Below are 141996 nucleotides of genomic sequence, written 5' to 3'. Positions count from 1 at the left end.
GGACGCACGACACTATGCTCCAAAGACCACATGATCGAGATCATTGACATCTTCGGATGAATTCACAAGAAGATATTATTCTCATTAATGTCCAGCTCGACCTCAGAAGCAAATAGCGGCATATTTTTGGATATTCAAAAGCCCCATGAAGTTTCGGTTCCAACGGAATAAGAATGAAGTCGATCGAAGTTTCCTACAATAAGTTATGGCCAAAACATCGAAGGTCGTGCACTCTGAAATTTTCTGGACAGCACGCAGCGCTAAAGTAAAACGGGCATAACTCTCTTGTTTGGACTCGGTTTAAGATGAATGACCACTCGTTGGAAAGGTAATTTCATAAAAATTGCAATAGATCTATATTTTGGTATATGTTCTGTTGAGTATACAGGAGAGATTCCATGAAGAAGAGGCAGGAGCAACGCGATGAGAACAAGATAGAGAAAATGATGATGACAACAATGAAGGGGAGCTTGGGAGATGCTTTCATCAAGCGTACATGATAAAATTCAGAGGCTTGGAGCAGAGGAAGAACCCCAATGACATTGGCAAATAAAGGCACAAGCGGTCGACTTTCGACAAATGAAGATGTTGCCAGCAAACCACGATGGATTACAAGAGGCAACATCAAGGTACATGGACACTTCGGTTTCTCGCATGAAGGACCATGCCTTCGCATCAATTAGAAGGTATGTGAGAAAGTCGAGCTCTATGACTTTAAATGAAGCGCTTTGCGGGAGGTAACCCGACCTTTTATTATATATATATATATATATTATATATATGTGATACCTCTGGTGTCAGAACATTTAAATACAATCAATGTACCTTAATTAAACTAAAAAGAAAAATTTGGGAAATTAATTCAAAGAGAAAGGGTCAAATAAAAGACAAATCATATAAAAGAAATTAAAGGAAAAAGAAAAAGGAGTGAAAAGCTACTCAAAAATTTAATTCAAAAATGTGCACAAAATTTTAGTTGGCTCATGAAAGGTGTTTCAATTGACATGTGCTCAATTGAACTTCAGCCAAAATCAAGTCAAAAACTGAATAAAACTAAAGTCCTTTTGTGCAAATTTGCAAATGTACCAATAGTTCAAAATGTGAGTTTCAAATGAAAATTTCATAACACGAAAGTTGTAGATCTTGAAAAGTTATGCAAAAGTGGTATTCAACACTTTTTCATTTGAGCCCTCTAAATAAAAGATATTTTTAGATTACCGAGAGGTCCCTGGAATTTTCAGAAATCGCAAAAGAGCCCCTATCTCCATCTCTCTCCCGGCTGGCTCTGTTTCGCCCGCCGCCCGCCGTACGCCGCCGGTGGACTTCGTCCACCGCGCGCCCGCGGCCAAATGGACCCGGGAAGTCCCCCCAGCGCCACCTGGCCCGCCCCTTGGCGCCCTCCCACGCTCACACGCGTCCCAGGCCGCTCCCCGAGCCGCCACGACACCCCCCGCCATGCGCCGCGTCGCTGCCGCTCCGCCCGCTCGCCGTCGACTCACCCAGGGCCAAATCGACCGCCCCCAGTCGCTACTCCCCTCGCCCAGGAGCTTCTTGGCCTATAAGAACCCCCAGAGCCCCGCCGTTGCGCGCCTTCTCCTCCTTCTTCCTCCTCCCGCCGCTCCGCCATGGCCGCCGAGATCCAGCTCGCGCGGACCGGCTAACCCAGCCCTACATTGCCCCCTCCGACCACCGCAGCAGCTTCGCCACCTCCTAGTTAAGCTCCACGCATGCGGAATCGAACCCAAACCTCCTCCCGACGCCGTTCCCCTTTTGCGCCGCTGCCGGCGAGCTCGGGCTCACCGCGGACCGGCCAGCTCCGAAGGAGACCGAGCCCGACAGCTACCCCAGGAACATCCACAAGCTCCCGCCATGCTCGTGCGCACCCTGTTCCCCTACCCCGAGCCCTCCTTCACCTCCAGCGCCAGCGAACCGAACAACCGCCCCGCCATTGACGCCGACGAGCTCGAAACCGTGCACCAAACCTTCGAACGTTGACCAGGGTAGGTGTTCCTCGATCCCTTCTCTCCCACGCGCCTCCCCGTGGCAGCAATGGTAAGCCCTGCATCGCAGAACACCACCGGCAAGATGCCACGGCGGAGAAGGCCGGCGAAGGACCCGGTTGTAAATTCTTTTTTTCGTTCAAGGGTGATTCTGCAAGTATTCCAGTATATATCAGTGAACTTCTAAAATACGAAAAAAATTACAGAAAAATCAGAAAAATGTAAACTCAACTGATCTGGAATCCTTGTGACAAAATCTACAAATTTTGTAACAGTCACATCTGCAGAAACCCAACCAATTTTAATTGGGGAAAAAGAATAAGAAAACCACCTTATGCATGTTCATGAATTTATGCTCATCAAATAACCTTGATTTTTTGATATATTATCACTAATGGAATTTTAAGATCACAGTAAAAAGATGGCACCCAACCAAAACAGTTATCATATTGGAACAATCAAGATTCTCTAATCTGTTGTTAGCTTTCTCGATTTAATTCTAGAAAATATGCACATGAACTTGCTCTGAAATTTTTTTTGCATACATGTACCACTTAATCCCTGATAATAACTAAATTTCAGATTTATTAGAGTTCATTTGCTATATACCATGATTTATGATTGTTTAATCAACTTAATTCTTCATATATATATGTTATACTCAGAAAAATCTATATTTATTTCTGAAGTCTCATTTTAGCTCTGTGTTCTTGTATAAAAATTTTGAGCTTTAGTTACTGAGTTTTGATTTGATGAATAATCATGCTTAGCATCTTAGGGCTAGTTTTACTATTTTTGTTCTGAGTAATCTACAATGTTTCTGATCATGATTTTTGGGCATGATCTTGTTTAGAGTATGTTCTATCTGTAATAAAAATTTCATAGGCAGTACTAGTTAAATGCACTTTGAGAGATTTATGCTAATTCATGCTAAGTTAACTGAATAACTAATTTATCATAGTGAGATAAATCTTGGAAAATTTTCTGGAGTATTTTTAGCTCATGAGTAGTCTCTGGTAAAAATTTGAGAGCCATATCTCTAGTAAAACTCTCTGTAGAATTAATCTTAGTTAAAAACTTGATGTTTTTGTTCTTTTTGTCACCTCAGCTGTATAAGTGAATAAAATCTAGAAAAATTTCAATGCTGAGTATATGCTATGAAGTTGCTCTCGTAAAATTTGTAGCACCAGAACCCATATTAAAAGTTCTGTAAAAAAAGATGAAGCAACTAGAGTAATCCACTTGCATGAATAGTTATAGTTTTTGCTTTATGGTTAGATGCTGAAATTTATACCATGAATGCTTAAGTTTGGATCTGTGTTACTTGAGTTTTTCACCACTAGCTCGTTAGTAGTTTTTTTGTTATGAAATAATGAAAGCATGCTATGTGTTGAAATTAAAAATGAAAACCAAAACCCCCACTCATTCATGAAGAAACGTAGTTATGTTTACTACTCTATAAACGACTGCCCATGAAATGAAAAGTGAAATCATCACTAAATTTAATTTTGTTGAACTACAACTTTATCGTGAAGGAAAGAAATCGTTATCCATGAGTAACTCATAATCTTGCATTGCATATAGAAACGGTTAATCTCGCGGACGGTGACTACGAATTGGTGCCCGCGGACTCTCGTGTGGATCAGGAGGTCATTTTGAACTGTGCTAACTTGTCTCAAGACCTGGGCCAAGCCCCAGAGGCTTTTCTGCCTGACAGTGCCCAAGAAGGCAAGCCCCGGAGCATAATCCCACTATTTTCCGAATTATCTTTCAGCTATCTTTCTATTAATGTTTTGTAATATTTTGTTTTCTGCATTTAAGTTTTCTAGGAGTTGATCGAAAACCTTAGATGCATGATCCCTAGGAACCTATGTATGCTACCGGATCTTTTTATCGACTAGTTGCCATGCTAAATAGGTACGGTAGAAGTCGAGTGGTTTTCTGCCTCTCGCGAGCAAATAGGAATTGTACTGCCTTTAATTCCTGCTGAAATATAAGGACAACGGGCGGGGTTGTGTAGTCGTGATACCCCGCTGGTGTAGTCAAAAAATGGCTAAGGTCGCGGTGTGTGGCTCATTTCGTTAAGCGTTTGAAAGTACTAGCCACATACCGAGAAATATGGTAATCGGTAAGCTTAAGTACCTGATTGGACCGGCGAGTGGAACGATCTCGCACCCTCCTGGTAGAAGTAGGATTTATATTTTTGTCGCGACGTACGGGTGCAGAGTGGTCGGACTCTGTAGTCGGGGAGGGTGTGCCGGATCCACGGACTGGAAAGAAAGGGGAACTGTAGCGTGGGCGGGAGCGAAGTCAATCCCCATGCGTGTGGTCTAGGTTCCCCTGGCCAGGTTGAAATTTGATTCGGAATCGTCCGCCTCTCACGGCATGAGATTGCTTAATGATTTCGGTCACATAGAGTAACAAGTGGAACCTGATGATGATAATACTGCTGGTTGATTAAATGGTTGCTCTACCATGTTTGTGTAGAGTTAGTTACAAATTTAGAATGGTTAAATCCAACTAGAATCTGGCTAGGTAAAACCTGAAAGTAAGGATCAACTCTTAGCGGCTTTTTGGGCAAACAAACCCCGCAAACCAAAAAGCCTTGCATGTCTAGTTATCGGACTATGATATATCCGGAGACGGGTTAGTCTTGCTGAGTATTAGTATACTCAGCCTTTGCTTGTGGCACTGTTTTCAGGTACTAACTTTGAAGATCTGTTTGCAAGTCTTACTTGGCCGTGTACCTTGCCTCCGGGTTGGTCTGTTGAGTGGGATGGCCCTTCAGCTGGTGCTAATCACCCTCCCGCTGAGTGACGCATTCGTACGGGCTTTATCGATGCGTCACGTTATCTCGCTAGTTATCTTTTAATGCTTCCGCTGAACAAAGAGACTTGAATAATTGAGTAGATGGAACTCTGTAGAACTTTACTACTCTGAACATGGTTTGTAATAAATTTCTTTTCCGCTGCAATCACTCTGAGATGTATGAAATGTTCTGTGTTGTAATCTCTGGGCTCACCTTCGTGTGAGTGTTGTCTGCTGATCCTGGAATAGCGTGGCTGTTATCGAGGCTTCACTCGAGGAACAACCGGTGAGTGCCAATTTGGGTCAGAGTTGCTTAGCAACAAAGATCAGTGCACCCGGGCCCAGTAGTTTTGGGTGGTTCCGCCACTATATATATATATATATATATATATATATATATATATATATATATATATATATATATATATATATATATATATATATATTAATATGACCGTCTACATTGCACTCTTTAATCGGAATATCAAGTAATATTGTACCATTGCTCTAACAAAAAACCACAACTTCATGTTGTTCATTCTAAATGTTATTGAGGGAGCACTTTGTTATTTGATCTTGGGAAACTTGTAGACCTTTTTGTGTGCCTATTAGTGTTTTGAGTCTTTTTCTTTGTGTCTTTTTAGAGAGATTTATGAAGCATTGCACCACCCTTTGATTCTAAACTTGTGGCTAGTTAACTTAGGCTAACTTTTTGTTTTATTTTAGACCACCTCATCATGCCATATCATTTTGTTCACCCACCCCGTGTTGAATTGCATAACATGTTGTTCGTCTGACCCTTGCATTGCATTGCATGTTGCATATAAAAAAAAACTTTTTTCTAAAAAAACATTGACTAGCCTCGCTTTTGAGATCCTAAAACCCTTAGGAAACCACTCATAGAGCACTCCCAAAACCATAGGGTATGTTTTTCATTAAAAAAAAATCTAACTTTTGTTTATCTCTAGTTTTTTTTGAAACCACCTTAGATAGAATTTCTATACCCAACACTCTCTCTTCAAAATTTTTGTTTTAAGACAAAAATATAGGAAACCCATAAACCTACTTCTAAAACCATGTTAGCTCGGTTGCTTGATCCTTTTTCGATAAATAACCTTTTCATTAACAAAAGCCTCACTTCTTATGAAGTGTCGCGAAGGCTTTTTGTCACTCTTAGCAATTGTTTTTGAATAAGCTAGTTGCGGAACAACATCGAAAGGTCCTTTCAACCTTGCTAACACCTGTTTTTTCTAACTTTGCATTTGCACTTTGCATCCATTCCATTGTTCATGCAGTCATTTTGCTAGCTTGGTCTCAATCTTATTGATGTATGCTTTCCTATCTATGTAGTGCTAATCATGATAGCATTTACCTTTTGCAATCTTGTGTAAACATGGTGTTTAGACATGATTGAAGACCATCATCATTTAGTTACCAAGCTATAAGGTTGCATTTGGTTGGTTTATAAGCTTTGCAATGCGCTTTATTTTTTCTTGTGCTGTGAAGGCCTATTGATCTTGGGATAGACATGGTGTTTTGACCTTGGTTAAATAAGTCTTTTTGGCTATGGAGAAGTTCGGCAACCTAGTTGTAAACTTGGTGTTTAGAACTAGGTGTAAACATTGTCTTTGTTTATATACCTTCCTCTCATTTGCATTTACACTAGCACACACGTACACTCACTAGTTTCGCTAAGCTAGCTATGCCACAAATTGAGATCTTAGGAATGATGGGTTTGTTGGCATTTTTTTCTACTCCCGACCGTCACCTTGGGGGTAGACTGTGCACTTGAATTGTTTTGCAGGCATGACAAAACGTTCCCATGAATTCGTGATCAAAGAATAAATCAAATTCGTCAACATTTCCAAAGTTCGAGAGCAAGACCCGCTGTTTTCATCAAATTTTGCGCATGGAAAGAGACATACAAGGAATAAAAAGTTGATATTCAGAAGCTTCAAGAAATTACCATTCCAACGCATCCAAGATCAATGAATTTGAAGACCCGTACAAGGAGATATGGCAAAAACTTTGGACGCTGCGCGTTCTGAAATTCGGAACAGATTGCAGCGCTGGGATAAAATGGACATAACTCTCCTGTTCGGAATCAATTTTGGGCGAATGAATACTCGTTGGAAAGAAAAATTCGTGCACTTCGCAATGGAGCAATGTTTCAGTATATGTTCTGTTCTGGAAATTGAAAGAAAAATTCATGAAGATGAGGCAGCAATGGGACAACGAGGAATTGAAGGAGGCGACGACGATGAGAAGCAAGGGTTGGGACCATGACTTAGTACAAGAAGAAGTTGAAGGAAATTAAGGCAACAAAGGTGAAGACACATTGAAGATGATATTCATACACATGAGGGAAGAACTTCAAGAATTACAAGATGGTCCATCTTCTCCATCCACGCCTAGCATCATGCTAAGCATGGGGGAGGATTTTGTGGACAAGGAAGAAAGATCTTATGGAGTAATATAATCACGGTTGCCACAAGATGCTCATGATTCTTCTTCCATGCTTAGCACAATGCTTAAGTATGGAGGAGGCCGCGCTACACTTCATTACGAGCATCGAGAAGGACGGTAATTCTTCCTCAACTCTCTCTTTTTCTAAATGCTTGTACATATATGCCTTCAACCAAAGATGCAACCATTGTATATCTCTCCGTATAATAACATGGCTACTAGGAGTACAACCTAGATTTGTTTTTGTTTCAATGAATGATAACCACCATCACCTTGAGCTCACCACGATGATATTCTTATATGCTCTTGCTTATGGAAAAGTGATGAAAGTTGCTGCTTTGTTTTACCTACGCTATGTTGTATATGACTTGACCATTTGCTATCAATTAAATGGAATTAAAATGATTAAATACCGGCTTTTTTATTTGTTGAGGTTAAATGACTAAATTCTAAACCCACATATTCTATGTTGCTCTTTGATTTAAGTCTACCGATGACCTTACACCTTGTGTTGTTTAATTTGAAAACTTAATTCCTATGCTATCTACATTTGTGAATCTCTTGCAAAGTTCTACCTACCAAAGCCTATACATACATATTCTTTCATGATGAAACATTTAGATTGCAAACTTATATTTTGATGAGTTGGATTAAGATTGATTTCTTTGGTACGAGACTAAGAAGCTGGTCATTCCGTTTTTTTTAACCTTCTTTTTGCTAGCCTATTTATCCATGCATTATGAGTTTCTACTTCGGAAATTTTGCAAACCTCGTTGGATATCCACCCTAAATCAAAAATATCTTTTTGTGATTACCTCCTTGACCACAACCCAATTTGAGTATGGATTATCATTTCGACGGAATCAAAAGAATCAAGGGCACCATATAAAGAAAAGTTTTGGGAGACAAGGCTCCCCGGAGATTCAAGAGGTTCTACGAAGAAGAAGATGAATTTGAGATACTTACCCTAGCTAGTTGGTTCTCTCACTATTCATACTCGAGGACGAGCATTCATTCAAGCATGGGGGATGACTGGGTAAGTATTCTATGTTATCAAAATTTCTAAGGAGTAAAAAGAAAGAAAAAAAAGAGAAAGAAAGAGAAAAATGAAAAAAAAGGAGAAAAAAAAGAAAAAAAAGAAAAAAAAGAGAAGAATAAAATGCTCCTTAGTTCTTTTTGGCTTTATTAATTTTCCAAGTTACTTTGAAGAACTATTCCATACTCAAATCTTCCAACCATGTGCAATCCGATAACGAGAACTTCATTTGTATCTCGGGATCATCCATTTGCCACTTGCACATGTCCACCTATCTAAATGTGTGTGTTTCATCTTTCTCCCTCTGCAACATTATTTTCCAATGGCCTTTTTGACTAGTCTCGGTAATTTCATTAGATCTCTCTCTTAGTTTGACAATATTTCAGATATAATGTTTTGCTAGGATTGTTTTTACCTACCAAGCTCCACATAAGTCTTCCACTTTTATATATTAGTAGAATAGGTTGAAGACAATCTAATGTAGGCTTGAGAGACTTGATGAGATGAGTATTTCCATGATTTTTTGCAAGAGAACCTCACTTATGTTTGATATGCATTCTTTTGAAAACTCTTCACGATGAAACAAGGTAAAGGTTTGAAGTTCGCTTAAGTTTGAGAGCATTGCATTTATCTATTATTGTGGCTTGTTCTTTAATTGCTAGTCTGTCTTCCATAATGAAAAAGTAGATGGTCACAACATGAACTTAAATGCTAAATACTTGAGAGAGCAATATGTCTTGTTATGTATGACTAAGTGCAGAGAGGACATTGAGGGGCAACGCTGATTGCTTTATAAGCAAAGCTCCTGGACTTACTCGAGGACGAGCAAGGTTTAAGCACGGGGGAATGTTGGCGCTCCTTAAGTACCCGTTTTATCCCTTTTTTATCCTTAATAATAGCATGAATTTAATATCAAAATCACTAACCGTCCTAACCCCGGCCTAATTATTGGTCATTTTCACATTTGCACATATATTTTGGAGGAACTTCGTTTTTGCAGGTTTTTGGCCTATTTTGGAGAATGAAATGATGAGGCCCGTGATCGAGCGCTAACACGGAGAAAGACTAAGGCCAAAGCCCAAAGGAAGGACCCAAGCCCATGCTGATTCGAAGCCCATTCATGCAAATCCACCTTCCAAGAGAGCCCAAGAACCAAAGCACAAAGCCGTAAAACTCTGGGGACTTAAACAGAAGATGCTGGAGCTTGGATGACAAGCACCCCTATCTAAATCGCGGAGATAATGACGTATAAAGCCCACATGTAAAGGTGAAGAAAGTCAAAATGTCGAGAAAAGCCACATGGAGGAAGATGGGCTTGAGATTTGGAGGTTTACCCATGAGATCAACTCAGCCCGAGAGATATTCGCGCAAACAGCATGATCTTTCGGTGATGATTCAGAGACTTAAACGGCCTCTAATGAAAAAAGGTTGATTACCAAAGTTGTGGGCCTCGATGAGAGCTTCGATTTGGACATATGGAAGGCCCTATTCGGGTCAAGGAGCTAGGAGATATGGCCCCCGAAATACCTGCTGCGCAGACAAGTCCGAAATCAGACAGATTTTCTTCCGAGGCTCTTTTGGGGATCTTATCTTCGTCTCTAAGGAAAGCAATGAATACCAAAGTTGGAGATAATTTCATGACACACAATCTGGATACCGAATTTGCATTATTTAGAGTCCGGACATAGGAGATATGGCGTCGGCAAGGAAGGGATACGAAACAGGAAAATCTGGACGAGGCTGATTTTATGGAAACCAAGTTTTCTTCTCTCCCAAGGAAGATCTCGTGCAAGGCAAGGTGGAACACGCCCCAAGGCTCCCCAAGGGCATAAATACAACCCCCTAGGCGCCCAACGGAGGGGATCCAATCCACCCAGAACTCGACGAAAACCTAGGGCTAAGACCGGAGGGAGACGACGGCCGCTGCAAGTCTTCAAGGGTACCTAGGAGATGGCTTAGGCCACCCCTAGCCGCCATGGCCTCCCTGCGAGGTTGTGCCATGGTGGGGTTCGAGAGTCATCCACAACATTCGTCGGGGTATGTACACACACGATGGTGATATCAATCTACTCTTTATTCTAGTTGTCTCGACTTTGGTCTACTTCAATGCATGCTTTCTTTCTCATATGTAATGCATCCATATGTTCATAGTAAGATTAGATTTATTCATGGTAATTAGTCTACATCTTGCGGATACGTTGAGGTAGCATGTTTTAGCTAGTGGTTGATTACCCTGGTGTGGTGACAGCATGGCGGAGGGAAAAGTTTTAGCGACGACATGATGTGGAATGAGATCGATGGCGAGTACCATGGGAGTCTGGGGTAAAGCTTTGGGAAACCTTAGGCGTCGACACGCACCTCGCACCGGCGACCTTGGGAAAGTAGGCCGCTTGCGAGCTGCCTTTTCTGAGAGATGATTTCGTGTACCTTTAGTTGAGATGCAATCTATGCTTTGATCACCTTTTTCACTAGAACCGTACCTAGAGATGATAGGCCCTAGCTCCTTGGTTGTGTTATCTCATCTACGGTTGTGGGTGTGATGAACACTTATGCTTAATTCGTATCTATCAAGTGTTCAATTTATATGCAATCTTCGCTTCATGTTTAGCATAGGTTTGATAGATTAGATGGTAAACCCTAGTCGGTTCGCTTCCGATCCACGGATGATAAACCTTGGGGGAGTACTCTAAGGGAAAAGCTACTACGATCCGTGCGCTTGCGGTACGTAAATTGGCGCTTTAAGAAGCGTCAACAGAGCTACATGAACGCCACACGGGAGCCCGACATGTGGTTCGTAGCCCCCGTGTCAAGGACCCATGAATCCGCCTCGTGCTCCCTCTCCTCGGCGTCGAGGTGCGCCAGGACCTTGTTCTCCAGGAGGTGAACGGCTGCCCGCACTCCAACTCCGGCTCCTCCAGATTCGGATCCCCCATCAGCAGGGACTGGGGTCCTCCGCGCCAGGAGTGTGCTCTGCCTCTCTCCCAGAGCTGCCACAGCCGGTAGCCTGGCGGCCCCTTCCTCCGGTAGCGCCTGCTCAGTTGGACAGGGGAGGAGCGTTGACCTTACCATAAGCAGAGAGGGTTCCCCTTCTTCCTGCGCAATGTGGGCCTACTCCTTTATGGGCTGAGATGGGCATTCTCGGGCCCAACGGCCAATCTTCCCACACCGCCGTCACTAGTCCTTGCTGATCTTGCCGGTGGAATTGGCCGGCCCAGTTAATGGAGACGATCTGGAATCGCCGCCATGACCTCTTCCGTGTCTACGCCTGCCTCCCCAGCGCGCAGAGCTCCCGCTCGCGCCGCCACTCCCTTGATTCTCGGCTTCATGCTGCCTATGACGCGTGTTCCACTCCTCCTCCGTGAGGTATAGCTTGCTGTCGTGTTGCAGTGTCGCCGGTGGCCCCTCGAACGACTCCTCCGCCGCCTTGAGTCTCCCGGTTAGTTCCGCCACCGTGAGTGTGGAGGTGTGAAGGAGCGTGCGGATCGCAACCAAGATCTACTTGAACCGTGATGGCACACTCCACCACATCTTCTCCACGATCTTGCCTTGGTCTACCACCTTGCCGAGGGTCGCGAGGGTCGCGACCATGCCGGTCAGGCGCGGTGCATAGTCCTCCACTGTCTTGCCGTCCTTGAACGTGGCGAGCTCGAACTCACGCAGCGGCTGCTGCGCGGTGTTCTTCCTGACTCGGTCATTGCCGACGTGCATCGTCTTGATGGCGTCCCATGCCTCCTTCATCGTGTTCATGTTGGAGATTGCCGTTGCTAGCTCCGGCGGCACGGCGGTGCAGAGTGCGCCGTGCACCATCATGTCGTCGTCTAGGTCGACGTCGCCGACTTCGATCGCCCGCCAGAGGTGCCGGGCCTTGAGCTTCACCTTCATGAGCTGAGCCCAGTCGGAGTAGTTCGTCTTGGTGAGGACGGGGTAGCTAGTCCCGCCGCCCACCTCACGAACGATCCGCTGGATCACGACCTCACCGTTCTTGGCTCCGCTCGTGCCCGCGCTGTCGTCCTTGCCGCCCTTCTTGCCGCCTCCCTTCAGCGATGTCGGCGTAGTGCTCGACATTGCCCACTCGATCGCGTGGTGACGATTCCAATGACGAAACCTCGCCGCGATCAATCCCCGGCCTGCAACCGGCTCTGATGCCACTTGTCAGAGAACGCCGGAGAGACGACATTGCACACGTCGCCGGCGAACTCAGGAACACGCACACACAAACTCACGCGAACTGGAACTAGATGAACACAAGCACACGGTCTTGTTTGTGCTGCAATGCGACAGCATTTTTCAGACTGTATTCATGCATTTAAAGGAAACCGATTACAGGAATGTCGAGGCCGTGGACTCCGACATGCGCGGCACGTCCATCATGGAGCGAATGCCATCCCAGATGTCCTAGTACGTGCCACTTGACGCGCTCCCTCGCGAACATAGCACGAGTCAGAGCTGAAAACGCGCACAGCCCAACAACCGGCCATGCGCATGCTAACCAACCGAGAGGAAGCTAACTAACAGAATCAAAATAACAGCTAGGCACAAGAATTATTCTACACAGCCGAAGATATGAAAAAAAAACAATCCACGGTAATGCCGAGAATTCCCTGCTGCAAACAGGAAATATATGTCCATTCATATCGGTGAACCAAACGGAGGCCAACGAGAGCCTCAGCTATTTTTCCTGTGCCATCGCGCCGCGTGTCCACTGGGCACGACCGCCTTTGTCATGCGGCAGATGCGTACGCACGCGTGGCTTTTTTACTCGGCTCGCTCACTTGATGATATTCGTGGGCCCAACCTGACCTGTATATGCGCATCACACGTGGAGGCTTCATGGCGCGTCCTCGCCTCGCTAAAATTTCCGTCTTCATCGCTCAACATCGCCCTTGCCGTCCCCTGCTCTTTGCAGACCTGCAGTGAACGGGTGCTGTGCTCTAGCCCTACCACGTTCGTCATGCCGTGCAGAACAGATACAAGACCAATGTGGAGGTTATACGGACGCTCAGAGCATACATCTGCCTCCTCCAGTGTATTCAACCTCTTACCGCGTACAAGAGAGGCTGCTATTGTTTGTTTCAATTTCTGAAATACATTTTTTTCTATGCATGTGCTTCGCAAATACTATAATTCCCAAGTACCAACTTAGATTTTATTTGGATCCAAATGCTAATAGGTGAAAATGCCAAACTTTAGCAGTAGCTTCTCCAAACGGTGGTGGACGAGCTAAACTTTAGCCAACACTCAACTTTATTATGTGCATGAGTGCTAATATGTGCTAAAGTTTAGCACTCAATTTTAGCTCCTCCAAATAGACCCTTAGTCCACATATTTTTCTTTATTCAGACCTACATCCTATTTATAAGAGGTTGTTTGTATCCAGGTTAATATCTAAAAATGCTAAACTTTAGCACTAGCTTCTATTAACAAGAATCCCAATGGGATGAGCTAACCTGACCATGTTTAGATTCAAAAATTTTACAAAAAAAAACATCACATCTAATATTTGGACATATGTATGGAGTACTAAATGAAGTCTATTTACAAAACTTTTTGCATGGATGAGTTGTAAATCGCGAGACGAATCTAATAAGCCTACTTCATGATTTGCAATAGTGGTGCTACAGTACCACCCGCTAATTATCAATTGATCATGGATTAAGTAGGCTCATTAGATTCGTCTCGTGATTTACAACTCATCCGTGCAAAAAGTTTTATAAATAGACTTCATTTAGTACTCTAAAATAGTAAGATTCCATTTCAAAATATTTGCTCAAAGAAACAGCAGGCAGCTACGCTCTACTAATGCCAGAAGCTTGATCTAAGAACTATGCTGCAAAAATTAGGCGAGTAGGTGTTAAAATCTTGTCTCAGGACATGATGATCTTCACCACCTACGAATAGCCGAACCATTCACTATTGAGTGTGTACACAAAAGAGATTCGAAAGAGCTGCAATTTCCGTCAGGGAATGCACTGCGGGTGCAGTTGAATAATAACTAAATAAACCTTGTATATGTTCCATACGAAATGATTTCGTAGTGTGCGCAGGCGCAGAGAGCAACAATTAACTAGTGGGAAGTAAAGAAAGCAAACAAATAGATTAACTGAAAACAGTCTTGTTTTTTTACAAGCACTTGCATTGGCAGATGGTGCAAGTCTGGACTCCTCGCATCCAATGACTACTGGATCTGTCATTACAATCTTGATGTTTCATTTTGTTGCTGGTGCCTGGTATATCTGCCTCCTAAGAGTTTTGTACACGCTCGATACACTGCTGGTTCGGTCCATTCATCCGAACTGGAGGCGATGTGGGCAGCTTCCCTGCAGTGCAGGCACGCTCGACGCAACCAGGAAATCAAATGGCGATAAGCAATGCACCTACACGGATCCCCCATATATGTTAATCAAATGTCAAGGATGGGGCACGCTGAACATTTGATCAACGTGATGAAACAAATTCTCTTTTGAAACTGCACATGCACTCAACTAAAATATTCTCAAAATGGAGGAAAGCAATTGTTATGTAAGCAAATTAACCTGAATCGGAGGCAGAGGGGCTGACGTTTGTCAGCGGATGCATTTCGTCCTACCATGCACTCATCTTCAATGGTACTTGTTTTGTCGCAAGCATAAAACTTCTGGTCGATGCGTGCCGCTGATGCTGCAGATGGAACATTGCATAGCCAAGGTAAGAAAACAGACCAAGCGAAACAGAATATCTGCAATTAAAATATACTAGACGAAGCAGTTGCGGTGTTAATTTACCTTTGGCAATAGCAGAGCGGCTGATATTTGTCTCCAAGTGGAAAGGATGCCTCGTGTAGAGCACGTACCATTTCCTCGGAACACCTTCATCATTTGCATATGCCTTAACTTGCTGGATGTGTCTGAACTTGTCCCACTCAGGACCAGTTTGCCCTGCTGCTATGGAAGTGAGCAGCGATAAGCTGCAGTACAGTAGCAAGTGCGTTGGACTTACATCCTGCAGGTATCTGGGGACTGTTTCCATGGCATGATCCTCCAGGTTGAGTGCCCGTAGTGCAGGCATGCCCTCCAATACCTTCATCTTAGGGCACTTGACGATGACGAGCTTCTGTAGTTTTGGTAGATTACTGATCCTCTCCAAGTCAGGGTTCCTAAACACATCGAGGCGAACAACAGAAGTAAAGTTCTCCAAGCAGCTTAGCTGCTTGACACCATATATGGCTAATATCTTCAAAGCCCTTGTGTGGAAGGCAAGGCCAGCAGGCATGCGCCTCAACTTGCAGTTCTGGATTTTAAGCGTCTCCAACATGGGCATGGCTTTCACTTGCAGCTCCCACTCCCATTCCACCCACTCGACCAGTCCAACAAAAATCAGCTTACTCAATCTGGGAAATGAGACCCCTACCTGGGAATGGTTGTGGCAGTGATGGTTCGGTTGTAGGAATTCAGGCCCAACACGCTTGATCGCTGGGGCACGAACAATCTGTAGGAGTTCCAAGCAGGGGAGCTGACACAAGCCATTAGGAAGCTCCGTGCAGCTGGCCAGGTCATTGATCGTTAGATTCCTCAAGCTCCCAAGGGGCACAACTGCTGTCGACATCATCCACATTGGGAGCCGCTGACCAAAGTACCCTCTGATTTTGAGGTTTTCTAAGCCAGACGGAGGTTGGAGCTCATTAAATACCTCTTCAATTTGTTGCTGCTGCTCCTCAGGAATGCCTTCTTCATCTTTTACCAGCTGGCCATCATGTTCAATTCTACTTGTGCATTCTAAGAACAGACGGCTCAACCGCACCTTGTCACCAATCCTTGCCTTTTTTGCAAATGAGGATGATGACACATTCTCTAGGCCACTTATATCAAGGTCAGCTAGTTGGCAGAGGGGTCCCAATTCTTCAATACTGCACCAATCACCATCCATGTGCGCTGGAAACCCATATAATTTCCTTAGATTTGTTAGACCATGAAAATCCTTAGGTATCCGTCTTATTTCTGTGTCACGAAGGTTAAGAAACCTCAAGTGTTGCAGTGTTACAATGGAATTTGGAAGATTTACCAAACTCTTACAACCAAAAAGGCTAATATACTGCAGGAATTTCATCTCACCAATGCTTCCTGGTAGCCTAGATGTATTGGTTCCTTCTATGGATAAATACCTCAAGTGTTTGAGTTGATTCAAATATTCAACTAGTGCATCAAAATTTGCTTCTTGTACATGTAGTGTCCGTAAATTTGAAAAAACAAGGAATGAATCACCAGGCTTGATTTTTATAGGCCCCACTGATAATAGTGTTCTTAGTGATGTCTGTCCTTGTAATGAATACCACTCTAACTCATCTGATTCTGATCCTCTTGTTTCCAGCGATAAGCGAAAATACTTTTGTGAATTGATTTTGTCAGCAATATTAGTTTCCCTGTTCTGTGCTACTAGTGCTTCATTTCTAGCCAAGTACTGAGCAAATGAGCGGACAACATCATGCATATTGCAAACTGTTTTATCAACATAGCGTATGTCAGGCTCAATAAGGTTCCTCTGTATCAACTCATCGTAGTACTCTTTTCCTATTTCCTCCAAGTCACGTGAGGTTCCATGAACAAATCCTTCACTAATCCACATGCCAATGATCTCATAAGCGAAGAACACTCTGCTCTTGGGAAGGAGTGAGTAGTGAAGAAAGCAAGGCTTCAAACTAGAACATAAATCTTCATAGCTAAGATATATTGCATAGTTCAGCTCTTCAGGCATTTGGGATACTGACCATATCGAGTCATTTAGGACATTTTTCCACTCCCGTCTCCTTGCTGTTTTTTGACGCAAGAGACCTCCCATTACTTTCACAGCAAGTGGTAAATAATCACATTTTGTTATAATTTCCATTCCAATATCCTTGAGCAGTTCAATCTGGTCTTCATCATTTCCGTTTCCAACTACCTGCACAGTAGCCAGGCCAATAAGTAGTTTGTAAAGTATCACTTATGCCAGAGCGTCATGATATTTTCCTTCATCACAAAATAAATAAAAATGGAGCCTAAGTTTACGACTGTGTGTACAGATAGATGTTAACAAGTAAAAAATGGTAATGACATTCATTCCAAGAGAAATATAACATACTCCCTCCGTCTCAAAATAAATGCAATTCTAGGACCCATCACACAAACCAATGATAAGTGTAAAATTATAAAAATACCATTTATCTTTTGTAAAGAGTGGATGAGGTGTTAGTTGTCTTTTACAAAAATCTTCCGAAAATTGTCTTGTCTTTTATGGTAGGTAGATCAAAGTTCAATTTTTGTGGAACAAATTTTGAACTCTACAGTTGCATTTATTTTGGGATGGGGGAAGTAGTTTTTACCATACACTTATAGAAGCCAGTTAATTATGTCAAAAGTATATACATAACATGGTAGAATAACTTAATGGCAGTTTGAATTTTAAACTACCAGCTCACCACTATCGAATGAATAATGTGTCTTGATCGCACGACATAGCTATTACTATGTGGGATTGTTAGATGTACTGCGGGCAAGGAAACGTATTACTGAAAATTCCATCAATGTCCGCCAGTGTTAGGTATATTGCTGTACGTTTGCAAAATATATTTCGCTATTACAAAAAAGCATATCCACTCATGTTTCACAATATCATGTATATGATGAAAATATAATATATGAACAATAATATACTATAAATGTATAATGCTTCGGACAAACTAATAATTTAAAAGTAAAACTAATTTATTTGACCAAAACATCATATTTTAGAGGCGGAGAGAGTATCAAATTAGCTAACACGTTACTTAATAGTATTTTTGTAGACCACGTGCTTAAATAAGAGACATAAGCCAAGGCACTTCTTATCATAGAGTAGTAAGTAGCACTCATTTCTTTTAGACTAGCCTATCAACCCGTGCTACCACAAGGGCTAATTAGAATTAATATAAAAATAAGATACACACTACTATAATTCTGGATTTTGCGAGGCACTTAAAAAAGGCCTCTGAGGTGTGCACAAAAAATAAACGCCTCTGTTAATGCCCAGCATTAATAGAGGCGGTCATATTTTGTTAACTGAGGCAGCTCCAAAAAATGCCTCAAAAAATTGATTAACAGAGGCGTTCAAACATAACACGACCGCCTCTGTTAATACTACTATTAACAGAGGCGGTCAAACATAACACGACCGCCTCTGTTAATGGACCGGCCCAATCGCAGCCCAATTGAAAAATGCCTCTGAGGCGTGCACAAAAAATGAACGCCTCTGTTAATGCCCAATATTAACAGAGGCGGTCATATTTTATTAACTGGGGCGGTTCCAAAAAAATGCCTAAAAAATCGATTAACAGAGGCGTTCAAACATAACACGACCGCCTCTGTTAATACTCCTATTAATAGAGGCGGTCAAACATAATACGACCACCTCTGCTAATGGACCAGCCCAATCGAAGCCCAATTGAGCCAAGTTGCTGAAAGAAGTATATAAGAAACCCTAACTCCCTCAAACCCTAACTCTCTCTCTCTCTCTTCTCTCACCCTTCTCTCCCTCTCCCGACGCCGCTCGCCCCGCCTGGACATCGCCCCCTCCCATCGCGACGACCCCCCGCCAGACCGTCTACGCCGCCCCACGCCCGCACCCTACACCGCTCCCCGCTAGCCCCCGATGCCAGCCCCCATCCTAAGGCTGGATCCGCGCTGCCTAAGGCCGGATCCGGCGGCGGGAGGCGGCAGCGGCTCGGCGGCGGCCGGATCCGCGGTGGGAGAGGGGCGGTGGCAACGGATCCGGTGGTGGCGGCGGCCGGAGGCGTGCGTGGCTCAGCGGCGCCAGCGGATCCGGTGTGGCGGCGGCGGCGGTGGCGGCTCGGCGGCGGCGGCGACGGGCCGACGGCGCGATGGACTCGGCGGGCTTTTCGTTTTTTTTGTTTTTTCTAAACCATTAACAGAGGCATGCAACAAACGCCTCTGTAAATAGCCATTTACACTGACCCTAGGTCAGAGGCGTTTAGGGTTGCACGCCTCTGAAAATGGATTCTAAAAACCTCTGTAAATATTTTTTTATAGTAGTGACATATTCTAAATATATATTCACTACTATAAAAAATGATTTACTGTGACCTTTTTAAAACATCTCCGAGGCGGGCAGAAACTTCAACCGCCTCGGTTAATGGTATCTATTATCCGAGGCAGTCATTTTTTATTAATCGAGATGATTAGAAAAACCGCCTCTCAAAATGGATTAACCGGGCGGTTGTTCTAAACCAAATACCTCGATATATATATATATAGGGATTGAGACTCACATTTCATCTCCCTCCCTCACTCGTCTCCATCCCGCATAGCGGCGGCGCCCTCCATCCCCTACATCACGCACGGTGACCCCCTCCCCAGCCTCCCTCCTGGCGGGCCCTTCCCCAACCTCCCTTGACGCGCTTTGGAGCCGGCGGGTGCACTGCGCGCTACGGCGAGCGGGCAGCACGCTGTGGCGGTGGGCAGGCACTCCGACCAGGTGGGGCCCCAATGGCGGAGGATCCGGACAACAGGGCCCCCTATGGCAACAGATCCAGCCAGGAGGAGCACCCATGGTGGCAGCAACGGCGCCCTAGATCCCCGGGTCTAGATCCATTGATGGGCTTGAGGGCCTGTAGATGGGCTCAGCAGGCTCGTTGATGGGCTTTTCCTTTTTTTGTCTTTCTTTATTTGATTAACCGTGGCGGGTAGCAAACCGTCTTGCAAAATATTTCATTTATCGTGACCTTTCATCCGAGGCGGTTGTGAAAAACGCCTTGGTTAATCATTTTTGCCCCTATCAATTTAGATTTTTTGTATTAGTGATTCTAAATCTCACATCCTCTTTTATATATTAATATTCTAACACATATTTTGAAACATATATTATCATTATTTAGTTATAGTATATTTCATTTTGCATCACACCTCCATGTGTGTTTGATATATATTTTAATTGAATCATTTATTTATGAATTGATATTTTTATCTCTTCCATCATTCATAAATACAGGATGACACATATCGTGGGTAGTATTTTTATATCAACAATTACATATAATATATTAATAATGACATAAATAGTAATTTAAAATTTTATATTGGTGCACTTTAATACTTTGTTGTAATTATACAAGTTAGATACATATTTAGGGTTACTTTAGCTCTTAATAATAACATAATTGGATAACTATATGCAAATTTTGGGGGTTATTTGCATTATTTTATAATGGCATAGGTGGATAATTTTTGAAGATCAGGAAGTTACTTTAGATTTTTTATATAATGACAGAGGTGGGTAATTTAGATACATATTTAGGGAGTTACTTTAGTCTATTTTTACAATGACAGATGTGAGTAATTTATTAGAAAAGATATCAGATATAATGGCTATTATGATTACAGTTTTCCGATTGATGGTCGGATGTTTCTGATTTTTGCGACAATTTTTAGGATTTCCCTATTTTTTAGAGTGTCCATCTAGGATCCTAAGTGTCTTCACGTGGAGGCTGGTCTCCAATTAGTAATAGTAAGAAAAATCCATCATGTAAATCCTCATAAGTAACTCCCTAACATTCTAAAAATATCATTCATCGATACATTCGGCAGGGTCTAATTATCATTAACAATAGCATCATAACGAATCTTTGTCAGCCTAAATTTGTAATGCATGATAGATACAGATAAGGAACAAGTCATTGTTGTTATGGTGGAGATGGATGCCGTGGAGAAAAACACTAGTATATGGTATAATTTCCTAAAAGTAAATCAGATATAACGTTACCCTAGGATGTCTACATAGTTAAAAAAACAATTATGCACCTCTGGCATTACAAAACTAATCTACGATAACCACCTAAATCATTGACATTACTGATGTAGAAATCGATATGTGCAAAAGACAAAAACTAATACGGTCGGAAGGGATCCAGCTCTTGCTGTTAATATCAGTGCAACTAAGAATCATCGTACATTAGTGTGATGCAGCTGTATGATGAGTGAACTAAGAAAACAATGATTCTTTAATTTATGAGTTACAAACCTTCTTCTTGAGCAACAACCATGCATCTTCGGGATCAAGTTTATTGACATTGTGGTAGGGTTTTGTTGCCATCATCCCTCTTGCGACCACGTCATGTCTTGTGGTGATGAGGACACGGCTACCATGAGCTAGGGCAGCACTGACCAAGGGAGTTTGGAGCACATCCTCCCATACTTGATGCTTCCAAACATCATCCATCACCAATAAGGTCTTTTGCCCATTCAAGGCTTCCTTAAGAGCTCGCTCAAGTGCACCTCTAGTATTTCCAGCAGATTGGGGGTCACCCTTAGCTTCAATGACAGCTCTTCTCAATAGCTCAGTCTCACTGAGGTCCTTGTTCACACTCAACCATATTTTCTTTGTAAATTCTTGTTGGATGAGGTCATGATTGAAAATCTTCTTAGCTAGGGTTGTTTTACCAATCCCTCCAACTCCCACAATAGCGAAAACCAAAAATTTGTTGTTCTTACAATTTGATAGCTCCACTGTTGTTAGCATCTCCACCAAGTGTCTTGTGTCCTCCTCGATATTCTCACCGACCAAACTTGACTCATCAAGGATCCCAGATGTCTCACGACTACCAAGGCGAGAGGAAGCCACCCTCCTGCTACAGTCCGCATATGAATTGAGGTTGATGAAGTTGAAGTCCAAGCTACGTTTCTTGATATCTTCTAACCTCTGGTTAAGGTTCTTGATGCAGCTGCCAATCTTGTAGGTGTGAATGGGATTCCGCATGCAGAAAATAGCAGGGGGTTGAAGCATCCTGCATCATGGCTTGGACCCCGCTCCATGGCCTTGAGCTGACAAATGTCGAGGATGTTGGTGGCATCATACATGGCCTCCCTAAGCTCTAGTACCCATGCTTGCACACTCTGGTCGGTGATGCTCCTCTTGTCAGCATCTAGGAGAAAATTCTTGAGGTCCTTGAGCTTGATGTCCATCTTTTCGATATCTCCGGTGACTCCCAGCAGCATATGCACCTCATCCCTTGCCATCTCCGTAAGCATGTTCTGGACGTAGGATGCCAAAGCATCCAAGACCCCCGCCATGAATATCAGTGTCTGGTTTCTGTATGCAGTACAGAAATTAGAACAAACATCGTATCTGTTTTGCAATTTATTTCAAAATAAAGAATGGTCTTTGAAAGGTTTAATTAATTCTTATACTGTACGTGCTAAAAAAATAAAATATTAAAGGATGGAGAATAATTAATCACTATACCTACAGCAAGCTAGCAATTTGACAGAAAAGATATCAAATTGTACGTGCCAAGGAACGTAATCCACACACCAGAAGGCAGAGCTAACTTGAAACAGAGCAAAAATTGACTCCGATGGGAAGATGGATGGTCGTCTGGTCTGATGAACCTAGCTAGGATTTGCACGCTCGGCGCTGCTTTGTGGTAACACAAGTCATGCCATCGTATACTTGTTTGATGCAAGAAAATATGTCTAATTTAGTCACTACCGTGCTTCACCATTTCTTTAAATTAATCTTACAGCTGAATTTGAAGCACAAAGAATTATATTTGAATTCTTGTTTTTAAATATCGGTAAAGCTGCATGGAATGCCCGAGAGATTTACCATACCTTGATTAGCAGGGGGGAGGGTGCAGTCCAGGATCTTAAGCTCTTTGGTAGTGATCCCCCGTCAGCTTAATTTGAATCCTTTTTTTAGTTACAACAGTGATCTCCCGTGAGGGGAAAAAGACAGATGCTAAAGTCCCATGATGAAGTTTTGATTTTTCTTTGCTTGTTTATACTGATGATGTACTGCATGATGAAACAGATAAATTGGGTCAAAATCGGAGGCCTCTGATTCATCCTGGCCTGACTCAAACGGCACGTACCAAGAGGCAGAACCAAGGATGACAAATTGCACAAACTGACCTGAGGCCGGCGAGTTGGAGGTGGACTGATCTGGCTTCGACACGGTTGTCGTCTGCAGTCACAGCTACTGCTCGACGGAGGTGATGGTGGTGAAGAGAGGTTCACCAGGAGGGCTTTTTGCTCCAACGTGAGGTCGTCATGGCCAAGAAGTACTACTGAAGCCGGCCATGAGTCTGGTAGCTTGGTTTTGCTGGTGGAGTTAAGGATGACTAAGTGAAGATGATGGTGGTTCAGATGGTAGTGGGAGGGTGTGGTAGCCGAGGTGTATTAATAATAAATTAAACGAAGACTGGTTCCACGGAGTAGGAATGAGGCCTTCTCGGAAGATGGCCGGTCCGATTATATGACGCCTTCCTACCTTAGGACAAATATTCTGCAGCCTTTTTCCGTGGCAAGTTCTTTTTCTTCAAATAATATGCTGTCATTGAACTATCAGGTAGCATGCGGTGGTTGTACTCAAGTTTTTTCTAAAAGAAAATTTACTCAAACCTTGTTCCGTGGGTGAATGGTTGAGCTGCCCTGACAAGTCTCCACTACACGATGGCGGCTTACTCTAATCTCCAAGTGGCTGCCAATGGCAGAGTAGTACACCAACATTGGTGACGGAAGACGACGACCAAGGCGAATGGTAGGCTGGCCGTTCCTTGTTCGAGAACGGAGGACCTAGCATTTTCGTACAGGTTATTCAACAATCACCCACTAACCGCGCACCTTTTATGTATCCTATGGTCGCTATTTCGGTTCTTCGGCGGCCTAATAGTAAAGAACATGGCTCATTTGACCATTATTTATGATTTTATTGATTGTATGATAACATAATTAATGGGACTAATAAGTTTGTGATGTTATATTTGTAGGATTTTTAGGTCTCATGGATAAAATCCAATGTGTCCAATTCACCGTCGAGACGCAAAACCATAGTAAAAAAGCAGAGAGAATATTTTTGAGGTGTCCAAATGATCGTCGCGATGAGTTGGACAAGCGGATGCAAAAACAGTTGCACCGGTTTAACAGATGACCGAGCACCGGTCTAACCGATGGTCACCGGATAAACCGACGCAAAGTCATCGGTGCAATGGACAGAGCGCATGAAGACCAAGTCAAGAAATCTCAGTTGCACTAGTTGAACCGACGGTCAAGAAATGGGCGTCGGTGCATTCACCGTACTATTGACCAGAGAGCATGTCAAACGCGCAGAAGCCAAATTTTCAGCACCGGTTGAACCGACGGTGCATCGGAATAAGGCGTCGGTGCAATGACGTCAACAATGCTAGAAGATTAGGAGAAAAACCTCAGTACCGGTTGAATCGACGTGGCGTCGATGCAACGCACCAGTCTAACCGGTGGCCTCTAGAGTACAATGTCAGAAGGCCAACAGTTAATTCAGAGCCGAGTGACCGGTTACACCAGTGCCCTGTCATCGGTTCTTCTGATGTCTACACATAAAAAGACATAACGACTACAAACGGCTAGTTCGAATTGTTGGCCTATATATATGCCATCCCCCGGTCATTTGAAGATTGCTGGAGTTCAGGAACACCCCACACACATCCAAAAACATCTTCAAATCATCTAAGAGCTTAGTTATCATATCTTTAGTCCTTAGCACATCCTTGAGAGTGTTAGTGCTCGGTTAGCTCTTTAGTGAGTGAGATAGCAAGGTGTTGTGCCTTGTAAGCTGGTTCTAGAGTGAACCAAAAGAAGATCTTGGTGCGCCGACGTCTTGGAGCCTTGTTGGCTCGTCGGCAACGTCAACGACCCTCCGATTTGGTGTGGAGTGGCATCGATAACTTTGTGAGGGAGACGTGCAGACCCCAACCCTTCTTGGTGAAGCTCTTTAGTGGAAGGCGGATCAATGTGACCGTGATTGTGTTCACGGAAGAGACTTGATTGCCGTGAAGCGATACTCTTCATGTGTGCTTTAACAATGTGGATGTAGGTGTGTCTTTGTGGCTAACCGAACCATGTGATAAATCCTCGTGTCAAAGAGTTTGGTTTCTATCATCCCTCCTTTAAGCTTCCGCATTTATTTATTGCAATCATTATGTGCTTTTACTTTCATAGAGTAGTATCTTGTTAGGATTGGATATAAGTTGCAAAACTTGTTTTGGGATGAAGATTTTACACTAGTTGAACCATAGTTGCACATATAAATAGCACGTTTTTAGTTTAAGTTTTGTGCAATCTAGTTGGAGCCATAGGTTAAAATTTTAAGTTGGCTAATTTACCTCCTCTCTCTTTTAGGCTAGTGCACCCAATCACTTTCACTGATGCATGCATTTGAAAGACAGATCGATTCTGACCCCCCCCCCAAGTTCTTTTCGGTAGGTATCATCGACAGACTAAGAAGGTGACTTCTGAGGTGTTTTTAGCAGTGCTCTGATCACAGGCTGATCCCGTCAAAAAAAAATGTTTCTCTTTTCGGTTCCTTGCTAGTAGCTTTGCGTGCCAACAACTGCTACGGGACGAACTGCAGCGACTGGCCGGCCACGCTGCCTGCTAGCCTAACTCATCAGTCAATGACTTGGCACGCTGAGGCGACATATTTGTGTTCTTATCTTATCTCTGACGCGGGCTACGCAGAAGACCGAGGATGACCTTGCCCCTAGCTGCACAAGAAACCTTGTCGACCAGTACCCATGCCGTGTGCCACTACCGGAATTCTCTAATTCGCCGTGTGCCCCAAGCACACGGCAAAGCCTAGTAGGAACACAGCGAAGACTTCGCCGTCAGTGGCCGATGGCGAACCCCCGACGGCAGCGCTAGGCACGGCAGAGACCTAGTTTGCTGTGTGCCATCTGTCGCACACACGGCAAACACATTCGCCGTGTGTATCCAAGGGCACACGGCAAAAAAAAGGCCAGACGTCGTGACGCCGCCGGCCTAACGGCGTGACGAAGGACTTCGCTGTGTGCCAGGAAGCAGGCACATGCCGAAATTTCCCACTTTGCCGTGCGCCACCTGGATAGGCACATGGCGAAATCGGTCACGGGGGCCAGCAGCAGAGCTCTTTGCCGTGTGCCCTTGGCTTTGGCACACGGCAAAGTATTTAGGTTCGCCGTATGCCCTTGGATTTGGCACATGGCGAACTATGGTCAGTTCGCCGTGTGCCTGGTCTAGGCACACGACGAACTTGGTGTTCAGGGCTGGCCAAATGGTCACTTTGCCGTGTGCCTAGTCCCTGGCACACGGCAAAGTGACCAAACAAATCCTATTTTTTTTTGTTTTTCATGTAAAAAGGACTCCATATCACAACATATATATCACATGCATTACATATCATAACAAACGTCACAGACATTATATATCACAATATATATATATATCACAACTAGCCACAAATAACATCAAACACATACAGAAGTCCAATGCAAAGTTCTGCAAGTTCACAAAATATCCAGAAGTTCACAAATACATATCCAGAAGTTCACAAGTCCATAAATATTGAAATAAACAAGTTTATGGCTGTGGTGGGTCGTCGAACGGTGGGGCGCCGCCGAACTGAGGCTGGAACAACTGCTGTGGGAGCGTCGGTGAGATGCCCGGCGACAATTCTGGCGTATTCGATGCCGCCGATAGATTCTGCAAAAAAAGTAAGATAGTAAATTGCAGGTGAGACAAAAACCAAGTTCTCAAGTTATAATTCATGAGAGGAGATATGCTACACTCGTTTACTGAAATGCATTGGGACAGACAGAACAGAAGTTCAAACTTTCATTGAAATACCTGATTTCGAATTCCTATGATAATGCATCTTGTAATTCGAGCTTGAAACTTCAGTTTCGAATTTGATTTGCATAACTAGATCGACCAAATTACCGCAAACGAATCCATGAACCTCTTCTATGAAGAAACCTTCGCCAATGATTTTATTTACAAATCAATTTCAACATTTCTATATGTAGTTTGGGATAGTTTAGCCAGTAACTTTTTTCAAAATGGAACCTACTTTAAATTTTCTACGAACTCGGATATCCAAATGAAAACTCCAAATTGAAATTTAGACACACTAGCGCTATTGCAAACGCTTTCCATTTCGCTTACTTATTTTGCCAATAAATAGAGCACTAAAGGATCAGATGTAGGTCCCCTAAATCGTTAAGTGAGTAATGTAAGTCACAATCTCTAAGTCTAAAGTTCTCTAAGTATCTAATACTTCAAAAGAAACTAAAGGGTTTTCAAGATACTCACCGGAGGAGTAGGAGGAGGAGGAGCCACAGGGAATTGCATGGCTGGGATGGGATTACCCATTTGGACAGAAATACTTTGAATATAGTTGTACATCTGGGCCATCTCGGCCGCTTCTGCTCGTTCTCTTGTCGTATCCTCCTCTCTTCGGCTAGTGCTGCCTCGTACGCCGCCTGTTGTGCTTGCATTCGGTGCTACAATAGTTCATGACAATGTTACAATGCAAAGCAAATATATGTACAAAACGAATGAACTATGAATAAATAAGAAATAACCTGAAGTTCCTGCACTTGGAGCTGCGACGCGGACAGCCGTGGGCATATGGCCGGGCTATTGGCCGTGCTCCTCGCTCGAATATGAGAGAGGGTAGGAGTGCTGGCCGTGTCTAAAAGGCCGTCACCAATGTAGTAGCGCCCATGTTTCTTGCTCCTCCCACCCTCATAATGACTTCTGCATCAAGGGGCTGGGTCCTCGGATCCCAGTCTGCCCCATGGACCTGTCTTCCCATCTCTGTGTACGCCTGGATACGACTGTGGACGGACGGGTTGCTGTACGCCGAGGGCGGGTCGTCAGGGTTGTAGGTGACGTTGGATGTCGCATTGCCCTTGCGGGCCAGAGCCCATCCCACGAACGGGTTGCACTCTTGGCCTTCATGTGAGGACGACTGTTAAAAAGGAAGAAGTTGATTACAAATTATGCTGAATTGAATGTTAGATTAGAGAAATGAGTCTGTGTAGTGTGTACCCATCTAGCCCTGTACTTGTCGTTGTTGAGGCTGCCTTGATGGTGCGCTGGACCTAGCATCAGCAATCGCCACTGCCGGGCAGCGTCGTGCAAAGCCTGCTACTCGGGGTCGAACCACTTGTCCACTATGCGCTCCCAGCACACGGTGTCATTATGACACCACCACGCAGGGACCTACACGTGATCAAATGCATGACATGTAAGAAAAGAGACATTTATCGATGTTTTTCATCTTATAATAAATTTGAACTTACCTGTAAATATTGCTCTCGGGTCAGCTTCAAATCCCTCGCCTCGGACTTCCCGATCTTCTGCTTTAGGAAATGTGCACAATAGTTGATGACGCACTGGACTTGCGCCTCATAATGCATGTCCTTCACGAGTTTAACGCATCGATTGTGAGCCACAATCGCCGCCCGCTCCTCGTATCCCTCATCACACCTGTAAAAATCCTGCATATAAAGACGATGGATCATGTCATCATTAACAAAATGTTCAATAAATGTGAAGTATTCACCATTTTTTGCCGGGAAAAACTTACCCAGAGCTCGCCCTTTACCCGTTCCGCCTTGTTCTCAAAGGCTCTGCCGCTCCAATCCAACTGATCGTTGTTGGCGGCGATGTAGTGGTCCCACGTCCAGGCCGGCTCGTACCGTCCTTGATAGTGGACCAGGCCTGGGAAGTGCTCCCTGCACAAAAGACCCAGGATGCTATTGACCTTGCGTTTGTGAGCACCGCCACTGAGGACAGTCCAACTCCTGCAAAAGTGATTAAGAGAAAATATTAGTTTGTACCTTGATTTTCGAGTTAGGAAATGAAAAGGTAGTAATAACATGTCAAATTACTTACATATCCCCGCACGGTTGAATCAGCGGGCGCAAGGAAACATGTATCGGCCTATCTGGGAGTCACAAGGGACCTCGCAACCAGACAGCCGGCGTAGAGGTATCCTCGGCCATGTCCTCCTCCTCAGACGACTCCCCCTCCTCCTCCTGCGCGTCCGCCTGCCACTCCTCCTCCTCCTGCTCCTGCTCCTGGTCCTGGGAAGGCTCCTCCTCCTACTCCTCCTCAGACGGCGGTACAGGCGAAGGCTCTCAATGCCTCCTGCCTCCACCCTTCCCTCCACCCCTCTTGGGTCCACCCTTCCCTCCACCCTTGCCTCGCCCCAACTCGGAACCCCTATTGGAGCCCTCACCAGCATCCGAGTGTGGCATCATTCTTCTGTACAGTGAGGCGACCGATCGTTGAAGTCTGCCGCCCGGCATCTTTCTTCAATCACCTGCAATTAAAAATAGGAAACCAATCAGCACATATATACAAAACGATCTTATAAAGAGAAAGAAAATAAATGCAACATAATTAAAAAGTAACATAATTAAAGAAAATAAATCAATTAGTACGGATCATACATGTATTAGAAATAATCATCTTCATCGGGATTAGCTAGATCATATGTCTCATCATCACTATCACGCAAGTCGAGAAGTTCAAGCCCCGTGCTCTAAAGGTGGAATTTCATCCTCATTATCATCACCTAATTCTAATCGCTCAAGTAATTCTAGGTCCTTCGCATTATGAACCACCTCACCAGTGTCCTCGTTATCAACCATTTCATCATCGTGTACTTCCATTTCGATCACTCCGGTTAAGTCTATCTCAAAATGCCCTTCAAGCCCATCTTCTTGAAAGAACTCCCCGTCATATGTGTTTGGGTCTGTGTTGTAATCCTCATTATTTGGAATAGGTACTTTACCGTGTGGTGATACCTTGTATACAACGTCCCAACCCATAAGGCGATCGTCGATTTTGCACGGATATGAGAGATAATAAACTTGCGTGGCTTGTTGAGCCAAAATATAGACATCGTCTCCTAGATACACTAATGACTGGCAAATTTCGACTAGGCCGATATGAGGGGTCCGTCGCACTTCGTTAGGATCAAACCAATGGCATTTGAATATGACAGGCTTAAGAGGTTTGCAACCATGAAATGTGAGTTCATAGATTTCTTCAATTATGCCATAATACTCGACCCCATCAAGGCCTGTCGTACAAACTCCGGAATTTGTTGTTCTTCAATTGGGCCGACTCTGCTCGTGGCTTTTTGTGTGAAAGCGATATCCATTTACATCATATCCGGAGTATGATAAGACCCTATAGGCACAACCATTGGAAAACTGTCTGAACTTAGGACACATAGACGCATCATTTTGGGCCTGCAGGTAGAAGCATGATGGTTTGTCATACTATTCGCACGGAAAAGGAACTTCAAATGTCTAACAAGCATGATGGTTTGTTATACCTTGTGCTTGAACCAAGAAATGAAATCGGGGGCTCTTTGTCCTACACCCGATTTAAGAAGGGCGTCAAGTTCCTGCGGGGTTCGAACTCTTCGGCGATGCCAGAATTGTTGAGTAAATTCCCTATATAAATGAGAGGTGTAAGGATCACCGGGGTGTCCGACCCTAGAGGGGGAGGGGGTGAATAGGGTCGCTAATCGCTTTTCTATCCTAGGGCTCAATCTAATTGCATAAGATAAACCTAACACGTCCTACACATACTAGTTATGACTAAGGTTTATCTATGCTACCCTCTACTTACCCCAAAAGACTTGCAACCTATAGCCAATCCTAATCAAACTAACTAGGAAAGTAAAGATAAGCAAGAAAGAGTAAATGCGGAAACGTAATGCGGTAAGTAAAGCGGTAAGGGAGAGGATATGCAAACTCCCGTGAAGACACCAAGACACACGATTTAACGTGGTTCGGTTAGGACACCAAAGTCCCTCCCTACGTCCACGGCCACTTGCTCACAAAGAATCAAGTGGGATGCCGAGTCTCTTCGCTTGATCACCGTCTTGCCACGCCTCCAAGGCTCCCGACAAGCAAAGGCTAAGTGACGCCAAGTCACAAAGACGAGGTCACCGCCACCGTCTATCTCGAAGCGTCACCACGGCACCGTCTTCACTATCTTGGAGCTTTAACACCAAGTAGGGGCCTCCTTCCCCGCACAAAGTGTCGTTGCCACTCCACACCAAGTCGGAGGGTCACACGACGAGTACACAAGTTGCTTGCCGCAGCAAGACTTTCTCTCAAGCTAGTTCTCTCAAGAACTAAGCCTAAACAAGCACTAAGCACTCTCACAAGTGTGCTTAAGCCTATATGATGTACAATGAAGCTCTATGGTGGTTGGAGATGATCTTTAGCTCTTGTATATTTCCTTGAACTCCAGCACTCTCAAATGACCCGGCCTTGGGGGTATATATAGGCAGCACAAGCAAATATAGCCGTTGGAGAAAAGCTGCCAGAAAAACGCTTAACGCCGGTTAATACGACGTACCTCCAAAGCCATCGTCGGTTTAACCGGTGTATGTAAACTGCTACTTGAAAAACTAGCCGTTAGCAATTAACCGGTGTATCGCCGGTTTAACCGATGCAATCAACCGGTGTATGTAAAATTAGCGTCGGTTTAACCGGTGATTGTAACTTCTTCACGTTCCTCCATAAACCACCTCTCTGGACAACTGAACCGATGCAATTGACCGATGCATCGTCGGTTCAACCGGTGTATGTATTTTCATCGGTCTTCGTTTGGCAATGCACCGACGTATGCATTTTCTTCAACGTCGGTTAATCCGGTGAGTGTACCTTCAGTTTCCAGCTTCTGGACAATTACACCGGCGTGTGTATTTTCCTTAACGTCGGTTCAACCGGTGTATTGAATTTCTTCACAGTCTCTTCGATTCTTGTCCTACGGAACCCCCGTAGGGGTGGCCCTTCGGGCCTTGCTACGCCTCTCTTCTCTTTGTCATCACTTGAACCTAAAAGCCTGAGAATAGTCATCTTAACAATCACATTAGTCCAAGTGTTGTGTGTGTCATCAATCGCCAAAACATTATATTGAAATATGGCATGAGAGGCCATTTTCGCTACAATCTCCCCCTTTTTGGTGATTGATGACAACACAACCAAAGCAAGCAAGATGAATTGCAAGAATATGAAATTGATACCAATTTGAAAAGTTAGAAACTACTTAGCTTGCTTGGATGACATTTCAATGCTCATTTTAAAAGCCCTTGATACCAATTGTAGAAAGAATTTGTAGACCAATGGCTTGTATGTGGTTTGAACCATATGAGCAATGAAAAATTTGTACCTTAGTCCATGGGATCATCAAATTGCACTTCTCCCCCATATTGACTAAGTACCTCCCCCTATCACCATGCATCCTATTGTATTGCATTTTCCATCCCTCCCCCTTGCTAATGGCGTCATTTACTCCAAACTATTTGCTTGCTTTTAGGGTACACTTCTCCCCCTTTGTCATCAAACACCTAAAAGCTTCATAACCACTAGCAACAAGGAGCATTAGTAGCAAAAGAAATTCACTAGTGATAGAGTTATACCTAGCCATGCCTCCCTATATCATTTATCTCTTTAATCTTTGGGAGTTATGGCTTGGCCTTCTTCTTTCCTTGTCCAACCTTTCTTGATCAATTGATACCAAATGTAGGGTTAATTGCAATGTGCATTATTCTTGATATCGAAGGATTGAGTGTATTACCATATGGACAAAAGGAGTGTGACTACAACAAATATCACTTTGAAAGTATGTTAGTCACAAAAACACAAGCTATAGAGTTAGCTCCCCCTAAATGTGTGCAATAGTGTTTGAATCACTTAATCAAATGTATGCACTTGTAATTCACATAATGGGGATCAAACTCTATAACTTGAATAACATGACACCAAATGAATACCAAAAAATAGGATTGATACCGATTGTAGACTTCGGTATTTTCTTTCGACAATATGTGTCATGGAGAAGCAACGGTTTTTTCGCCCATGTAGGTTGCACTAGATAAGAAATTAGTACCAAAACAACCTACCATATGATATTTCTAGGAAAGCATATCAAATAAAAGATGCCAAAAGTAAATACCAATTGTAAAGATAAGATCATGCATTCCTAGAGAGGCATTGAGCTACAATGATGCATGAAGGATATCAAATGAAATTTAGAGATTATCCTTTTACCTTGCTCATTACCTCATATGTAGGGGAGGGGAATTTGGGTTACTAATCTTTAATTCATAACTTGGCTTTCCTTTATCTTTGCATGATGCATCCCTACTCATGCATCCCAAACCTTGTCAAGCCTCCAAATTCCCCGTAGCTTGGATGCTTACCACCATATAATGATGACTTGGCCTCCCTCTAAAACCTTGATTCCCCCTTTGATTCTCCCTCATGACTTGATTCACTTAGGTATTTCTCCCCCTTCGGGATATGCTTCCTCTCCTTGAGAAAATACCTTGATTTGATCCACATTTGTCCCTCTTTGGAATCAAATTACTTAAAAGGTCTTGCTTCTAAAAGTTCTTGCAAAATAATATAGCTCAAAAGAAGATTAGTATCCTAGGGAGTTAGCTCCATGACTCATGATCCAATTGTATGATATCAATGAAGATACCAATTGAGAATTTACTATGGTGGATCACAAAATCACGAAACTAGCATGACATGAGCTAAGCTTTCCACAAGTATGTGCATAAAGTGATAATGTGAAAAACAAGTGCACAACTAGATGTTATAACTAGAAAGCTTAGATCATATCATGCACGGAGGTAGCTCTAAAAAGGATAAGAAATTGACAATTATATCAATTGAATGAGTTTAGAACCTAGCATACCTCCGGGGGAACAACTTAGTTGAACTTGCATGTACCAACTTGAAAGTGACTTGCAACCAATTGAAAGTCTTTGAAAGAAGAGAACTTGGTACACCAAGGTTAAGCAAATATATGAGCACATAGCCTATGAACTTAGATATGAGCATTTAAGTTCAATAGAGCATGGCTCAATATGCATGAAAGCACAAATTATCTAACCACTCTTATAGAGTTGTTTGTTCACATTGATTTGTGAGAAACATTCTCTTAGAGTGTTAACTCCACGTGAGACTACAAAAGATAAGCTAGCAAACATGTTAGTCTCAAAATCACAAGCTATAAAGTGAACTCCCTCTAAATGTGTGCATTTAGTGTTTGAATCACCAAGCAAATGTATGCACATTGATTTGGACACAATTGGGAAGTTTACCCTATAGCTTGTGTTCATGGTACACATATGAAATACATACCTCATGAAGTCCGTGTACCATGAAAGGTAACCTTATGTAGCTTTCTACACACTTATCAAACCATGTAGGTTGCTCATGGGTTAGAGTCATGGCACAAGCAACCCACCATATATATCACTAGGAGATGCAAAACAAGCAAACATCCTAGCAAAAGCAATGGAGCTACATGATGCTTGAATTGAAAATTAGCTACCATTACCTTATGGGGGACTTGGGCAACAAATGTCCAAGTTGTGAGCTTAGCTTGTTTTGGCTTGAACCTTCTCTTTAACTTGTAAGCTAAGCATCCAAATCCCCCGTTGCACTTGTTTGGTGCCTAAGTCTTAGGAACCCAAACCTTTTGAGAGCCATCCATGGTATGAATAATATCCTTGGGCACCCAAATAGGTTGGTTCCAACCATATGTTCTCCACCCCATGACATGAGCCACCACCTTGCCATTCTTCTTCTTTTCAAGTATGTAGTGGTTGCTCTTTTGCTTGTTCTTGTGGGTGGGCTTGGTGTACATGTAGGACGCCTTCAAGTATGGAGATGTGTTTTTCTTGATCTCCTTAGCCTTCTTGTTCTTGTTCAAGTTCTTGGGCTTGCTATTTTCTTTGCCCTTTACTTTGCCCTCTTTCTCCTTGCATTGGTAGGACTTGTGGCCTTCTTTGTGACACTTGAAGCAAGTCACGGTTTCTCCCTTCTCAAGCTTCTTCACGCCCGCGGAGGTGTTATCTTGAGAAGGTTGGACTTGCTCTTGAGTGTACTTTCCTTTGAGCCGCCTCAAGTCCGTCATTAGCCTTTCTATCTCTTGTTTAAGCTCATCATTTTCCTTAGCAATGAGATCATCACATGTTTCTACAATCACATTCTCATTGCAAGGGGTTAGATCACAAGAGGTAGACGCATCTACCTTGTCAAAAGAGATAGCACAAGAAATATTGCAAGGAAATGATTTATCCAATGATGATTCATTTTTAGATTCAAGACTCTCATATTTAATTTTAAGCTCTTTATGCTCATTGTCTAACAAATTGAATTTGTTTAGCAAGTTCTCATATCTTGAGACAAATGAAGCATGAAGTTTTTCGTTAGCCTTGAGAGCTTTGATTTCTTTATTTTGTTTAATGAGATATTCTTGTTGATTATGGAGAAGAGTCATCATCTCACAAAGTTCATTGGTTTCAACATCGGATTCATCATTTGAGGAGGAGTCATCACTTACATCGTTATTACCTAGTGCCATAAGACACATGGGTGGTGGTGATAATCTCCGAGGGCGATGGGTGGTGGAGCTCTTGGAATTTTTTTTGTGACTTGAGCTTTCACCACTTTTCTTGGGCATGTGGATGGCGGAGAGAGCTTGGGCTCTTGACTTGTTCTTTTTCTTCGCCATATTCTCTATCCCAACCGCACTCCCTTTAATGAGTGTTTTGTACCCAAGCTCATAGAGCTCATGTACATGCTTGGCAATCTTGCGGTTGTGGTATAGCACGGCCCTTGGGTATTCTTCATCACTTGAACTTGATTCATCATCACTATCTTCGTCATCCTCTTCTTCTTGTTCACTTTCATTTGAGCTTGATGAGTCTTGTCGCCTTGGTTGATGCTTGCATGAGTGCTTGGCGGCGAGACTCTTTTTGCTTGAAGAAGAGGTGGACTCTTGCTCTTTCTTCTTTGTCATCCCCATACTATACTCATGGGCGATGATTTGATTGATGACTTGGTTTGGTGTAAGCTTGGCCAAGTCTTCCTTTTGCAAGATCGTGTTGATGATGTTGTAGTCGGGTTTGCGAAGGCTTCGGAGAATCTTGCGGTTAATTTCCCCATCATCAACTTGATTGAGACCTAAGGCATTAATTTCATTGACAAGAGTATTTAATCGTGAGTACATGTCATGAGCATTTTCATTTGGAAGTTGCTTAAAGCTACTTAGCTCCTCGCCGAGAATATGGTATTTTTGATTGGCCACATCCTTTGTGCCCTCATGATTCTCGACAATTTGCTTCCATAGCTTATGAGCATTTTCATTAGCAAATACACGATTAAACACACTATCACATAGAGAAGACAATAGAATTGATTTTGCAATGGCATCATATTGTCTCTCGGCCTTATTCTCATTTTTCTTGCCCTCTTCGGTGACACGCCAAACATCAAGCCCCCGGGCTTGAAGATGTGCTTGCATAAGCACTTTCCAACGTGGAAAACCCGTGCCATCGAAAAACGGAGCCCTATCGGTATTCATCCCTTCCCCGGACATGATACTCACTCGACGGTTAAGTCGACGGGTCTCCTACGAGTTTTCTCATAAATTTACCAATAGAATTGGCTAATCCTCGTAAGAGGTGTGAGACCAAGCTCTGATACCAATTGTAAGGATCACCGGGGTGTCCGACCCTAGAGGGGGAGGGGGTGAATAGGGTCGCTAATCGCTTTTCTATCCTAGGGCTCAATCTAATTGCATAAGATAAACCTAACACGTCCTACACATGCTAGTTATGACTAAGGTTTATCTATGCTACCCTCTACTTACCCCAAAAGACTTGCAACCTATAGCCAATCCTAATCAAACTAACTAGGAAAGTAAAGATAAGCAAGAAAGAGTAAATGCGGAAACGTAATGCGGTAAGTAAAGCGGTAAGGGAGAGGATATGCAAACTCCCGTGAAGACACCAAGACACACGATTTAACGTGGTTCGGTTAGGACACCAAAGTCCCTCCCTACGTCCACGGCCACTTGCTCACAAAGAATCAAGTGGGATGCCGAGTCTCTTCGCTTGATCACCGTCTTGCCACGCCTCCAAGGCTCCCGACAAGCAAAGGCTAAGTGACGCCAAGTCACAAAGACGAGGTCACCGCCACCGTCTATCTCGAAGCGTCACCACGGCACCGTCTTCACTATCTTGGAGCTTTAACACCAAGTAGGGGCCTCCTTCCCCGCACAAAGTGTCGTTGCCACTCCACACCAAGTCGGAGGGTCACACGACGAGTACACAAGTTGCTTGCCGCAGCAAGACTTTCTCTCAAGCTAGTTCTCTCAAGAACTAAGCCTAAACAAGCACTAAGCACTCTCACAAGTGTGCTTAAGCCTATATGATGTACAATGAAGCTCTATGGTGGTTGGAGATGATCTTTAGCTCTTGTATATTTCCTTGAACTCTAGCACTCTCAAATGACCCGGCCTTGGGGGTATATATAGGCAGCACAAGCAAATATAGCCGTTGGAGAAAAGCTGCCAGAAAAACGCTTAACGCCGGTTAATCCGACGTACCTCCAAAGCCATCGTCGGTTTAACCGGTGTATGTAAACTGCTACTTGAAAAACTAGCCGTTAGCAATTAACCGGTGTATCGCCGGTTTAACCGATGCAATCAACCGGTGTATGTAAAATTAGCGTCGGTTTAACCGGTGATTGTAACTTCTTCACGTTCCTCCATAAACCACCTCTCTGGACAACTGAACCGATGCAATTGACCGATGCATCGTCGGTTCAACCGGTGTATGTATTTTCATCGGTCTTCGTTTGGCAATGCACCGACGTATGCATTTTCTTCAACGTCGGTTAATCCGGTGAGTGTACCTTCAGTTTCCAGCTTCTGGACAATTACACCGGCGTGTGTATTTTCCTTAACGTCGGTTCAACCGGTGTATTGAATTTCTTCACAGTCTCTTCGATTCTTGTCCTACGGAACCCCCGTAGGGGTGGCCCTTCGGGCCTTGCTACGCCTCTCTTCTCTTTGTCATCACTTGAACCTAAAAGCCTGAGAATAGTCATCTTAACAATCACATTAGTCCAAGTGTTGTGTGTGTCATCAATCGCCAAAACATTATATTGAAATATGGCATGAGAGGCCATTTTCGCTACAATCTCCCCCTTTTTGGTGATTGATGACAACACAACCAAAGCAAGCAAGATGAATTGCAAGAATATGAAATTGATACCAATTTGAAAAGTTAGAAACTACTTAGCTTGCTTGGATGACATTTCAATGCTCATTTTAAAAGCCCTTGATACCAATTGTAGAAAGAATTTGTAGACCAATGGCTTGTATGTGGTTTGAACCATATGAGCAATGAAAAATTTGTACCTTAGTCCATGGGATCATCAAATTGCACTTCTCCCCCATATTGACTAAGTACCTCCCCCTATCACCATGCATCCTATTGTATTGCATTTTCCATCCCTCCCCCTTGCTAATGGCGTCATTTACTCCAAACTATTTGCTTGCTTTTAGGGTACACTTCTCCCCCTTTGTCATCAAACACCTAAAAGCTTCATAACCACTAGCAACAAGGAGCATTAGTAGCAAAAGAAATTCACTAGTGATAGAGTTATACCTAGCCATGCCTCCCTATATCATTTATCTCTTTAATCTTTGGGAGTTATGGCTTGGCCTTCTTCTTTCCTTATCCAACCTTTCTTGATCAATTGATACCAAATGTAGGGTTAATTGCAATGTGCATTATTCTTGATATCGAAGGATTGAGTGTATTACCATATGGACAAAAGGAGTGTGACTACAACAAATATCACTTTGAAAGTATGTTAGTCACAAAAACACAAGCTATAGAGTTAGCTCCCCCTAAATGTGTGCAATAGTGTTTGAATCACTTAATCAAATGTATGCACTTGTAATTCACATAATGGGGATCAAACTCTATAACTTGAATAACATGACACCAAATGAATACCAAAAAATAGGATTGATACCGATTGTAGACTTTGGTATTTTCTTTCGACAATATGTGTCATGGAGAAGCAACGGTTTTTTCGCCCATGTAGGTTGCACTAGATAAGAAATTAGTACCAAAACAACCTACCATATGATATTTCTAGGAAAGCATATCAAATAAAAGATGCCAAAAGTAAATACCAATTGTAAAGATAAGATCATGCATTCCTAGAGAGGCATTGAGCTACAATGATGCATGAAGGATATCAAATGAAATTTAGAGATTATCCTTTTACCTTGCTCATTACCTCATATGTAGGGGAGGGGAATTTGGGTTACTAATCTTTAATTCATAACTTGGCTTTCCTTTATCTTTGCATGATGCATCCCTACTCATGCATCCCAAACCTTGTCAAGCCTCCAAATTCCCCGTAGCTTGGATGCTTACCACCATATAATGATGACTTGGCCTCCCTCTAAAACCTTGATTCCCCCTTTGATTCTCCCTCATGACTTGATTCACTTAGGTATTTCTCCCCCTTCGGGATATGCTTCCTCTCCTTGAGAAAATACCTTGATTTGATCCACATTTGTCCCTCTTTGGAATCAAATTACTTAAAAGGTCTTGCTTCTAAAAGTTCTTGCAAAATAATATAGCTCAAAAGAAGATTAGTATCCTAGGGAGTTAGCTCCATGACTCATGATCCAATTGTATGATATCAATGAAGATACCAATTGAGAATTTACTATGGTGGATCACAAAATCACGAAACTAGCATGACATGAGCTAAGCTTTCCACAAGTATGTGCATAAAGTGATAATGTGAAAAACAAGTGCACAACTAGATGTTATAACTAGAAAGCTTAGATCATATCATGCACGGAGGTAGCTCTAAAAAGGATAAGAAATTGACAATTATATCAATTGAATGAGTTTAGAACCTAGCATACCTCCGGGGGAACAACTTAGTTGAACTTGCATGTACCAACTTGAAAGTGACTTGCAACCAATTGAAAGTCTTTGAAAGAAGAGAACTTGGTACACCAAGGTTAAGCAAATATATGAGCACATAGCCTATGAACTTAGATATGAGCATTTAAGTTCAATAGAGCATGGCTCAATATGCATGAAAGCACAAATTATCTAACCACTCTTATAGAGTTGTTTGTTCACATTGATTTGTGAGAAACATTCTCTTAGAGTGTTAACTCCACGTGAGACTACAAAAGATAAGCTAGCAAACATGTTAGTCTCAAAATCACAAGCTATAAAGTGAACTCCCTCTAAATGTGTGCATTTAGTGTTTGAATCACCAAGCAAATGTATGCACATTGATTTGGACACAATTGGGAAGTTTACCCTATAGCTTGTGTTCATGGTACACATATGAAATACATACCTCATGAAGTCCGTGTACCATGAAAGGTAACCTTATGTAGCTTTCTACACACTTATCAAACCATGTAGGTTGCTCATGGGTTAGAGTCATGGCACAAGCAACCCACCATATATATCACTAGGAGATGCAAAACAAGCAAACATCCTAGCAAAAGCAATGGAGCTACATGATGCTTGAATTGAAAATTAGCTACCATTACCTTATGGGGGACTTGGGCAACAAATGTCCAAGTTGTGAGCTTAGCTTGTTTTGGCTTGAACCTTCTCTTTAACTTGTAAGCTAAGCATCCAAATCCCCCGTTGCACTTGTTTGGTGCCTAAGTCTTAGGAACCCAAACCTTTTGAGAGCCATCCATGGTATGAATAATATCCTTGGGCACCCAAATAGGTTGGTTCCAACCATATGTTCTCCACCCCATGACATGAGCCACCACCTTGCCATTCTTCTTCTTTTCAAGTATGTAGTGGTTGCTCTTTTGCTTGTTCTTGTGGGTGGGCTTGGTGTACATGTAGGACGCCTTCAAGTATGGAGATGTGTTTTTCTTGATCTCCTTAGCCTTCTTGTTCTTGTTCAAGTTCTTGGGCTTGCTATTTTCTTTGCCCTTTACTTTGCCCTCTTTCTCCTTGCATTGGTAGGACTTGTGGCCTTCTTTGTGACACTTGAAGCAAGTCACGGTTTCTCCCTTCTCAAGCTTCTTCACGCCCGCGGAGGTGTTATCTTGAGAAGGTTGGACTTGCTCTTGAGTGTACTTTCCTTTGAGCCGCCTCAAGTCCGTCATTAGCCTTTCTATCTCTTGTTTAAGCTCATCATTTTCCTTAGCAATGAGATCATCACATGTTTCTACAATCACATTCTCATTGCAAGGGGTTAGATCACAAGAGGTAGACGCATCTACCTTGTCAAAAGAGATAGCACAAGAAATATTGCAAGGAAATGATTTATCCAATGATGATTCATTTTTAGATTCAAGACTCTCATATTTAATTTTAAGCTCTTTATGCTCATTGTCTAACAAATTGAATTTGTTTAGCAAGTTCTCATATCTTGAGACAAATGAAGCATGAAGTTTTTCGTTAGCCTTGAGAGCTTTGATTTCTTTATTTTGTTTAATGAGATATTCTTGTTGATTATGGAGAAGAGTCATCATCTCACAAAGTTCATTGGTTTCAACATCGGATTCATCATTTGAGGAGGAGTCATCACTTACATCGTTATTACCTAGTGCCATAAGACACATGGGTGGTGGTGATAATCTCCGAGGGCGATGGGTGGTGGAGCTCTTGGAATTTTTTTTGTGACTTGAGCTTTCACCACTTTTCTTGGGCATGTGGATGGCGGAGAGAGCTTGGGCTCTTGACTTGTTCTTTTTCTTCGCCATCTTCTCTATCCCAACCGCACTCCCTTTAATGAGTGTTTTGTACCCAAGCTCATAGAGCTCATGTACATGCTTGGCAATCTTGCGGTTGTGGTATAGCACGGCCCTTGGGTATTCTTCATCACTTGAACTTGATTCATCATCACTATCTTCGTCATCCTCTTCTTCTTGTTCACTTTCATTTGAGCTTGATGAGTCTTGTCGCCTTGGTTGATGCTTGCATGAGTGCTTGGCGGCGAGACTCTTTTTGCTTGAAGAAGAGGTGGACTCTTGCTCTTTCTTCTTTGTCATCCCCATACTATACTCATGGGCGATGATTTGATTGATGACTTGGTTTGGTGTAAGCTTGGCCAAGTCTTCCTTTTGCAAGATCGTGTTGATGATGTTGTAGTCGGGTTTGCGAAGGCTTCGGAGAATCTTGCGGTTAATTTCCCCATCATCAACTTGATTGAGACCTAAGGCATTAATTTCATTGACAAGAGTATTTAATCGTGAGTACATGTCATGAGCATTTTCATTTGGAAGTTGCTTAAAGCTACTTAGCTCCTCGCCGAGAATATGGTATTTTTGATTGGCCACATCCTTTGTGCCCTCATGATTCTCGACAATTTGGTTCCATAGCTTATGAGCATTTTCATTAGCAAATACACGATTAAACACACTATCACATAGAGAAGACAATAGAATTGATTTTGCAATGACATCATATTGTCTCTCGGCCTTATTCTCATTTTTCTTGCCCTCTTCGGTGACACGCCAAACATCAAGCCCCCGGGCTTGAAGATGTGCTTGCATAAGCACTTTCCAACGTGGAAAACCCGTGCCATCGAAAAACGGAGCCCTATCGGTACTCATCCCTTCCCCGGACATGATACTCACTCGACGGTTAAGTCGACGGGTCTCCTACGAGTTTTCTCACAAATTTACCAATAGAATTGGCTAATCCTCGTAAGAGGTGTGAGACCAAGCTCTGATACCAATTGTAAGGATCACCGGGGTGTCCGACCCTAGAGGGGGAGGGGGTGAATAGGGTCGCTAATCGCTTTTCTATCCTAGGGCTCAATCTAATTGCATAAGATAAACCTAACACGTCCTACACATGCTAGTTATGACTAAGGTTTATCTATGCTACCCTCTACTTACCCCAAAAGACTTGCAACCTATAGCCAATCCTAATCAAACTAACTAGGAAAGTAAAGATAAGCAAGAAAGAGTAAATGCGGAAACGTAATGCGGTAAGTAAAGCGGTAAGGGAGAGGATATGCAAACTCCCATGAAGACACCAAGACACACGATTTAACGTGGTTCGGTTAGGACACCAAAGTCCCTCCCTACGTCCACGGCCACTTGCTCACAAAGAATCAAGTGGGATGCCGAGTCTCTTCGCTTGATCACCGTCTTGCCACGCCTCCAAGGCTCCCGACAAGCAAAGGCTAAGTGACGCCAAGTCACAAAGACGAGGTCACCGCCACCGTCTATCTCGAAGCGTCACCACGGCACCGTCTTCACTATCTTGGAGCTTTAACACCAAGTAGGGGCCTCCTTCCCCGCACAAAGTGTCGTTGCCACTCCACACCAAGTCGGAGGGTCACACGACGAGTACACAAGTTGCTTGCCGCAGCAAGACTTTCTCTCAAGCTAGTTCTCTCAAGAATTAAGCCTAAACAAGCACTAAGCACTCTCACAAGTGTGCTTAAGCCTATATGATGTACAATGAAGCTCTATGGTGGTTGGAGATGATCTTTAGCTCTTGTATATTTCCTTGAACTCCAGCACTCTCAAATGACCCGGCCTTGGGGGTATATATAGGCAGCACAAGCAAATATAGCCGTTGGAGAAAAGCTGCCAGAAAAACGCTTAACGCCGGTTAATCCGACGTACCTCCAAAGCCATCGTCGGTTTAACCGGTGTATGTAAAGTGCTACTTGAAAAACTAGCCGTTAGCAATTAACCGGTGTATCGCCGGTTTAACCGATGCAATCAACCGGTGTATGTAAAATTAGCGTCGGTTTAACCGGTGATTGTAACTTCTTCACGTTCCTCCAAAAACCACCTCTCTGGACAACTGAACCGATGCAATTGACCGATGCATCGTCGGTTCAACCGGTGTATGTATTTTCATCGGTCTTCGTTTGGCAATGCACCGACGTATGCATTTTCTTCAACGTCGGTTAATCCGGTGAGTGTACCTTCAGTTTCCAGCTTCTGGACAATTACACCGGCGTGTGTATTTTCCTTAACGTCGGTTCAACCGGTGTATTGAATTTCTTCACAGTCTCTTCGATTCTTGTCCTACGGAACCCCCGTAGGGGTGGCCCTTCGGGCCTTGCTACGCCTCTCTTCTCTTTGTCATCACTTGAACCTAAAAGCCTGAGAATAGTCATCTTAACAATCACATTAGTCCAAGTGTTGTGTGTGTCATCAATCGCCAAAACATTATATTGAAATATGGCATGAGAGGCCATTTTCGCTACAATCTCCCCCTTTTTGGTGATTGATGACAACACAACCAAAGCAAGCAAGATGAATTGCAAGAATATGAAATTGATACCAATTTGAAAAGTTAGAAACTACTTAGCTTGCTTGGATGACATTTCAATGCTCATTTTAAAAGCCCTTGATACCAATTGTAGAAAGAATTTGTAGACCAATGGCTTGTATGTGGTTTGAACCATATGAGCAATGAAAAATTTGTACCTTAGTCCATGGGATCATCAAATTGCACTTCTCCCCCATATTGACTAAGTACCTCCCCCTATCACCATGCATCCTATTGTATTGCATTTTCCATCCCTCCCCCTTGCTAATGGCGTCATTTACTCCAAACTATTTACTTGCTTTTAGGGTACACTTCTCCCCCTTTGTCATCAAACACCTAAAAGCTTCATAACCACTAGCAACAAGGAGCATTAGTAGCAAAAGAAATTCACTAGTGATAGAGTTATACCTAGCCATGCCTCCCTATATCATTTATCTCTTTAATCTTTGGGAGTTATGGCTTGGCCTTCTTCTTTCCTTGTCCAACCTTTCTTGATCAATTGATACCAAATGTAGGGTTAATTGCAATGTGCATTATTCTTGATATCGAAGGATTGAGTGTATTACCATATGGACAAAAGGAGTGTGACTACAACAAATATCACTTTGAAAGTATGTTAGTCACAAAAACACAAGCTATAGAGTTAGCTCCCCCTAAATGTGTGCAATAGTGTTTGAATCACTTAATCAAATGTATGCACTTGTAATTCACATAATGGGGATCAAACTCTATAACTTGAATAACATGACACCAAATGAATACCAAAAAATAGGATTGATACCGATTGTAGACTTTGGTATTTTCTTTCGACAATATGTGTCATGGAGAAGCAACGGTTTTTCGCCCATGTAGGTTGCACTAGATAAGAAATTAGTACCAAAACAACCTACCATATGATATTTCTAGGAAAGCATATCAAATAAAAGATGCCAAAAGTAAATACCAATTGTAAAGATAAGATCATGCATTCCTAGAGAGGCATTGAGCTACAATGATGCATGAAGGATATCAAATGAAATTTAGAGATTATCCTTTTACCTTGCTCATTACCTCATATGTAGGGGAGGGGAATTTGGGTTACTAATCTTTAATTCATAACTTGGCTTTCCTTTATCTTTGCATGATGCATCCCTACTCATGCATCCCAAACCTTGTCAAGCCTCCAAATTCCCCGTAGCTTGGATGCTTACCACCATATAATGATGACTTGGCCTCCCTCTAAAACCTTGATTCCCCCTTTGATTCTCCCTCATGACTTGATTCACTTAGGTATTTCTCCCCCTTCGGGATATGCTTCCTCTCCTTGAGAAAATACCTTGATTTGATCCACATTTGTCCCTCTTTGGAATCAAATTACTTAAAAGGTCTTGCTTCTAAAAGTTCTTGCAAAATAATATAGCTCAAAAGAAGATTAGTATCCTAGGGAGTTAGCTCCATGACTCATGATCCAATTGTATGATATCAATGAAGATACCAATTGAGAATTTACTATGGTGGATCACAAAATCACGAAACTAGCATGACATGAGCTAAGCTTTCCACAAGTATGTGCATAAAGTGATAATGTGAAAAACAAGTGCACAACTAGATGTTATAACTAGAAAGCTTAGATCATATCATGCACGGAGGTAGCTCTAAAAAGGATAAGAAATTGACAATTATATCAATTGAATGAGTTTAGAACCTAGCATACCTCCGGGGGAACAACTTAGTTGAACTTGCATGTACCAACTTGAAAGTGACTTGCAACCAATTGAAAGTCTTTGAAAGAAGAGAACTTGGTACACCAAGGTTAAGCAAATATATGAGCACATAGCCTATGAACTTAGATATGAGCATTTAAGTTCAATAGAGCATGGCTCAATATGCATGAAAGCACAAATTATCTAACCACTCTTATAGAGTTGTTTGTTCACATTGATTTGTGAGAAACATTCTCTTAGAGTGTTAACTCCACGTGAGACTACAAAAGATAAGCTAGCAAACATGTTAGTCTCAAAATCACAAGCTATAAAGTGAACTCCCTCTAAATGTGTGCATTTAGTGTTTGAATCACCAAGCAAATGTATGCACATTGATTTGGACACAATTGGGAAGTTTACCCTATAGCTTGTGTTCATGGTACACATATGAAATACATACCTCATGAAGTCCGTGTACCATGAAAGGTAACCTTATGTAGCTTTCTACACACTTATCAAACCATGTAGGTTGCTCATGGGTTAGAGTCATGGCACAAGCAACCCACCATATATATCACTAGGAGATGCAAAACAAGCAAACATCCTAGCAAAAGCAATGGAGCTACATGATGCTTGAATTGAAAATTAGCTACCATTACCTTATGGGGGACTTGGGCAACAAATGTCCAAGTTGTGAGCTTAGCTTGTTTTGGCTTGAACCTTCTCTTTAACTTGTAAGCTAAGCATCCAAATCCCCCGTTGCACTTGTTTGGTGCCTAAGTCTTAGGAACCCAAACCTTTTGAGAGCCATCCATGGTATGAATAATATCCTTGGGCACCCAAATAGGTTGGTTCCAACCATATGTTCTCCACCCCATGACATGAGCCACCACCTTGCCATTCTTCTTCTTTTCAAGTATGTAGTGGTTGCTCTTTTGCTTGTTCTTGTGGGTGGGCTTGGTGTACATGTAGGACGCCTTCAAGTATGGAGATGTGTTTTTCTTGATCTCCTTAGCCTTCTTGTTCTTGTTCAAGTTCTTGGGCTTGCTATTTTCTTTGCCCTTTACTTTGCCCTCTTTCTCCTTGCATTGGTAGGACTTGTGGCCTTCTTTGTGACACTTGAAGCAAGTCACGGTTTCTCCCTTCTCAAGCTTCTTCACGCCCGCGGAGGTGTTATCTTGAGAAGGTTGGACTTGCTCTTGAGTGTACTTTCCTTTGAGCTGCCTCAAGTCTGTCATTCGCCGTATGCCCTTGGATTTGGCACATGGCGAACTATGGTCAGTTCGCCGTGTGCCTGGTCTAGGCACACGACGAACTTGGTGTTCAGGGCTGGCCAAATGGTCACTTTGCCGTGTGCCTAGTCCCTGGCACACGGCAAAGTGACCAAACAAATCCTATTTTTTTTGTTTTTCATGTAAAAAGGACTCCATATCACAACATATATATCACAGGCATTACATATCATAACAAACGTCACAGACATTATATATCACAATATATATATATCACAACTAGCCACAAATAACATCAAACACATACAGAAGTCCAATGCAAAGTTCTGCAAGTTCACAAAATATCCAGAAGTTCACAAATACATATCCAGAAGTTCACAAGTCCATAAATATTGAAATAAACAAGTTTATGGCTGTGGTGGGTCGTCGAACGGTGGGGCGCCGCCGAACTGAGGCTGGAACAACTGCTGTGGGAGCGTCGGTGAGATGCCCGGCGACAATTCTGGCGTATTCGATGCCGCCGATAGATTCTGCAAAAAAAGTAAGACAGTAAATTGCAGGTGAGACAAAAACCAAGTTCTCAAGTTATAATTCATGAGAGGAGATATGCTACACTCGTTTACTGAAATGCATTGGGACAGACAGAACAGAAGTTCAAACTTTCATTGAAATACCTGATTTCGAATTCCTATGATAATGCATCTTGTAATTCGAGCTTGAAACTTCAGTTTCGAATTTGATTTGCATAACTAGATCGACCAAATTACCGCAAACGAATCCATGAACCTCTTCTATGAAGAAACCTTTGCCAATGATTTTATTTACAAATCAATTTCAACATTTCTATATGTAGTTTGGGATAGTTTAGCCAGTAACTTTTTTCAAAATGGAACCTACTTTAAATTTTCTACGAACTCGGATATCCAAATGAAAACTCCAAATTGAAATTTAGACACACTAGCGCTATTGCAAACGCTTTCCATTTCGCTTACTTATTTTGCCAATAAATAGAGCACTAAAGGATCAGATGTAGGTCCCCTAAATCGTTAAGTGAGTAATGTAAGTCACAATCTCTAAGTCTAAAGTTCTCTAAGTATCTAATACTTCAAAAGAAACTAAAGGGTTTTCAAGATACTCACCGGAGGAGTAGGAGGAGGAGGAGCCACAGGGAATTGCATGGCTGGGATGGGATTACCCATTTGGACAGAAATACTTTGAATATAGTTGTACATCTGGGCCATCTCGGCCGCTTCTGCTCGTTCTCTTGTCGTATCCTCCTCTCTTCGGCTAGTGCTGCCTCGTACGCCGCCTGTTGTGCTTGCATTCGGTGCTACAATAGTTCATGACAATGTTACAATGCAAAGCAAATATATGTACAAAACGAATGAACTATGAATAAATAAGAAATAACCTGAAGTTCCTGCACTTGGAGCTGCGACGCGGACAGCCGTGGGCATATGGCCGGGCTATTGGCCGTGCTCCTCGCTCGAATCTGAGAGAGGGTAGGAGTGCTGGCCGTGTCTAAAAGGCCGTCACCAATGTAGTAGCGCCCATGTTTCTTGCTCCTCCCACCCTCATAATGACTTCTGCATCAAGGGGCTGGGTCCTCGGATCCCAGTCTGCCCCATGGACCTGTCTTCCCATCTCTGTGTACGCCTGGATACGACTGTGGACGGACGGGTTGCTGTACGCCGAGGGCGGGTCGTCAGGGTTGTAGGTGACGTTGGATGTCGCATTGCCCTTGCGGGCCAGAGCCCATCCCACGAACGGGTTGCACTCTTGGCCTTCATGTGAGGACGACTGTTAAAAAGGAAGAAGTTGATTACAAATTATGCTGAATTGAATGTTAGATTAGAGAAATGAGTCTGTGTAGTGTGTACCCATCTAGCCCTGTACTTGTCGTTGTTGAGGCTGCCTTGATGGTGCGCTGGACCTAGCATCAGCAATCGCCACTGCCGGGCAGCGTCGTGCAAAGCCTGCTACTCGGGGTCGAACCACTTGTCCACTATGCGCTCCCAGCACACGGTGTCATTATGACACCACCACGCAGGGACCTACACGTGATCAAATGCATGACATGTAAGAAAAGAGACATTTATCGATGTTTTTCATCTTATAATAAATTTGAACTTACCTGTAAATATTGCTCTCGGGTCAGCTTCAAATCCCTCGCCTCGGACTTCCCGATCTTCTGCTTTAGGAAATGTGCACAATAGTTGATGACGCACTGGACTTGCACCTCATAATGCATGTCCTTCACGAGTTTAACGCATCGATTGTGAGCCACAATCGCCGCCCGCTCCTCGTATCCCTCATCACACCTGTAAAAATCCTGCATATAAAGACGATGGATCATGTCATCATTAACAAAATGTTCAATAAATGTGAAGTATTCACCATTTTTTGCCGGGAAAAACTTACCCAGAGCTCGCCCTTTACCCGTTCCGCCTTGTTCTCAAAGGCTCTGCCGCTCCAATCCAACTGATCGTTGTTGGCGGCGATGTAGTGGTCCCACGTCCAGGCCGGCTCGTACCGTCCTTGATAGTGGACCAGGCCTGGGAAGTGCTCCCTGCACAAAAGACCCAGGATGCTATTGACCTTGCGTTTGTGAGCACCGCCACTGAGGACAGTCCAACTCCTGCAAAAGTGATTAAGAGAAAATATTAGTTTGTACCTTGATTTTCGAGTTAGGAAATGAAAAGGTAGTAATAACATGTCAAATTACTTACATATCCCCGCACGGTTGAATCAGCGGGCGCAAGGAAACATGTATCGGCCTATCTGGGAGTCACAAGGGACCTCGCAACCAGACAGCCGGCGTAGAGGTATCCTCGGCCATGTCCTCCTCCTCAGACGACTCCCCCTCCTCCTCCTGCGCGTCCGCCTGCCACTCCTCCTCCTCCTGCTCCTGCTCCTGGTCCTGGGAAGGCTCCTCCTCCTACTCCTCCTCAGACGGCGGTACAGGTGAAGGCTCTCAATGCCTCCTGCCTCCACCCTTCCCTCCACCCCTCTTGGGTCCACCCTTCCCTCCACCCTTGCCTCGCCCCAACTCGGAACCCCTATTGGAGCCCTCACCAGCATCCGAGTGTGGCATCATTCTTCTGTACAGTGAGGCGACCGATCGTTGAAGTCTGCCGCCCGGCATCTTTCTTCAATCACCTGCAATTAAAAATAGTAAACCAATCAGCACATATATACAAAACGATCTTATAAAGAGAAAGAAAATAAATGCGACATAATTAAAAAGTAACATAATTAAAGAAAATAAATCAATTAGTACGGATCATACATGTATTAGAAATAATCATCTTCATCGGGATTAGCTGGATCATATGTCTCATCATCACTATCACGCAAGTCGAGAAGTTCAAGCCCCGTGCTCTAAAGGTGGAATTTCATCCTCATTATCATCACCTAATTCTAATCGCTCAAGTAATTCTAGGTCCTTCGCATTATGAACCACCTCACCAGTGTCCTCGTTATCAACCATTTCATCATCGTGTACTTCCATTTCGATCACTCCGGTTAAGTCTATCTCAAAATGCCCTTCAAGCCCATCTTCTTGAAAGAACTCCCCGTCATATGTGTTTGGGTCTGTGTTGTAATCCTCATTATTTGGAATAGGTACTTTACCGTGTGGTGATACCTTGTATACAACGTCCCAACCCATAAGGCGATCGTCGATTTTGCACGGATATGAGAGATAATAAACTTGCGTGGCTTGTTGAGCCAAAATATAGACATCGTCTCCTAGATACACTAATGACTGGCAAATTTCGACTAGGCCGATATGAGGGGTCCGTCGCACTTCGTTAGGATCAAACCAATGGCATTTGAATATGACAGGCTTAAGAGGTTTGCAACCATGAAATGTGAGTTCATAGATTTCTTCAATTATGCCATAATACTCGACCCCATCAAGGCCTGTCGTACAAACTCCGGAATTTGTTGTTCTTCAATTGGGCCGACTCTGCTCGTGGCTTTTTGTGTGAAAGCGATATCCATTTACATCATATCCGGAGTATGATAAGACCCTATAGGCACAACCATTGGAAAACTGTCTGAACTTAGGACACATAGACGCATCATTTTGGGCCTGCAGGTAGAAGCATGATGGTTTGTCATACTATTCGCACGGAAAAGGAACTTCAAATGTCTAACAAGCATGATGGTTTGTTATACCTTGTGCTTGAACCAAGAAATGAAATCGGGGGCTCTTTGTCCTACACCCGATTTAAGAAGGGCGTCAAGTTCCTGCGGGGTTGGAACTCTTCGGCGACGCCAGAATTGTTGAGTAAATTCCCTATATAAATGAGAGGTAAAGTGGGTTGGATACATAATAGTTAATACTCGAGGAAATAGTTTGTTGAGAACTTACTGTATGTACGGCTCGACTTCCACTAGGTTCGTCAACACATACATCATGATAGTGCTCAACTCTTCATTGACCAAGGCCTTAGGAGTCGCACCACTTGCACTTCAAAGTTGCCCTTTGAAGAGGCTGGGGTTCGTTTCATTTTCGACTTCATTGTAACGAGTGGGTGGATTATGCACGCTTGGAAGGGTTTCACCATAGTATTTTGTTGTATAGTTGGAGACCTCATCCAGAATGTATGCTTCTGCAATGGAAGCTTCTATTTTGCATTTATTTTTACATTTGGTTCGAAGGATCTTTTGTTGTCTCTCAATTGAGTAGCACCAACGGCCCTGAACATGCCCCCCATCCGTGCCTCGTACGGGAGGTGCAAAATCATATGCTGCATCGGATTGAAGAAGCCGGGTGGAAAGATTTTCTCCAACTTACAAAGCAACACAGGGGCCAATTTTTCCATTTGTTCAACCACAGTCTAAGACAACTCCTTAGCACATAGCTGGCGGAAGAAATTGCTTAACTCTGCCAGCACTTGCCAGACATGGTCAGGGAGATAGCCTCGAACCATCACCGGAAGAAGCCGCTCAATCCATATGTGGTAGTCATGACTCTTCAGCCCATTGATTCGCATAGTAGATAAATTCACCCCTCTCCTTAGATTCGCTGCATACCCATCGGGAAACATTAAAATTTGGAACCATTCTAGTACTTCTTTCCTTTGGTGCTTCTTTAGGACGAATTCAGCTGGAGGCTTTTTCCATTTCTTACCATCTTTCGGTGGCGGAATATTCAGTTTTGGTCTATCGCATAAACTAGCTTGATCCACTCGGGCCTTAACATTGTCCTTTGTTTTATCAAGAATGTCCATGATTGTACCCCATAGTGCCTCAGCAATATTCTTTTCCGAGTGCATCATATCAATGTTATGAGGAAGAAGAAGATCATCCATGTAGGGGAGCCTCCACAGGCCCGACATCTGAGTCCAGGCATGTTCTTCGCCATAACCCACAAAACCACCGCCTTCTTTAACCCTCAACGACTATAACAACTCACGGACCGCGGCACCTGACATCATCTGCGGTGGAGGGTCATCAACCATGACACCTTTCGTAAAGTTCTTGATGTCACGTCGGAATGGATGGTCAATAGGGAGGAATTGTCGGTGCTTGTCGAACGAAGAATACTTGCCACCCTTCGCCAACCAGATGAACCTCATAGCTGCCTTGCATACTGGGCAAGGGAACTTCCCGTGCACACACCAGCCGCAGAATATCACATATGCTGGCAAGTCATGCAGTGAGTACATGTACCACACTCGCATTTTGAAATTTGTCTTTGTAGCTCGGTCATATGTCCATACACCTTCCTCCCAAGCATTAAGCAAATCATCAATAAGAGGCACCATATACACACTCATATTATCCCCTGGATATCCAGGAATTATCAACGACAAGAATATGTTCTGCCGTTGAAATATAACTCCAGGGGGGTGGTTGAGGGGGATAACAAACACGGGCCAACAATTGTACGGGGTAGCCGTCATTCCGTAAGGATTGAATCCATCTGTTGCCAACGCAACACGTACATTTCGAGCCTCCCCCGCTTCCATTGTGTTACGCCTGTCAAAATGTTTCCATGCTTCACCATCGGATGGATGTATCATCTTCTCAGGACGGTAGCGTTTGCCGTTTTTGTGCCATCGCATCTGTTGTGCTGACTCCTCGGTTATGAACAGACGTTGGATTCTCGGTATGAATGGAAGGTACCGTATGATTTTCACGGGGATTTTGAGCTGTTTCTTTTGACCGTCACCAGAGTCTACCTCCAGCCACCGAGATGATTTACATTTTGTATAGTAGTTTGCGTCTGCATGTTCTTTTCTAAACAACATGCATCCCTTCGGACAAGCATGTATCTTCTCATACGTCATCTTAAGACTACGAAGAAGTTTTTGTGCCTCGTACATGCTCTTTGGAAGAATGTGTCCTTCTGGAAGCAGACTACCAAAAACCGTCAACATTTTGTCAAAGCCATGCCGACTAATGCCACACTCAGACTTTAGGGCCAGTACGCGTGCAATAGCATCGAATTGAGAAACATTGGTATGCCCGTGAAGTGGTTTCTGTGCCGCAGACAACATGTCGTAATACTGCTTTGCGGTAGGCTCTAGCGGTTCCTCTCTAGGTACTTCTTGGAAGTGTGCTTCATGAAAGTCTGCTAACATGTCTGCGCAACCGGCTTCAGCATCATAATCATCAATGCGTTGTCTGACGACCTCTTCTCTCGCACGATGGACTTCACCATGGCAGATCCACCAGGTATAGTTTTCCACAAACCCATTTCTGATAATGTGTTTACCCATACTGAGTTGTGATTGATGTATTCTATTTTCACACTTGCTACATGGACACGGCATTCTACTCTGTCCTCTATCAAATGCCTTTTTCAAGAAGTCATTGACCTTTAGAGCAAACTCAACATACTCTTGCTCGCTCTGCCAGCCCTTGTACATCCACTCACGGTCATCCATCCTTTACCATGTGAGGAAGTGATTTAAAAATCATTAACAACTACACGATGTCTAGCATGCTCTAATAGGTGAAGATAGGTCCTAATCCCATCCGAAGATGTGTAGCTGTGGTTAGTTTCCATACTCTACTACTATCCGAGACAATTTCGGCAGCACCTCCCCGCTGTTCTCCAAATACACGTCCCAACAGGGAGATTGTGTATCTAGAGAACAACAGAGAGATGATACCGATACTCAATCTCGAATCGTAGTAGAGCATGAAAACTAACCACATCAACACATCCTCGGACTGTCCCAAATACGGGGACAATTCGAAACACATACGGTTCCATATATGCAAAGAGCTGCATATTTCGAACCGTATCTCTTTCGAACGGGAGACGCCTAGGTTACGTGAAACACAAACAAGATAAGTAAATGAAAGTCTGTGACGACCCACCTAACTGTCCTGCAAAGTGACGAGTCAAGAACGGTGCCACAACCTCTCCTACAAACAAAAAACAACTACATAGTATCAATAATTGAACATTTCAGTTTGAAATTCTGCAAAGATAAAACTGCACAGTGGTCGACAACCAACAAACATGCCTCAGATATGTTCCCTTTCATTTGACCTTGAACTTGAAGCATAAGAAACCTATAATAAATTCATGACCGCCATTAAACCATGAGACACATCCAGCCCAATCTTAACATCATCGCACCCGAGTTGTTGCTTGGGCATGGATGTGTCACATGGTTTCATGACAACCATGATAAGCATATCCATAGAACAAAAATAACACACTTCGACTAACACTCATGCTCAAGCTCAAGGTCAATATATATATAGCATATATCATCACAGGCAATACAATTTTCTATCCAAAATACTCTCCAGCGGTGGCGAGAGCGGCAAAGTGAGATACAACTACCTACTAGGCAATCGAGTTTTCTATCTAAACTAGTGACATACAACTACCTACCAACAAACTAATTAAAAGCACTACCAAAATACAGGATGTGAAATTTTTGTTCAAGTCCTCACCTAGAAGTTTAACGGCGAGCGACCTTCTTCTTCTCCTACAAGACGCCGTGGGGCAGGGCCACGACGGAGCCGGGGCGCCGGCAGGGCGGGGCGGCGCCGGGGCAGGGCAGCACCGGAGGGGCAGCGCCGAGGCAAGGCAAGTCGAGGCTGGCGGGGTCGCATCGGGGCGGGGCGGGCTGGGGCGCACCGGGCCTGGGCCGCGCCGGGGCAGGGCCACGGCGGAGGGGCAGTGCCGGGGAGGGTGAGCCGGGGCGGGCCGGGGCCGCGCCGGCGAGGCCAGGCCGGAGCAGGGCCGCGGTGGCGGGGCGGCACCGGGGCGGGGTGGGCGGGGCCGCACCGCTGCGCAGTGGCGGCGAGCTGGCGGCGGGACGGCGGCGGCGGGCATGCCACGCAGCAGCGGCGGGACCGGGCCGGCCCGCAGGGGCAGCGGCGGCGGGGCGGGGCCGGGCCAGCACGCAGGGGCGGCGGCGGGGCGCGGGGCGTCCGGCGCGGCGTCGGGACGGGGCGGGCCGGCGTCGGGGCGGGGCAGGAGCCGGTCCGGCGCGGCGTCGAGACGGGGCGGGCCGGCGTGAGAGAGTGACAGAGAGTGAGAGAGCGAGAGAGTGATGGACCAGAGCTAACGGCTAAGTGTTGGAAAGTTCGCCGTGTGCCAGATCCAGGACACACGGCAAACATTTCACCGTGTGCCAGATATAGGACACACGACGAACTTAGGAGGTCGCCGTGTGCCCCGGACCTGGGCACACGGCGAAGACACTATTTCGCCGTGTGCCATATACAGGGCACACGGCGAACATTTTTTTAATTTTCAATTTCAAATGATTCTTTTACAAAAATAGAAATTACACGCAATATCAGAGATTTGCCGTGTGCCTAGGTTATGGCACACGGCAAACCTAATTTATTTTGTCCACATTTTATTTTCCAAACATGTTTCACTAAATTTAACGAAATATACATTGCAAAGTATTATTAAATTAACTAAACATATCATATGAAGTGCTTATTTCAAAATTTTGTATTTTTTTATGCATGTATATCTCAATTTGAATATTTCCACTTTAATTCTAATAGTACTAAAAAATCAAAAAAGGGCAAACAAATTCAGAAAAATATCATGATTGCACATGAACTACTATTATGTGGTGTGTTGCTCATAGAAAAAGTTTAGAATCCAAATTATTACTTACAAATCGTTACACATACACACGTAACTAAAACCTTTCAAGGTATATGGATCTTTTGCGGAGAAACAACAGTTTATAAGCAGCGTTTGTGAAACAAGTGAATAATCCAACCAAATTTTTACTAGAGACTCGATATACGATGACATGAGTTCATGACAATTTTCATAATTTTTAGTTCACGTTTCGATTTCATATAATTTGTAAACAATTATCCATAATATTTGTATTCATGGCCTTGCTTAGAGGATTCGACCGGTTCCTTTTATTTTGCCGTGTGCAAAAGCCTCAGCACACGGCGAACATTCTTCTTTGCCGTGTGCCTAGAAGCAGCACACAACAAACCCTTACGTTTGCCGTGTGCCTAACTCCAGCACACGGCAAAGGCGACGACATCCACGGCCGTTGGGATCGGTTAACGGGGCCATGACTTCGCCGTGTGCTGCCCCACGGCACACGGCAATGATGAAGGTTTGCCATGTGCTGGGCTGTGGGCACACGGTGAATGCTGACGGCGTTGAGCTACAGCGAACGGCCGTTAATGTGGAGCCCATTTCGCCGTGGGCTGTCTGATGGGCACACGGCGAAGTCTCGATTCGCCGTGTGCTTTCTATTCGCCGTGTGTTTAGTTCTCGGCGCACGGCAAAAGTTCTGTTCACCGTGTGCCCGAGGAAAAGCACACGGCAAACATTGAGGCACACGGCGAACTCGCGGTTTCCGGTAGTGTGCATCCGTGATCCGTCATATTAATACTTCCAGTGCAGGAAAGGCTGCACTGCACACGTAATATTAATCCGTCACAAACGAATATACTAAAAAAATAAAGAAAGCTAAGCCATTAGCACACGGCAGCAGAAGGCAAAGAATCCTTTTACCTTTCCTCTGCACACAACGAAACATCGACCGAGGAACTGATGTAGTAAGAAATAGTAGAGATGGAATGGACGCACACTCCACCTTCAGGCAGCTCCAATGAAGCACCACGAAACGTACAGCCTTTGGGTGATAGATCGAGTCAACGGGAGAAAACTAAAGAAATCGAATTAAACAGACAATGTCCTGAAAACAGAGCATGTCCTGTTTTGCTCAGGCAGTTGGCAAGAAAGGCTGAAGGCTGGACTCATACAATCCTCTTTAATTTGTTCATGGGGATGAAATGCATCAACTGCTGGGACAGCTGATGTTTCTACATGCTTTTCAGTTGAACAGATTCACATTACATAAATTCCGTATGCTTTTGAGGAGGAAAATATTCCACTGCACTACGAGAAAGACAAAAGCAAACCTATCGACTCTAATCTGGTACTACCTCTGTTTGTTTTTACATATCATATTCGGTTTATCCTAATCCAAAAATATTAAACTTTGACAACGTTTATAGACAAATATAACAACATTTACAATACCAAACTTGTTTCATTGAGTTCACCACGGGATACATTTTGATGGTGCACATGTTTGGTAGTATAGTTGTTATATTTTTCTATAAACTTGGTCAAGGTTGAATATATTTGACTTAGGATAAAACTAATGTGACAAGTACAATACAGAGGGAGCACATGTACTTGTTTCTGATGAAAGGGTGCAGTTGATTCATGCTAAAGAAACATAAGCGATGTTGAGGAATAGAAGAATTTAATTACTGTAAGGAGTAAAGCAAAGAGCTGTGCTATCTAGCTTGGGTATCTCGTAGACATAATTTTTTCTTATACTATATCTCTTCTACTTGATTGTCGCATTCCTGTGCTATGTATAATCTTTGTTATACTTCCTGGTACCCCAAATTCCCTCTAGTATGTGTTCCACCTTCCGCATCGTTGGCCTTTCCTCAGTTCTTAAGCTTACACAGTATGCTGCAAGTGAGGCAACTTCTTGGATTTCCTCGCCTCCCTCTTCTAAGACTTGTTGATCAATCATCCCGAGAAGGTTTCCCTCAGCAAGAAGGTTGACAAAATCAGCAACAAGGCCATCACCTTGGTCAGATAAATATGGAAATGGTTTTTTTCTAGTGACCAGCTCAACAAGGATGACACCAAAGCTATAGACATCACTTTTCTCGGTGAGGCGACCAGTGTAAAAGTACATAGGATCCAAGTATCCTGCTGTTCCCTGAACCCTTGTTGTCAAACCAGTTTTGTCCGTTGGAATGTACCTTGAAGCTCCAAAGTCTGATACTTTTGATGTTAGTGTATCGTCGAGAAGTATGTTACTGGATTTGATGTCTCTATGGATTATAGGGATTGAAACCGATGAGTGAAGATATGCAAGAGAAGTAGCTATCTCAGTTGCTATCCTCAACCTATTGCTCCAAGATAGAGACCTTGGTCCTTCGGCATGGAGATGATGATAAAGTGTTCCATTAGAAATAAACTCATAAACCAACAATGGTACCTCAGTCTCCAAGCAACATCCAAAGAGTTTGACCACATTCTTATGGTTGATCTGCGAGAGGATTGCTACCTCATTTATAAACTCATCTATTTCTTTCTAGATCGTAATCTTTGATTTCTTGATGGCCACGACATGTAGGTCCCATAAGATTCCTTTGTAAACGGTACCATGCCCTCCACCGCCGAGCTCCCGGGCCTTGTCAAAATTGTTTGTCGCCTTTGCAAGCTCATCCACCGGTATGATCATCCTTTCTGCAATATCTGCGTTTTGGGACACCAATTGTTGCAACAACTGCCCACGATTTTGCTTGAAATATTTTTGCTTCAGCATCTCTTTTCTGTGCTGCTCAATCTTACGGAGTACTAATGTTATCCCTAGAACCAAAAGCAGGAATACCGGGCCACTAGCAACTGACAAACCAATTATTAGACCTGAAAATTGAAACACTTGTGCTATCACTATCATTTTTTCAAGCTACAGAAAACATGCATACAAAGTATAATCGAGAGGTCATGATGAGAGATTCTTCTGGCTGTCACCTGTGGGGGACTCGGCGATGCAACCGCCGCGCTCCGTTGCGTTGCCATGAGTTCCCCGCGGGCATCGGCACTCGTAATCTCCGGGCAGATTGATGCAGTCCCCGAAGCATGAATCGCGTACCTTGGTGATTCTGCACTCGTCGATGTCTGTAGCCAACACGCAAATAAAAATTTTTGATTCCCCCATTGTTGAACAAGCATTACTAAGAAACTTCTGTCTTGTAATATATGGGACACGAGTACTGACCTTGGCATCCGTTGGCGATGTAAGGGTTGCCTTGGTAGCCTTGGTAGCAGTAACATGTAAAGCCTCCATACTCTTGCTTGCAGTTGCTGTGCTCACTCCTGCAAAGGCGTTTGGCCACGTCCCCAGGGCACTGCCCCGAGTTGCTGGCACTGGCAGGCACAGAGAAGCCTTCCTTTACCACCCACCGTAGAACAAGGGGAGATGCCTCTACAGAATAGAAGCGCATCCCGAGATCAGATATGTTGAAGATGGCCTGCCACTGATCAGTCAACCCCTCCTCGGAGACAAACATGCAGACTGGGTTCTTCTGGCTTGTGTTCAACCCTTTGAAGTCCAGCCCCCTGGGTGCGCTGCCGGCTGAGATGGGCGCATGGCAGCAGCCATCGTTGCCGGAGCAGTACGACCTGCTCGTGCCGTCGGTGAGCATTGGGACCGGCAGCCCGGAACCACTGTTTTCTGCAGCGACAGCGACTTGGTCAGAACTACAGGTGGAGACGCAGCGGCTGATGACGCTGTCGTTGGAGGTGGTGCTGCTGCTGCCGTTTATGTACTCCCCGTATAGGGTCGCCTGCGCGTCGCACCCGTAGAGGATGAACTCGTTGCTGTCGGACAGCATGTATGGCCCGCCGATGTCGGGGAGGTTGTAGGTGCCCACCATGTGGCCATTGCCACCATCGGAAGACCCCAGGGAGACGACGGTGGTTTCATAGATGACACGCAGCGTCGAGTCGGCCAAGAAGATGTCGACGACCTCAAGGGTTGCATTGCTGTCGATGAACAGCCGCGGGGGATTGTAGCTTGTGTTGCAGGTAAGGTGGAAGCCCGGCCAGGAGCACCCAGCGGCAGCGCCGATACCAAAGGGGTACGGCACGCTCACGTCGCCGCAGGTGGTGCTGCAGTTGGGCAACCCTATCGGCGCCGGAGCCACCGTAGGCAATAGTTCTTCATCTGCTGCAAATGTGTACTCCATTACACATGTATGAAATTTGTACTATTGCAGCAATATTTCATCTGTGCAACATATATGAAATTTCTACTGACGGACTGACCTGTAGTTGTTGAGCTAATGTTGACACAACCACCTTGGGCGTCGGGATTGCCATAAGATCTATGCGGGCAAAGGCAATAGTATGACCCGACCGTGTTGACACATTCACCGAAGCAACCAATGTCTTCACTTGGGAGCTTGCACTCGTCGATATCTGCAACCAGTCAGCCACACAAGTAACAACCTACCACATGTTAATTACACAACAATAATGCAAAGTCTAAATGCCAAAGAAAATACTACTATTGGGAGAAGCTCCTTTTGCAGCATCCATGAGGCGCATTAATGACAAAAGTAAGTCATGCATAGAAATTACCACAAAAATCAGGCACATATGGTCATCATCAACTACTAGAAAAATAATCCAAATTAACCTCCTAAATTTCCTCATGAATTTTCCTCTTGAACTACTAGAAAAATGACTTTCCATCTTTTATCATTGTACCGGTATAAAAATAGTTGCTAACAACTACTAGTAGTACACTACTACAAAAATAATTTGTAGCAACGCCTTATTTTTTAGGAGCAGACCACTTTTGCACTCGTTGCTACAAATGGAGCTGGTGCATTGTAGCGATTGAAACGTTCCTGAAAATCCATTTGTAAGGGCGGCACCCCCCCCCCACCCACCTGGCCCCCTGTAAATGTGCCCATTTGTAGGGGCGGGTGGGGTAGGACGCCCCTACAAATCAACTTTGTAGGGGTGGTTCAACCCCCACCCGCCCCTACAAATACTTTTCCAAATTATTTTGAAAAATCATTTATTTTAAAATAAATAGAAAATAATCTTGAAAAATTGTGAAATTTGTACAATAAGACTATTCTGACCTACACAACTTAGAAAAATATGATAAATATATTTAATTGTATCTAATATTTAAATTTGTGAAAAATATAAAGTTAGCCTTAACTTGTATGAGATAATTTAGTATGGGAGCTATTCATTATGGTTTCCACACTTTGAACTAATATAGACACTCAAATCAGATTTTGGTATTTTTCCTAAATTATACAGGTCGCAATATACTTCTGGTAAAAATTTCATATTTTTTTGAAGTGTTTTCCTATTTTTAATGAATTAAATAATTTTCTAGAATAAATTGAAAAAATAATTGTAGGGGCGGGTGAGGCCTCCACCCGCCCCTACAAATATTTTTCCAAATTATTATGGAAAATCATTTAATCCAAAATAAAATAGCCAATGACCATTTTTGTTAGGGGACCGTCCACTCACCAAGGGCGGACCGTCCGTCCATCAAGATGTTCAGACATCTAAATGCCTGCACAGACAAGTTACGTGCATGCATTCAAACGTCCAAACGACTTGAATAGCGGACGATCTGCCAATGTATAGCAGATCGTCCACGCTTCTAGACGTTCGACGTCTGAACAACTAGAACAACAGACAGTCCGCCCATGTATACTGGATCGTCTGCCATTCAAGATGTTCGGACATCCGAACACCCACACAGGCGTTTGGACATCCGAGCGACTTGAACAGTGGACGGTCCACCCATGTACAGCGGACGGTCCGCTGGTAGTTCTTTACACAGTACTTTCCAGAATAAAATAGAAAAATATTTTTAAGGGCGGGTGGTGGCGTCACCCGCCCCCAAAATGATTATTAGGGGCGGGGTGATGCCCCTAATAATCAACTTCAAAGTTAATATAAAATAATATCATACCCCACGGAGTCATGAGTGTCTGTGTGGTGTGGTGGTAAGAAAGGCGCACTACTACAATAATCTTTTCAGAGGTGGTTAAAAAACATTCTCAGAGGAGAGCAAGAGAAAATGTCTCTGAGCAAACGTCTCTAAAATGAGCCATTTTCAGAGGCAGTTGCATGCCCGCCTCTATTAATGGATCAAAAAAAACAAAAAAAGGGTAGACCCCGCCGAGCCCATCATAGGCCCGGCGAGCCCATTTGCATCGTCGTGGTCGCCGCCGACGCCCACCGTGGCAGCCCCTGCCCGCCCGTGACCGCGGCCACCGGAGCCGCCATTTGAGCCGCGCCTCGAGTCACCGCGGTAGGATCCGTGCCGCCAGGGCCGCACGTGCTGCCGCTAGCCAGGTCCAGCATCGCGCCCGCTGTGCACAGCCGCGGGAGGGCGGGAGGGAGGGAGGGTGAGAGTGGAGTGTGTTAGGGAGAAGTGTGGGAGAGAGAGTGCGGGAGAGGAGGGTTAGGGTTTATGTACTCCTCTCAGCAACTTGGTTTATTTGGGCTTCTGTTGGGCCGGTCTATTAACTGAGGCCGACCTTTATAACATACCCGCCTCTGAAAATAGGAGTATTAACAGAGCCGGTCGTCTTAAGTTTGACCGCCTATGTTAATCCATTTTGAGATACCCGCCTCTGAGGTAGGCGGATTGAATCCCAGTTGATGTAAGTGTGCATAATTTTTCAAAAAAATTGTACCTCGACATTACAGGTCTTGTGGTGGTGGCTGGTTGCCTAAAATATATATATATTTTATTTTAATGTTTTCGATTTTTTTTTAATTTTTAGCAGCTGGACATGGATTTGTAAGGGGCGGGCCATGGCATGACCCGCATCTAAAATCGATTTCTAGAGTCGGGTCACGCCATGACCCACTCCTAAAAATTGATTTATAGGATTGAAGCCCCTAAAAATAGTATTTTTAGCAGTGAAAACTAGAGGCGGGTTTCGTACCCGCCCCTAAAAATAGTTTATGTAGTAGTGGAACCTATCAGCCCTGGAGGTGTTTTAGTACCGGATGGTAACACGAAATTTAAGTAACTCTCTGATCTTTGCATAAATTACCCACCTATGTCATTATAAAAATAATATAAATACTCCCTTAAATTTATATATAAATTAAACATTATTATTACAAGTTAAATTACTCCTAAATATGAATCTAAATTATGTAATTATAATAAAATATTAAGGTGCACCAATATAAAATTCTCAATTAATGTTTCTATCATTATTAATATATTATTTATATAAAAATACTACCAATGATATATGTCACCATGTATTCATGTATTACGGAAGAGACAAGAATACCAATTTACAAACAAATAGTTCGACTAAATATATATCAAATACATATAGAAGTGTGATGCAAAATAACATCTACTGTAACTAGATAATAATAAATATATATATTAGAGTATATGTTAGAATATTTAATATACTAGGGAAGATGTACGTGCCACAGGCACGTTTTTAATTTCTCTTCCATCAAGCAATGATTTTATTTATTTTCTTTCCAAAAATAATACACATCTTTATTTTCCTTCCATAAAACAATGATCTCAATTAATATCCTTCCAAAATCATCAATAATACACATCTTTCTTTTCCTTCCATAAATAATGATGTCAATTATTATCCTTCCAAAAGAAAAAAATGACGTATCGTGTGTGCAAAGGAAAGTATGTGTATACTAAAGGATAGTAATACGTTAATGCATGACTTTCTTTTCCTTCCATATACAATGATGTCAATTATTATCCTTCTAAAAGAAAAAATGACCTGAATTATGGGTCAATGGATATGCAAAGAAAAGTATGTGTGTGCTAAAGGAAAGTAATACGTGGGTACAAGAGGTGGGTATAGGAAATTGCTGGTGTAAAAAGTAATAGGATTTTGGTGGAAAATATTGACGAAATCAATCTCTCCCTCCCTTTCGTCAAACCTTTTGATCAGACAAATGGGGCCTCTGTGAGGGGTATGGTGGGTCTAATCTTGGTGAAAAAGAGTTTCAATTGTTTCAACTTTTATAGCATAGATGAGAAAAAGGGTATGAGATAGATAATTGTAATTATTGACTTTATTGTTATATTAATTCTAATTAGTCCATGCGGGAGTACGAGTTGATTGACTAGTGTATGCTAATTGGACGAACGGAACTTAACGTACCTTGGCATCCACCCGGGAGGTAAGGGTTGCCGTCGTAACCATCCTGGCATTGGCACATAAAGCCTGCTCCTCCTAGGTCAGCCAAGCAACGGCTGTTCTGGCTCTTGCAGAGCCGGCGACGTGTGTCGTCGTCGCAGCGTTGCGGTTGCGGTGGCAGCCCCCGCGCGACGCTCCACGCGAGGAGGATGGGAGCCTCATCGACCCCGTCGGTGCCCATCATGGCGTGGTGGCCGTGGTCGATCCACCCCGCCTCCGCAACGTACACGAGGAACGGCTCCACGGTGCGGTTCCTGCCGCTGCCGCTGACGAGCGACTTGGCTTCTAGCCGCCCGGGCGCGCTGGTGGTGAGCGGCGCTCGGCAGCAGCCCGAGGTGCCCGTGCAGGCCGTGGTCGAGAAGAAGAAGTCGTCGATGTCGCCGCGGCTCCCGGTGCACTAGCTGGCGCAGCCGGCGACGACGACCCCGGAACCCGCGAGGAGCGTCGCCGCGGCGTTGCACCCGTCGACGACGAGCTCGTTGCGGTACGACAGCCGGTAGCCGTGCCTGGTGAATCCGCGGCCGAACGGGAGGTTCCAGCTGTCGGAGCTCAGGTGGCCGCCGGTTGTGTTTACGACGGCGCGGCTGCCCATGACGCGCATGGTCTGGTTCCGAAGGGAGATCTCGGTGACCCGGAGGTTGGCGTCGTCGCCGATGAGAAGCCGAGGCGGGTGCCGGCTCGTGTCGCAGGTGAGGTTGAGCCCCGGCCAGTAGCAGCGGGAGGGCCCGAGGCCGAAGGGGTAGGGCACGACCACGTCGCCGCAGGTGGTGCTGCAGTTGGGCAGCCCGATGGGTACCCCTGGCGACATGGCGGCGGCGGCGGCTGCAGCCGAGAGCTGCAACGCCATCATCAGCACAAGGTTTTTTTTCTCGGCGATAAAATTCCGATAAAACCGAAAATCACGTTTTTCGGTGGGGCCCGGTTATTCTCTGTACCGCTCAAAATTTTCGTTGGTTTTGAAATCGGCCCAGCCCAAAAACCAGTCCACCCCGCCGGTGACACAAACCCTAGCGCCCCATCCATTCAATTCCCAATCTCAGCTCAGGCGCTGGAGGCGGCGGCACTCTGCGCTCCGCTCGTTCCCCCTGCTCGCCGACGCCGTAGCTGCGGCGGCGCACACCGCCTCACCTCCCAGTCGGCACCGCGCGCCGAGCCTCTGCCTCCTTCCTGCCTCTCCCGCGCCGCACAACGGCCCGGACGCCGCAACGCACGAGCCCCGGCCGCCCGCTCGAGTTCCCTCGCCGGCGGAGGTCGCCGAGAGGGACGCGAGGGGAGGCCCCGTGTGGCGGTGTGGGTCGCCGTCCACAGCCTGCTCCACTCCTTCGTCCAGGCCGAGGCGGCTTCCAGGTGGCCAGCTTGCTCCAGCTCCACTACCTGTTCCTGGGCGACTACGTGGACCGCGGCAAGCAGAGCATCGAGACCATCTGCCTGCTGCTGGCGTACAAGATCCGGTACCCGGACAACTTCTTCCTGCTCCGGGGCAACCACGAGTGCGCCTCCATCAACAGCATCTACGGCTTCTACGACGAGTGCAAGCGCCGCTTCAGCGTCCGCCTCTGGAAGCTCTTCACCGACTGCTTCAACTGCCTCCCCGTCGCTGCCGTCATCGATGACAAGATCCTCTGCATGCACGGGGGCCTCTCGCCGGACCTCGACAGCCTCGCCCGGATCAGGGACATCCAGTGCCCCGTCGACGTCCCCGACCAGGGCCTCCTCTGCGACCTCCTCTGGTCCGACCCCGACCGCGACAGCTCCGGCTGGGGCGACAACGACCGCGGCGTCTCCTTCACCTTCGGCGCCGACAAGGTCTCCCGCATCCTCGCCGCTCACGGCGGCCCAGGTAAGCTGAGCCTTTTCAGCAGTGCTTGCCGATTGTAGCAAGGTAAGCTGAGCCTTTTCAATTTCAGCATCTCGGAGTGGTGATGGCAATGGATGGGGGAAGGGAAGATGGCAATTTCGCTGGTGCATCCTCCAGTGGTGCCGCCGGCGCATCATACAGTGGTGCCATTCCTAGGGGAACAACGGACAGTAACGGTGGAATGGAGGTGACTGCAAAAGATGGTAAATCGACAAACTAGTTGCTTATTAGACTGTCATTGTGAAATGTTGGTTATTTATCTTGTTTTGAAGTGCTGATTTGAGTAGCTCCCTTAGTAGTATTGTGAGATTTAGATTTTTAGAGTTTAGATTGGCAAGTGTTCCTGCAGGGACTAGAAATTTTAGAGTTCCTGCAAGTGTTGCCAAAGTGTTCCTGCAAGTGTTGCCAAAGTTGACATTAATTTTAGAGTTTAGATGTCTTGTACTACTTGCCAAAGTGTTCCTGCAGTAGACAAAGTTAAGTTTGTATGTGTTCCTGCAGGGAGAGTGGTGAAGTTAAATGGACCAATTGAGGTCACATGGAGCCATGGCGAGCCTTACCCCAAACCTAATGGGGCTGGATTTTTGTGCTACTATTGTTTTAAAACAAAAAAGGGTGGTGGTGTATCTCGTCTAAGGGAGCATCTTGGTGGAATAACTGGGAATGTAGTGGAGTGTAAAAATGTGCCAACGCATATTAAGAATATAATGGCAGATGAATTCAATGATGTTCTTGTTGTGTTTATGAAAATTCAATGATGTTCTTGTTGTCATGTTTTTTATTTGTAGGCTGCATGCTATGATGAGAGAAAAGATAGGGAGGGAGCTGATTCGGTGGAATGCCACTAGATTTGGCACTGTTTTCATTTTTCTCCAGAGTTTTTGGGATAGACAAGATAAGTTCAAGCAATGGATGGTATCTGATGACTGGGAGAAATGTGTGTGGGCTGGTAAGGCTGACCATGATTTCACATATGATTGTTTGACCAGGAAAAAATGGTGGAGTCAAATGGAAGTGGTGTTAAAAGCTGTCTCCCCAATCTATTCTGTACTTCGTTTAGCTGATCAGCAACAGAAGTTCTATTCTATATCTGCATTCATTCCAAAAATGAGGGAATCTATGGCAGAAATACGTGGCAATTTAAGTGATAATACCATCCAAAAAAATCTACAGAATAGGGTGTTGGAAAAAGTCCAAGGAAGACTTGATTATCTTGTCAATGATACACTTATGCTTGCAGGTGAGGGCTTAATTGATAAATTGTTCAATTCATGTTGTTGTTTCATGCATCACTAATTATTAAGATTGCTGATTTCATTTTATTTTTTGTTAGCTGCCGCACTTGATCCTAAAGCACTGTACACTTCCAAGCTTGCAAGGAAACCAAAGTCCAGACATGCTGTCACATTGGCCATCAAGAAGCTTGCAGGCTCATCTTCAAAGGCTTCTGCTGCAATCGATCAATTTACTTTCTTCTCAAAACAGGGAGGGTTATTTGGAGGAGCGGAGGCTCGAAAATAGGCTCTTAATGGCCGGTGTAGTGCAGGTAATTGCATGTTTAATTTTTTTAATGTGCATTATTTTGTTGCTTTCTTATGTTTGAATTCTTATTTCATTTACCATCATTTTCCTAGCTGATTGGTGGGATCAATATGGTGGAGACTGTAGTGAACTACAAGAGGTTGCAAGACGTATTGTCTCACAATGCATGTCCTCTAGTGGGTGTGAGCGAAATTGGAGCACATTTGCCTTGGTGCACACCAAATTGAGGAACCGGTTAAGTTACGATAAGCTTCACAAGTTGGTTTTTGTACATTATAATTTGAAATTGCGTATCCAACATTTCGTAACTGACATGCAAAACCTTCAAGAAATGCAAACCAACAAGGAGCATGAAAGAGATTCTGATCCATGTAGCATCCTAATAGATGTGACTATGTATGATGAAAGGAACCCGATCATGGATTGGTTGTGCACCTCTAGGAGTGAGTCCGCGCCGACTCTAGATGAACGTGATGACCAGAGGCCCGAATCCCCTAATCCTAGCAGACTTGTTATAGATGAGTTAGGGATGAGTGATGAAGAGGTGGCTGCATTTAAAAAGAAGATTGGTGGGAAACGGGGTAAGAAAAGGAAGGAAGAATTTGAAGATATTTTCTCTGATTATGAATCAGAATCGGATCAGCAAGGTAGCCCTGTTTATGCTGAGTCTGGGGAGAGTAGTTCTGATGACAGTGAAGGCAATGGTAAGTTTAATTTTTGATGGGATTCTGCATATTATATACTGTAGCTTTGCTGAAATATTAATCTTTTTAAAGGTGATGGTGATGTTGTTCATGCTTCCAGTGATGCAAATGAACTTGGAGAGGGAGGCTCGACAACTCAGGAAGGAGGTAATGTTCCTTGTACTAGTACTTGAACAACTTGCTATGGAAAATCTTGGTCCACTATTGATCAACTTGCAATGGAAAATTTTGGTCCACTATTGATTAATTTGTATTCTCTTATCAGCTGGTAAGGATAAGGGAATCCCTCTCCGTCCGAGCTCGAAAAGGATGAAGAAACGTTCTGTCAAGACCTTGTACTGAAGCCTGAAAGTCAGATTCGAGGGTTCATGCAAAATGAATTGCTATTTGCCTGGGTTTGAGCTTGTCTTTTCGTGTGCTTCTAATATTTAGGACCATGGACTATTCTATGTAGTAATTGTTAGTACTTGAAATTGGAACTATGGATGGAGACTGTAATATTTGGGATTGAGCATCTTCATGTGCAATATTTGAAACTCCATGTTGAACAGACTATCTATTGCTTCGTGATAGCCATATTTCTCATTTCTATGCATTGTTATATTTTTTTCGCTTTTAGATTGTTTGAAAATAATCTATATTATTCTCCGTACAAAATGAGGTATTTTTTTGAAATTTCATCCGAAAACAAAACGTGGAATCCGAGAATTTTCCGATAAATCCGATAAACGTGTTTATCGGTGACCTCCGGTTTCTTTTTGTTACCGGTAAAGAAAACCTTGCATCAGCATCAGCGCCGCCGCCGCTGGGGGCCGCGCTGCTGGCATCATTGGTATAGAGCATGCAGCAAGACACGCACACAGCTCATATATGCAACATTATCTGGCTAGCTGCTGCTGATGCTAATACTACAACACACCGATGCAAACTACTCCTACTACTACTACTCATGCATTGTCTTTACCCTGTTAATTATGATTAGCGAGGCACAATAAATCCGGTTTTTCCCGCAATGCTCCCCTACTGTCGTCTCCCCAGACGACGGCTTCGGCCTGTTTTCCCAGCGAATGCAGACGGTTTGCGACGCGTTGTACAAATTAAATCGAGGCGAGAAGGCAACGGCAATCTGGCTCTATATATTATATATAAGAACGGAAGACCAAATTGGACACGCATGTCTGGAGGAAAGGGAGACTTCAGACTTGACCACCGGGAGTCCAGTCAGACTTGACCATCGTGAGTCCAGTAATAATTTTATATACGGCAATAATATTCTGCGTCCTAGGAATAACTATACCCAACTAATAATTACTGAATAAATTTCAGTAATAATTATCACGTGTGGTTACTAAACGTCATACAGTTAAGTAATTCAGCAACTTGGTTCAGTAATTTCTGGTCATTACCTTTAGTAATTTGACTACTATATGTAGAATAAATGCTACACCTAAGATGTAGAATAATGGATTTTTTCTTTTCACGCTCAAAAATTCTTTCATCATTTCTATATCGAATGATTGAATAATCCCCCACCACTTCCTCGAAGAAAGACATCGGCCGCCAATGGAATGGAATATATAGAACCCACTTGCATTGGCGGACTTGCAGCCTTAATTGCCTTTCACTTTCGCACACGTACGAAACCAGGACCGCCGGCGCACACACGTCTAGTGAAACCACGACCACACGGATTCGCACGCGCATGACGGCGAACGTGATGGATCGAGTCCGGCCGGTCCTGCCCGCGTAGCATGAGGTGAGTGTTCTAAAACGCGCTGCCACACGAGCACGTCACATGTACATCGTCGAGGGCTCCTTGCAGCGCTTCCACGAGATCCGGTCAGACTGGTTTTGTATGCCGGTTTGACCGGTTTCGTCGGAAAGCCCGACGAAGATCCAACGAACGCTCGCCCGGGAGGGACCCCGTCAGGGCAAGCGCACCTTGGGTTACTCTAGACTAGGCAGGCCAGCTAGGACGCCCCCTCATGCCATGGAGACGAGAGACGAACAGCACATAGGGTTGGAAAAGATAAGGGTAAAGAAAAGATATAAAAGATAAAAGTATTTGATAGATTCGATTGGATGCCTCTCAATCGGCAATAACCCTTTATATTTATAGGGTGGGGAGGTCTGTACCCGTGGGAGATAGAAAACATGTTAAAAACCGACCTAGAATCAACTTACAACTCTAAGTCAGACTAATCTGCCCAAAACCAGTCAGACCGGTCACCAAATCTGGTCAGACCGGATTTATCAGGGTGCACAGTAGCTAAAATCGGTCAGACCGGTGATCAAATCCGGTCAGACCAGATTTAATCAGACAGAGAAACTTCCAAGTGCCATATCTCCTATGTCTGGGCTCGAAATTAGGCAATCCATATATTCGTTTCGATCGCTCGACGAGGGCTTCATCTTGGTGCACTCAAACTCATGATTTGACCTCATCTTGATGCTGTTTTGAATACTTCTTTGCCTCATTAATGAAATCATGTCCAAAATATCCCAAAACGATCTCCATATCCTGCACAATGGTCATACATAACAAACTTGCAAAATAATAGAAATTAGTATCGAATTGGTTATTCTGGCCTTTACTTTGCTTGCTTTAGGTCATACCAATTTTGAGTGTCAACATATGCCCCCCTGTTTCTTGGTAAAGCTTGCGTACCAAGAAACATTCCCAATGCCCGAAATTGCTCAGGGACGATGACGAAAAATACATCGTCCTTATATTTCTTCTCTGTACTTGTTATAGATGCTAATATAGCCGAAATAAGAAAACCAGTGAATACAACAATTTATGGTTTGAGATCATCGAACTATTTCGGCTTTCAAACATCTGAGCATATATTAATAACAGAAATTTTGATACGGCCATGGTGGCCGATCATATAAATCATGACTCCTTGGTAAAGCATGAGCAGGATGTTGATAGTCATAACATACCAACCAAGGATCATAATAAGACCATGGACTAGAATCAGATATACCTGAATATGCAGTCCATGGCACATGCATTGACGGGATAAACAATGAATACCAATGAGATGATCGCCAATGTTGTTGATTTTTCTTTGTTCGCGATGTGGCATAATTTCTTCTTTGATTCCCTTCTAGCCAGTTAATATGTTTTTCCTCGGCTATCTTTTGATACTTGCGTAGTAGTTCTTCAAAACTTGTTTTTTTCCTCATCATAGTTTTGGGGTCCTTCCCAAAATTCCCAGATGGACCGGAAATTCCCAAAATTCCTCAAATTCCCAAAATTCCAAAATTTTCCTCGGTCAAATCGATTTCATGACTGGTCAGACCGGTCTTTGCAGACCTAGAGCTCCGGTCAAATCGATTATATTACATATAAGGAATCAGAAAGTCACCTTATGTGTCCTTTTCTGCACAGACCAATTTTTATGATTAAAACGGTCATTGCTGGTAGGTGGTGACTTTTTAATTGCCGATTCCTTATATGTAATATAATCTGAACAAAAATATCTAGGGGGAAATGGCATATACGAATTATAAGACCATGGAGGATAAGAATAATGCATATTAGAACAAAATTCCCATGGCACATGTAAAGGTGCTCCATATGATGGAAACAGCATTGATATGTGAAGATTGCTCTATTGCCGATTCTGTTCATGGATTTTATGTTTTGAAGCAAATTTTGGTTGCTTGAAATTTTTAAGCCGACTAGAATCATTGACATTAATTTCCCTTTTGGATTTAGCCGGAAGCTCTCTATGAATAGGCTTTGGCTTTTCCTTTTGATTCTTTTTACGACCTTTGGCTTCAACTGTTTTCCAAACACCAATCTCGGGTTTCTTGGGTTTAACCATCTTAGGTTGGAATTTTCCACCAGAAACCCTAGAAGAAGCGGTTAGACCGGTTGGAGAACCAGTCAGATCGATTGCGGTGCAGCCGGCACCTTTGCCTTTGTTTTGTTGCCCCCCGAGTGTTATACTACTAGATTTAGTTGTGCTCTTGCTAGGGGATTTTGGTTCAACAAATTCGACTTGAGACGGCCGAATTGTATATTGACCAACAACATCACAAGTTGGCAAATCATTGCAAGGATTATTAGTCAGCTTTTCAATAGCCGATTTTTGAATAACAGAAGTTGCAACTGAACTATCTTCTTTATCAATTAAATACTTGACAAAATCAGATAGCACATTAGATAAAGTACCTGAAGATTGCATCTCCATTAATACATCGATGGTGGATGGTGGCTGTAACTCCTTTATCTTAATGACTCCTTGCTCTGTTATACGAAAACAAGACAAAAGTAGGCCTTCGACTGCTCTGTCGTATTCCCGCTGATACTCTTCAAGTAGTTCTTCATATGATGTTGGATTGCTAGGGTTTGACAAATCGGCCATGATAGCTTGATTCTCGTTACCCAGTGGAGTCGCCAAAAAGTGTGTTGACGCTAAAACGCGCCGCCAAACGAGCACGTCACGTGCACCTCATCGAAGGCTCCTTGCAGCGCCTCCATGGGATCTGGTCAGACCGGTTTTGTATGCCGATCAGACCGGTTTCACCGGAAAGCCCGATGAAGATCCAACGAACGCTCGCCCGGGAGGGACCCCGTCAGGGCAAGCGCACCTTGGGTTGCCCTAGACTAGACAGGCCAGCTAGGATGCCCCCTCATGCCATGGAGACGAGAGACGAACAGCACATAGGGTTGGAAAATATTATGGTAAAGAAAAGATAAAAAAGATAAAATTGTTTGATAGATTCGATTGGACGCCTCTCAATCGGCCATAACCATTTATATTTATAGGGTGGGGAGGTCTGTACCCGTGGGAGATAGAAAACATGTTAAAAACCGACCTAGAATCAACTTACAACTCTAAGTCGGACTAATCTGCCCAAAACCAGTCAGACCGGTCACCAAATCTGGTCAGACCGGATTTATCAGGGTGCACAGCAGCTAAAACCGGTCAGACCGGCGACCAAATCCGGTCAGACCGGATTTACCCAGACAGGGAAACTTTCAAGTGCCATATCTCCTATGTCTGGGCTCCAAATTAGGCGATCCATATATTCGTTTCGATCGTCTCGACGAGGGCTTCATCTTGGTACACTCAAACTCATGATTTGACCTCATCTTGATGCTGTTTTGAATACTTCTTTGCCTCATTAATGAAATCATGTCCAAAATATCCCAAAACGATCTCCATATCCTGCACAATGGTCATACTTGCCAAACTTGCAAAATAATAGAAATTAGTATTGAATTGGTTATTCTGGCCTTTACTTTGCTTGCTTTAGGTCATGCCAATTTTGAGTGTCAACATATGCCCCCTGTTTCTTGGTAAAGCTTGCATACCAAGAAACATTCCCAATGCCCAGAATTGCTCAGGGACGATGACGAAAAATACATCGTCCTTATATTTCTTCTCTGTACTTGTTATAGATGCTAATATAGCCGAAATAAGAAAACCAGTGAATACAACAATTTATGGTTTGAGATCATCAAACTATTTCGGCTTTCAAACATCTGAGCATATATTAATAACAGAAATTTTGATACGGCCATGGTGGCCGATCATATAAATCATGACTCCTTGGTAAAGCATGAGCAGGATGTTGAAAGTCATAACATACCAACCAAGGATCATAATAAGACCATGGACTAGAATCAGATATACCTGAATATGCAGTCCATGGCACATGCATTGACGGGATAAACAATGAATACCAATGAGATGATCGCCAATGTTGTTGATTTTTCTTTGTTCGCGACGAGGCATAATTTCTTGTTTGATTCCCTTCTAGCCAGTTAATCTGTTTTTCCTCGGCTATCTTTTGATACTTGCGTAGTAGTTCTTCAAAACTTGGTTTTTTCCTCGTCATAGTTTTGGGGCCATTCCCAAAATTCCCAGATGGACCGGTCAAATCGATTTCATGACCGGTCAGACCGGTCTTTGCAGACCTAGAGCTCCTCTTTTGCTCTTGCCCCCCATCCGAACTTGATCGTTGTTCAGCTATATCATTTGAAGCATGGTCTCCATTGGGGATAATCTGAGCAACAGAACTAGCCGATGTTTTTTCAACAGTCGGCTTTTCTTTATCTTGTGTCAAATCTGAATTTTTGTTTACTCGTCCATCTTTTTTGACACGATAGACTTGTTTAGTCACCTTATGTGTCCTTTTTCTGCACAGACCAATTTTTATGATTAAAACTGTCATTGCTGGTAGGTGCTGACTTTTTAATTGCCGATTCCTTATATGTAATATAATCTGAATAAAAATATCTAGGAGGAAATGGCATATACGAATTATAAGACCATGGAGGATAAGAATAATGCATATTAGAACAAAATTCCCATGGCCCATGTAAAGGTGCTCCATATGATGGAAACGGCATTGATATGTGAGGATTGCTCCATTCCCAATTCTGTTCATGGAATTTCTGTTTTGAAGCAAATTTTGGTTGCTTGAAAATTTTAAGCTGACTGTCATCATTGACATTAATTTCCCTTTTGGATTTAGCCAGAAGCTCTCTATGAATAGGCTTCGGCTTTTCCTTTTGATTCTTTTTACGACCTTTGGCTTCAACTGTTTTCCAAACACCAATCTCGGGTTTCTTGGGTTTAACCATCTTAGGTTGGAATTTTCCACCAGAAATCCTAGAAGAAGCGGTTAGACCGGTTGCGGTGCAACCGGCACCTTTGCCTTTGTTTTGTTACCCCCTGAGTGTTATACTACTAGATTTAGTTGTGCTCTTGCTTGGGGATTTTGGTTCGACAAATTCGACTTGAGACGGCCGAATTGTATATTGACCAACTACATCACAAGTTGGCAAATCATTGCAAGAATTATTAGTCGGCTTTTCAATAGCCGATTTTTGAATAACAGAAGTTGCAACTGAACTATCTTCTTTATCAATTAAATACTTGATAAAATCAGATAGCACATTAGATAAAGTACCCGAAGATTGCATCTCCATTAATACATCGATGGTGGATGGTGGCTGCAACTCCTTTATCTTAACGACATCTTACTTTGTTATACGAAAACAAGACAAAAGTAGGCCTTCGACTGCTCTGTCGTATTCTCGCTGATACTCTTCAAGTAATTCTTCATATGATGTTGGATTGCAAGGGTTTGACAAATCGGCCATGAGAGCCTGATTCTCGTTCCCCAACGGAGTCGCCAAAAAGTGTGTTGACGCTAAAACGCGCCGCCACACGAGCACGTCACGTGCACCTCGTCGAGGGCTCCTTGCTGCACCTCCACGGTATCCGGTCAGACCGGTTTTGTATGCCGGTCAGACTGGTTTCACCGGAAATCCCGACGAAGATCCAACGAATGCTCGCCCGGGAGGGACCCCGTCAGGGCAAGCGCACCTTGGGTTGCCCTAGACTCGGCAGGCCAGCTAGGACGCCCCCTCACGCCATGGAGACGAGAGACGAACAGCACATAGGGTTGGAAAAAATTAGGGCAAAGAAAAGATAAAAAAGATAAAAGTGTGGAGCTGAGCGCCCAACTTTGTCTCTATGAGCTAATTCTTTAAGAAGAGACGGTACACACTCTCTCCTTGCTTAAACAAAACGATGAGTTGGATCCTTACTAGCTGATATGTCATTGTTGGAGAATGCCTTATTATTGTTAGACGCGACGGCGAAGAACCGACGAAGCACAACGAAATCAACCACAAGAGACACGAGGATTTAACGTGGAAAAACCTCTCTAATGCGGAAGGGGAAAAACCACGGGCGCTAGCCAGCAAATCTTCACTATATAGGATGTGTGTTTTACATTGCCTAGCGGTGGCTTATAAGAGGAATAATAATGCGAGGAGCAAACCCTAAAGGGTTTATGAACCGTACCGCAGTGGGGCTCCGCCCCCCCCCCCCCCCCCCCGCGTCCCTGGCGCGGGCCTTCCACAATGGGCGACTTCTGCCTCCGCTTCGCTCCGGCCCAAGCCTTCGACGACGGGCCTCCGCTTCGCTCCGTCGGAAGTCGGTCTTTTCTTATGCAATGAATTTGGATCACAACATAACAATTATGTATGTAACCCCATCATTTTTGTTGTAAATTCTCAGGAGCAATGATAGATGCTAAAGGTGAAGAACGCAAATCAAGTACACTATTCCAGATACAGCTACGTCTACTGGTTCTCCAGACCAAATCAGCACGCGAATTGAACGCGATAGTAATCCATCGGGAACCGCATTTACGTTGTCAGTCGCCCATATATAGGTTCTAGTGGCCTGACATGGACTTTGGTAGCTGCTTGACAGTGATGGGGTCTCCCAGCCCCCGGCCGCGTCCCTGAAAATTTACATAGCCAGAAATGGATGCGATGGAGACAGGTTTAGCTAAAATTCATACTTTGAATTCTCGCATTCGCATTTTAAAGCAGAGCTTGTTTTCAAAACTTAAACATTTCTATACAGTCTTGGATAGAGAAAAGCTTTGTATCAAAACTGTAGCCTTTTCAACGTGCTCTATATAGTTGATTTGTTTTTTTTAAATTATGGTTATATATATATGCTGCCATGGGACACACATGTCAGCGAGGAAAGTCAATCCAATGATTAAGTTTGTGATCATTGAAACATGCCCATTACGATGCCAATTACCTGACTACGTACGCAATTGTATGCCATCGTCCAGTAGAGCAGTGATCAGCAGTGGCTGGTCTGCCATGCTATTTCCTAGTTTATTTCTCCTTCCACGTTAATTACGAATATATAATGCCATTCTATTTTATTTCCCTATCAGGATTCAGGATATCATGATGAATATATTCATGAAAGCAATATACATAAATACGTTATTAAGCTGGTGATCGTGAACTCCATCACAACGTGTTTGTTATGCATGCCAGATGGACGACTGGTATGCATCCCCACCCCTATAAAAAGGTGCCACGCTACTGAGCTCCTCAAGCTTCTTCACCCACTCATAGTCCAATAGCTCCTCATCAAAGCTTCTATCTGGTCCTTGAAAAAATTTCCATACATGGAAGGCAAAGGGCTTAAGAGTTTCGTTATCATTGTGCTCGTCCTGGGTCTAGTTCTTGAACAGACCCACCAGGTGGGAGCTGAACACCCCTGGTGTTGCGAAACTACCCAAGGGAAAAAGTTCTTCAATGACTGCGTTAAAAAGGGATTCGAGATTGGCTTTTGTGCAAGCGGCTCAGGTTGCATCCTTCAGGTTGACCATGACAACTGCTTTGGCCGGTGGTCGGTGCCTGCTGGTAAAAATCACTTCACGCTTTTTCACTGTCCTTTTCCTTACTTTGAATTCGATACAGAAGTCTGTTGATATGAAACACGCATGGCTTTCACTAATTTGCAGGTGATGAAAATACCGTGGATGTCTTATAAGCAAGTGTGCGCACGCGATCGAGGGGATTTCACTCAGAAGTGAAGGTCAAACTGTTCTTGTGTTTGCTACTGAAAGGCCAATAATTGTTTGTCATATATTACGACCTCCGTTTTTGTACGTTTGATGTTAGGACATCTTGCTTAGTTCATTTTTGAACTAAACAACATCCTCTTAATGTCAAATACAAAACCGGAGTACGTACGTATGTCCAAGATATATAGTGTGCCATGTCATTTTCATTCTGCTTCTTTGCGTTCTTGTTTCTTTTCTACCAATAAGGCCTTTCATTATGATGTTACCTATTATACCTTCAAAGTTTGCTCAGCTCATCGAGTTGTACTGTACCTTTGGATAATAAGTAAAGTCGTCACCGATTGCACCACTGTTTGTCTCTATTTGTCCCTGCAGTGTTGTTGTCGAGTTCTGCCTCTATTTATCTATTATATATATGCACTGCACGCACACTAATGAAACTGCAGGTGGAATATACGTACACACTGCAGTACTGCACCGCCCAACGAGAAGTTCATATTGCCACTTACCACTGAAATGTTTGCTACTCTAAATATAGATAAATGTAAAGAGGCACTAGATGTTTATGCACCAAACCAAACTTGATTATTAGGCCTCCATCATGTAGTTCCTTGTCCAGCAACTGGTGACACGACGGCTTAGTCGTGCCATGCCATGCCGGCACTATGTATACGCTCCACAGCCCAGGCACAACACTACGCACGTCGTCATGCCATGTCGGCACGATAGGCATGGTCGGCCCTGCGTGCTCGTGCCGACCCGAGCCTGACGCTCAGCGGCGGTGGCGACAAGAAGCACTGGAGGGGGAGCATGCACCGGCCAGTTATCTCCGCCTGCTCGCCTGCCACCCATTGGGCTCTGCTGCTCCAACGTCGTCCATCCTTGCATGCTCCCATGCCGGTCGTCGGCCTCTGCCACGTATCCCGCTCACCGTCCTCCGCCGCGCTATCACCGCCACCCCCGCATGCTGAATGCTGGCCTCCACCCCGCGCGCCTGCTACTGCCTCCCTCCCCCCCCCCCCCCCGCCCCGCACGCCGCCTGCTGTCGGTGCTTGCCCCGCGCACCCCGACCTCATGCCTGCTTCACCACTAGGCTGGCTGTCCGCCTCCACCGTGCCCCCGCCAGCTGCACGGCCTCCATTAGCTGGGGTAAGGGAAGGGCCGCCCGGGGGGTGGGGGGGCAGGGGAGCCAGGGGAAGGGAGAGAAAAGACAAGGGAGAGAGGGGGGTGGGGGACTGGAAGAAGGGGATGGGGAAGAGAGAAAGAGAAAAGTTAAACGGGCTGAATAGTGCCAGCCCATTAGTCGTGTCGTGTCCGGCCGGCATTGTGTGTCGGGTCCTGGCTAAACGGAACGACACATTGGGTCAGATTGGCACAAGCCTTAATTCATAGTAGGCTTGATTGGGCTACTGTTGTGTTTTTTCATGTTGTGCCTTCGTGCGTTCCCATTGGGTTGAGACCATTTGACCATCTATCCGTTGACTTGCCTGCTAATATAATAGTAGGCTATTTACTTTTTATCTATCCTGTGGCGTGAAATCGATGAGCAGCAAAGTTTGATAAACTGGTAGCTAGTAATGCACATCACCCGAATGCCTAACCTGCATAGCCACACACAAATTCACCAATTTCGCAAAAGAAATAAAAACTTAATGGGATGACTGATCAATGTCTAATTGTCTCTGCGAATTAGGACATATGGATTAAATGACCGCGGTCCTAAGCAAAGAAATCCCTGCTGCAAAAAGGAAACTCGGTGCTGGATTCATGTTGTCTGCGTTTGCGCTGCACAGTAGTATAGTATGGTTAAGTCTGAATTGCATAACATCAGCATGTGGATAGCCTGCACAGGCGCAACTGCAAGAGCGGTAGCTAACAGCAGGGTTCAATCTCCACGGCAACCGCTTGGTGCGAAAAACATGTCTTATTGATCAGAGTGACCTTGCCAGAAGTATCCATCATATGAATATTTCCAGTGCAGCATACACAATACAAAGAAAAAGGAAGCCACGCGTACAGCAGTAGAAGGCAAACAAAAGGAATTCTTTTAGTTTTTCTGTGCATACAGCGAATCGATCTAGGCACTGATGTAGCCAATAAACAGCAGAGATGGACATTACACCTGCAGGCAGGTCCAATGAAAGAAAGCAGAGCAAAACACAGACAGAATAAAAACAGAGCAAGTCCTGGTTTGTTCTTGTGCAGGCAGTTGGTGAGAAAGGCTGAAGGCTGGACTCGTACAATCCTCTCTGTTCCTGGCGTGGAAGTGCATCAACTGCTGGGGCAGCAGATATTCTATTCAAACTATATTTCTCGATGATGTTTGCTTTTGTCTCTGCAGCCTCCCATATCTGGTCTTGTACGCGGTGTATGCTGCATACCCTGCTTCGTCGGTCCATTGGTCTGATGAGGGGGCGATGCGGTCTGCCTCATTGCAGTGCGGGCACTCTCGACGCAACCAGAGAATTAAATAGCGATAAGCATTGCACCTACACGTATCGACCTTAAACGTTTAATGTTAACACATTTAAGGTAAATTAATGGAACTTTTGGAATGCACACTTTTGGAATTGATGGAACAGCACGGGATGTTCTGACGTGTAGGCAAATTTACCTGAAGCGGAGGCAAAGGGGCTGACGTTTGCCAGCAGACGCATTTCGTCCAATAGGCCACTCCTCTTCAATGGGGCATGTTGCGCCGCAAGCATAAAACTTGAGCTCGATGTGTACCGCCGATGCTGCAGATGAAACATTGCATAGCCAAGCTAAGAAAGCAGACCAAGCAAAACAGAGTTTGATGAAGCAACTGCAGTGTTAATTTACCCTTGGCAATGGCAGAGCAGCTGATATTTGTCTCAAAGCGGAAAGGATCTCTTGTGTACAGCACGTACCATTTCCTCGTAATGCCTGCATCATTTGCATATGCCTTGACTTGTTGGATATGGCTGAACTTGTCCCACTCAGGACCAGGTTTCCCAGCTGCTATGGAAGTGAGCAACCGTAAGCTGCAATCCAGCTGCAAGTGCCTTGGCTTTATATCCTGCAGATATCTGGGGACTATTTCCATGTCATGATCAATTAGATTGAGTCTTTGCAGCGCAGGCATGCCCTCCAATACCTTAAGCTTTGGGCACTCAACGATGACGAGCTTCTGCAGTCTTGGTAGATTACTGATCCTCTCCAGGTCTGTGTTTTCAAACACGTCTAGGTGACCAATAGAAGTAAAGTTCTCCAAAGCTCTTAATTGCTTGAAATCATACATAGAAGTCTAGTTCTGTACGGGCAGCTAGCAGAAGGTGCAAGTCTGGACTCCTCGCATCTAATTATCTGACGGCCTTTGCTACGGTACACCAATTACCTCATAGGAGGTAAGAGTTTAAATAAATCCGAAACGTTGATTATTAGGAGAGATAAAATTAATTAACTAACGAAAAAATAGAAACAAACCGGATATTCTAATTAACACCATCCTTGTCCGTGGATTTAGCACGAACCTGCATGCATGTGTGCATGTATACATGCATGATAAAATCGTGCATGGGATTGCTAGATTGTTACATGTTGAGAGCTGCGTAGTATGAGTAGAAAAATTAGTTACTCGCCTCGATCGTGCATGGGACAAGCCAACGTTCATATGGAAATTTAGCCGAGATTTTATTTTTTTTTTGCAAGTTTACACATGTCACGTTAGATCATGTTACGGAAATTATAGCAGGTTAGGGTTACATATATATTTTTTCAAAGATATCACGTGTATAGAAGGTTAGGAAAATTTCCATGGCACATTGATCACGTCTTAATATAATCCCTCCCATATGCATGTTACGTCTGGTATGTATTCATGTCATATTTCAAAAATAAAACGTTGCACATGTCAGGATCCTACACGTGTGCATGTAAGCATCTATCAGTTAGGCATTATTAATGTACGCATCCACATTTTGGCTAATTGCAAAATATTTTGACTAGCTAATAGATCTAATTGCAAGATATTTTGACTCACATGAGAATTATTTGTTGTATGAATCATTCCTAGGATAATGAATTCAAAAATTACGAAATAAATGTTACAGCTCATATATGTCACGTTATGAAAAGCATGTTACAACTCGCCATGTCATGTTAGGAAAAAAATATGTTACAACTGACCCATCTCATATGTATTATAAGATCTACTAGATATTTAGATGACAAGCCATGTCATTTTTTTTTCTAACAAATCCATGTCACAAGATATGATTGGCAAATGTCCCGTGACGAGATGGCAAAAGAATTGCATGCAATCTTCTATGGGTATGTGACGTGCATAGAGGGATATATATATAAAAAGTTTTTCTTGTCTCAATTTAATGGCCGGCACATCATGCAGAAAAAAATAGAAATCTGATTGGCAAATGTCACCTAATGGCAAAAAAAAACATTACATGCAATCTGCTGGGTATGTCACGTGTATGGAGCGGATAAATAATGTTTCTTGGCTCAATTTAATGGCCGGTACATCACATGGAAAAAATAGAAATTTGAGATCTCAACTAATCATGATGCAACTTAGATCTAATCCTTTATTTTGTGATCTAAAATATATCAAATAAACATCAAAACTATTACCTCCTAAGAGGTAATATGTCATTAGATCAACGGTCCATAGTTATTTCGGAGTACCGTAGCAAAGCCCCTATCTGACGTGAAAGGAACAGAGATTGCATCAACTTAATGCTAGCACAAATGCAGAGTACAAGAAGGCACTTTGACAATTTTGTCGCTACTGTCTACTATATCTGCCTCCTACAAGTTTTGTGCACGCTGAACACACCGCTGCTTCGGTCCATTGGTCTGATGAGGGGGCGATGAGGTCTGCCTCATTGCAGTGCGGGCACTCTCGACGCAACCAGAGAATTAAATAGCGATAAGCATTGCACCTGCACATATATAGCATGCATGTCAAAATATGTTACACTGGATGAATAGGCACACTTAATCCATGGGAATCACTTGAAACGGCAGATGCAGTCAACTGAAATTAACAGAACAACACGTGAGGCAAATTTACCTGAAGCGTAGGCACAGGGGCTGACGTTTGTTGGTAGATGCACGTCGTCCTGCCGGCCACTCATCTTCAATAGTGCATGTGATTGTGTAAGCAAGACACTTGCGCTCCTTGCGGGCTGTGGATGATAGATTTAATTGGCCGGAGGAAAGAAAGAAATTAGAGCAAGCATAGCAGAGTATCTGCAGATAAAATATATTAGATGAAGCGGCTGATATTGGTCTCGAAGCGGAAAGGATGTCCTGTGTATAGCACGTACCATTTTCTCTGAACACCTTCATCGCCTGCATATGCCTTGACTTGCTGGATATGTTTGAACTTGTCCCACTCACGGCTAGTTTTCCCTGCAGCTATGGAAGTAAGTAGCGGTAAGCTGCAGTCTAGCAGCAATTGCCTTGGCGTTACATCTTGCAGGTATCTGGGGACTGTTTCCATGGCATAATCCTCCAGGTTGAGTGCCCGTAGTGCAGGCATGCCCTCCAATACCTTCATCTTAGGGCACTTGACGATGACGAGCTTCTGCAGTTTTGGAAGATTACTGATCCTCTCCAGGTCAGCGTTTCTAAACACGTCGAGGTGAACAACCGAAGTAAAGTTCTCTAAAGAACTTAGATGCTTCACATCATATATGTATAGTTTCTTCAAAGCTCTTGCGTGGAAGGCAAGGCCAGCAGGCATGCACCTCAACTTGCACTTCTCGAGTTTAAGCTCCTCCAAGATGGGCATGGCTTTCACTTGCAGCACCCACTCCCATTCCTCCCACCCAACCAATCCATTAAAATTCAGTTTACTCAATCTGGGAAATGAAACCCCTACCTGGGAAGTTCTGTGCAGCAGGCTAGGTTATCCATTGTAAGAATCCTCAAGCTCCCAAGGGGCACAAGTGCTGTCGACATCATCCACCTTGGGAGCAGCTGACCAAAGTACCCACTGATACCAAGGTTTTCTAAGCCAGATGGAGGGTGGAGCTCATTAAATACCTCCTCAATTTGTTGCTGCTGCTCCTCAGGAATGCCTTCTTCATCTTTTACCATCTGGCCATCATGTTTAATTCTACTTGTGCATGCTAAGAACAGAGATTCCAACCGCACCTTGTCACCAATCCTGGCCTTTTTTGCGATTGAGGACGAAGACACGTTCTCTAGGCCACTTATATTAAGTTGAGTTAGCTGGCAGAGGGGTCCCAATTCTTCAATACTGCACCAATCACCATCCATGTGCGCTGGAAACCCATATAATTTCCTTAGATTTGTTAGACCATGAAAATCCTTAGGTATCCGTCTTATTCCTGTGTCACGAAGGTCAAGAAACCTCAAGTGTTGCAGTGTTACAATGGAATTTGGAAGATCTACCAAACTCTTACAACCAAAAAGGCTAATATACTGCAGGAATTTCATCTCACCAATGCTTCCTGGTAGCCTAGATGTATTGGTTCCTTCTATGGATAAATACCTCAAGTGTTTGAGTTGATTCAAATATTCAACTAGTGCATCAAAATTTTCTTCTTGTACATGTAGTGTCCGTAAATTTGAAAAAACAAGGAATGAATCACCAGGCTTGATTTTTATAGGCCCCACTGATAATAGTGTTCTTAGTGATGTCTGTCCTCGTAATGAATACCACTCTAACTCATCTGATTCTGATCCTCTTGTATCCAGCGATAAGCGAAAAAACTTTTGTGAATTGATTTTGTCAGCAATATCAGTTTCTGTGTTCTGTGCTACCAGTGCTTCATTTCTAGCCAAGTATTGAGCAAATGAGCGGACAACATCATGCATATTGCAAACTAGATTTTCAACATAGCCTATATCAGGCTCAATAAGGTTCCTTTGTATCAGCTCATCGTAGTACTCTTTTCCTATTTCCTCCAAGTCACGTGAGGTTCCATGAACAAATCCTTCGCTAATCCACATGCCAATGATCTCATAAGAGAAGAACACTCTGCTCTTGGGAAGGAGTGAGTAGTGAAGAAAGCAAGGCTTCAAAGTAGAACTTAAATCTTCATAGCTAAGATATATTGCATAGTTCAGCTCTTCAGGCATTTGGGATACTGACCATATCGAGTCATTTAGGACATTTTCCCACTCCCGTCTCCTTGCTGTTTTTTGACGTAAGAGACCTCCCATTACTTTCACAGCAAGTGGTAAATAATCACATTTTGTTATAATTTCCATTCCAATATCCTTGAGCAGTTCAATCTGGTCTTCATCATTTCCGTTTCCAACTACCTACACAGTAGCCAGGCCAATTAGTACTTTGTAAAAAATCACTATGCCCGAGAGTCATGATATTTTCCATCATCACAAAATAAATACAAATGGAGCCTGAGTTTACGACTGTGTGTATAGATATAGATGTTAACAAGTAAAAATTGGTAAGAACATTCATTCCAAGAGAAAAATAACATAGTTTTTACATGTAGTGGCAGTTTGAATTTTAAACTACCAGCTCACCCCTATCGAATGACTAATGTGTCTTGATCGCACCACATAGCTATTACTCTGTGGGATTGTTAGAAGGTAAAATTACTGTCTGCCAGTGCTTGGTACTATATTGCAAACTATATTTGGCTATTACGAAAAAGCCTATCCACAAAACTGTATCACTCATGGTTCCCAATATCATGTCTTTGATGAAAATATAATATATGAGTTCAGAGGTGGAACTATTATTGACTAGCGTTGAATCGAATTGAAGTATAATTACAAGATTAGTGATAATATACTACCTCCATTCTTAAATGTATAATGCTTCGGACAAAACTAATTATTTAAAAGTAAAACTAATTTATTTCACCAAAACATCATATTTTAGCAGCGGAGAGAATATCAAATTAGCTAAGACGTGACTCATGGGTACTACCCCTATTTTAAAATGCTTAATAGTAGTTTTGTAGAGCACGTGCTTAATTAAGAGACATAAGCCCAAGCACTTCTTATCGTAGAGTAGCAAGTAGCACTCATTTCTTTTAGACTAGCCTATCAACTCGTGCTCCCACACGAGCTAATTAGAATTAATATAAAAATCAGATTTTATTTATCAAATATTCTTGCATCCTCTTTCATCTATTAAATATTCAAACACTTATTCTAAAATACATATTTATCATTATCTAGTTGCAATATATTTCATTTTGCATCTCATATTGAACCATTTATTTGTGAATTGGTATTCTTATCTCTTCCATAATACATGAATACAGGGTGACACATATCGTGGGTAGTATTTTATAATACATTTAGAATTTTTATGTTGGTGCAATTTAATACTTTATTATAATTATACAATTTAGATTCATATTTAGGGTTACTTGAACTCTTAAAAATGACATAATGGGATAATTTATATGCAAATTTAGTGGGTCATTTGCATTATTTTATAATGGCATAGGTGTGTAATTTACATGAAGATTAGGGAGTTACTTTAGATTTTCTATATAAAGGTAGAGGTGGGTAATTTAGATACATATTTAGGGAGTTACTTTAGTCTATTTTTATAATAGCAGAGGTGAGTAATTTACTTGAAAAGACAATAGATCCAAAGGCTATTATGATTAGAGTTGTCCGATTGATGGTCTGATGTTTCTGATTTTTGTAAGAATTTATAGAATTCCCTTATTTTTTAAATGTCCACCTGGGATTCTAAGTGGTTTCATGTGGAGGCTAGTCTCCAATTATTAATAGTAAGATAGATTCTTCATGTAAATCCTTTTAAGTAACTCCCTAACATTCTAAAAATAAACATTCATCCATACATTCAGCAGGATCTAATCAATATTAACAATAGCATCACAACAAAAAATTTTCAGCTTGAAGTAATCCCCTAAATTTGTAATGCAAAATAGATACAGATAAGGAACAAGACATTGTTGTTATGGTGGAGATGGATGCTGTGGAGAAAAACATTAGTCTATGGTTTTAATTTCCTAAAAGTAAATCAGATATAACATTACCATAGGATGTCTATATAGTTAAAAAAACAATTATACACCTCTGGCGTTACGAAAGTAATCTACGATAACCACCTAAATCTTTGACATTACTAATGTAGAAATCCATATGTGCAAAAGATAAAAACTAATGTGGTCGCAAGGGATCCACAACTCCTGCTGTTAATATCAGTGCAACTAAGAATCGCCATACATTAGTGTGATCCAGCTGTATGATGAGTGAACTAAAAAACAATTATTCTTTCATTTATGAGTTACAAACCTTCTTCTTGAGCAACAACCATGCAGCATCGGGATCAAGTTTATTGACATAGTGGTAGGGCTTTGTTGCCATCATCCCTCTTGCGACCATGTCATGTCTTGTGGTGATGAGGACACAGCTACCATAAGCTAGGGCAGCATTGACCAAGGGTGTTTGGAGCACATCCTCCCATACTTCATGCTTCCAAACATCATCCATCACCAATAAGGTCTTTTGCCCATTCAAGGCTTCCTTAAGAGCTCGCTCAAGCGCACCTCTAGTATTTCCGGTAGATTGGTGGTCACCCTCAGCTTCAATGATAGCTCTTCTCAACAGCTCAGTCTCACTGACACCCTTGTTCACACTCAACCATATTTTCTTTGAAAATTCTTGTTGGATGAGGTCATGATTGAAAATCTTCTTGGCCAGGGTTGTTTTACCAATCCCTCCAACTCCCACAATAGCGAAAACCAAAATTTTGTTGTTCTCACAATTTGATAGCTCTGCTGTTGTTAGCATCTCCACCAAATTTCTTGTGTCCTCCTCAATATTCTCACCAACCAAACTTGACTCATCAAGCTCGCCAGATGTTTCACGGCTACCATGATGAGAGGATGCCACCCTCCTGTTGCGGTCCTCGTATGAATTGAGGTTGATGAAGTTGAAATGTAAGCTACGTTTCTTGATATCTTCTAACTTCTGGTTAAGGTTCTTGATGCGGCTACCAACCTTGTGGGCGTGGATGGGATTCCGCATGCAGAACAACAGGGGGTTGAAGCATCCTGCTTCATGGCTTGGACCCTGCTCCATGGCCTTGAGCTGACAAATGTCGAGGATGTTGGTGGCATCATACATGGCCTCTCTAAGCTCCCGTACCCATGCCTGCACACTCTGGTCAGTGATGCTCCTCCTATCAGCATCCACGAGGAAGTTCTTGAGGTCCTTGAGCATGATGTCCATTTTTTCGATCTCTCCGGTGACCCCCAGCAGCATATGCACCTCATCCCTTGCCATCTCCGTAAGCATGTTCAGGACATAGGATGCCAAAGCATCCAAGACCCCCGCCATGGCAGCTAGTAAGTTTTGTTTTTTGCTGTAACAAAATTAGAACAAATATCTGCGGTTAGGCCGTTAAATAGAATATCTACAGTTCTTCTTGCAGCAAAATGTTTTCTGCTTGCACATTCTTATATTGTACTAAAGTAGATGCTAAAATCCAATGCTATAAAATTTGTTCCCTGCTTCTCCATACCGATGCTGAGATCCAGCACATGAATGCACGATGCAACTTGCAGTTTGCCTTGGTACTTTAAATAACTGGAGTAAAATAAATCGGTGGCGAGAGACTGTGCATATATCCTTGCCCAATTCAAACAGCAAGAGCGAGGAGAGAGTCCAGCGATGGCTGGAGCCGATCGATGCCGGCGTGGTTCGCAGAACCGGATCTGTTGGAGTAAGCAATGAAGGGTGATAGGGAAGAAGATGGCGATTGAGGTGGGCTGGAATGGAAACAATGGGAAGTGGCCAAAGTAAATAGTAGACAGAGCAAGGGAATCTAATCGCCAGTTTCCAGAGACAATCCTCTTTACACTCCACCCACACGCAGACGACGCAGCGGCCAAAGCTAAATGAGGTTCTTGATGGCGCAGGCACGGATCGAGCACGGAGACCCTGCCGATTCGGACGGAGCAGCGAGCCACCACACTCGACGGAAGCAGCTGATCGAGTGGAGAGATGGGAAAAGCACGCTTATTGAGGTATACAGCTAGCTAGCTTGTTCATTCTTATCTTGTACAAAAACAGATGCTAAAGCTTTGCTTTTTTTTGCTTATTTATACCGATGATGCAGATAGTACATGATGGAACTTATGCAGTTTGGTAATTTTAATAGCTGCTAGTACAAAATCCAAGACCCTTGATATACCCTAGCGTATTCAAACAGTTCTGTAGCGCTTAACACCGTTGCGGCTTGGCACTCAGACTAAGAATCCAAGGGAAGAAGAAAACCAGAGAGACTGGAAGAGGGGGAGAGTGCGAACCTCAACTTGCAGGGGTCTCTTTGATCTCCAGATCTTTGTTCTGGTAGAGAGGGCAGGGGTCCTGTTTTGTTGTGGCAAAGCAAAGCAGAGTTCTTTGTAGGTTTCCAAGAAAGAACAATGGTATTGCAGGCAGCGTTTGTGTGGTTGGTTCTGTATTTTTATCAACTGGTTGATGTGTAAGAGGAAGATATGCAGAGATATCCATCAATGGTGGATGAATTATTGAGCTGACCCGACAAGTCTTCTCTGCCTTCCAAGACGAAGTTGCTTTCCTTCATTAATTTATTGGCATGTAGCTAGAAATTTCAACAGCTTTGAAGATTATTGAAAAGAACATCGATGTGAAATCACTTGGCAGCAAAGAAGAATAAAAAAAAATCTTACGATTCCCTTCGTTCTATGGTTGGGAAGACTAAATCAAACGTTTATACCTTGTAGCTCTTCAACGTCAATCACCATTTGGCAGCATCAGGAGCTGTCTACAAAATGGAACTTGATAATATTGCTCAATAATCGTCTCCAATAGTTAGGTGACCACAAGTTGGGCATGATCCGACTTCCAAGTCTCCAATAATCGTCTCCAATAGACAATAGTTAGGTGAACACTATTCCGAAAGCATGGTAGTATATTACTTGTTCGGTTCTTCCATCTAATTTGTTGATCAGAATTGCATTTTATTTTGAGGGCACGGCCATTGGGTCATTAGAAGCTTGCCATAACAAATATTTGTGGGTAGCACGCGCTTCCAGGGTTAGAGAGAGAGGGATTGAGAGAGAGAGAGAGAAGGGATGCTCTGTTCATTGGAGCAAAGCAGAGTTGCTCTTGTTCCATTAACAAGGATTGATTGATATCTGATGCGGTTTAGTATAAAATATATTAAGCATCTAAAGCAGTCAAGAGCACTACAAGTTGCATGTGGATGGGTTCGAAAGAGGCCACAGACCAATGTGAGAAAGAGTTCGGTGGACTAAGGCGACCCATTGTGCAAGCGGACTCTAAGCCTACCGATAAACCCGTTGTCATATAAGAAAGAAAAAAATTAATAGTCATGGAAGGAAGCATATCTCAAATATGTAATTTCTTGGTGAACTTATATGCACATAATGCACTTAGTGTCACCATCTATTGGTGGAAGGCAGTAGCAAGTGGCTGCCAATTGATTGATCATATCTACCTTACTATTACTAATTGGAGACTCCTTTCAAGTCTTCATATGAAGCCACCTAGAATCCTAGGTGGACAGTTTACAAGAATAGAGAAATCCTAGAAACTATCACAAAAATCAGAAATATCCGGCCATCAATCCGACAACGCTAATTATAATAGCCATTGGATATGTCATCTTTCCTAATAAATTACTCACCTCTACAATTATGAAAATAGACTAAGTAACCCCCTAAACATGTATCTAAATTACCCACCTCTACCATTATAAAAAAAATCTAAAGTAACCTCCTAATCTTAGTGTAAATTACCCACATGCCATTATAAAACATAATGCAAATAATCCTCTAAATTTGCATATAAATTATCCACCATGTATCTAAATTACCTACCTCTACCTTTAAAAAAAATCTAAAGTAACCCCATAATCTTCGTGTAAATCTCCCACCCGCCATTATAAAAAATAATACAAATAACCCCCTAAATTTACATATAAATCAATTATGTCATTATTAAAAGTTAAAGTAACTCTTAAATCTGAATCTAAATTATATAGTTATAATAAATATAAAAATATGTATCAATATAAAAATTCTAAATTACTATTATATCATTATTAATATATTATCTATATTATTATTTATATAAAATACTACCCACAATATGTGTCACCATATATTCATGTATGATGGAAGAGATAAGAATATCAATTTACAAACAAATGGTTCAGTTAAATATATATTAAACATACATGGAGGTGTGATGCAAAACAAAATCTATTGCAATTAGATAATAATAAATATGTATTTTAGAGCATGTGTTAGAATATTTAATACATGAAAAAGTGTGTGAGATAGATAATTATAATTATTAGCTATAAGTATTATTTTGATATTAATTCTAATGAGCCCGTGTGGGAACACGGGTTGATAGGCTAGTGCATGTTAGTTAGGGATCTAAACGGATCTAATAGGGATGGACATTACTGATATCGTATTTATTTGTATATTTTTATTCGAATACAAAGTCAGATAGAGATAGTGTTAGTTTTTGCCGGATAAGATTGTAATGGGATATCGACATTATAAAAATATAACTTTTAGTATCCGGATACAGATCAATTACGGATATTCAATATCTGGAATCGGATACAGACGGATAAAAACCCTACCCTACCGGATCGAATTCGAATACGGTCAGGAAATATCCGTACCATTTACAACCCTACATGTTACCAAAGAGTTGTTGATGCCTCTCCATCTAGCATTGTATTGAGCGCTGTTTGGAAGGAGATCTCTTTGATCATTGCAGCTAGCTTGGTGATTAATTGGAACCCTTTTTTTATTACGCAGGTTCATCATTCATCAACTTACAGATGGAAGCTAAGGTCAGTGACAACACGCGAGTAGTCTTATAACTTTCTTTTTTGACCTGGAGGACGAGCGCAGATCATCAATGGAGTAAATAGGCAGTGTATTATTCGTCGAAGGTGCACTGAGCAGGTTAAAACTAACGGACGATCATGCATGCTCGTGGGGAGGCGTGGAATGCAACCTGCTGATCCCTGTCAATCGGTCATCGTGTGGCGGAGCTCATGCTACGTTTCCTTTTTTTTCTTGTTATTCCTAATTTTGCCTAGTCTCCAAATGGGTTGGCCATATTTTTATCTTCTTTGTATTTATTTCTTCATTTCATTTATTTCCTTTCTATTTTTATTTTATATTTTCGGTCTAATCATACGTACAGATTATTTAGTTCCTTTTCTCCATCTCCCCTTTTTTTGTTCTAAAACGACATGTAGATATTTTTTCTTTTGATTGATATTCTTCTATTATCATAATTCATATCGCCCATCTTATTTGTTATATAATTGAGTGTTAATAGTTGACTGTTTTCATAATGAAACTATGTGTTTCACATTTATGAATCATTCATGCTCAATCTGTACGAATTGGTTCATATTGTATTCTGATTAGTTGGTGTGTTAAATAATTTATTTACTTTATACACTAACCTTTTGGGTACGTATACATATTTTGCTTTATTGTAAGAACTAGCAAAGTGCACGTTGCCGCACGTGTTTTTGAAAAAAAAACTATTTACAAATACTTTATATTCATATGCATTTTATTCTTTCGATTTGTATATCTTAAGAACTTCTTGCAAATCTTGGCTCCGCATATTTATTCGATCAGTTTCCATCAATATAATTTCTTTCACCGAAGGGAATTCTTACTCCCTAAATGAATGTATTTTCTTTAAAGAAAATTGCATTGATCAGGCCATAACCAACTGTATAGAGTAATACAACCATACTTTACTTATTGAAATAAATAGAAAGGTGCATCAACATTTGCAAGCGCTGTTATTGAGCATGACATCTCCTAAAATGTAGAAACACAACAACAACAACAACATATCATTTTTTCTCAAGCAAGTTGGGGTAGGCTAGAGATGAAACCCGAAAGAAATAAGTTCAGGGTTCAGGCACATTGATAGCTAGTCTCCAAGCGCTCCTATCCAAAGCTATCTCTTTAGAAATATTCCAATCCTTAAGGTCTCTCTTAACCGACTCATCCCACGTCAGTTTAGGTCTACCTCTACCCCTCTTTACATTATCGACCCGCTCAAGAACCCCATTCCTAAAATGTAGAAACACATGAACAAAAAGTAAGCATATTGGATACAAGCCAAACAAAATCTAATGACAAAATTTACCAGATAAAAATAGAGTGAAACATGTTATAGCAAGTGTTTGCTGGAAGTCCAGATACTATTTCACAGTTGGTAATTAATCTTGAAATGGGCAATTTGTGCTTTTTTCAGGAAATGCTATGGCATTGCAAAATGCTATTGCATAGAAGCGCAGGTTAGAGCAATTCTGAAGCTACTGCTGCCGTTCAATTCTTTGAATAGATAAGCTTATACCTTCCTAGCAATCTGAAGCTACTGCTGCCGTTCGCTCATCTTCAGTACCAAGTCCCTCAATCAGCGAGATGTCCATGCATACTGTCATAAGGGATTATGCCCTTCTCCACCATCTCTTTCATCAGGTTCTCAGCATCGTCTCCCTAGCCATTCTTGCACAGCCCCTGTATCAGCGCATTTTTTGTCAAAAGTGTTGGGTCGAATCCCTTGTTCATCATCTCAATTCTCATCTCTGACCCTCAAAGCATCCTTAGTGTCACCCTTCATTCTGTAGTTGCTGATCAGTGTGTTGTAGCTGACGAGGTCTGGCTGGATATCCTTCGTTCTTTGTCATCTTATCAATGACGTTGCGCGCTTCATGAAGACAGCCCAGCAAGTACAATCCCCTCATCAGAGTTTTGTGTGTCACTGTTGGCAGCCAAAATTGGCTAAGTGCGAGGCCGGCCGACCGGTCAGACCGGTCTGTGCCTGTGTAATCCGAGTCTGGTTAGATTTGTTTTGTAGAGTCCGTTTGTAACCCGATTTGGAAGAGGTACGTCCTCCCCGGCCGATTGAGGTCCTTCTACCCAATCGAATCAAAATCAATCTACTATTTACTTTTTTCCTCAAACCCTAGCTTTTCCAATCTTGTGCTGTTCTTTGCTCGTCTCTACGACATTCAAGGGCGTCTTGGGTGGCCTGCCGACTCCAAGACAATCCTAGATCTGCGAGCTCCGACGGGTCCCTCCCGAGCTCACGGTTCTAGGTTTTGCGGCGTTTTCTGCGTCCGACCGGTCTGATCGGTCGCAAGGTTTCGTCGCTGGTGACTTGATCGTTGCGATCCTACACGTTTTAGCGCTTGTGTGTTGACCAATTATGTGTCAACATACTTTTTGGCGACTCCGCTGGGGAAGATCTGCATCCATCGGTTACAATGACCGGTGAAAAGATTAACCCCTCCAAGATAGATTCCACTCCCATCGATGTCAAGTATGAGGACATACCTGAGGAGAGTCGCAAGCAATTCGAGGCCTAGCTCAAAAAGGAGCAGAAGGAGGCCACGAAAAGATTGCTTGCATGCTATGGGAAGATTCGGCAAGGCATGTTCGAGAAGGAGAAGTTCGTCATGCCTACATTCACACCGCCACCGCCGAACCCATCTACTATGGCTACATTTGCTGCTTCATCTACTTCTACTTCAAGCGATGCAAGTTTTTCATTCGATTCCATTAAGCAGTTTGCGGAAGCATTTTTGGGTAGATTTGAACAATCGTAGAAGCTTACGCAAGATCTTCTTATTGATTTGAATCTACAAAATAGGGGAAAGAAACTTGCTAATGATTATCCTAATCAAACCCCCAACCCTAGTCTTTCGGCCGCACCAACTGAGAATTATCAGTATGGTATGCCGCCGAATTTCTTCGTGGGACAGGCACCACCGCCAGGCACAGTTCGGCCGTCCAGGGCCGAACCGGTCAGCTCAGTCCAGCCGACCGGTCAGACTGTGCCTCGGTGGCTGGACCGGTCAGACCGGTGCCATGGTGCTCGGTTCCGCGTCATAGCCACATCTCGCGTCTTTTCCTACTTCGGCTGCCCCTAGCCTGGAAGAAGAATTGGCGGAGTTTGTGCCGCCGTATATTACAAAGTCATACGGTGAACCCCCGTTTCCTCCACCGTTTCCCCAAGATATTTGGGATGACTGGCTCAAGTCAAATCCGCAATATGCCACACAAACGATGTCCACTACTGATCCTGCGACACATCGTTTAGGCCAAACATCTATTGGCACCTATGAGGCCGATCTTTTTAGGATGAGAGAAGATCTGGCTAGTATGTTCAAGTCTAAACTCGGTTTAGACGTGGGTAGGAGTCGCCTTTATCAAAGGTCGTACGTTGATGCTTTCAATGTAATTCCTTACCCTGCTGGTTGGCGTGTTTCCGATTTTGTTAAGTTTAGTGGTGATAAAAACCGGTCCACTGGGAGGGATCATATCAGCCAATATATCGCTCAACTTAGGGAAGCTGGCTCTAGCAAGTCTTTGTGCATTCGTTTATTTTCTTTATCGTTAACTGGAACGGCTTTCTCTTGGTTTTCGTCGTTAGCTCCGAACTCGATTCCTTCTTGGGACGAATTAGAGCAAAAGTTTTATGATTATTTTTATAGCGGGGATAACGAAACTAAGTTAATGGATTTGACATCGGTTAGACAGGGTAGAGATGAATCTATCCATGAGTACTTTAAGAGATTTGAAGACATAAAAAAAAGATGCTTTAATTTGACTCTTTCTGAAAAAGACTTGGTCAATTCTGAAAAAGACTTGGTCGATTTAGCTCTTGCGGGTTTGCGTTCTAATTATAGAGAGAAGCTTGATGGTTCAAGTTTTTATTCTTTAAATCAGCTTCAGGTAAGAGCTTTAGACCAAGAGACAAAATTTAAAAAGGAAAAAAGATACCTACAAGTCCCATCATTCAAACACGCATATTGTTGAATATGATTCCGATTCATCGGACGATGAGGATAAGGAAGTATATGCTACTGAGTTTGTTTGGCCCACCTCGGCCAAACCATGTTCTTGCGCGTCTCTTAAGTCGACTCAAAGGAATCGGCAAGAAGAGATGAAATTTACTTTCGATGTGTCCAAGTGTGATTGCATTTTTGATGAATTGTTAAGACTTGGGAATTTAAAGATTACTCATGTTATACCGCCTCTTGAGGAGCTAAAGCGGCGTGCTTATTGCAAATTTCATAATTCTTCATCTCATGCAACTAATGATTGTAATGTGTTTCGTCGACAGGTACAATCGGCCATAAATGAAGGATGATTGATCTTTTCGGAGATGAAGATAGACAAAGCTCCGTTCCCTGTTCACACCATTGATCTGAACAACTCCAAGGTACTCATTCGGCCGGATCAAACCGAAGGAGCAAAGGGCAAGAATGTGATCATTGGTGATGAGAGGCTGTTGACTGTTGATAATAAGATTCTGGCCAGGGAGGTGATTCAGGAGAAATCTCCTGATGGAAAGAAGAATCTGAGGATCATACTTAAGCCTCATACACTCGGGGGGGGGGGCAAGAAGGTTCTTCTTCAGGTGACCGGTCTGCTGTTCAGCCGAGACCAGTCAGACTGGTTGATCCGACCGGTCAGATCGGTACAACCAGTCAGACCGGTCCTGGTGGCCGGTCAGACCACCCTGGCGGTCAGCCCCGTCCGGCAGTGGGTACATGGAAGATGAACCAGCCAAAGGTGTAGGGCAAGCTCACGAATCAGAAGCCTATCTTTGGTCAGTTGCTGAACAAGTACTCAAAGGCCGTTCGAAATGATCGGCCCCTAAAAAAGAGACCAAGGTCACCTCCGCGTCAAGGCGCACCTTCATCTCCTAGGGGAGAATCAAGCAAGCGCAGGGGTGATGTGGTTACCTTGTTCCCTCCTCAATAGATGCAGCCGATGTATGTCACCATGCCTTGGCCGCCACCGGCATCGGATTCCCAGTTTTTCGCATGGGAGAATGGAGGATTTTGGATGCAATGCTATCCGATGCCGTATCCACCACACTCCCAGGGGGAGGGAAGTTCCAGGGGGCCTGACTTCGACAGGTTGAAGCAACCGGTTCACGACCGATTGGGACAACACCAATCTGCTCAGGGGCAAAACCCCGGACCGGTCTATCTCGACCGGTCAAACCGGTCTCAGAAGAGACCGGCCCAAGTTCGTCCTGCACGCCAAGAATATCGCATCAAGGAGAAGAAGGACGAACCAGAGCCAATGCAGGTAGATTCTGAGAAGGCTCCAGCTGCAGATGTTGTGCATATCCAAGATGCACAAAAGGGACCGATGATCATTGATAAATCGGTCGATGCTTCTCACAAACTTGTCTTCTCACAAACATTGCCTGGGACGTCTTTTCTTAAGAAAACAATTATCCTCCTCTACTATTATTGCAAAAATAATCTATGATAACCCCTTAAATCTTTGACATGATTAAAAAAAAATAAGACAAAGTAAAACATAAATATGCATTTCCTCTGCCAATAAGAAAAAAATAACCAAAGTACACACTATAAATGCTTCTATAAATTATTCATTTATACCATTATTAATATATCAAAAATCTAACTCAAAGTATGTATGTCCATGATGCATGGCACAGTGCACATCATGTATACATGCATGGTAGGAGGAGCAATAAGCAGGCAGCTAGGAAGCAACATACATTACTGTGATGCAGATGCATGATGAGTGAACTAAAAAGCAATGATTTTTTTCATTTATGAGTTACACTCTTACGAACCTTCTTCTTGAGCAACAACCATGCATCTTTGGGTTGAAGTTTTTTGAGATGATGGTAGGGCTTTACTGCCATCATCCAGGGGTGGGCCCAGTATGTAGCAAGGGTATTCAGTTGAATACCCATTATTTTTTATATTTTTTTATATATGTAGGTATTTCTCAAGTATATACAGAAAAAGTTAAAAATAAACAGCCTAATATTAGCATGAACGGGCTCAAAAATACAAATCAGCCCACAACTTCTCGTTCCCAGACTCCCCACCAAACAGCCCATGGCCCACCTCACTCATTCCTTCCCTCCCCGGCCCACCCCACTCACGCCCAAACCTGGTCCGCTCGGTCTTGCTCCTCTCCAGTTCCCTCTCGTCTCCCCTCTCCCAATCCCAAAATCTCGAGCTAGCACCCTAGTTAGTGGCGGCGGCAGTGCAGCAGAGCGGCACCGGCACGGGCGCATGGCAGGGGCAGAGCCGAGGAGGCCAGAGGGGCCGCGCGCTCGCGAGTCGCTCCTCGCAGGCGCAGGAGCGACCGCCTGCTCCTGCCTCCTGCTGCCTGGCTGCCCTGCTCAGTGGGCGGCGGCCAGGCGCAGGGGCCAAGGTGCAGCTGCGCTGGGCAGCAGCGCAGGCCGTAGGCAGGCGCCAGGCGGCCAGCCGCAGCCGAGTAGCCAGCATCCGGCGACCATGGAGCAGGGAGGCCTGATTGCTAGGTACGTGGGTGATGGTTCTGTTTGTGATCTAGAAAATATTGTCGCGTATCAATTTCTGTTATCAATGATATTTGTTGTTTTAGAATTTTATCCTTTATTACTTTAGATATTTCTATTTTGATATGTTGATCATTTAATATATCTATTATGTATATGTTAAACAATTTCTAATTATAAACAATTTATGTTGCTAGTACTCAATACTGCTAGTATGTATGTTGGGCTGTTAAATTTTTTTTGCACTACTTCAAATTTTGAATACCCACCTCCTAAATCCTGGGCCCGCACCTGCCATGATCCCTCTTGCGACCATGTCCTGCCTTGTGGTGACGAGGACACAACTACCATGAGCTAGGGCAGCCCTGACCAAGGGAGTTTGGAGCACATCCTCCCATACTTGATGCTTCCAAACATCATCCATCACCAATAAGATCTTTTGCCCATTCAAGGCTTCCTTAAGAGCTCGCTCAAGCGCGCCCCTCATATTTCCAATAGATTGGAGGTCAACCCCAGCTTCGATGATAGCTCTTCAAAGAAGCTCAGTCTCATTGACATCCTGGTTCACGCTCAACCATATTTTCTTTGCAAATTCTTGTTGGATGATGTCGTGATTGAAGATCTTCTTGGCCAAGGTTGTTTTACCAATCCCTCCAACTCCCACAACAGCGAAAACCAGAATTCTGTTGTTCTCACATTTTGATAGATTCGCTGTTGTCAACATCTGCACCAAATTTCTTGTGTCCTCCTCAATATTCTCACCGACCAAACTTGACTCATCATGCTCACCAGATGTCTCATGGCTACTAGGATGAGAGGATACCACCCTCTTGCTATGGTCCTCATATGAATTGAGGTTGATGAAGTTGAAGTCCAAGCTACGTTTCTTGATATCTTCTAACCTCTGGTTAATGTTCTTGATGTGGCTACGAATCTTGTGGGCGTGAAGAGGATTGCGCATGCAGAACAGCAGGGGGTTGAAGCACCCTGTATCCTGGCTTGGAGCCCGCTCCATGGCCTTGGGCAGACAGATGTCGAGGATGTTGGTGGCATCATACATGGCCTCTCTAAGCTCCAGTACCCATGCTTGCACACTCTGGTCGGTGATGCTCCTCCTATCAGCATCCACGAGGAAGTTCTTGAGGTCCTTGAGCCTGATGTCCATTTTTTCGATCTCTCCGGATACCCTGAGCAGCATATGCACCTCATCCCCTGTCATCTCCGTAAGCATATTCTGAACATAGGATGCCAAAGCATCCAAAACCCCTGCCATGAATGGCAAGCAAGCAAGTCTTTTTAGCTGTAACAAAATTAGAACAAATATTAGTATTAGGCTGTTAAATGATTATACTGGGTGGAGGTGCGAGGAAGGGGCGACATGTAGAAAAAATCAATACAAACAAGCGAGCACAACTATCTTGATGGGGGCATATGAATAAGCTTTGGATATGATATTTAAGATTTTGAGACTAACAGCAGTTCTCCTTGCGTTAAATATTCTCTGCTTGTGTATTCTTATCTTGCACAAAAACAGATGCTAAAGCCCAATGCTAAATCTTTTTTTTTTCTTATTTATAGCGATGATGCAGATACTGCATGAAGGAACTTATTCAGTTTGGTAATTTTAATAACTCGTGCAAAATCGGAGACCCTTTCCCAGGCCTATTCAAACAGTTCTTGAGCGCTAAAGAGCAACTCCACTAGGGCTGCTAAATTTGGATGAGCAAATGTCCATTTAGTAGCCCACTTCTAAATTTTACTCATTTAAATATGGGCATCCACTCCAACAGGCTGAGTAAATTGAACTTCCATTTTTCCAACTGACATCTGAGCCCCACATGTCATTTTCTTTTCTCCCCTGCCCGTCCGAGCCCAGCAGCGCGCGCTCTGCCCCCACGCCGCCGACACGCGCGCCACCGCCACCGTCCGGCGCCGCCGTCCGCTCAACCCCGCACGGCCCGCCTCCCCTGCCGGCGCCACCTCTCCTGCCCGGTGCTACCTGGGCTCCCTACAGGTGGAGACCGAGATCTCCATCCGGGCTGCCGCCGGCGATGATGCGCAGCATTTCTTGCAGACGCAGGCTCCGCGGACGCCTTCGACAACCACTACTTCCAGAACCTGCTGAAGCAGAAGGGCCTGCTCTCCTCCGACCAGGGCCTCTTCTCCGGTGCCGACGCCGGCGCCAACGCCACCAAGGCGCTCATGCAGGCCTACAGCGCCAACCCCCAGCTCTTCCTCTGCGTCTTCGGCCGCTCCATGGTCAAGATGGGCAACATCCGCCACTCCATGGTCAAGGTATTCACTTAATCTTAACTGAAGCTAACAGCTCTAATTTGTGCTTTATTTGCTTTAGATTAGATAGGTTTACTTAACTGAAGCTAACAGCACATTTGGTTATCTTCTGCTTAGGGATCATATGGATCAGGCCTTAGTTAATGCACTGTTTCTTTCATTATTCAGAAGATGCTGTTTTCTGCTTTAGTTAATGCACCTTTTTTACTTCATGATTGTATCACAATGGACAATACAGAAACATTCTTTTTGCTAAATAGTTTGCTCTGTACCTCATTCGGAGCAACATTCAGAGGCCTTTAAGTTTGTAGACAATGCTATCAGCTCTGAATGGTCAAGTGAAATTTGAAACGGGGCCAATCAGCAGTCCTGTGTGAAGCGACAGTACTGTGACACTTTTATATGTGTCATGAAGAACTTGTTGGTAGTCAACTCAATAGCTTTCCCCTGTTTGCTCGATTTCCTGTTGCTCAACTTAAATTGACATGCTTTACTTGTCGCAGGGACCTCTTCAGAAGATCTGGGACCTGAACAATGAGATAGCCGCCTTAGAAGTCAAGATAGCATCTAAGATGTAGTGGTTTAGTAGCTTGACTGTAATATGTAGCTAGGTAGACTCACTATGTCGAGGTTTTAGTCATAAATGAAATGTATCTCTCAGATTATAAGTGGAAGCATTTCCAACAAGCAGAAAATTGTATCTGTCAAAGATATTTCCAATGTTAAAAAAAGCACTAGGCGGTTTCTATGCGGTGACCCACAGCCTAGAGCTTAGGCGAGCCTAAGCGAGCCTAGGCGTTTCAAGGCGTTTTTCTAGGCGTTTTGCCAAATATGCAAATTATATAAACATAGTAGCTGAATAACAGTATTAGCTGAATAATCATAGTAGCTGATCCAGGACATACCTTAGTTGATGCAAAAGTGATGTTCCTACATACCAATTCAAGTGGTCTGCAACCATAGCAACTAAAATCTGCACCATATGAACAGTTCTGCAGTTAGATATCAGTAATACAATGGATAGAAAAACTGAAAAACATACTAGCAAGTAAGGAAGATACTTATCTAAATTATCTCAGCCATCTCCCATCCATGAGACCATATCAGCAGCAAGGAATAAACAAGATGGACAGCAGTACAAATTTTACCACACAAGTTGGACATCAGTACATTAAAAAAACAGTCACACAACAGGTCATAAGTTTAAGACACATAGTTCACATGAATGCATCATAATTCAGAAAACATAAAACATGAAATGATAAAGCCCCAGTGCCATATATTCTTCAATAGGGTTCCACATCATCATCCTCGTCTTCTTGAAACTCTTCTTCTTCGGAGTCAAATTATTCTCCTTCATACAACTCTCTCACTCTTGCACTTCTGCGCAGCTCAAGTTGTTCCTCTGCTCCTACTGCCTCTCCAATAACAGACCAAGGTACCCCTGTACCTTCCATCTCCTCATCTTCTTCATCTCTATAGATAACAAGTGCACACTCATCTCCATCCTCATGCAGAAAACCTTGAGCTTCTGTTGTTTCACTAGACAAGAGAACATCACTGATCTTCTTTGCCTTGATCTTTTCTTTCTTATTAATCAGCTTGGTGTTGAATTGAATAAATACCAATTTGTTGAGGCGAGTTGTAGTAAGCCTATTTCTCTTCTTAGTGTGTATCTATAAATTCAAAATGAGAGCATTTTCAGTTCTGCATATTAATTATAATGCTGCTGAAATGTTTACACTAGATAGGTTCATAGGTACTAACCATTTCAAACCCGCTCCAATTTCTTTCACAACCAGTAGAGCTTGATGTCAAAGATAAAATCCTTGTAGCCATCTTCTGTGAAGCTGGTGTTTCAGTTCCATACAACCGCCACCAAGATGCTGAAATAAATGAAAACAACTCTTTTAGTTAGCAGTTAAAGCAATCTTGTTAGATGACAAGTCCTTGCAAGCTTTACCTGGGTTGTAATCAAAGTTTTGACAAGTCCTTGCAAGCTTCTTACTAAATGGTCCTTCTCTATTCTGAAACTTCCTTAGTTCAATGTTGACAGCCTGATCTTGCTTATCCTCATCATGATGATAAAAAGTCTCCACACAATTGATAAATCCTTCTATTATTGTGGCATCATCAAAGATTGATGGGTCACCATAACTATAGTATGCATTAAGCAAATAAGCAGTCAAATGCAATGGAGAATCAAGTCTTCCTTTCATCTTCTTCTCAATAATAGCAATGGCATCCTTGTAACGGGATTCAACATTTCCAAAGGCCTCTTTGATCTCTCTCTCTTTGCCTTTAGTAGTTCTCCAAATAAGAAACTCATGGAGGGCTTCACATCCCCATCAACCAAACGGAGAACTTTGACCAATGGCTCAAAAACACTAATTGTTAGCTTGATATCCTTCCAAAAGGTTGGATTCAATATAATAGCAGTGGCATCTTTTCCTTTCTTTGATTTCACATCCTTCAATGTGTCCCACCTACTATGAACCACCATCTTTCTTAGCTGGTCCTTCTTCTCTTGCATGCTGTTCAAAGTGAGGAAGGCTGAAGCAAACCTAGTCACTCCTTGCCTAATTATCTCTTTCCCCTCTGTGAAGTGTCTCAAGCACTCCAATGTTCTTGTGTGTCCATAGACAAATATGGTGAATGCCTTTGCTCGGTCAATCACCTTCTTGAACCTAGCCATGTTGCCAATTCCTTGGAGCATCAAGTTGATTTTGTGAGTTGCACAAGAGGTCCAAAAGATCAGTGGTCTCTTCTCAAGCAATAGCTTCTTTGCTCCCATGTTGTCAGAAGCATTATCTGTCACTACTTGCACCACATTATCCGGACCAATATCTTCAATTGCTTTGTCCACTAGTTCAAAGATGACTTCACTTGTGTGTGACACATCTGACATCTCTTTTGAGCTGATAAAACTGGTTCCATCAGCACAATTAGTGCACAGGTTCATTATGCTTCTCCTCTTCCTATCTGACCAAGCATCAGTCATAATAGAGCACCCACTCTTCACCTTCTCAGCTTCACGTTCTTGCAGCAAACTCTTGTTTCTTGCATATTCTTCTTCCAGCAATTTCTCTCACAGATCATACTGAGATGGAGGTTCAAATCCAGCTCCAAACTGTCCAATTGCTTCACACATTTGCTTCAACTCATCATTGTCACATGCATTGAATGGTATTGCTGCCAATGTTACAAAAAAAGAGGCATCAGTGTTCAATACAGGCATAATAGCATCTAATGAATTCTGAAATGTAATTACAGAATAGTAAACTTGAAAATTACCATGTGTATAGACCCATCTTGCAATATATTTATGCACCTCATGTGTTCTTTCTTTCCAAAGTTCCTTGTTCAGCTTCTGTTGCATCAAAGATTCACTTTTTGTTGCTTTAGGGTCAATGGCACGTACCCATTTGTCCATGGGTCCTAATTTGTGAGGCTCTAAACTTCCAACACAAGTCACTTCCTCTTCCTCTCCACCTCCAACCCGAGAAATATTCACCTCCTCTCTAAGTTCTAGCTCACGGATAGTTTTCTCCTCCCTCTTCCTTTTTGCTTCATCTAGTGATTTTTTGCAATTGGCTTTAGCCTCATCAGTGCTGTCCCTGCATTTCCTCACATTCTTTCCTTCATGGGCCACATGTTGCTTCAACCGATAAATCCCTCCTTGAAAGACCCTGTCACAAAATTTACACTTCACCTTGTCCTTGTTGTTAGCATCAACAAGAACCCCATATTCCCATCCCACATTATCTGAATTCCTTCTCAAGACATTGGCTCCCTCAGTTTCAGTTGCAGCTGCAGCCTCCTCTGGTGTCGGCATCCTACTAGTATACAAGCCAAGAATAAATTATCTAGATGCTTAAAAAATATGAAGACAAATATTTTTTTATTAAAAATGTGAAAAAACAAGCAGTTAGACAAACATTTGCACCAAATACCAGCTAAAATAATGAATTCAGCAACCCCTATAGTGCAACAGCAGTCATTGCTCATTTTAAAACTGTATGTTAGAATAGAATTACCAGAAACTCAAGTACTATCATTTAAATAAAAAAAAGTTTAATTTTAAGGCTTCTACTTAAATATTTCGATATCTACAGCCTGAGGGATGCAATAGATCATTGCATGCATTCAATATTTGGTATGCTAGCTCTTACTATCTCTTGCTGCAGACTGCACCCTGTTATTCATAGATATGGGACTTGACATCTTCCAATGTTAACTTTTAATGTTGTAATGCTGTCTTTAAATGTTGTAAACGCACTGGAAAATACATAATTGACATCCTACACTAAATAATTGATTCAGAACTGATAGTGATAATTAAGTGCATCATACATTCATACTGGCCACGAGTCTTGGCATACAACAACAAAACAGTAACCAAACACAGTTGAATTACACTGGTAAACTAGTTTTGCATGTTATAAAGCAATAAAACAATTTTAGGAGCAGAGAGGGATCAGAGGAGAGGAGCAGAGGGAGGGTCTCAGATCCAATCGTTAAATAGAGGAGAGGAGCAGAGGAGTAGAGGGAGGGAGGCAAGGAGCAGAGGAGACGAGCAGAGGGAGGGAGGCAGGGAGCAGAGGAGACAAGCAGGGAGAGAGAGGCAGGGGAGGGGACGACTGACCTTTGGCCTGGCCGGAGCGGACTGGCCGGCGGCCGGCGGGAGCAGCCGGCGGGAGCAGACACCGGCGGGGAGGAAAGCGCCCAGCGGGGAGGGGAGCGCCCGGCGGGGAGGAGCTGCAGCCAGCGGGGAGGAGCTGCGGCCGGCAACTGCGACTGCGAGGCAGGGACCAGGGAGGCGGCGAGGAGCTGCGACTACGAGTCGTATCCGTGCGTCCTTTTGCTCCCTCTCCCTCCAATCTTTCCCGAGCGCGGCCTCCTTTTCCCGCGCCCGACGCCAACTGCGCGCGCGCTTCCGCGGGAAAGAAGCCAAATCGCCGGCGCAGCCCGCTTCAGCGCCGCCTGCCTCCGCCTAGGCTCCCGCCCCGCCTAGGGGTCCGCTTACCCCCATAGGCCAGGCGGGAACCCGTCGCCTAGCGATTAGGCGCGCCTAGGCGGCCGCCTAATTCCGCCTTCCCGAACATTGGATATTTCCAAATAAATATAAGATTATCAGTCATAAATGAAATGTATATATTTGAACTCGATTTTCTGATTTGTACTCATGCTCAATTTAAGTTGTGACCGATGACCTTTATGCAGGTTAGAATGATCCATCAGTTTGATTCTGAGGCAGTGAGGCCATTGCTAATTCTGAATATGTGAGCATAGCTTTGCAATGCTGCATAAGCTCTGAAAAATGGCATGAGAAGTTACTGCTACGTAAGAGTCAATTCAGCATCTGAACTGATAATCCATGATTTTAGTTCAGAGGTGACTTCAGAACTGATAATCCATGATTTTTTTAAACTAACTGGTCGGAACAGAACTGAACAAAATTCACAGAACTGAACATGATTCACAGAACTGAACACGATTCACACAGAATTACATTGGCTTGGGTAACTGGTGCATGGTACTGGCAACATATGATTATCCTCACATTACATAAAAATTAAACCCAGCCTTAGAACATGACCAGAGTCTTGATGAACTAAAAATTAAACTAGACAATCCTGCATCTACAGCGAAGCACATCAGGGTGACGATTCCCTTCCTCCTCCAGGGCGCCTACTTGGATCTCTGCCTTCCACTCCACACCAAAAGGAAAAATCAAAAACTGATAATCCCAACAAGCTTTTGTTAATTTTAAATAAAAAACAATAATGTACAGGGTCATCTGATTCTAGACTATGTTCAGAACTTGCAGGCATTACAGGCAAAATCATTCAAATCATTCTCAAGCAAGACCAATAATGTACAAACAATTAGCATTGTTTTTCCTCTAAACATGGCAATACTAAACAAGAAGCAAAAGAATGGTGCTACTGCTAAAAGAGGTTATGTGCCCTCTCATGAAACTGTAAAGTCCATGACAGAACCAAAAGAGGTTACGTTTTCTCATTTAACCAAAAGAGGTCCATCAGGTCCTCTTTTGGTCATGATCATGCAGGTAACAGAGTTCAGACAGAGGAGCAGAATAAGCTCATCAAGCAAACTGAATGTCTCCCAGCAAACATTTCACCATCCCTTACTGCCTACTAATCGAAAACAACGTTGCTCAACACCTCATCCTAACCATCAACCAAAAGTAGGGAGAGACATCCAGAAAAATATTTCAGGGCTCAAGCTACATGCTATCAACAAACAAGAATATACTGCGTAGGCAATTCAATTATCTACTGCACCTTAATATCTCAGTCAGCTAGTGGTTACAGTTCATTATGCTTGCATAGGCAATTCAGTTATCTACTGCACCTGCACCACAGAAAATTCAGTGATAAATACAGTGATAAATAGACACTTGGCCGCAAATCATTGATGCAAGCCAAACAATTAGCATTGTTTTTCCTCTAAACATGGCAATACTAAACAAGAAGCAAAAGAACCGCAGGAGGAGCAAACAAAGGAGAACCGCACTTGCCAGCTTCAAACAAAGGAGAACCGCAGGAGGAGCAAAAGCTCACCTTGGGGATCCTGACGACTACCCGCCGCCAAATGACGTCGCGGAGCTGCGGCGTCGGCGTGGAGGACGCGCACCGCGGCCGCCTCCTCGCGCCCGCGGCCAGCAAGAAGTAGGCGCCAGCGGCGGATCCGGGGAGGAGGCGGACCGGGGGCGGGCGGGCCGGCGGCGGCGGCAAGGGCGGCCGGCGGCGTGGCGTCGGCGGCGCCGGCGGCATGGCGTCGGCAAGGGCACTGGCGCAGGGATCGGGCATCGCTGTGTGGAAATGGAAAAAAAATGGTGGGGCCCACAGTTGTCAGCCCAAATAGAGGGCCACCAAAAAGGAGGTGGGGGGAGAAATTTGGAAAACCTACTGAAATGGCAGCCCATTTAGAAGTTCTGCTGGAGATCAATTTTTTGCACCCACCAAATAAATATGGAGATGGAAGTCTATTTAGTCACTGCTGCAGGTGCTCTAGCTCCGTAGCAGCTTGACCCTCGCGCGTACTAAGAATCCAAGGGAAGAAGAAAGCGAAAGAGAGTGGAAGAGGGAGAGAGTACAACCTTTGCGGGGGTCTCTTTGATATCCAGATCTTTGTTCTGGTAAAAAAGGAGAGGTCGGTCTCTTTCGTCTCCGCTGGCGGCGCCGGCGGTCTTCTTCGCCTCCGATGGCCGTCCAGGCTTCGCGAGGTGGGGAAGACCGTTGGTTCCCCGTTGGCTGGTAGTTTAGGTCCTAGTTTTTCTAGGGTTTCGTGTCTTGGCGGCGGCGACGAGGCGGGTGCGGCGTCGTCGTTTTGGAATAAGTCCCTCCTTCCTCTTCACCGCTACGGTGGTGCTGACCCCGGTGCTTCCGTGAGGTATGTGAGGGTTTCCTTCTCTAGATCCAGTGCTTTGGGTCTTGGGAGGGAGTGTACAGGGGCTTCCCGTTGCTTGCCGGTGCTGCTTCCTCCGGTTGCGGCGGCGGAGGCGACTCTCTTTTCTGAAGGTGTAGGACCAGCTGCGGGTTCTGTGGTGAGCCGGTCTGGGGGCTTTGGTTTCTTCTTCGTCGGTCTCCGATGGCGAACCTTGGTCCCGGATCTAGGGAGAGCAGGGTGTGTCCCCGGCCGATGGTATACAGGCGATGCCTTTCCGTTCTCTGGGACGGGTCTCCTTTGCGGCTCGTGTCGAAGCCAAGGCGAGATGGTTCTCCTCCAGATCCTGGTATGTGGTTCTTCGGTCTGCTCCGCCGTTGGCGTCCGCTTCGGTGGTGCTGCTTGGTGGTGCTCGTCGGTGGCAGCAAGCTCAGTAGTCCCCTTGGGCCTCTTTGTAATTTTTTGTTTTGTTGGGGTCTTCTGTGAAGTGTGGCTGGGACAGCTGTGTCCTTGGAATCCTTCTAGCGGCTACCTGTACCTGGTCGTGTTTGTGTACTCTTAATACAAATGCAGGTATGTTTGTATCAAAAAAAAAAAGAAAGTGCAGGGGTACTGTGTTTCGTTGTGACACGGGAAAGCAGAGTTCTTTGTAAGTTTCCAAGAAAGAACAATGGTATTGCAGGCAGCGTTTGTGTGGTTGCTTCTGTATTTTTATAACTGGTTGATGTGTAAGAGGAAGACAGACACACCCATCAATTGGTGGGTGAATTATTGAACTGACCCCACAAGTCTCCTCTGCCTACCAAGATGAAGTTGCTTTCCATCATTAATTTCATTGCCATCTAGCTAGAAATTTCAACAGCTTTTACGGGCATTGAAAAGAACAGCGACGTTACACCCCTTTTGTTTGAAGAAAGACGTGACATCCCTTGGCAGCAAAGAAGAGAAAAATCTTCCGATTTCCCTCGTTCTATGGTCGGGAAGACTATATCAAACGCTAGCTTGTATCTTCAACGTCCAGGGCTGGCTCTACGATTTCTAGCATCCTCGAGCAAATAAAAAATTATGGACCCCTTAAACTAAATATTTTTTATTTATAATATGGTAAAAGAGATAGTAGTGCTCATGATATATATTTAATTTTGAAGAAAAAATATTGATAGTACAAACTAAAAGAGCGGCAAAATAAAATTAGTTTAAAGTTTACAATTGAAGATCTAACATGCGACCATTCAAAAAAAAGATCTAACATGCTAAATAAACAGCTAATGAAATAACCCACTGAATTCAAGATGAAGGTGCGAGAGGTACGGTAGGTGTCTGCTCCAATCCAAGTACCGCAAGCAAATTAGGTTGAGCACGAGGGCAGTAGAATACCTGCATCCACGCTGCAGCAACACTGCAATGTTTGGTGGTCGGCGGCTGTTCTGTGATTTGCTGATTTAGTTTCAGCCGTTCATGTTTCAATCGACGACTGCGCCTCCATTTTTCCAATACTGCGGTCGGCTCCGACCCAAAAGAAAAAAAAATGTAATGATGGGCGTCGTGAGAGGCATGTTTTATATATGGCCTGTTGGGCCCCCTTTTCATTGGCCCCCCCAGCGGTCGCCTCTACTGCATTGACCCAGAGCCGGCCCTGTCAATTGGACAGAACCAGTTGGGCACTTGGGCGACCTCAAGTTGGAAAGAACCAGACTTCGGCTACCCGCCTACCCCTAGTTTACGGTCGTCCGACCGTATTTTTTTCCCATTTATAGTAAGTTTTTTTGTTGTTTTGTGATGAAAAAAATTTAGTAAAAAAATTCAAGAAAAATTTTGGAGACACTGAAAATTTTCAAGAAAAATTTGAAGAGGCAAGAAAAATATTGGACAGACAGAATAGTTTTTGTAGTTTTGTGATGAAAAATAAAAAAAATCAAGGAGAGAGCAAAAAAAATTTTCAAGGAAAAAAAATTGGGAGAAGAGGAAAAACTTTCAAGAAAAAATTTAAAGACACAGAAAAATTTGAGAAGAGAAAAAATTGAAAAAAATTTGCAACAAAAAAAAGAAAAAAAACACGAACCTCCAGCGGGGACCGCCGGTGCCGGCCGCACCAGCCTCCCCGCCGGCACCGGCCGTGCCGCACCCCCCGCCCCCCGCGCCGCCGCCCCCACGCACCCCGCCGCTCGCCCCGCCGTGTTCGGGCGCCTCCGCCGCCGAGCCAGCTCCGCCCCACCAGCCGCGCGCTCGCTGCCATGGATGAGAGGAAGAGGAAGGGTGGGGAGGAGAGAAAGAGAAAGAGAAAGGGACGAGAACGACTAGATCTGAGGAAAGAGAAGGACCAGCAATAATTGTAGTGGACTCCACCATGTGAGAGTGTTGGGTGAAAAATTGACCGCTGTAGTGGAAATTTACGGTCGGTTGTAAAACCAGCATTGGGCCAGACTTCCGAGAAGAAGGCAGAGTGTGTGAAACTCTCTGAGGAAAGCAAAAAGTATGTTACTCGTTCAGTTCCTCCATCTAATTCGCTGATCAGAATTGCATTTTCAGTTTAGATCTTCTGCTCGCCAGGTATTCAGAGCATGACTAATATTCGATAATAGAAGACTGTGATGGCAAATCAATGTAGGAGAGAGAGAAGCGGAAAGAGAACAAATCATCCATAGAACCAGCGACTCTTGGTGGTATGCAGTTCCAAGGCGGCAGGGCCCCGCCCATTTGGTTTGACAGAGAGATAGGACCAGGGTGCTCCTGTTCGTTCAAGCAAAGCAGAGTTTCTCCGTTAACAAGGATTGGTTGATATCTTATGCGGTTCAATATAAAAATATATTAAGCATTGAACATAGCTAAGAGCAATACAAGTTGCACGTGCATAGGCTCAGTCAGTAACAAACGGAGTTGCTAGTACTGATCTTGCAAAACAATATCATTTACAAATGCACTAATGTTTAGAGACTTAAACCACAGTTCAAAAGTGTGACAAAATTGCCTAGTAGTAGAAAAAACTTTTGTTCGCGAATAGTTCACAAAGCCAAATTATTTGTTTGCTATGTTGATTCAGCAAAGTTGACTCATTAGTTCATGATATTTGATTTCTATTATTTGTCCAACACAATCAGATATTCACTATACTTAACTTTTATTTGTAGCATAATATTACATGTGCATCATATTTAAGGCTGGATATCGAGGCAGCTTGGCTTGGGTGAGCTTGAGCTGGCTCGTTATGATAATGAATTCGCTCGGCTCGGCTCAGCCCATTATCTTATCGAGCTATAAGTTGAGCTCGGCTCCGCTCTTTTGCCTACTCGAGCTAGCTCGTTTAGCTTGTCAGATAGCTCAAAAATATTTCATCCACCAGACAACTTGGGCTTGGGGGTATGTAGATCGCCTAGCTCAAGCTGCGCCACGCGGTGGGCTGCTGCTCGCGCGCAACCACCTGGCTGTTTGGCTGGCCGGCCGGCTGTTGAGCAGGGGAGATTGAAAGGCAGGCAGCCAAACGTGGCGAGCGGGCGCCGGGCGATCAGGCGGGGGACGGTTATGCATCGCAGAAGGCGATAATTTTTTTCCTATGGTTTTGAAGCTGATCCAAACCTCCACCAACCACTACGATCCAATTGAATTTTGGCTCATACAAAAATCAACACGTTACTCAGCATCTATACATGGGTAGTTTGCACATGCAACATGTAAAAGAGACAAATCTTGTTACGTCATCTGCATGCAAATATATTGAAGATTAAAAATTAATGAATCTTAAAATCGTATATCTAAATTAAATTCTGATTGCACCATTGTATTTCTTATTGTTGACAGCCAAATTTGGCACCTGCTGAGGCCGACCGGTCTGACCGGTCTGGTCAGACCGGTCTGGTCTGTACAGTCCGAGTAGAATTAGGGTTTTTGTAAAGAGTTCTCATGTAATCCTACTCGTGAAGGGGTACGTCTTCCCCGGTCTATAAATATAAAGGCTAAGGCCGATTGAGGTTATTCCCAATCGAATCAAATCAAAATATCGCATTACTTTTTGTCTCTCAAACCCTAGCCTTTTCCAACCCTAGATTGCTTTCTTCCTTCGTCTCTATGGCGTTTGAAGACGTTTTGAGTGGCCTGCCGACTTCAGAGCAACCCTAGCCGCGCAAGCTCCGACGGGGTCCCTCCCGAGCTCGTGTTTCTAGGTCATCGCGGTTCTCTGCTCCACACCGGTCGGACCGGTCTGTGGAACCGGTCCGCCAGGGTTCTGCTGGTTCAGATCGTTTTGACGATTTCCTGCGCGTTCTAGCGCATTCGAGTGTGTTGGAGCGATTCTGTGTCAACACACTTTTTGGCGACTCTGCTGGGGATAGATTAATCTGGTTTTAAAACCGATCTAATCTACTCCTTAAAGAAGATGGGCTCTTCAGAGATCGACAAGGAAAACATCATCACGGCTATAATGGAGGAGCTCACCGAAGAGAGGCGCAAGGCCTACCTTCTTGTGGAGAAGCACGTCAAGGCACAATTCTTGAATGGCTTCAAGAAGGATCGTGGTGGCATCGTCAAGAGGGTGGAGGAGTTCGTACTGCCGTCTCTCAAGCTTAGCAAGGATAAGATTGAAGAGATCCCCAATGTAAGCCTCTCTCCCTCTGATATGTTTGATAGAATGTCGTCCATGATGGATCAAAAGATTGTTGCTGCACAAGCTGCTGCGGGTGATGTTTTAATTAAGTTGAGTAGTGATATTGATGCGCTTAAAGGTAAACAACCCATGTCAGATCCTAACTCATCAGATCCGAGTTCGGCTACCCATGAGTTCAAATCTGAACCACTCTATGGTATGCCGCCGAACTCGTTCCCAGGGCAAACCCCGCCACCGTCGACCGTGCACTCTGCACCTGTCGGACCGGTCCCACAGACCGGTCAGACCGGTTATCAGACCGGTTACTCAGTACCGTCGCCGATGCCTCTCGAGACAATTCCAGGTTCGGCTGCCCCTAGCCGAACTAATGAGTTGTCACTGTATACACCACTTCGCACTACTACTGTAGTGGGAGGGCCACGAGGATCTGGACCTAACCAAGGATCGATCCCGACTTCTTCACAAATGATGGCGCATGGAAATTCTAATGCACATCGTTTTTCTGAGTTTTATACCAGCCAGCACTATCAGGCCGATCTCCTTAAGTTCAAAGAAGAGCTGGCAAATGCAATTAAAAGTAAGGTTGGGGTGGATATGGGTACTACACGTTTATATCAAAAACCTTATCTCGCCGAGTTTGATTTTGTTCCTTTTCCTGCTGGTTGGCGTATTCCTGAGTTTACTAAATTCAATGGTGATGATTCTTGTACAATTTGGGAACATGTTAGTCAATATGTCTTGCAATTAGGAGAAGCCGGTTTCAATGATGCTTTGCGTGTGCGTTTATTTTCTTTATCTTTGACAGGAATGGCTTTCTCTTAGTTTTCCTCGCTTGCACCTAATTCTATTCGCAATTGGGCTCAGTTGGAGCATAAGTTTCATGATCACTTCTTTAGTGGGGAAACTGAAGCGAAATTGTTGGACTTAACATCGGTTAAGCAAGGACGTGATGAATCTTCTTCAGATTATTTCAAAAGTTTTAAAGAAATTAAAAATCGGTATTTTAGTTTGACGATTTCTGAAAAAGATTTGGTGTTTAATGGTTTACGTTTTTATTTGAAAGAGAAACTCGAGGGCTTTGAGTATCATACGGTTAATTTCTTACAAGTCAAAGTCATGGGTTTAAAATTCAAACTTAAAAATGACAAAGATACTTTCAAGTCTCATCGGTCCAACACACATGTTCTTGATCATGATTCGGATAGTTCGGACGATGATAGAAAGGAAGTATACACTGCTGAATTTGTTTGGCCATCAAAGGCCAAACCCGGTTCAGTTCCGTCTCTCAAGCCGATTCAAAAGAATCGGCAAGAGGAGCTGAAATTTACTTTTGATGTTTCTAAATGCGATCGGATTTTTGATGAATTACTTAAAAACAGTAACATCCGATTGTCACATGCTATTCCATCTCCCGATGAGCTCAAACGACATGCATATTGTAAGTGGCATAACTCTACATCTCATGGTACTAATGATTGTAATATTTTCCGTCGACAGGTACAATCGGCCATTAATGAAGGACGATTGGTACTTTCTAAGATGTAAATTGACAAAGCTCCTTTCCCTGTTCATACGCTGGAATTGAACAATCCAAAGGTGCTCATTCGGCCGGAACAAGCCGAAAGAGCTAAGAGGAAGAATGTTGTCATCGGTGATCCAAGACCGACGGATACAAGTGACAAAATCCTTGCCCGGGAAGTTATCAAGGAGAAGACTGATGATGGCAAGGATTCTCTGAAGATCATAGTTAGAAATCCCAGACTTGGGGGGCAAGGAAGCTCTCCACTAGAAAATCGATCTGCTGATCAAGCACGACCGGTCCGACCGGTGTCTCCGACCGACCGGTCAGACCGGTTCCTCCAGCCGGTCATACCCCTCTGGTGACCATCCCCGGACTTTCAAGCCGAATATTCCTTTCCGCACCATGACCAGAGTCTTTTAAATAGGTCACAATAGGCACCCTCCAATTAGCAACGTCAGTCCTCCCTTTAGAATTGGAAGCAATGGCCGACTCGCTGTTCTCAGCAATCTAACCGGTCAAACCGATCTCTGGACCAGTTAGACCGGTCTGGGCGGTCAGACTTGTCGGAGCGTTCGGTCTGACTGGTTCGTCCAGAACCAGTACCTCGGTTTTTGCTCGCATCGGCTTTCTCATGTTAAAAATATTTTTTAGTAACATTGTAGTCCGATGCTTGATGGGCCAAAGCATTCGCCTTTCTATTATCTTCTCTTGGAATATGTCAAATCATAAATTCATCAAAGCAAGAGATAATATCAAGGCATCTATCAAGATATGCATTCAAGGATCCATTGTAACATTGGCATATCTTAGATACTTGCTGCACCACCAGAAGTGAATCTCCATAAGCTTCCATATGTTTAACACCCATTGATTCCAAGAATTCCAAACCAAATAGAAGTGCTTCATATTCAACTTGGTTATTCGTGTGTTCTTCTTCCAATGAGTTTGAGAATTCAAAAATAGTGCCACTCGGAGAAATTAGAATGGCACCAATTCCTTGACCATCATCACAAGCCAATCCATCAAAGAACAACTTCCAAGGTGTGCAAGTAACATAGCCGACTTCCAAGTCATGCTCATCATTAATCTGATGTTCAAAAATGAAGTCTGCTACAATTTGACCTCTAACAACTCTCAAAGATTCATAGGCCAAATCACATTCAACAAGTGCATAAGCCCACTTTTTGATTCTATCACTCAAAATCGACTTTTATAGCATATGCTTAATAACATCGGCTTGACAAGTAACTATGCAAGTACTAGATAAAAGATAATGCCTCAACTTGGTACAAGCATAATATAATGATAAGCACAACTTCTCAATAAATGTATACCTTGTTTCTGCATCAATAAGTCATCGGCCCACATATGTAATAATATACTCCTTCCCTTCGGTCTCTTGAGTCAAAACAGCACCAATAACTTTGTCTTCTGCAACCACATAAAGCCTAAAAGGAATACCTCTCTTAGGCGCCTTGGGAACTGGTGGTGAAGACAAATACTTCTTGATCTTTTCAAAAGTTTCTTGCCATTCTGCCCCCAAGTAAATTCAACTTCATCTTCCAATTGAAGAATAGGAGTAAAAGCATCTATTTTTCCGGACAAATTAAATATAAACCTTCACAAGAAATTCAGCTTGCCCATAAGCTTTTGCAAGTCTTTCTTGCAAGTAGGAGCCTCCACGTTCTTCATGGCTTCAATTCTCTTTAGATCAATCTCTATGCCTTTCTCATGAATAATGAAGCCCAAGAAGTTTCCAAACAATACACCAAAAGCACATTTGAGCGTGGTCATCTTCAAACCATACTGACGCATCCTCTCAAGAGCAAGTCTTAAATCAGTCAAATGATGACTTAAGCCGGCCGATTTAATCATAATATCATCAATATAGACTTCCAATATAATGCCAAGTAAATCATGGAAAATCAAATTTATAGCTTTATTAAGATCTCTAAGATCAATGCATACTCTAATCTTGCCCGAATATTTCTTTTCAACGGGCACAATATTAGAGATCTACTCTGCATAACGACAAGACCGAATAAATCCAGCATCTAGTAAACGATTAATCTCTTCTTTGATTTGGTCATACATAACAGGACTAAAACGCCTAGCAGGTTGTTCATAAGGTCTAAAACTGGCCTTGATCGGTAGCTGATGCTCAACCAAATCACAACCCAAACCAGGCATCTTAGAGTATTGCCATGCAAAGCAATCGGCATATTCTTTTAATAACTTTATTAAATCGGCTTTACAATCATCCGATAAATTTGCATTTACAAAAGTCGGTCTAGGAATAGAATCATCTCCAATATCTACTTTTTCAATGGATCAACCAACGTAAAACCTTGGCTTAACTTATCAAAGTCACTGAAGTCTTCAATGGCCTCGCACATATCGTTCGTCCTCGCCGATAGTGCCCAATGCGCTGCTGCAGCCATTCTGCGTTGGACCAGTCTGATCGGTCTGGTGTACCTGTCTGGCCGGTCAGCCGGTCTGACCGGTCAGAGTCAGTGGTCTGACTGGTCGGTTCTGTGTTGCCGCCCTGACACATCATAGAAGTAAATGTAGCCGATTCTCCATCCACTTTAAGACAGCAGATACAAAACCCTCCTTGGTGCAACTGATCAAGTCATAATCGGTCAAGTTCAGACCCAATAAGCACTTGATGTTGTGATGTGTACCAATGACCTCGGAATCGGTGGTTGCAATGAAAGAAGAGGCATCACTATGCACCACCTCAAATTCATCGCCGATCCACTGAATAAGAAATTGATGCAAGGAAGATGGCACACATTGATTGGCATGAATCCAATCACGTCAAAGTATAAGGTTGAAGTTACCTTGCACCTCGAAGACGAAGAATGATGCCGGGATCGTCTTGCTTCCAACGGTCAACTCCATTGAAGCAACCTCCTTAGCACCAATGGGATCACCTCCTCCAACGTTGCTGACCGTCATGTTGGTCTTGATCAATTCTTAGTCCAATCTGCCAAGCTTCTTATGCAATGAATAGGGCATAGTATTCACAATCGCCCCACTATCCACAAGCATGCGAGAAACTGACTTCCCGTTTATGTGCCCCCTCATGTAGAGAGCCTTCAAATGATTATCAGAATCTTTGGGCTTCTAAAATATAGCTTCACGCGGCCCAAAATCCATATGAGTGGTTTCCTCCTCTGGGATCACCAAGTAGTCATCGGAGAAACGCACAACATTAATCTCCATATTGGAATGTTCAGGAGAAGCTACATAATCCACCAACTCCTTGTCTTCTGTTGTTGAAGGGGCTGCTGGAACCTCTGTTTTGCTAGGAGCCGAAGTAGGAATATCTTCTTTGGCCTTCTGCTCAGACTCAGACCCGACCGGTCTGACCGGTTGCTCTGAGCAGTCAGACCGGTCCGGGACACTGGTCAGACCGGTCGGCTGGGGCGGTTTGACCGGTCCTGATGGCTGGTCCACTAGCTTGACATGCCACAGCTTGCCTTGAGGGATCCTTGGTCTGTACTTTTCGAAGTGCTCATCCCTCAACTTCTTCGCCTATTTTTCCTTCTGTTCCTGGCGGCGAAGGCGCTGCAACCTCCTATTCTTAGTATGTGTAAACCCCGGCGGGCACCACCTAGGCTGAAATTGGTCCTTGGAGTTGCTGCTGCTGGCCTCATGAACATTGGCCAACACAAGTTTCTGAGAAGTATCGACCGATTTCTCAAAGATCATCGATCCTTTCTATGTACCCTGGATCTTGCCATCCTCAACTTGCACAACATCGGCGACTGGAGCCTTCCCAGAATCCACTTGCATTGGCTCAGGTTCAACCTTCTTCTCCTTGATGTGATATTCTTGATGCGTGGGACGAATTTGGACCGGCCTCTACTAAGACCGGTCTGGGGTTTTGCCCCTGACCAGATTGGTAATGCCCCAATTGGTCATGAACCAACTACTTCAACCTATCAAACACAGCTCCTCTGGAAATTCCCTCCCCCTAGAAGTGTGGTGGATATGCCATTGTGTAACATTGCATCAAAAAACCCCAATGCTCCCATGCGAGAAACTGAGAATCCGATGCCGGCGGAGCCCAAGGCATAGTGGCATACATCGGCTTCATCTATTGAGGAGGGAACAAGATAACCACATCACCCTTGCGCTTGCTTGATTCTCCCCTAGGAGATGATGGTGCGCCTTGTCACGGAGGTGACCTTGATCTCCTTTTTAGCGACCAATCGCTTCGAACGGCCTTTGAGTACTTGTTCGGCAACTGACCAAAGGTGGGCTTCTGATTTGCGAGCTTACCCTATACCTTTGGCTGGTTTGTCTTTCACGTACCCACTTCTGGATGTTTAGGCTTAAACGTTCGGGGCTGACCACCAGGGCGGTCTGACCAGCCACCAGGACTGGTCTGACCGGTCTCGGCTGAGAAGCAGACCGGTCTCCTGAAGAAGAGCCTTCTTGCCCCCCCCGGGCGCACGAGGCTTAAGGATGATTCTCAGGTTCTTCTTCCCCTTAGGAGCTTTCTCCTAAACCACCTCCCTAGCTAGAATCTTGTTATCAACAGTTAACGGCCTCTCATCACCAATGATCATGTTCTTCCCTTTTGCTCCTTCGGCTTGATCCCTTTTGCCACCAGGTCCATTACTCGACCAGTTTTCTTGGACTTGGGGGGCACCAGGAATTCTTTCTGGAAGTGGAGCTTCAAAATTCCCGACATGAAACCAGTAACTCTTCCACTCGGCTCCTTTACTCGCCAGATCATAAACCAAGTACTCGTTCGGGTCTCAGGACGGAGTACTAATTCACATCCACCGACGACAGCGGGTTTGGTGGCATTCGGAACGGGGACAAGAGCGAAGAAGTGTTGGAAATGATGAAAGTGGGGAAGGATGCCAAGGAATGCTTCACAGAAATGAGTAAAAATGGAAAGATGCAAGATGGATTGGGGAGTGAGATGATGTAATTGGACTCCCCAGTATTGCAGAAGAGCATAAAAGAATTCAGAAATAGGACGCGCAAGACCGCGTTCCACAAAATCATGGAACACAACGGTCTCAAGGGTACCTTCAAAGGGATATTCTTCTCCTTCGCCTGCACGCCATTAGATTACAACCTGACTTTGGAGAAGACCCATGTTTTCCAGTTCTTGTACAACCGCTTGGGACATTTTGCTCTTGCGCCAACCCGTCGAAAGATCCGCAACTACTTCATTTTCAACCTTGGACTTGTTCTTCTTGGGAGCCATTTCAATGCCACGAGCTTGGGCTCGGGGGCTATGAGAGGGGCTATGGATGGCACAAACAGTGGGCAAATGAATCTGACTTTGACGGCGGCCAGGAGTTAAAAGGTTTAAAAACCTAGAAGTGACTGAACGGGTTTATGTGTCTTCTGATGGCAATTTCGTGAATACCAGGAAGATCAACGGATTCTTTCCTTTTCAAGGAAGTTTTGTCACATATTTTGCCACGAGTTTTTGATTCTTAAATCTAAATTGAAGAGATTTAAATTCAAGACTTGGGGGCTGCGGGATACGTGTATCAGAAATTTATTTTTCAAATTTTTTGGAAAATAATAAAGATAAAAGACTAAAGTGACCCTCAGTCTGATTCTGCGATTCAACCTAAGGCTCGGGGGCTACTTCATATGGAGCGCGAGTACTTCGCGCACCATATATGATCAAAGATTTTGGGGCTTGAGCACCTCACAGCCTCGAAGCAACTGGAAGTACTTGAAGGACTACTCGATGTATCTGAAGGCTCAGAAGATATTTTGACTACTTGAAGTACTCGAAAACGCCCAGCCAAGTACTCGACGCCTGCAGGACTCGGCTACGAAGAGCTCGGGGGCTTGTCAGACCCGGGACAGCGGGACTGCTCACAGGCATAGAATGTTCTAGAGTGAGGGATAGCACATGGATGTACCTTACATCTCTTGTAACTACCCGAATAGGTGTAGGACTAGCTGCAGTACAAGAAAACTACCCGACCATGTTGTAGTAGGACTCCAGCTGTACTCGGCTAGGACTTTCCATATAACCCTGCCCCCCGGATATATAAGGGCGGGCATGTACCCCCTCAAAAACATCAACACCTAAGGCAATACAAACCACCACACAAGACGTAGGGTATTACGCAACTCGCGGCCCGAACCTGTCTAAATCTTTGTGTTCCTTGCACCATCGAGTTCCAGAGCCATCAATCCCTACTTACAAACCTTACTGCTAAGGGTATCTCTGAGCAAGTTTGGCGGTAAACACCGACAGCTAGTGAGCTTGCCTGATAGGCAGGCCAAGCGCCCATACGTCCCTCTCGGTCCCTCAATTCCCAATCCCCAGCTGCAAGACCGCACCCCTAGCTTCTCGAATCATCGATCCAGCAGTGAGGGCGCGACGAAGCTAGACGGACAGACAAAAGCAAAGGCTCGTCGGCTGCGAGGACGGACAGTGGTAGCGGCTCCGGGGCCGGGGCAGATAGATGGCATCATGGGCGTGACAGCTGGGCAGGCCACGAGATGCGAGTAGCGGTCAAGCCAACGCATTGACTAGGCAGGACGTAGGGCTCAAGTGTGCACAGCGTGGCGCACGCACAGCCAGGGCAAGGCACTGGCGCTTTGCCAGGACGACATGGCCTCCAAAGCTCTAGTGCTCCAGTTGTCCGTGCCTTGTGGTGTATGGACGAACAAGCAGAAGCAGGTTTGAGCAAAATCAAGCTGAGCTTACTAGTGATAAATTCGATATTTAAAAAAAATTATTATTGTAATTTACGAAATGTGGGCTATCAAAAAAAATTTTACACTTCTTGAAACTTTGAACACACACCTCTCGATTTCTTGGCCCGCCTGCTTGACCCACGACTTTCACGCCATCGGGCCCACAGCACCACGCCATCCTCGTGACTCCGAAGGTTATGCGAGTCTTCAATGTTGACCCTCCTTCGCTTTGGATACCTGCGATCTCCTTGCGAAGCTGTCGATGGCCTGTTGGCTTCGCCCGGTCGTCGAAGACAACCCTCGAAGGCCGGCGGAAGCCCGAAGTTGCCCACTCTGCAGGAAGAAGCATCAAGTAATGTGGTTGTCACGTCATAGGTCAGTGTCGGAAGGTTTCTTATGCAGGTTAACCACGATCATCTGCGATCCCTCAACCTTCGGGTATCTATCCTCCGGAGGTTGCGATCCCCAACAGTGAACTGATTTGGTCTGGCACGGTCGCCGTCTGCAGTTCACAGCTACTGCTCAACAGAGGTGATGGTGGGGGAGGCAGAGTTCTTTGTAGGTTTCCAAGAAAGAACAATGGTATTGCAGGCAGCGTTTGTGTGGTTGGTTCCGTATTTTTATCGACTGGTTGATGTGTAAGAGGAAGACATGCAGAGATTTCCATCAATTGGTGGATGAATTATTGGGCTGACCCGACAAGTCTCCTCTACCTTCCAAGATGAAGTTGCTTTCCATCGTCAATTTATTGCCATCCAGCTAGAAATTTCATCAGCTTTTATGGGCATTGAAAAAAACAGGGACGTGACATCCCTTGGCAGCAAAGAAGAGAAAAAGTCTCCCGGTTCCCCTCGTTCAATGGTCGGGAAGATTATATCAAACGCTTGCATGTATCTTCAACGTCCGGGTTGGCTCTACGATATCGAGGACCCTCGAGCAAACGAAAAATTATGGCCTCTTTAGACTAAATATTTTATATTTATAATATGGTAAAAGAGATAGTAGTGCTAATGATATATATTTAATTTTGAAAACATCGATAGTAGAAACTAAAAGAGAGGAAAAATAAAATTAGTTTAAGCTTAAAATTGAATAACTAACATGCTAAATAAATAAAAATGAAATAATTTACTGAATTCAAGATGAATGTGTGAGGGGTATGGTGGGCGTCTGCTCCAAGTACCCAAGCAAATTAGGTTGAGTGCGAGGGTAGTAGAATACTTGCACTCACGCTGCAGCAAAACTGTAATGTTCGATGCTCAGCGCCGGCAATCTGTTTTGTGATTTGCCGATTTAGTTTCAGATGTTCATGTTGAATCCATGATGGTGCCTACGAGTTTACGACGCTGCGGTCTCCAAAGTTAGAAGACCCCTGTTTTTCCGAGATGCGTCGTCTCCGTTTTTCCGATACCGCGGCTCGCTCCGATCCGAAAGAAACAGATGCAATGTTTGGCGTCCTGGGAGGCATATGTTTTTATATATAGGCTGTTCGGCCCCCCTTATTCCTAGGCCCCCAGCGGTCGCCTTTCCTGCATGGACCCTAAGATCCATCCTGTGAACGTCAATCACCCTTTGTCTATGGCCACAAATTGGGTAGAACCAGGCTTCCAAGAAGGCAGAGTGCCTGAAACACTCTACAGAAAGCAAGGAGAGATATAGAGAGCTAGTATTTGAGCCACATTTTATATTGAGAGAATTAGGTCTATGGCCCTGAAAAAAACTCAGTTTAGATATTTGGCCTTTTCCCAATCGAATTTAATTATATGGCCTCAAAACAAAATTTCAACTCTACAGAAAGCAAGGAGAGTCTAGAGAGCTAGTATTTGAGCCACATTTTATATTGAGAGAAAGTTGGGCTTTGGCCTCAGGCTCGTTTCGGCTCGCCAGCCAGCTCGAATCATATTGATTTTTTTTTATTCGAAGACAATTAGTCAATTATTTGGTCGTGTGTCATTCAAATATTTTTTCAGGAGTCAATTAATTTTTGTATAATAAAAATTCTTTCTGAAAAATTATAGAAACATAGACCAGAACGATACAATCAAAATTTAATTTTGATACTTGGTTTAATGTTTCTTTTTTTCTGAATTGGCAAGCATGTGGGGTGATGTTATTAATTTTGTCCTATTTTGTATGCATGCGCCAAAATATCTTTTATTCTTAGTTGAGGACCCGAAATATAGACAGCAAATTAGTAGGAAAATGCATATACAAGTCCCATTCATAGCAACAGTATGTAATGTAGGTAGCCCTATAAATAGCTAAATAGCAAGTAAGTGCGTGCACTACAGGTGACAAATTAAGAATTTGTCACTTAAAGCAACAGCTAATCGCGCCCGTGAGAACATGCATAAGGATAGAGTACAGCCAAAGTGAAGGTCCAATCCACACCTAAACATAAGCTAATTCTAAAATTAATTACATAAGCCTAGAGCTTATTCACAAGATAAATCTATTAAACCTAATTAAACTATAATTAGCATATGTTGCTACATGGCTAATTTTGGACTAATTAGGTTTACGGGTGATGAAATTTATTTTATCATTAGTCTATGTTTCATACTTTTAACTAGAATCTAAACATTTTTTTTGGAAGGAGGAATCTAAACATCTGATATGATGGGACTTAACCCCCAGCAAGCGGAGGCGGCTATCTGTTCATTCTGTTAGGGAGGGAGCCAAAGAAAGCAGAGTAAACAAATCCATTAACTAAAAACAGAGCGAGTCCTTCATTTTATTGTTGCCGTACAGCCAGTTCGTTGGCGAAAGGTGCAACTCTGAACTCCTCACATCTAACGACTGCATCAGCCACAGCTTATACAACCATCTGAATTATCTGACGCGAAAGGAACAGAAATTCCATCAACCTAATGCTAGCACAAATGCAGAGCACACAAAGGCACAGCGGCATTTTCCCCCGCGGAAGCTGCACTTTGACATTACACCTGTGATATTTCAATATGTGTACACGCTGAATATACCGCTGCTTCGGTCCATTGGTCTGATGAGGGGGCGATGCGGTCTGCCTGATTACAGTGGGGGCACTCTCGACGCAACCAGAAAATTAAATAGCGATAAGCATTGCACCTGCACATATATAGCATGCATGTCAAAATATGTTACACTGGATGAATAGGCAAATTAATATGTTACACTGGATGAATAGGAAAATTAATATGTTACCAAATGACGATAGGCATTGCACCTGCACATATCGACCTTGCATGTTAATACACGTATAGTTAAGTGTCAGGAAGGGATAGGAATGCGCATTTTTTGATCCAGGGGAATCTGTGGGACCGAAGCCGGCGACCATAGGGGGGTGAATGGGAGCCGATCAAAATTTCGTCGAAATTCGAATTGTCGGCCTATATCCCAAAACCACTGCAAACCCTCGAACCTAGGTCAGCGAGAATAGCTATGAACAAGCTATCTCGAAGCAAAAGACCCGAGTCGCAAAGCGGAAGCAAAAAGCGAGAGAAACTTCTCAAATCGAATCTGCTCAGGCACAGACCGGTCTGACCGGTATAGAGGACCGGTCTGACCGGTCAAGCAGTTCAAAAACAGGCAGACCGGTCTGACCGGTCTCGCCAACCGGTCAGACCGGTGGCGTCCAGAAAACCCCGAAAATTCAGTTCCAAAACCGTGAATCGAGAGCAAATCACGTCCAAATTGGATGAAACTTGGAGGATAGCTTCGTTCCTACCCCAAGAGTGTATCCCCAAGAAATCTCACCCTAAAAATATCCATAGCACGAGAATTTCGGGATGAGATCAAAGGGGGTGGGATTTTCTCTAGTCTCCAAGAAATCGAATTTGAACGAGCTAGTGATTCCAGAGGGTTCAAGAACAAGGTAGAGGCTTGGGAATCACAGCAAAGAACTCATGGACTCATCGCAATCAAGTGCACCAAAAACGAAATCGAAATTTCATCAAACAAGGCACAAAACGAGGAGATGGATTGATTCAAACCGCCCAGAGGGCACGAGGAGGTTGGGGCCTCCTTTCCCAATCAAATCCACACGAGTTCTCACACAAACAACATTCAAATCTACCCTAAAGAGATGAACAGGGGGAGAGGAACACAGAGGCGGCGGCCTGGAGAACAGAACAATTCACAGACACAATACAAAAACCGCCCTTAACCTAACACAAGTGAAGGCGTATTTATACCCGCGGGACCGGTCAGACCGGTACGCTGGACCGGTCAGACCGGTGCCAGGGACCGGTCAGACCGGTTGGCCTACAGCACCCCCTGTACACGATCTCATCCGACGGCCGAGGTTCTTTCTTCGAAACGAAGTCTTCTCCGCGATGCCGCCGTCTTGATGAAGATCCGGTCCGCGGTTTTGGAGGGTCCGCGAAACCCGGGTAGGTGGCCGGTTTTGAGAAAACCGCCAAAACCTCACACGCGGGAAGATTCCCGCCTCCACGCCGTGGCCCTAGACGCCGCTCCCGCCTCGGCCTTCTGACGGCCCTAGATGCCGCCCAACGGCTGTCACCTCCTCGCCCGCAGCGAGGCCCTAGACGCCGTCGACGCCCGTCGCCTCCGTCAGTCCCGAGACCGACGCCCGTGCCTCCACGACTCGGCGTCTTCAACCGCCGTCCGCCTCCTTGGTTTTGTGGCGCAAACCAAGAAACCCGCCTTCCATCGCCGCTTGCGCCCTCGATCCAGGAGTGGACGCCACAGCTGCCGCCCGGTCCGAGCTCCGGTCCCGGCTGCCCTTCACCGCAGTCCACCGCACGGTCCATCGGCCACACCACCTCCACGGCAGCTCCCCGTCGACACTCGACGCCCGTGTACCTGCAATCCAAAGACCAAGCGCATGATCACACCGCACGGTTGACAATTCACTCATCATAGGCAGGATAGAGTACTCTCGTTCCTCAATCTCCCCCTTGATGAGTGCATTGTCAACACACCACCTGAAACCAGAGAAGTGATAAAAAGATAAGCAAGAAAGTGAAGAACTCAAGCAAGTGACACAAAGCTCAGAAAGGCAAGAACAGTCACTTACTCAAGCACAGATCGATCCCCTAAGACAAGGGCAATGGCTCGACGCAATTGATCAAAAGCCAAAACATGACTCCTCAAAGACAGAGGTAACGCTCGACGCAGTCATGCAAGAAGCAGAGGGAAAACGAGGAAAACCCGAAGCCAAGAACAAAGCAGAAACTCCTCAAGCAAAGCTTTTCCCTCTAACAAGTGCAACTCTCCCAAAATGATGCACTCTCAAGGCCCTGTGCACAACAAGTTTTTCAAAAATCAAACAAGTCTCCCCCTTGTTCGATCACTTCTTCCAAAAATTCTCCCCCTTGTTGGCACATGCACACATCAAGCCTAAAAAGACCTAAAGCTCCCCCTGAAGCTGAAACTCCCCCTGAACAGATGCTATGCAATGAATGCAATGTAGGAGATGTAAGTGAAAGCATTCAGGGATACAAAGATATGAGCAACATCTAGTCTCAAGCACGTGTGCATCCAGAAACAAGACCTGCATCTAGCTCAACAGGGTATATCAAATCAGTCTAGAGCTAGGCAAGTTCAGTTTTAGGAGAAATAAAAGCATCACCCATGATCTAGCACTAACAAGTAGGAAATGGAAAGCAGTGCTACTCAAACTCATACAGGTGAGCCAAACCAGCCGAAGATGATGTTAACATTCATTTTTCCATCAAATTTATCTCAATCAATTCTAAATGCCAGGGGTTGAAAGCTTGTCATGCTTTACTTAGCAACGAGGCCAAGCCTATGTCAAAGACAATCAGAAGCTTAAAGCACTCATTTCAGTCATGCACAGCCTTGCCCGGGTTCTCACAAGTGCAAAGTGAGCCGTCCCGAAAGCTCGATCAGTGCGACAAGCAATCCCACCTGGATATTTTCAATCCATTTCAAGAACAGTTCTAGCAATTTTATCAGGTTTAGATCATGTCAAGTAGGAATTGCTGAACGAAAAGCCACACTAGCATGAATAAGATAGCAAAACATATCAACACGCCCTAACATGCTAGTAGCCAAGACATGGTGATCATGTTTTCAGATTTTCAAATCAAAATAGCTTAACTCAGATGATGTAATATACACAGTGGAGCAAGCTATACATGATCAAGTTTATCAACTCACACTAGCAGGCACTAGAAGATCATAGCAATGTATACAAGAATGCTAGTGCAAGTGAGACAATGCAAAATGCAAACATGTACAATGCATATGCACAATGCAACTACCAAAACTAGAAAACCAAGAGAAGCAAAACAAAGACCTAGCAAGCTAACCAAAACAAAAGTCAGCGGTCAAAAGGGGTAACAAACCCCAAGCTCCCCTCGCAAGCGAGCAAAGGTGTCCTGCTCTAGAGGTTTGGTGAGGATATCTGCGGTTTGCCTCTCTGAAGGGACATGGATCAAGTCTATGTGTCCTCTCTCATGGTTACCTCGCAGGAAATGGAATCTAATATCTATGTGTTTGGTTCTGGAGTGTAGGACAGGGTTCTTTGCAATGCTAATGGCTGACATGTTGTCTACAAAGATGGGAACCCTACCAAAACTCAATTCATAATCCTGCAAGGTTTGTTTCATCCAAAGTATCTGGGAGCAGCAGCTAGCTGCGGCAACATATTCAGCTTCTGTGGAAGAAAGCGCTATGCTAGCCTGCTTGCGAGAGGACCAAGACACCAACGATGTACCGAGAAATTGACAAGTGCCGGATGTCGACTTGCGATCCAACCGACACCCACCGAAATCAGCATCAGAAAAGCCCACCAAGACCAGTGAAGAATCCGCAGAATACCAAAGACCAAATTCAGGGGTGAATTTCAGATACCTGAAGATGCGTTTCACCACCAGCCTATGGGAGGTGCGCGGAGAAGCCTGGTAGCGCGCACAAAGGCAGACGCCGAACTGGATGTCCGGTCATGTCGCCGTCAGGTACAGGAGCAAGACGATCATGCTCCTATACTCCTTCTGGTCCACCGCCTCACCATCCAAGTCCTCATCAAGCGCCGTAGATGTACTGATCGGAGTTGGCTGAGGAGACAAGTCACTCATGTCGAACTTTCGTAGCAAGTCTCTAGTGTACTTGGCTTGATGGACAAAAGTGCCCTGAGGAGTTTGCTTGATCTGCAGCCCGAGGAAGAACTGCAGCTCACCCATCATGCTCATCTTGAACTCCCTGGACATCTGCTCAGAAAACTTGGAGACAAGAGTGTGAGAAGAGCCACCAAAGATAATATCATCCACGTATATCTGAACTAATAGAAAATCAGTGCCAGATCGCATGAGGAACAACGTTTTATCAACACATCCCATTTTAAAACCCTGAGCCAGCAAAAAGGTTTTCAATCTATCATACCAAGCTCTAGGTGCCTGTTTCAAACCGTAAAGAGCTTTCTGAAGTTTATAAACACGGTTTGGAAACTTGGGATTTTCGCAGGGGGTTGATTTCACATAAACCTCTTCTTCAATAAAGCCATTCAAGAAGGCAGATTTAACGTCCATTTGGAAAACTTTAAAACCCTTGGAAGCAGCAAATGCAAGAAAGATCCGAATAGCTTCCAACCGAGCAACAGGGGCAAAAGTTTCCTCAAAATCAATACCCTCTTTTTGGTAAAACCCCTGGGCAATAAGACGAGCCTTGTTTCGAACAACCAAACCATCCTCACCCTGCTTGTTTTTGAAAACCCACTTCGTTCCGATGGGATTACAAGCAGGTGGAGGCTCGACCAAAACCCAAACTTGGTTTCTTTCAAAATTTTCAAGTTCCTCATGCATGACATTGACCCAATTAGAATCAGAAAGAGCGTGTCCAATATCTTTGGGCTCAAAAGAGGCAACAAACGCTGAATGAGCAAAGCCAGCGATACTTGTTACCTTGGACCTGGTGACTCGCTCGTTGAGATCACCTAGCATCTGTTGAGGTGGATGGCGACGCTGAATGTGTCGCGGTGCTTCCCGTGTCGAAGTCGCCTCCTCCTCAACCAAAGCTGGTGTCTCCTCAGGTGCAGCTGGTGAAGCCTGAGTCACCTCCTCGATCAGCCCCCGGGAAGTAGACGTAGTCGGATCGGGGCCGTCGTCATCGTCCGAGCTCGTGGCAGAGATAGCCTGGTCCACAGCACGCATGGTAGCCTCCGCGTCGCCCTCTGCAGCTTCTTCCTCCTCATCTTCAAAGTTGGAGGTCCCGAGCTCATCATCTCCTGCAACTTCAAAGACAGAAGAATTGCACGGTGCAGTCTCGTCGAAAGTGACTTCACAAGTCTCTCTGACGATGTTAGTATCAATAATTAGCACACGGTACGCTCTAGAGTGAGAAGCATAACCGAGAAAAATCCCGTCAGACGAGCGAGACTCAAACTTATCAAGATTTCCATCTTTCAGCACAAAGCACCGGCAACCGAAAACTCTGAGACGGTCAACACAGGGCTGGCGCCCAAACCGCAACTCATAAGAAGTCCTGTGCATGAAAGCACGCAAGAAAATGCGGTTGGACACGTAACAAGCGGTATTAACCGCCTCAGCCTAGTATTTGCGAGGAGTCCTATGCTCATCGAGCATTGTCCTCGCCATCTCAACCAGCGTCCGATTCTTCCGCTCTACAACTCCATTCTGCTGTGGAGTGTAGGGAGAAGAATACTGATGTTCAAGCCCTTGATAAATGCAAAAGGCATCAAAACGAGCGTTTTTGAATTCTGTGCCATTATCACTGCGAATCGCTCGCATGGCCTGGGGTAGCTCGTTTTTCAACCTCAAGATCAAGTCTCGAACAAACTCGAAAGCCTCATCCTTGGTTCTCATGAAAAAGACCCAAGAATAGCGAGAAAAGTCGTCCACAATCACAAGCACGTACCACTTCCCACCAACAGACATCACCCTAGAAGGACCAACTGTGTCCATGTGTAGCAACTCTCCAGGGTGAGCGGTCATCACCTGATTAACAGGCGGATGAGAAGCGGCAATCATCTTCCCGTGGCTACACGGATGGCAAACGAGGTCCTTTTCATACTTCAACTTGGGCAATCCTCGGATCAGGCCAAGTGAGCTCAGTCTCGACAACAAATCGAAGCTCAAATGTCCAAGTCTCCTATGCCACTTCTACAAATCAGAAGAAGGACCAGCCATCAAGCAATGAGAAGGGCCAAAACGAGTTCCAGAGAAGTCAACCAAGAAAACTCGATCGCGAGGTGTAATCCGGCAAACCAAATCTCCTCTGGAATCAAGAACACGCGAACAACCCTCCTTAAAGCGAACCTCAAATCCCTCATCAAGAAGTTGCGAAACAGAGAGCAAATTAAAACCAAGGTTCGAAACCAAAGCAACTTCTCTCAGGGTAAAGCGATCAGAAACCCGAATAGCGCCAAGACCACGTACCCTTCCTCTTCCATTATCCCCGAACACAATGTACTCCTTTGAGCGCATTGGGGTGAGGCTGGAGAACCATTTGTCATTCCCGGTCATGTGGTGCGAACAACCGGAGTCCATGATCCACCATTCCCGGTCATGTGGTGCGAACAACCGGAGTCCATGATCCACCTGTTCTCCAAGCCTCCGACCTGCACATCAGTAGTGAGACAAAGGATGAGCAAATGTCTCAACACTGGGGTTAGCAAAGTGAGAAGCAAATCAGTGTCGAGCCATTTGCTCTACAGAAGGGTTAGCAAAACCAGACAAAGCGCATCCCCCGTCCCATCTACCGCGTGACTGACGAACACCACCACGAGGAAAGCGTGGAGCCTCAAAACCTCCTCCAAAGCCTCGGTCCCGTGGTCCATAGCCGTACTGAAAATGACCACGAACACGGCCGGCAAAGCGACCACCCGCTGGAGCACGGTAACTACCACCGTCTCCCTCACCTCCACCTACACGGCGCGCCCTAGCATCTCGCCTACCACCACGCCGAGAAGGACCATGCACCCGAGCAGAGTACATGTCCGCGTTCCGTCTCTCCTGCTCTCTCCTCACAGCCCGCTTCCTCCTGAAGCAAAACTCCTCCAGGTGACCTTCCCTGTCACAGAACTCGCAGTGGTACCTCACCTCATGCTTGGGAGGTGGAGGCCTGCCTGCGGACGGGGAGGAGCAACCCTCTTCTTCTGGGCAACCTGGGCTGTGGCAGCAGGGAGCGTGTCGAGGGAATTTCTCAGCTCATTGGGCTTTGGAACCCAAACCTGCTTCTGCGGAGGTGCTTTCGGTGGTTCTTTAAGCACACCATCCGCGGGGTCAACAAGCGAAGGCTGCGTGCTCGTGCTAGCAGTGTTTCCAGCAGCCTTGCCAATCTTACCATACAACCTATCAAAGTCTGACTTCGTGTTTGTGTAACCGACCCCAAACCCATCACCACGCTTGAACTGCTTAATCATCATGCCCAACTGCGGCTCACTAGCAGAAACCCAACTAAGAATCGCCCTAAGATAGGTATTCTCATTTTCCAGGTTGACTTTCTCTACCGCAAGATTATCCAAATCAGCGATCAAACCAGAGCAAACAGAGCAGTCAATAGGTGGGCTAGACTCTACGACCTTAGTCTTTCCAAAAGACTTGATCAAAGCGTTCTTCTCCTCTAGCTCCGACCTAAGCGTGGGACAAAGCTTACAAGCGCCAAGCAAAACTGGCCTAGACTTCATCTCCTCTGGCTCACACACAACAGTAGCAAACTTAGACTGCAACGAAGCTAGATCAGACTTAAAGATAGGACACTCCTCGCATTCAAGCACATCGCTAACAATAGGAGCATCCTTAACCAGTTCTAGTTCATGCTTGGCCTTCGCAACCTCATGAGACACGTCAGCAAGCGAAATGTTAGCAATATCTAAGTTCGCGACGTTCTCATCATGCTTGGCACGGAGAGCAACAAGATCGTTCATGTGAGATATGCAGCCAGCGCACTCATCCTCACTAGATTTCTCCCTAGCACAAGCCAGCTCAGCCCTAAGCTTTCTATGCTCTCTGGCTGCTTCCTTAAGCAGCCTCTTCTGGTTGTCGAGAGCGGCATACAACTCCCTAACCTCTGTATCAAACAGGTCGATCATGGAGTTTACCTCTGAATCGCTCTCGGATCCAGGAGAAGAATCGGAGTGCGTCGGTGTAGCATGTCCACCCGAAGACGCATGAGCACCATCAGCTTCGCCCGCCATGGTGCAGAAGCCCTTGCGCCGACCGGACGCCAAGCAAAGGCCGATGAAGCCGGTGGCTTCCTTGTCCCGCTTCTTCTTCTTCTTGTCGTCATCATCGGAGGTCGGTGAAGAAGAGCGGTCGGTGTCAGAGCTCTTGTCGAGGTCGCTGGGTTGCGCCAGGAAGGCCTTCTCCCGCTTCTTGGCCTTGTACTGGAAGCGCTTCTTGAGCGACTCCTTGTTGAAGCGTCCTCCCCGGTCACGACTGCGGTGCTTGTGGTGCCGACGCTCCTTGTTGGAGCCTCCCTCGTCGCGGTCGCGGTGGCGGTAGTAGTCGAAGGAGTTGTTCTGGCCACCGCCAGACTTCTTAGGGCAATCGGCGACGAAGTGGTTCAGATCGCCGCAGTTGTAGCACCCGGGGTTCTTCTTCCTCTGCCTGTTGTGGTAGACGCGCTGGAACTTGCTGATGAGGAGGCACAAGTCGTCGTAGCCCAGCGTCTCCAGCTGCTCATCTGAAACAGAAGGCAAAGAGGCAAGAGAAAAGGCAAGAGCAGAGTTAGCGTTAGAGCTCAATCCACCTGGGCCAGTCACAAGAGTGACGCTCTTGGAAGGAGGGGCTCCATTGAGCTTGGCTCATGTCTGGTTATCCACCTCCGTGGCCTTGAGCTTGCTGAAAAGCTCGTTCACGGTCAGAGTCTCATAGCCTGCAGACTCAATGATCGTGTTCACCTTGAGATCCCACACAGAGCGGTCAAGTGCATAGAGCAACTTGAGAGCCTTCTTGTGCTCTGTGTACTCAAGGGCACCAGCAGATCTGTTCGCATTGACCTTGTTCACAATCGACTGAAAACGACTGAACATCAGGTCAATGCTCTCACCCGGCTCCTGTGTGAAGTTCACGTACTCACGCCAGTGAGTCTCGAACAGTCTGGCCTTCACCTGAGGTGTACCCTGGTGGTAGTTCTCAAGGCACGTCCAAATTTTGTGGGCTTCCTGAAAACCCTGGACGCGTGAGAACTCCTCACGAGAAACGCCAGCGAACAAGGCATTGACGGCCTTGGCGTTAGCCTCGTACTGGGTCACCTGAAGAGGCGTGGTCCGAACAGCCAGCATCTCGTAAAGCTGGTTCGTGGTAATCTCCCGGACATCAGCTCCCATGCTCTGAAGGAAGGCTCTCAAGCAAACCTTTCAGTAGGCATAGTCCTCGCCGGAAAACACCGGGATCTTACCAAGACTCGCCATGGTCGCCGAGTGGTTTTCGAACCGGTTAAGGTACTGAAAACCTCAACCAAGCTCTGATACTAATTGCCGGCGACCAGAGGGGGGGGTGAATGGGAGCCGATCAAAATTTCGTCGAAATTCGAATTGTCGGCCTATATCCCAAAACCACTGCAAACCCTCGAACCTAGGTCAGCGAGAATAGCTATGAACAAGCTATCTCGAAGCAAAAGACCCGAGTCGCAAAGCGGAAGCAAAAAGCGAGAGAAACTTCTCAAATCGAATCTGCTCAGGCACAGACCGGTCTGACCGGTATAGAGGACTGGTCTGACCGGTCAAGCAGTTCAAAAACAGGCAGACCGGTCTGACCGGTCTCGCCAACCGGTCAGACCGGTGGCGTCCAGAAAACCCCGAAAATTCAGTTCCAAAACCGTGAATCGAGAGCAAATCACGTCCAAATTGGATGAAACTTGGAGGATAGCTTCGTTCCTACCCCAAGAGTGTATCCCCAAGAAATCTCACCCTAAAAATATCCATAGCACGAGAATTTTGGGATGAGATCAAAGGGGGTGGGGTTTTCTCTAGTCTCCAAGAAATCGAATTTGAACGAGCTAGTGATTCCAGAGGGTTCAAGAACAAGGTAGAGTCATGGGAATCACAGCAAAGAACTCATGGACTCCACGCAATCAAGTGCACCAAAAACGAAATCGAAATTTCATCAAACAAGGCACAAAACGAGGAGATGGATTGATTCAAACCGCCCAGAGGGCACGAGGAGGTTGGGGCCTCCTTTCCCAATCAAATCCACACGAGTTCTCACACAAACAACATTCAAATCTACCCTAAAGAGATGAACAGGGGGAGAGGAACACAGAGGCGGCGGCCTGGAGAATAGAACAATTCACAGACACAATACAAAAGCCGCCCTTAACCTAACACAAGTGAAGGCGTATTTATACCCACGGGACCGGTCAGACCGGTACGCTGGACCGGTCAGACCGGTTGGTTAGACCGGTCAGACCGGTGCCAGGGACCGGTCAGACCGGTTGGCCTGCAGCACCCCCTGTACACGATCTCATCCGACGGCCGAGGTTCTTTCTTCGAAACGAAGTCTTCTCCGCGATGCCGCCGTCTTGATGAAGATCCGGTCCGCGGTTTTAGAGGGTCCGCGAAACCCGGGTAGGTGGCCGGTTTTGAGAAAACCGCCAAAACCTCACGCACGGGAAGATTCCCGCCTCCACGCCGTGGCCCTAGACGCCGTTCCCGCCTCAGCCTCCTAACGGCCCTAGACGCCGCCCGACGCCCGTCATCTCCTCGCCCGCAGCGAGGCCCTAGACGCCGTCGACGCCCGTCGCCTCCGTCAATCCCGAGACCGACGCCCGTGCCTCCACGACTTGGCGTCTTCAACCGCCATCCCCCTCCTTGGTTTTGTGGCGCAAACCAAGAAACCCGCCTTCCGTCGCTGCTTGCGCCCTCGATCCAGGAGTGGACGCCACAGCTGCCGCCCGGTTCGAGCTCCTGTCCCGGCTGCCCTTCACCGACGTCCACCGCACGGTCCATCGGCCACAGCACCTTCACGGCAGCTCCCCGTCGACACTCGACGCCCGTGTACCTGCAATACAAAGACCAAGCGCACGATCACACCGTACGGTTGACAATTCACTCATCACAAGCAGGATAGAGTACTCAACATTCCGCATTCTCTCCCTTAATGAGTGCATTGTCAACACACCACAAACGAACCAAGAGAAGTGAAACCAAAAAAAGAACAAAGAAGCACAAGCAAGTGACAAAAGGCTTAGAACGGCAAGAACAGTCACTTACTCAAGGAAAATCGATCCCCTAAGACAAGGGCAAAGGCTCGACGCAATCGATCAAAAGCCAAAACATGAGCCAAGAACAAAGCAGAAACTCCTCAAGCAGAGCTTTTCCCTCTCACAAGTGCAGCTCTCCCAAAATGAAGCACTCTCAAGGCCCTGTGCACAACAAGTTTTTCAAAAATCAAACAAGTCTCCCCCTTATTCGATCGCTTCTCTCAAAATTCTCCCCCTTGTTGGCACATGCACACATCAAACCTAAAAAGACCTAAAGCTCCCCCTGAAGCAGAAACTCCCCCTGAACAGATGCTATGCAATGAATACAATGCAGGAGGTGTAAGTGAAAGCATTCAGGGATACAATGATATGAGCAACATCTAGTCACAAGCACGTGTGCATCCATAAACAAGACCTGCATCTAGCTCAACAGGGTATATCGAAACAGTCTAGAGCTAGGCAAGTTCAGTTTAGGAGAAATTAAAAGCATCACCCATGAACTAGCACTAACAAGTAGGGAATGGAAAGCAGTGCTACTCATACTCATACAGGTGAGCCAAACCAGCCAAAGATGTTGTTAACGTTCATTTTTCTATCAATTTTATATCAAGCAATTCTTAATGCCAGGGGTTGAAAGCTTGCCATGCTTTACTTAGTAACGAAGCCAAGCCTATGCCAAAGACAATCATAAGTTTAAGGCACTCGTTTCAGTCATGCACAGCCTTGCCTGGGTTGTCACAAGTGCAAAGTGAGCCGTCCTGAAAGCTCGATCAGTGCGACAAGCAATCCCACCTGGATCTTTTCAATCCATTTCAAGAAGAATTCAAGCAATTTTATCAGATTTAGATCATTTCAAGTATGAATTCCTAAACGAAAAGCCACACTAGCATGAATAAGATAGCAAAGCATATCAACACGCCCTAACATGCAAGTAGCCAAGACAGGGTGATCATGTTCTCAGATTTTCAAATCAAAATAGCTTAACTCTGATGATGTCATATACACAATGGAACAAGCTATACATGATCAAGTTTATCAACTCACACTAGCAAGCACTAGAAGATCATATCAATGTATACAAGAATGCTAGTGCAAGTGAGACAATGCAAAATGCAAACATGTATAATGCATATGCACAATGCAACTACCAAGCTCCAAGCTCCCCTCGTAAGCGAGCAAAGGTGTCCTGCTCAAACGGTTTGGTGAGAATATCTGCGGTTTGCCTCTCTGAAGGGATATGGATCAGGTCTATGTGTCCTCTCTCATGATTATCTCGCAGGAAATGGAATCGTATATCTATGTGTTTGGTTCTGGAGTGTAGGACAGTGTTCTTTGCAATGCTAATAGCGGACATGTTGTCTGCAAAGATGGGAACCCTACCAAAACTCAATCCATAATCCTGCAAAGTTTGTTTCATCCAAAGTATCTGGGAGCAGCAGCTAGCAGCGGCAACATACTCAGCTTCTGTGGAAGAAAGCGCTATGCTAGCCTGCTTGCGAGAGGACCAAGACACCAAAGATGTACCGAGAAATTGACAAGTGCCGGATGTTGACTTGCGATCCAACCGGCACCCACCGAAATCGGCATCAGAAAAGCCCACCAAAACCAGAGAAGGATCCACAGAATACCAAAGACCAAATTCAGGGATGAATTTCAGATACCTGAAGATGCGTTTCACCACCTGCCTGTGGGAGGTGCGCGGCGAAGCCTGATACTGCGCGCAGAGGCAGACACCGAACTGGATGTCCGGTCGCATCGTCGTCAGGTACAGGAGAGAGCCGATCATGCTCCTGTACTCCTTCTGGTCCACCGCCTCGCCGTCCAAGTCCTCATCAAGCGCCGTAGATGTGCTGATCGGAGTTGGCTGAGATGACAAGTCACTCATGTCGAACTTCCGCAGCAAGTCCCTGGTGTACTTGGCTTGATGGACGAACGTGCCCTGGGGAGTTTGCTTGATCTGCAGCCCGAGGAAGAACTGCAGCTCACCCATCATGCTCATCTCGAACTCCCTGGACATCTGCTCAAAAAACTTGGAGACAAGAGCGTGAGAAGAGCCACCAAAGATAATATCATCCACGTATATCTGAACTAAATGAAAATCAATGCCAGATCGCATGAGGAACAAAGTTTTATCCACACATCCCATTTTAAAACCCTGAGCCAGCAAAAATGATTCAGTCTATCATACCAAGCTCTGGGTGCCTGTTTCAAACCATAAAGAGCTTTCTGAAGTTTATAAACACGGTTTGGAAACTTGGGATTTTCGAAACCAGGGGGTTGCTTCACATAAACCTCTTCTTCAATAAAGATATTCAAGAAGGCAGATTTAACATCGATTTGGAAAACCTTAAAACCCTTGGAAGCAGCAAATGCAAGAAAGATTCGAATAGCTTCCAGACGAGCAACAGGGGCAAAAGTTCCCTCAAAATCAGTACCCTCTTTTTGGCAAAACCCCTGGGCAACAAGACGAACCTTGTTTCGAACAACCAAACCATCCTCACCCTGCTTGTTTTTGAAAACCCACTTCGTTCCGATGGGATTACAAGCAGGTGGAGGCTCGACTAAAACCCAAACTTGGTTTCTTTCAAAATTTTCAAGTTCCTCATGCATGGCATTGACCCAATTAGAATCAGAAAGAACGTGTCCAATATCTTTGGACTCAAAAGAGGCAACAAACGTTGAATGAGCAAGGGCAGCGATACTTGTTACCTTGGACCTGGTGACTCGCTCGTTGAGATCACCTAGCATCTGTTGAGGTGGATGACGACGCTGAATGTGTCGCGGTGCTTCCCGTGTCGAAGTCGCCTCCTCCTCAACCAAAGCTGGTGCCTCCTCAGGTGCAGCTGGTGAAGCCTGAGTCACCTCCTCGATCAGCCCCCGTGAAGTAGACATAGTCGGATCGGGGCCGTCATCATCGTCCGAGCTCGTGGCGGAGGCAACTGGGTCTACAGCACGCGTGGTAGCCTCAGCCTCTCCCTCCGCAGCTTATTCCTCCTCATCTTCAAAGATGGAGGTGCCGAGCTCATCATCTCCTGCAACTTCAAAGACAGAAGAATTGCACGGTGCAGTCTCGTCGAACGTGACTTCACAAGTCTCTCCGACAATCTTAGTATCAATAATCAGCACACGGTACGCTCTAGAGTGAGAAGCATAACCGATAAAAATACCATCAGACGAGCGAGACTCAAACTTATCAAGATTTCCATCTTTCAGCACAAAGCACCGGCAACCGAAAACTCTGAGATGGTCAACACGAGGCTGGCGTCCAAAACGCAACTCATAAGAAGTCCTGTGCATGAAAGCACGCAAGAAAATGCGGTTGGACACATAACAAGCAGTGTTAACCGCCTCAGCCCAGTATTTGCGAGGAGTCCTATGCTCATCGAGCATCGTCCTCGCCATCTCAACCAGCGTCCGATTCTTCCGCTCTACAACTCCATTCTGCTGTGGAGTGTAGGGAGAAGAATACTGGTGTTCAAGCCCTTGATCACTGCAAAAGACGTCAAAATGAGCGTTTTTGAATTCTGTGCCATTATCACTGCGAATCGCTCTCATGGCCTGGGGTAGCTCGTTTTTCAACCTCAAGATCAAGTCTCGAACAAACTCGAAAGCCTCATCCTTGGTTCTCATGAAAAAGACCCAAGAATAGCGAGAAAAATCGTCCACGATCACAAGAACGTACCACTTCCCACCAACAGACATCACCCGAGAAGGACCGACAGTGTCCATGTGAAGCAACTCTCCAGGGTGAGAGGTCATCACCTGATTAACCGGCGGATGTGAAGTGGCAATCATCTTCCCGTGGCGACACGGATGACAAACAAGGTCCTTTTCAAACTTCAATTTGGGCAATTCTCAGATCAGGCCAAGTGCGCTTAGTCTCGACAACAAATCGAAGCTCAAATGTCGAAGTCTCCTATGCCACTTCCACAAATTAGAAGAAGGACCAGCCAACAAGCAACAAGAAGGGCCAAGAGGAGTTCCAGAGAAATCAACTAAGAAAACCCGATCGCGAGGTGTAATCCGGCAAACCAAATCCCCTCTGGAATCAAGAACACGCGAACAGCCCCCTTTAAAGCGAACCTCAAACCCCTCATCAAGAAGTTGCGAAACTATTGTCGGTCGAAACCCACCGGCGAGCAGCGACAGGCATCACGAAGAGCCGGGAGGTCGCCGGGGCGCTGGCAGGCACTGCTCCCTCGTCGACGGCCTGCAATTCCGTCACGCGCCCGGAGATTCTGTGGAAAGCCGGGCGTGCCACCTGACCTATACCCGATCAGGAGGGTGCGAACGTGCTCCAAACAGTTTCCTGCGTACAAAGACATGTGTAAACGTAAGTCCGAGTCATGGTCGGCTCCCCGGGACGACTCTTGCATCGGCTTTAAAGAGCCGATCGAGTCCCGGTATCAGATTGGATCTGTATCTATCCGGATATTGATGAATAAAGCGAATGACTGTAAAGCTGCTTCAATTAAATCTAACTAATCTAATCCACGATGGTAACAGCTTCACTGCTAGATCGGAACATCCTACACATGACTGGGCCTAATGAACGTAACAGACAACTAAACCATAACCCAAAACAGAGGCCTAAGAACTAGCAAGAGCCGATTCTCGGAACAATCCCTATCAAGGCTAAGATAAAGCATCTACTACACCACCGGATCATCCAATCCGTTTGCAAGGCCTAACCTAGCAGATATTACGTCAACTCTTAAGATAAGAGCAAACCATAACAGATTAGATCTACTAGACATAAAAGAAGCAGGGTGTTGCCTCTGTGCAACTAATTCTATGCGACAAGAACTAGCATAAGATTGAAATGTGACTGCACAGAGGCAACATGATATTCGTAGATGATAAGCAACAAAGCACAATAGATCTACTAAAAGCCATGCTACGAACATCAAGATAACTAGTACTACTCGCCATCAAAAACGCTTCAGTACGAGTAATACCAAGGTAGAAGCAAGAACAATACTGCCCTGATTGCAAGAAGCAATCAGGGCAGCATGGCGCTTACTTGGATGAAACCCTAGGATTAGGGGTGGCGATGCGCCGAGAGTTGTTGTTTGCGAGACGTGATGACGCTCTCTCTTCATGAATAATAGAGGGTACATATTTATAGTCCGGAGACTTGGGAAATAATCTAAACTAATCTTGTCCCGATTGGACTCTATCTCTAATCTTAAACTAAATCTAAGGATACATGGCCCATGTGGCCCAGATGCTCACGCAGGAGCCGATTTACAAGTCTTCTTCAATCTTCTGCTTTAAGCCCATCTTACTTTCGGCCCATAAATTAATCCTGTTAATTTATGGCGATAACACATGCCCCCCTGGTTTTGGCAATGATAGTTCCAAAACCAATCCATCGCTTCATCTTCCCGTTAATGCTCATTAAACACACTGCAACCACCAAGGAAGATGCAACGTCTCTGCAACTGGCTCCTTGTAGAATGTGAAACTGCCGATCCGTCTTCCATCTTTTTGCTATTTAATCTCACCCCGAATCGGCTCTTCTTCACAGCGAACTCCTTCTTCCTCCCAAAGCCAGTAGCGCAGAAAACCCCAATCCTTTACCAGCCATGGCGATCTCTTCCTCCTCCGACTCCAACTCCTTCGGAGACTCTCCCTCCTCCTCTTCTCCTTCTTCTTCCCCCCTCCCTGCTTCTTCCATCGACTCCATTCCGGAGAGTCGGGAGCCGACGCCGGAGTGGGACCCAACCGCAGCGTACGAAGCGCTGGCTCCTCTGCACTGGGATGCAGAGGAGTTCGACTTCGGGGTCGTCTCTGAGAAGGACGAGCCCGAAACTGAAGGAGAAGACCTCTGGCTCCTGTTCCAGGAGGAGTCGGAGAACGGCGAGGAAGAAGACCCCTCTTCAGACGGAGTCGATTCCTCCTCGGAAGAGGAGATCGACTCCCCCTCCGATGACGACGAGCCGATGGGCGGAAAGCTCTTCCGGTTCCTCGGGTCCTCCGAGGAGGACAGCGAGGAGGAGAACAGCGGCGACGGCGACAGCTGGAGTGACTCCGGGTCTGAAGGCGGCAGCAGCGCCTTCAGCAGCGACGACGACGACGACGATGACAGCGACGACGACGACAACGGGGATGCGCCGGCCCGAAGCCCCAAGCGTCGTAGGTACTACGTACCTACGAGCAGTAGCAGTAGCATCGTAGGGGTAGGGTCACTAAGCCGAAGGATTAATTCCTTTGTAAAATTGGCTTTCCTTGTAATGAACTTTCCTTTAATGAAATCGAATTTCCTTCAATTCCGTGCATCCGTTTACTTTCCAAAAAGCCGATGGCAATGCATCAGGCTTCTATAAATATCCAAGAGCCGACGAAATTCAAACTAGAAGCAACCCGCACAAGAATAGAGTATCACTTCCAACTTGAACCGAACCCGACGAACTCTCAAATTCGAGCATAATTCGAAAACCAAACTCTACAAATTCGAGCAAGAACTCTCCAAGCCCTAAGTCAACAGATCTGAACCATGGCAGATTCTGCAGCTCAGACGACAAGCTCTGCAATCGATGATGCGGCAATATGCGGCCTGAAGTTAATAATCGGCCTATTCCTTTAGTTTTCTTCAGCTTATCAAGCCTCTGAAACACTAAACTCTGAAACATGACACCATATGCATACTTCTGAATTTCTGAACTTCAGGTGTCAGACATCCTTCTGCCGCATCCCTCCAATCCAAAATCTTTCTGTCTTGGCCCACAAACCCATGAAAACCCAATAGATTTGATCTCTTGTGAAGCAAATAGGATCCCTTTTATGAGTCAAAACATCGATCTGAACCTCTAGGCTGACTGCTTGAGAGCCTGGCCTAATCCCCCTGAGAGCTGGATTACATGGTATAGCAGAGTAGCAAAAACTTATATGCCCTTGTGGCAGGATTTGAACATAGCCGATGCACTTAGCTTATCACTGTCACCCCTTGACAAAGATGAAAATCTTCTGAAAACCATCGGCTATTTTTGGTCTGATGCTCTGAACTGCTTCCTCTTTGGTCATGGACCCATGACCATTACTCTGCTAGATGTTACCATGATCACTGGCCTAGATTTTGGATCT

General features: G+C 44.5%; 11 protein-coding genes, 4 long non-coding RNA genes and 2 pseudogenes across 17 annotated transcripts; 5 read left to right on the top strand and 12 right to left on the bottom strand.

The window, feature by feature from the left end:
* Positions 1–14289: 14289 nt before the first annotated feature.
* Positions 14290–23440, bottom strand: LOC120686647 (annotated as a pseudogene). Its single transcript, XR_005680289.1, has 6 exons — positions 23223–23440; positions 22923–23105; positions 21334–22401; positions 15072–17223; positions 14844–14967; positions 14290–14684 (listed from the first exon to the last, which is right to left on the bottom strand). The product of XR_005680289.1 is annotated as a disease resistance protein RGA2-like (transcript).
* A 4813-nt stretch (positions 23441–28253) lies between these two features.
* Positions 28254–29113, bottom strand: LOC120686631. Its single transcript, XM_039968841.1, has 4 exons — positions 29082–29113; positions 28696–28948; positions 28409–28606; positions 28254–28328 (listed from the first exon to the last, which is right to left on the bottom strand). Exons 1-4 carry the CDS (start codon positions 29111–29113, stop codon positions 28254–28256), a joined length of 558 nt encoding a protein of 185 aa, XP_039824775.1.
* Positions 29114–47432: 18319 nt separating this feature from the next.
* On the bottom strand, positions 47433–48398 carry LOC120684588. Its single transcript, XR_005679364.1, has 2 exons — positions 48319–48398; positions 47433–47709 (listed from the first exon to the last, which is right to left on the bottom strand). It is a non-coding gene; the product is annotated as an uncharacterized LOC120684588 (long non-coding RNA).
* A 760-nt stretch (positions 48399–49158) lies between these two features.
* LOC120686630 lies at positions 49159–50018 on the bottom strand. The gene is made up of 4 exons (XM_039968840.1): positions 49987–50018; positions 49601–49853; positions 49314–49511; positions 49159–49233 (listed from the first exon to the last, which is right to left on the bottom strand). The coding sequence occupies exons 1-4, from the start codon at positions 50016–50018 to the stop codon at positions 49159–49161; spliced, it is 558 nt and encodes a 185-aa protein (XP_039824774.1).
* Positions 50019–57570: 7552 nt separating this feature from the next.
* On the bottom strand, positions 57571–59428 carry LOC120686417 (wall-associated receptor kinase-like 22). Its single transcript, XM_039968620.1, has 2 exons — positions 59223–59428; positions 57571–59114 (listed from the first exon to the last, which is right to left on the bottom strand). Exons 1-2 carry the CDS (start codon positions 59407–59409, stop codon positions 58780–58782), a joined length of 522 nt encoding a protein of 173 aa, XP_039824554.1. The 5' UTR covers positions 59410–59428; the 3' UTR covers positions 57571–58779.
* On the bottom strand, positions 59386–64665 carry LOC120686415 (wall-associated receptor kinase 2-like). 2 transcript variants are annotated; one of them, XM_039968618.1, is made up of 3 exons: positions 64406–64645; positions 60519–60671; positions 59386–60420 (listed from the first exon to the last, which is right to left on the bottom strand). In XM_039968618.1, the coding sequence occupies exons 1-3, from the start codon at positions 64623–64625 to the stop codon at positions 59426–59428; spliced, it is 1368 nt and encodes a 455-aa protein (XP_039824552.1). In that variant the 5' UTR covers positions 64626–64645; the 3' UTR covers positions 59386–59425. The 2 variants fall into 2 exon arrangements, with proteins under 2 accessions (XP_039824552.1, XP_039824550.1); XM_039968616.1 differs by having other exon boundaries at positions 59411–60417; positions 64406–64665.
* A 137-nt stretch (positions 64666–64802) lies between these two features.
* On the bottom strand, positions 64803–65291 carry LOC120686416 (wall-associated receptor kinase 2-like). The gene has a single exon (XM_039968619.1). The coding sequence runs from the start codon at positions 65289–65291 to the stop codon at positions 64839–64841; it is 453 nt and encodes a 150-aa protein (XP_039824553.1). The 3' UTR covers positions 64803–64838.
* A 275-nt stretch (positions 65292–65566) lies between these two features.
* Positions 65567–66939, top strand: LOC120686629 (serine/threonine-protein phosphatase PP1-like; the record flags this gene model as incomplete). The annotated part of the gene is made up of 3 exons (XM_039968838.1): positions 65567–66281; positions 66349–66502; positions 66801–66939. Coding segments are annotated over 2 exons (822 nt in total), but the record flags the coding sequence as incomplete, so codon positions are not given.
* On the top strand, positions 66880–67839 carry LOC120686414. The gene is made up of 2 exons (XM_039968615.1): positions 66880–67539; positions 67633–67839. Exons 1-2 carry the CDS (start codon positions 67071–67073, stop codon positions 67818–67820), a joined length of 657 nt encoding a protein of 218 aa, XP_039824549.1. The 5' UTR covers positions 66880–67070; the 3' UTR covers positions 67821–67839.
* A 5-nt stretch (positions 67840–67844) lies between these two features.
* Positions 67845–69100, top strand: LOC120686413. The gene is made up of 3 exons (XM_039968614.1): positions 67845–68545; positions 68618–68692; positions 68811–69100. The coding sequence occupies exons 1-3, from the start codon at positions 68008–68010 to the stop codon at positions 68885–68887; spliced, it is 690 nt and encodes a 229-aa protein (XP_039824548.1). The 5' UTR covers positions 67845–68007; the 3' UTR covers positions 68888–69100.
* Positions 69101–77314: 8214 nt separating this feature from the next.
* On the top strand, positions 77315–78272 carry LOC120686818. Its single transcript, XR_005680388.1, has 2 exons — positions 77315–77759; positions 77861–78272. It is a non-coding gene; the product is annotated as an uncharacterized LOC120686818 (long non-coding RNA).
* A 1673-nt stretch (positions 78273–79945) lies between these two features.
* On the bottom strand, positions 79946–89456 carry LOC120686163 (annotated as a pseudogene).
* LOC120686164 lies at positions 88249–89430 on the top strand. The gene is made up of 2 exons (XR_005680019.1): positions 88249–88917; positions 89010–89430. It is a non-coding gene; the product is annotated as an uncharacterized LOC120686164 (long non-coding RNA).
* Positions 89457–98795: 9339 nt separating the features above from the next.
* LOC120686627 (putative disease resistance protein At1g50180) lies at positions 98796–99536 on the bottom strand. The gene has a single exon (XM_039968836.1). The coding sequence runs from the start codon at positions 99534–99536 to the stop codon at positions 98796–98798; it is 741 nt and encodes a 246-aa protein (XP_039824770.1).
* Positions 99537–101695: 2159 nt separating this feature from the next.
* Positions 101696–103250, bottom strand: LOC120686624. Its single transcript, XM_039968834.1, has 4 exons — positions 103046–103250; positions 102519–102890; positions 102323–102441; positions 101696–102231 (listed from the first exon to the last, which is right to left on the bottom strand). Exons 1-4 carry the CDS (start codon positions 103248–103250, stop codon positions 101902–101904), a joined length of 1026 nt encoding a protein of 341 aa, XP_039824768.1. The 3' UTR covers positions 101696–101901.
* Positions 103251–105954: 2704 nt separating this feature from the next.
* On the bottom strand, positions 105955–107406 carry LOC120686764 (translation initiation factor IF-2-like). The gene is made up of 2 exons (XM_039968966.1): positions 107143–107406; positions 105955–106268 (listed from the first exon to the last, which is right to left on the bottom strand). Exons 1-2 carry the CDS (start codon positions 107389–107391, stop codon positions 106182–106184), a joined length of 336 nt encoding a protein of 111 aa, XP_039824900.1. The 5' UTR covers positions 107392–107406; the 3' UTR covers positions 105955–106181.
* Positions 107407–107775: 369 nt separating this feature from the next.
* On the bottom strand, positions 107776–110097 carry LOC120686763. Its single transcript, XR_005680364.1, has 2 exons — positions 110031–110097; positions 107776–109464 (listed from the first exon to the last, which is right to left on the bottom strand). It is a non-coding gene; the product is annotated as an uncharacterized LOC120686763 (long non-coding RNA).
* Positions 110098–141996: the final 31899 nt, after the last annotated feature.

This window comes from Panicum virgatum, chromosome 8N (genome assembly GCF_016808335.1).
Source record: "Panicum virgatum strain AP13 chromosome 8N, P.virgatum_v5, whole genome shotgun sequence".
Classification (NCBI taxonomy): Eukaryota; Viridiplantae; Streptophyta; class Magnoliopsida; order Poales; family Poaceae; genus Panicum; species Panicum virgatum.
This window is presented reverse-complemented; position numbering and strand designations above follow the sequence as displayed.

Bases quoted from the DNA above. Each gene is read 5' to 3' on its own strand.
- LOC120686631 (XM_039968841.1), bottom strand. From the start codon at position 29,113: ATGGCCGAGGATACCTCTACGCCGGCTGTCTG. The intron at 28,949-29,081 runs GTTGCGAGGTCC...TCGAAAATCAAG, and splicing joins ACCTCTACGCCGGCTGTCTG to GTACAAACTAATATTTTCTC. The intron at 28,607-28,695 runs GTAAGTTTTTCC...CTTTATATGCAG, and splicing joins GGGTAAAGGGCGAGCTCTGG to GATTTTTACAGGTGTGATGA.
- LOC120686630 (XM_039968840.1), bottom strand. From the start codon at position 50,018: ATGGCCGAGGATACCTCTACGCCGGCTGTCTG. The intron at 49,512-49,600 runs GTAAGTTTTTCC...CTTTATATGCAG, and splicing joins GGGTAAAGGGCGAGCTCTGG to GATTTTTACAGGTGTGATGA. The intron at 49,234-49,313 runs GTAAGTTCAAAT...GATCACGTGTAG, and splicing joins CCCGAGAGCAATATTTACAG to GTCCCTGCGTGGTGGTGTCA.
- LOC120686417 (XM_039968620.1), bottom strand. From the start codon at position 59,409: ATGGGGGAATCAAAAATTTTTATTTGCGTGTTGGCTACAGACATCGAC. The intron at 59,115-59,222 runs GTGACAGCCAGA...TTCAATTTTCAG, and splicing joins CATCGCCGAGTCCCCCACAG to GTCTAATAATTGGTTTGTCA.
- LOC120686415 (XM_039968618.1), bottom strand. From the start codon at position 64,625: ATGATGGGCACCGACGGGGTCGATGAGGCTCCCATCCTCCTCGCGTGG. The intron at 60,672-64,405 runs GTACGTTAAGTT...GACTGGTTGCAG, and splicing joins CCTCCCGGGTGGATGCCAAG to ATATCGACGAGTGCAAGCTC. The intron at 60,421-60,518 runs GTCAGTCCGTCA...ACACATTTGCAG, and splicing joins CATTAGCTCAACAACTACAG to CAGATGAAGAACTATTGCCT.
- LOC120686416 (XM_039968619.1), bottom strand. From the start codon at position 65,291: ATGATGGCGTTGCAGCTCTCGGCTGCAGCCGCCGCCGCCGCCATGTCG.
- LOC120686414 (XM_039968615.1), top strand. From the start codon at position 67,071: ATGTTTTTTATTTGTAGGCTGCATGCTATGATGAGAGAAAAGATAGGG. The intron at 67,540-67,632 runs GTGAGGGCTTAA...ATTTTTTGTTAG, and splicing joins TGATACACTTATGCTTGCAG to CTGCCGCACTTGATCCTAAA.
- LOC120686413 (XM_039968614.1), top strand. From the start codon at position 68,008: ATGTCCTCTAGTGGGTGTGAGCGAAATTGGAGCACATTTGCCTTGGTG. The intron at 68,546-68,617 runs GTAAGTTTAATT...ATCTTTTTAAAG, and splicing joins TGATGACAGTGAAGGCAATG to GTGATGGTGATGTTGTTCAT. The intron at 68,693-68,810 runs GTAATGTTCCTT...TTCTCTTATCAG, and splicing joins CTCGACAACTCAGGAAGGAG to CTGGTAAGGATAAGGGAATC.
- LOC120686627 (XM_039968836.1), bottom strand. From the start codon at position 99,536: ATGGCAGGGGTTTTGGATGCTTTGGCATCCTATGTTCAGAATATGCTT.
- LOC120686624 (XM_039968834.1), bottom strand. From the start codon at position 103,250: ATGGCTAGGTTCAAGAAGGTGATTGACCGAGCAAAGGCATTCACCATA. The intron at 102,891-103,045 runs GTAGGTGGGACA...GGGGATGTGAAG, and splicing joins AAGAAAGATGGTGGTTCATA to CCCTCCATGAGTTTCTTATT. The intron at 102,442-102,518 runs GTAAAGCTTGCA...CATTTATTTCAG, and splicing joins AAACTTTGATTACAACCCAG to CATCTTGGTGGCGGTTGTAT.
- LOC120686764 (XM_039968966.1), bottom strand. From the start codon at position 107,391: ATGCCCGATCCCTGCGCCAGTGCCCTTGCCGACGCCATGCCGCCGGCG. The intron at 106,269-107,142 runs GTGAGCTTTTGC...TTTGGTGTGGAG, and splicing joins TAGTCGTCAGGATCCCCAAG to TGGAAGGCAGAGATCCAAGT.